We start from the raw sequence: 122,975 nt of genomic DNA, 5'->3' as shown, positions 1-122,975 counted from the left end.
TCCTCTTAGGGTCAAGTGAGCTCGGTAATGTCAGGACGGGAGTGGTGTAAATGTGAACGCATGAACGTCAGTTCAGGAGGATACATCACCTTGAAATGGGTTTTGAGATATGTGGCTATATCCCCATTATGAATGTGTAAATTAGACGAAAGATATAAACGGTTTTAATTGAGGTGTGGTTCTTGGGAGTGTTTCCCAAGATACCTCCAACATCTGTGAGTCACCTCGCTTTGTCAAGAAAGAGCGCTGTCAGCATGAAGAAAGCAGCAAATTGCTAGCAAGGTTTGGCTCCAGATGGGTTATAAAATTCTCTTGGAAAATGGTTATTAGTTTTGCCTTGGTATTGGCTGGAATAAAGCTGCATCTTTCTGCAACAACGTCAGTGTAGCTGCCTAAAGACAAACCTCGCAAAAGGAAAGGGTGCTTTGAAGCCCCTTCTGATCTCACCGCAACGTGTCGAGACAGAAGACCATCGAGGAGAGGGTTCAGTCCTTTCCTAGAGTACAAGCCAACGCTCAGGACACATCTGAAGAACGCTCCTCATGTTATCATTGTCTGGGCGAGGAGCGAGGAACAGTAACCTCGTTCATAGACTGTGGTGAAACTCCGAGAGCTGGTACAGCCGTCGTACCACCACGTCCCAAGAAAGGGTGGAGCCAGGAGGGTTTTGCATCGCGCGAGTGCAACACCTTTTAGGAACACCACCTTCAAAGTGCGGTGATGTCCTGGTGACCTGGTACAGGTATCAGCGTGGGACAAGGCTGCCGGGACTCTGAACAGAAGTCTGTATTAAGGGAGCAGTTCCGCAGGACAATCCTGATGCTACTTGGAGAAGATAAGGACCGTATCGAAGTATCACAGGCCGTACTGCCAGGAGGAGGCCTTTGAAAAAGCTAAATGCCTGGCTAGTTTATTTAGGGGTAGCATACAGCCAAGCCCTGCCGTGCTGTCCGGATTCAGGTCCCCGCTGTCCTGAGGTACCCTGGGCACGAGCCATCTGCCAGGCCCCGGTGGCACCGGGGCCTCCCCCCGCGGGCAGCGCCGGCAGATTGGTCCCCCGCGTCCTGAGAAGTCTGTGGGGACGCGGCTCCGGAAGCCTCGGCCTCAGCCGGTGGCAGGCCGCCCGAGGAAAGGAAGTTCGGAAAGACCGGCCCGGCTCGCCTCCGCGGCGCCCGTTCCCGCCAGCGGCCCGGCCCCGCCCCGGCGCCGCCGCGCGCCGCTAGGTGGCGCTCCAAGCCAGGTGACGGCGGCGCTGCCCGGCGGGGCGGGGCTGAGCCTGGCGGGGCCGAGCGGCGGGCGGGGCGGGGCCGAGCGGCGGGCGGGGCGGGAGGGGCGTGTCTCCGAGGGGCTGGCGAGCGCGGCGGGCGGGAGCCCCTGGCCCTGCCCACGCTGCCGCGCTTCGCGGCAGCCCCGCCCGGGCGAGCGGCCCCCGCCGCAGCCAGCCCGGCGGCGGGGCACGGGGCGCTCTGCCCCCGAGGCACCCGCGGGAAAACCTTCCTCGCTTCCAGGTGCAGAGCCCGTTTGCTAGCGAGTTGTTACAGGCGTCACCCGAACAGCGAGGTTTTGCACGTTCCTCGTAGCAGTCGCCGTCCGATCCTTCACCGGCCTCCTGCCACCAGCGGCTGCAGCCTCAGCAGCGCGGTCGAGAGCAGCGGGGCCAGAGGCAGCCGGCCCTCCCTCCCCAGGTTACACGAGCGCCATGGTTTCCATCGGCACAGCCCTGGCTACTGCTTCCCCCTGTGAATTCGCACCCATCGGATCACCTCTAGTTTCCTATATACTTCTATACCTCTGTGTTTCTATACACTTCCGCCCTCACGCCGCTGCACCTGAGAGCTGCCCACCAAGACTGGCTCAGCAGCGCAGACCCACTGCTCTGGCCTGTTCCCCTCACGTAGGCAATTCTGGTCCCTTCCTGAGCCACAAAGCACGAAGGGAGCAGAAACTGGCTGCAGCTCCCTTGCCGGACTCTCTCAGGCATGGGAAAGTGTCAGTGGGTGGGAGAGCTGGAATAGCCACTCCTGCAGCTCCCGTCCAAAGCCATAAATGCAAAGACAGGGAGATGACGGGGACCGAGAAGCGAGGTATGCGGAGGACGGTAGGTACACTGTGGCTGTCCCCACCTGGTACCCAGTCCACCAAGGCCAGCTGCCAGATGACACAGGCCAGCCCAGGGGCTGTTCTCAGATGCCGGTACTCACAACCAACAAGTCCTAACGGATTCCCTGGCAGCCCCACTTTCGCCGTGGTGCTCGACACAAGAGGAGGGCAGATGAAAAAGAAGTAATTGTACAGTCTAGGGCACAGACCTTTAATGCTTTTAATGAAGAAAAACCTTTTATTTCTTCACTTAAGCCCACTCTCCTGTCACTCTAAGGCTTCCCTTGGTTTATGTTGCCCCTGGCAATACAACCCCTGGAGTTCCAGCTACCTGGCCTGCAGCCTCAGGACCACTGAATAGTTCTCCCTCTTTTAGAAATTTCCTAAATGAATTACCAACTCCTTTTACTGGGAACTTTTGACACTTGGCAGGGTTTCCTAGAAGGACAGGGTTCCTAGTCCCTTGATGGATCTTTTGAAAGCTTGGATACCCTAGAAAAAAGCATTAACGTGTGATCTGTAACAAATTCATCAAAGTAGGAGGCTACGATTACCTAGGAAATGTCAGACAACTATGGAGAACTTCTGGAAAATTAGTGGACAGCAGCTTCTCTGCCATTTTGTTTTGCATACAAGGAACCAGGCTACTCATAAAATACAAAGTCACTTCTTTATCAGAAGTGATATCGCTTTGTATTTATCAGAAAGAAAGCCCACGTCTTGCCAGCCAAATGGCTTCAACACGGACTTTCTCTGCAACACAGGCCTGGAGACCGTAGCTTCTGCTTTGTCACTTCCAGGGGCATTTGTGCACACTCTGGCTCTCCCTCCTTTTCTTTCTTTTGCTGAGCCACAGAGTGGGTGCTCTGACCTCCAATTTGCTCTGGAAAATTTTCAGTCTGGTAGGGGAAGGTATTTCACTCATGTTGTCCCACCGGCTGGAGGCAGCGGTGCCAATCTCCAGGTGTCGTCTCTGCAGCACTCGGTAGGGCAAAGAGCAGCCCGTAGATAAAGTGGGGATTGAGCAACCCAGCACTGCAAAGGCCAAGCATGCTAGGTCAGAGGTGAGCAGAAAAATCAGCAGAAGACCAACAAATACCCGAGCATCACCATGTCACATGGGAACAAGGGGTGAGGGAGCACTTAGGGAGGGGGAGGACTCTGGGCTGTAACAAAAGAACCGAAGGAAGCCAGGAGACATGGCCTGCAGCCGCCTGGGGAGCTCCCTGGCACTGGGGACTGCAAGGCAGAGTATCGCAGCTGCGGTTTCAGAAGAGAGGGAAGCATGTGGCAATCGGTTTTTATGTTAAAATGAGGCAAAGTCTCGAGCCTGGTCTAAGAGCTGGGAGGAGACGGAAGGAGAGCCAACCTCTCTCTGAGTTGAGACATTGTCCCTGTCTGACATTTCTTAAGTGCTGTTTTTTACAGCGGAGAAGGGCAAATGGAAAGCAATAGATTGGAATCTGGCCTCTGCCAGGTACAACTTACGAGCTGTTGTTGGCGTAAGGTGTGCGGCTGTATAAAGAGGGATCTGGGGCTAGGAAGAATTAAAAACAGAGCGCACAACATGCTCAGAAATAAATTTCAATTTTACTTCTCTATTTTGCAGCCTTTATTGCAACATTGCTCCACTTAGGTCAGTCTTTCAGGCAAGGTCCCCTCCTACCCCCCAGAGACCTTCCCACACCACCTCTGTGCTCTCTCCCAGCCTGCCCACATGCATGGATACTACTCTGCTCTGGAACCCCTCACATCCTCCTCTTTAGCTCACCTCCAACATACGACCTACAGCATCTTGTTCGTTGATGCAACTGTCAACTTCTGGCACTCACTTCTTTCCTCTTTGTCCCTCTTCTGCCCCTCTATGTTGTTGTAGACTGCAGGTCTATTGGTGAGCAGTTGTGTTCACACTGGGTTTAGCGTGTTGCAGCTCTGATCTTACTGATCTGCTAAGAGCTACTGCAAGGCAAATAACACGAGAAAAGTCTGCAGCAAGAAGAATCAGAAATTACAGCCAGCCTTTTTCTAGAGCATGATCGTCAGTCCACAGACCTTCTTATAAACACTTTAGTGTTTGAGCTGTCACCATTAAACTAACAGCATCTCCCCAAAGCTGGTGTCCTTCCAGGGACAGCTGCTGTAGACCTGGAGCGCATGAACTGGAGAGCTTGCAAGAAATCCTGGAAAAGAAGACAATTTCCAGGAAGAAAATGCTTCTGCAATGCTTTATTGTAGGTCTGAGCCTGGAGCTGGAAAGTTGTGGCTTCTACAATACAAAAGGGAAACTGGAGAGTAGAATTTAGTTCATGACAGAAAGGAGCAGTGAGGATGAGATTCTTCCCTCCACCTTTTCACCGTTCTGGTATCCTTCTGTTACCCTCCCAGTATCTATATTGTTTCACACATGAACGTAGAGGAATCTGGATTCTATTGCATCAGATTTTTTTTTTCTGCTCAAAAATCTTGATGTTCTTACTAATTAATTTGTGAGTTATGCTGTCTCCTTCCTCAGCTGACTAGTTCTGAAAAAAAGAAATCATGAAATCACTAGAAAGAAGGTGCTTTTCACAGAAGTGCTGCCTTTCTGCTGAAAATTGCTCTGCTGAAATTGCTCTGCTGAAAATTTTTCAGAGTGAGACCAGTGCCCGGGTCCCTTCACCAGGAATGTCTGCATCTCTTCTCCTGTCTAAAGCATCTCTCTGAGGAGGTTTTCCAGGACGATTATTAGCAGCCTCTGCACATCTGTCCAGGCCAAGCCATGGCACTCGCAGGGACAGAGCTCGGTGTGTTCAGACCTCCACCCAATCCTCTGTGGTGCAAGCCTCGCTCTGCACCTGTTCCCATTTCAAAAACCCCATTTCTGGCCATGCATTTGTCATGACAAGTGCAGAAAAAAATTAAAAGAGACCAGAGTTAGCTCAAAACCTGCTTGCCAAACGCTAGGGTTTTGGATAAGTGGTTAGTCCCGCCAACAAGGTTCCCATGAGAAGCTGAGAGCGGACGTCGCCTCCATGAGAGTGGATGTTGGGATTTGAGGTGAGCTGGAGGAAGTTTAAAGAGATCCAGGTACAGCAGGGAGGTGAGGGGGAGAGGGGAAGGAGGGGACAAGCTGGGCATCCAACCTCAATTACCACCCTGGCTGACGTGTGATCTCGGTGACTATGGGATTACTCAGCACTGGCCTGGAAAGGAGGTGTGGGCCACACCATCCCTGATATAATCTGTTTCACATGACAGTTGCACAGACGTTTTATTTTGTTAGGGAAGACTGGCCCGGGCAGAGAACAACTTTCAGCTGCAGAGCAGCAGAGAATAGGGCAGAAATTTGAAAAGGGCAAATTTAGATCTCCAAAAATATATTGAAAAATTGGCCAGGAAATTTACCAACCAGTTTTAGCGTTCAGTTGTAGCCAATGGCTGTAGCAAGCTGGAGACCTGTCGGGGTAATGCCAAGAAAGACCAACCATGCATTTCAGCAGGCCACCACAGCAGGAGACCTTCTGCTTGTGGATCCCTGAGATGTTTTGGAGGTAGGAAGCACATGAGACTGATTTTCAAGAGTTCAGTTGGAAGGGCCAGTTAGGGCAGCCACTGGATGTAACTGCCAGATCAGAATGCGGGATAAAGATGCAGAATGAGGGAGTAAACAGCCAGAAGAACAAGCCCTGGCTCACTGCAACTTGCCAGTATTTGCACCCAATATAGATGTTTGTATTTATAAAGGTATGGGCTCCAACTACTACCTCCAGCCCCAGCTCTCTGGCCAGGCCCAGCTCCAATTTAATCTCTGGTGCATTCACCAAAGATTAACTTGGTAGATAAAGATGGAACTAGAAATATTTGAAGCCTGAAAACCTGTTAGGGTACTTTTGTTACGGAAAGAAAAAATCCTTTTAAAACGTGAAGAGAAAAAGCAAACGAAAAAAATAAAAGAAAGAAAAAGTGCGATGATCCACTGACGGATTCTTGAATTCTTCCTCTTTTCGAAGTTCTGAGGTTTGAACATTATGAACAGTTGACTGTTTGAATCGTATAATGCAATACCTGTTCCTCTGGCTTAACGTTACAATATTTCCCACACCGCAGGATTGCTTCACATTATTCTAAGAGGCAGTGTCATTTTCCCTGCAGTGCTAGGTCTTCTTTACTGAGGTGAAGGACACTCCTACTTCCTTTAATTATATGTTTTGTTTTAAATTAATGTCCTTTATTCTGGGGATGAATCACCAGCTTGTAGACAGGTAAATGTGGGAGTAAGAGAGTGAAAATATAAGTTTGATTCCCAAGGTGGGTGTCTTTAATTAAAACGGACATCAAGATTCAGTCTTCCTTCCCCAACTCGGCCCGCGATTCTAAACACATTTGGATTCCATGTTTCTGTGCACGTATCTCACTCTCCTTCTGAACCGCGGCACACACGGCCCCCTTTGGTCTCAGCGCACAGGTGCCCTGTCGCTTGTGTACCCTGACAGTTGCACCACATCGGTAAAGCAAATACGCCAGGGCAAACTTTGAGGCCGTCATCCGTGCACGAAGAGATGGGGAGGGGAGCTCCGCGTTTGCCCGGCTCCGGCTGCTCGCAGCCGCCGGGAGGGAGCCGGGCCCGCGCCCTGCCCCGCGCCCGCGCCGCCCGCCTCGCCCCGCGCCGCCCCACGGCCCGCGCGGCCTGCCCGCGGCGTTCGCTCGGCCGGGCGCCGCACGGAGCATAACGGGACCTGCCTGCCAGTGGCAGCTGGCAAAAGGACTCGGAAAACCCCCTCCTGCCTTCCTTTCCCCAGGGGTGAGCCGGCACCCAGGCGGGACTCGCGTCCCCCGGCACCGTCAGCCCCGAGCCCCGCTCTCAGGCGCGGGAGCCGGGGCCCAGGCCGGCGGGAGGCAGCGGCAGCGTCCCGGCACACGCGTGTCCCCGCGGCCGCCCCCGGGGCCGCGCGGTGCCCGCTGCCATCCCGCGGCCCTCGCCACGGCGGGCCCCGATCCGCCCCGAGCTCACCTGCGGGGCCCGGCAGCCCGCTCCCCTCCCTCCCCAGCAAAGCCCCGGTTTTATTGCGGCCGGCTCGGCGGGGCACCGCACCGGCACACCCGCCCCGGGTGCCTCCTCCGGGGCCGGGGCCAGCAGTTACCGAGCGTGCAGCGTGGCAGGCGGCCAGGCGGTGACGCGCCTGTTGCTATGGGATCCACCGCCCCTATAAATAACTGAGGAAAGGAACTTTCCTAAGTCAGAGACTTTAGGACGCGGGCCCCAGAACCAGATGGTCCGGAGGAGACGCGCCAGCTCCCGCCGCAGCACCCGGAGCGGTGAAGCCCCGCCGCGCCGCAGGACCTGACCCAGCCCGGTGGGCAGCGCAGCCGGGGGCCGTGCCCGGCGCCAGGGACTGAGGCAGGGTCTGGAGCCCCCCCATCCCACGGCGGCAGCTTGACCCTCTGCCGGGGGGGCCCCCCTGCGTCGTCTTCTCCTCCCCGCATCCCCCTTTGCGTTCATGCAACGCCTGGTGGCCTGGGACGCAGCATGCCTCCCCATCCAGCCGCCCGCCTTTAAATCCATGGAAGTGGCCAATTTCTATTACGAGGCGGACTGTCTGGCTGCTCTCAACAAGCTGCACCCGCGGGCGGCCGGGGGCCGCTCCATGACCGAGCTCACCGTAGGGGACCACGAGAGAGCCATCGACTTCAGCCCCTACCTGGACCCCTTAGCATCCCAGCAGCCGGCGCAGCCGCCGCCTCCCGCAGCAGCAGCAGGGGGCAACTTTGAGCCTCCCTGCAGCAGCGGCGGCGGCCAAGATTTCCTTTCCGATCTCTTCGCCGAGGACTATAAAGGCAGCGGCGGGAGCAAGAAGCCCGACTACACCTACATCAGCCTCGCCCGGCACAGCCACCCCTGCGCCAGCCAGAGCCACAAGCCGGGGGGGCTGCCGGGCTGCTTCCCGCCCCAGATCGTGGAAACCAAAGTGGAGCCGGTCTTCGAGACCCTGGACTCTTGCAAAGGGCCCCGTAAGGAAGAAGGGGGAGCCGGGCCGGGACCGGGGGGCATGTCCTCACCCTACGGCAGCACCGTGCGCTCCTACCTGGGTTACCAGTCGGTGCCGAGCGGCAGCAGCGGGAACCTGTCCACCTCCTCCTCCTCCAGCCCCCCCGGCACCCCCAACCCCTCCGAGCCCTCCAAGTCCGCCGCCGCCGGCGGGGGCTACTCCGCCCCCGCGGCGGGCAAGAACAAGCCCAAGAAGTGCGTGGACAAGCACAGCGACGAGTACAAGCTCCGCCGGGAGAGGAACAACATCGCGGTGCGCAAGAGCCGCGACAAAGCGAAAATGCGCAACCTGGAGACGCAGCACAAAGTCTTGGAACTGACGGCCGAGAACGAGCGGCTGCAGAAGAAGGTGGAGCAGCTCTCCCGGGAGCTGAGCACCCTCAGGAACTTGTTCAAACAGCTGCCCGAGCCCCTGCTCGCCTCCTCGCCTCGCTGCTGACCCCCGGCCGGGCCGCGGGGCGAGCGGAGCCGCCGGCTCCCTGCCCTGCTCTGCGCTCCCCTCGGGCCGGGGCGAGGGGAGAGCCCGGGGGGCGGGTGGCTGGGCTGGGCTGGTTTGGTTTTTAATTTTTTTTTGTTGGTTTTCTTTTTTTTTTTTGGTCTTTATTTACATGTTGGCGGAAGGTCCCGCCGCGGCGCGGGGACCTCGCCGGGGGCCGGGGGCTGTCAGCGGGGCGGCGCGGTGGGGCCCCGGCCCCGGGCGGGCTCTGCAGGCTGCTGGGCGCTGGGGGTATTTAAAGGAGCGAGAGGAGAGCGAGGGCAAAGTGATGCAATCCTTTAAGCATGGCTGGGAATGCTGTGTACATGATGCAATCTCGTGTAACTGTCAGTCATGAATTGAGTAATCTGTTAAAGATGTTCCTACAGTTTTTTTATTATAAAGAATAATCTATTTCTATAAGAAAATACATATGTATATTTTGGGATCTATGCATTCTTGCTACATTTGAAGCATTAATGAACAATTTTAATAAACGTTATGACTAGGTTAAAAAAAGTAGCTTGTTTTATTTTGAAGGCACGTTTAAAGGTAGATGAAACGCAGGGTTGAAATCCTAGCTGAATCTGGCTCAGTGCTGTGATCAGGGATCAGGATTTTTGTTGGTCTTTCGACCTTCTCTGTGACTCAGAGAATGGAAAAAAAAACCCGCCAAAAACAAAACCAAAAACCCCAAGAGAAACCGAGCAAAGAGCAGAGCTGGGAGCTTTAGCCAGTTCTTGTTGCCTCATATTATTTCCTCTAATCACTTGCTTTAGCTGCCGCTTGGGTGTTGTTTGGGGAGGAGGTGTTTGTGTTGGGGTTTTTTTGCACTTCTTGCTGTTCGGAACGTGTAGAGCGAGATGTGCTATCCAAGCCATGACCAATCTTTGGCAAAGTAACACCAAGTCTGCAGTGGGAGGGAGGAAGAAAAAGTAGGGGAGGAAGCTTGAAAGTTTTTTTTTCCCTCTTTACAGAGTTTCTATTCTCTAAGTTATGATTCAGCATTTCTTATGTTTGTAGTTTACAGGAATAAACATGAGAAAGTAGCATTTCTGTTGGATGTCGGTAATTTCGGTCATTGCTCAGGAAGCGCTCGTGAAACCCGGCCAGGTGAGAGGCATATGAACAACTCCCTTACCTTCTTTCTTGAGTCATTTTTCTAAAAACTGTAGATAGAGTTTCTCTGTGGAGAGGTGTTTATTTCTGTGTGCATGTGTGTTCGTTGGGGGCAAGCGACAGATAAGTGGGGGGGGTGGCAGAGGAGGAGGAAGTTTGTAGCAGGCCTAACTTTGTTTTAGCCTAACTAAGGCTCTGCCTGCCGATGGAAGAAGCCAGCCTTGCCAGGGCTCCCAGGCTCTGTTACTTCCCCCATGGTATGCTGCTGTGTCGAGGTCTGTAAGAAGTTAACAGTCTCAAGCTGGTTACGTGGAGGGAGTTGGGCAAATGATCGGGTCTTACTCAGCATTTTCCGTTTTCCTGTTAGGCCAAATTTAAGCGTTAAGTTTTTAGATCCAGATTCCCAGTGCCCCAGAAAAGAAACTCCGTAATCGTCTATGCTCTGTTTGACAGCTGAACACAGAAGGATTTTTCAGTATAAAGATAGTGGGCTTGAATTTGCTGTTATACATTCCAATACAAACAGCAGTGGATTGCAGAAGGACAGATCTTGACTTTGTGGCTTATTTCTAGTGTTTCTTTAAGCAAAGCATGTTTTCTCCTGAAAGAACTGTTCTGCTTTTTTTGACACTTAAGATCATAGCCTCCTGCGGGTCAGTCTCCCACAGCTCTTACTGCAATGTGTTACACATTCCCTGCTCCCACAGTGCCTCCATAGCTCCTGCTAGGAGCTGTGCAGTAGTAAGCAGTGGAGTGTTAGTCCTGATACAGATTTCTCCCGTTTGCTTTTTAATTTGTACAGTGCAGTTAAGTTGTTTTCATGAGACCCTAAGAATAGACTTTCTTGGGTGAGCTAGCTCCTGCACCAGCATGACTCAAGTTCTTGCAGGCAAGATAGACGTTAGATCTTGTCTTGACTGTCCCTCGTGATGATGATTACTCCAGCCTCCTGTGGCTGTTTATTCTACTATTCTTCTAGTTACGAAACTTACCCACATCGTTATATCCTATTTTCTTGTTGTGCTGTAGGCCATGTAATGTTACCCAAACTTTCAAGCAGTGTTCCCAGTCAGAGCCCAGTGCTGCTGAGGGTGGAATCGCTGGAGGACTGAAGATGTCCTCAGATACATTCCTTTCTTTCTTTCTTTCTTTCTTTCTTTCTTTCTTTCTTTCTTTCTTTCTTTCTAAATAACAAAGCTTCCAACAAAAGCTCAGTTTGTGGGGGCTGGAAGGCAGGGTAGATTGAAAGATAAGATGTACTAAAGGTATTTATATTTGTTTAAATAATAGTCCAGTTTTGGAGATAGAGCTCTATCAGGCATGAATGAGCTAATCCCCGTCCTTAAACTTTGCCTGCCATAGTTCAGGAGAGCCAGGGCGGTGTTGCTGCAATCTAAAGAATGATGTTTAAATTACTGCTGTATTCCAATGTATCTCTTAATTAGGGTTACAGATTTCTCGTTCAGGAGGAAACATGCAGCAGTGCGTTTTTGTCAGAAAGATGCAATTACAGACAGAAAAATTGAGGACATGAATGCACCAATTTTACGCTAGTCTCAGAAGGAATCCGTGAAAGAGTCAGAAAAAGAATTCCCGAATCCTTAATTCTTAATCTTGTATTACCCACATAACTTACATTTTAGGAGCTTTGCAGCGCTATTAAATGCATGGAGGTCATGAAATACCCTGCTTTATAAACAAGCATATGAAAAAGCCCCTGTAATTAAAACATTTCCTAGAAAAAAATAGTCTGGAAAAAAATAGTTTGGAAATGAATCTGAGAAAACTCCGAGCACTAAAGTAGACAAAGGATTCCAAATACCTTTTCTAATCGCAGTGGGGGAATTGGAAAATCCCTGTCCAAACAGTGGCTCTGCTCCAAATATTGATATAGTTTCCCATTACAAATAAGATTCAGTTGACTGAAAGCAGTACTTGGTCTGTCTCGGTCGTCTTCTGACAGGGTCTGTTGAACTTCTTATGCTAAAGCGACTCAGTACAGCTTGAGGTAAGACTTTGCAGTCTATATGCAGGCAAACCATGCAGAAAAGTTAAGGTGCTTACCCCAGTAGTCTGTTTTGAATTTTATGGAAGTTTATAAACAGCATTTCCTATGGGCTTTTTTTCTTTTCCCCTTTCAAATTATTTATTACATTGACTGATTCATACAGGTCTTTCTCGTTAGTACTAAAATAACAGAGTTTCTTCCTATGTAGAAATAAGTCTGTAAGATCAAATCCCTAGCACTGACTTCCCCTTTCCAAAGCATCTATAGCACTGTTTTATAATTTGCTAGCTGTTTGAATTCAGTTGTGCTTAGTTCTGCAAAAGGAATCATATGTATCATTTTAAAACAAAATATTTAAAAATACAATTATAATTTTGTTAGCAGTTCTTCTATCTATTAATAGAAATTATTACTCTCTGCTTATCTGCCCAAAGCATGTACAGTCCCATGCAGCTCTGACCCTGTGGTGTTGCTTTCACACTTTTCCCACTGCCATCCATTAGTGACTCTTGGAAGGTGCAGGAAAATTTACGCTTGTTTCTATACTAATTGTTTCTCCTCTATCAAATAAAATCACCCAAATTGCACACATGCACCAAAGGGTTCTTGGGCAGGAGACTTGATCACATTTGATAACAGTATGGTTTTTTCCTCATTGAAATTCTGCAATAGCCTTCAGATATTGAAATGACAACCTGAAAAAAGCTTTGTGCACAATGTTTGCCTTTACAGTTTCATTGCTAGAACAACTGTCATTGATGTGGATGTGTGTAAAAATACGAAGTTACTCTCATACTACCTAGTTTCCAAGCAATGTTTCATTAGCTGTGACCAGAATAAAAGTCAATGCAACTCAGTATCTGCTTTAATAAAGAGAAAACATGTATATGAGGCCAAATTACACATCTTCTTTTGTTATTTATAGTGATATCGCTTAAGATACAAAAATATTGTCTTGCATTTTTCTGTCATTCATACCGACACAAAGGGAGTCTAAAACACCACCAAACTGGAATGGCAGGGTTCTCCATTCAGTTTGTACTGGGTATAGATGATTGTATGGTGGACGGGGAGTAATGATGAATTTGGTTCTAACTCCTTTTGCTACCGATTGCTAATGCAAAAAAATTTTTATTACTGCTCTCCTGAGCGTTAGTCTTTTTTTATGTTTAAGTCTACACAAATGCTTAACAGACAGAATTTTAGGGCAAACCTCATATACTAATGTGAAGTGTGAAGAAAAATTTAAACCTATGCATGCATGTTGAAAGAGTCCTAATACATTAATCAGGAAATCCAGACAAAACTAGCAATATAGTTAACTACTCCCAAGGAAACAATTCCATTCAAATTCTGAACACTTTTTAAAATCGATCAATAAAGTAAAAATAAAACCATGTGGCCAAAACAGTACGTTAGATATGTGAGGGAATTAGTTCTCTTTTGAGAGATACTTGCTGAACAGACAAGTGAAATCATTAAAAGAATGAAGAAAAGAATTTAACTCTTTGCTGGGACCCAAAACAGTCTGAGAGTTTAATCGTTGCAACATAAAGCTAAACTTTGGTAGAAACTCTACACTTGGATAATATCCTGAGGTTTTCTGAGGTTCCTGATTCTTTCATGTCAGCTGAGGCTGTTTTGCCCCAACCTGGGCAGATGAGCAGCACAACCTACGGTGAGTATGTAAACACTTGAAAAGATTAGATACAGCCTTGGATTGACATCAGGATCACGTGAAATTTATGGTGCAGTGTTAGCCTGATGCAAAACTACATGAAACTCCAAGAGAGTTTCTCTTTGAGATGATCCTGGAAGCGGCAACGTGGCTGCCAGGACCACCACCCCTGGGGTTTGATGCCAGCACACCCGTCCTCCGGAGCCACAGTGAAGCGGAGCTCTCAATTTCAGCATAGCTGTAATTCTGATTTAGTCAGTCTGATCTGTTGGAAACTCTATTGGAAACCAAAATGCCTTTTGTGATCATTTCCCCACCTGCTAAATTGTTCAAATGTTTTGTTTTGAATAAAAGCCTTTCCTCCCCTCCTAGAAATGTTGGTGGTTAGATCTGCCTGGATGTGAAAAACAATAGGGCTGGAATTCAAAACGAGGATAAATGGGTTAATAGTTGCTGAAGCTAATTGATTCGCATTTGCAATAGGGACACACTTAGTTCCAAACCTTCCAATTGGTTGCCACAATTTCAAAGAGCAGCACCAAATTCAACCCTCATTTGTTTTAAAATTTTAACAAATTTATATATTTACTATTCAAATTATTCATACAATAAATGATAAATTCCAGTAATATTTTCTGGCTAATTAAAAGAAAGGAGGACTGTGATCTACATCCAGTTTTCACCTTGCCCTGTCCTATCTGCTCTTGCCTCTGGGATTCCTGTATCACATGTTATGTAGCTATCAAAGTACTTTCTCAGAGTTCAGGGTATTTAAATCAGAGGTTTTCATTAGGTCTCATAATTTCATACAATTTGCAGAATAAATCCTCTAAGAACTTACACTGTAGAAGTGCTGGCTCAGTCAGCAGACCTGGTTTTGATCGGCTCAGACGCCAACACCTCTGTACATCATGCCAGTCAGAGTAAAGAACTGAATTTTTGATAGATGCTACAAGACGCTATGGTCCCTATCCTCATACAAACCAAGCGCAACGGCTTGTTTGTTTTCTATAAATACCTTGGGTTTGCTAGTATATTGCAACAGCAGTTCATTAAGCCTGTGGTAAGTAGCTCATTGATGTTGTCTAGAAATTACAAATAGGTATCACGGTCTCCTTCAAACAATGCAAAAATCCCTCTAATGCCTCATCTGCTGTATTGCCCTCCTCCGTTAGCTCACCTGGGATCTGGGTCCACAAAAGTTTTGCGATATATTTTCTATAAGCGAGCAGAGGAGCTTTGGTTTTAGAAATGAATGTCATGGTGACAGGATGGGAAAATATTTCTGTGCAACATGATGAAACAATTACTTGGCTGAAGTAATTCAGGAAGGGAATCACAAGAACAAGAGAAAGTGCCTGGAGCCGGTTTGAGAAGCAGGAGAGCAGTGGTGGCTTGCTAGCAGAAACATTGTTTTGCTAATTTCCCCAGCCTCTGCCATCTAGACCATAACTCGGGGGTAGATGTTTCTGACAGTGATTTGCCACACTTCTCTGAGCCTAGGTGTCTTATTTGAAACAGTAAAATACAGATTCTGTCTCTATTGTTTTTTTGAAATACAAAAGGTCAGAAAATGAACCTAGAATGTAATTTATTAAGATACTTAAGCGTGTCTAACATTTAAATGTACAAGGAGCAGAATAAAAATCTGTGGGACAACTTGGCTCAATGAGATGAGTAGAATTACAGAAAAAGGAGTAATTATCAAGGAGTTTGGTTGCTTAAAGGAATGCAAGCTGGACCATAGCCACTTACGCTTAACTTCAGCACACCAGCCAGCTTTTGTGCCAGCTCTGTGAAGAAAGATAACTTCCGAGCAGGACTGTTTTCTTGCTGTTGAGTTACTGATGACCACTCATGGTGGCAGAAAATACTTTTGTGCTTAAAGTTAACAATAGTGCTGATTGCCAGGATGGGTCCCCAAATCTGAAGGAGCAGAAGAGAAGGCAGAAGGCCTTTATGTATGACTTTAGCTATTGGGTGCACAGTATCCTTAACCACCTTCAAAGCAAATTACATAGCTGCAGAGATAATGAGTGCAGAATGCTGACAGAAATTAAGATGCAAGGGATAAATACTGAGCTTTGAAACAAAAGAGACAGTTTCTGGTCCTGGCTCTTTCACCAGTTTATCATATATCTTTAGATTATCAGTTAGCCCCCAAATGTAATAGAAGCTGTATGCACGTATGTGCATCTCCAGTTACAAGTGCAGTTGCCATAGCTGCAGGTATATTTGCCTATTATATATTTAGATCCTGATCTTACATGTATGCTTCATTTTATACATGTAGCTGTAGTGATTTCAGTGGAACTATTATTACTTGCATGAGTAATGATAAGTGCATAGATCTGTATTTACATGGATCTGTATATACATGGATCTGAGATCACAGTGTCTCTGGGAAAATTTTTGTGCCTTGCTCAGTTTTACAGCACATGCCCTAGCAAATTTTGAGCACTTTCATTTCATGTGTTTTAAAATTCAAGAGCTACCCATGCACGTGGGCTGATTTGGCTGTCTCTTCCTGTACAAAAGGACATGACAGTGGTGTCAATTTTTGTATTTCCCAGGAAAAAAACAAACAACAAAACATCTGACAAGTGGGATACAGCTTATGCTCTAACAGCTATCGTTGGGTCCCAGTTCAACGAAGTACTTGAGTGTATGTTATACCCGAGCAGACCAAAACAATGCCGAACACAAGCTTTAAAGTTTTGGATGTGCCAAGTGTTCTGCAGACACACATCCTTCCAGAGCCTCAGCCGCAGCTGCCTGGCCTCTGGATTATACTGCTGTGATGCAGCTGTGGCACAGGCATAAGTCCTGGGAAAGAAAATGTGATAGAAAATCTGGATGTCCAGAAAGATGGTGAATGAGATGCACTCAAACAGGCCAAAAGGGATCCTGATTTCCTCCTACTGTACTGAAGGAGCCCATCCAGTTTGTAATGCTGGCCAGCTCTGGCAAGCCACTGTTTCAGAGCATGGTGTTAGTACCTGGCTGCTGATGAAAGGATTCTTAAGCAATAACCCACTCCACATCAGCAAGAGCTGCTGCCAAGAACCGTGGACTTCTATGGGCTGGGAGACAACTGATAAAGCAGATGCTGAGAAAAGCAATGATGCCTGCATTGGGCAATCCGAGTGCTACTAATGGCTACTGGAAAAATGTTATTTTTATTTTAGTTCTGCAATTGCATAAGCCTGATTTGCTAAAGGCTCACAGTGACATGGCGTTTGCACAGGGCTTGCCTTTTTTTTTTCCCCCAAAGCATTTTGCTTAGATGAACAGATTCTCCCACTTTACAGGGGAAAATCACTACTCCTTGGTAGTTCTTCCTCTGTCAATAACAAATATGGGTCGATTGTGCTTTTCTCCAGAATTAGGCCCTGTGGATTTTGGCTTGTGAAGGATGGGGCACTCAGAATAGGTGGGAATGATGCAATCAAACCTCTTGTAATACCGTCCTGTGCCTGGTTGTAGGGAATACAGTTCACGAGCGAGGTTGACAGGTTGGAAAGGGTTTGGCAAAAGGGACAAGAAGGCAGATCTCCATGTGGTGAAGAGGCCTTGAAAGAAGGAAGTGATACCAAACAGTACATGGTTCTGGGAAGGCTATTGCAAGCTGTGGCAGTGATGGGAACTGTTGCCAACAGACAGGCTAGGGGCAATGAACTGTTTTCCCACTGACCTCATGGTAACATGAAGTGAAAATTCCACTCTAGTGTTTTCTGCCAAGTCCTTAAAGGCAAAACCTTAGCAAATGGCTCCTGCTTTGGCATTAATTCACTAGCAGGTGCTCTTCTGCACGAGCTCTGCAAGAGCTTTATTACCAGAGGTACACTAACTATTAAACAGCCATAAGCTTAACCTGGTATTTACTGTAGGACTGTGCCTTTTTATTGCGCGGAGGGAGGGAACTCCCTTCTCAGCCCTCCAGGTGGTCCCTTCAGGGCAGGGTTGAGGCACATTGGCGAGAAGGGGTGGGGCTGGGTGGGAGAGGCTTTCATTGCTGCCCTACCTGTTCTGGGCATAAATTGAAATGATCAGTCTCTAAATCCTGCCAATTAGGCATGCTTTACTGGCATTAGAGTCAGTTTACTACGATAGGTAAAACTAAAATGTTTCTCTTCCTTTAGAAAAAAAAAGAGGCAAAATCCTGCTTTAACAAATTTAACTCCCAGAGCAGGGGGAGCAGGGGGCAGCAGTGCACTCTGTAGGGTACCTGACCTAACCCAGGCATGCAGGAGCAGGGCAGCATTCTGCAACACAGCACGGCTCGGGGACAAACCCCTTAGCACGTTTGTGTACCCTCCCAGCAGTGGCTGTCTATTAGGGAGCCCATGGAGCAGGGCTGGAGGACGCAGTCTGCAGTCCCCCGCAGCATCCTCTCCTCTGCAGTAACTCCACTTTAACAGTCTCAACATTAGATGTGGAGAAAAAAACAGTGGTAATCCTTTCCTAGGCTCCACCTGCCAGCAAAGCTCCACCTACTTGGGAGAGCAAAATGAGACGCATTTTACAAGACTATGAAACTGCTAATCAAGGTAGTACCTGTGCTCTCAAGTTAGTACCTTCCTAATCTTCTGATCAACAGATTCCTATAATGAAGAGGGCAATATGGACTTCTCGGGTCTATTACTTCTTGGTTTCTGCAGACTGAGGCAGACATTGTTCTATTTTTTGCACACTGCTCCCACTCTGAGGGTTATCTTGGTTACTATAAAAGCCAGAAATGATAGGGTTGGTTTTCTTCCTTAGAGAAAAGTTATCTTTGCAGCATGTGCTTCTGCCTGTGAAAATATGGGTATGCTGTGCTGCCATGAAGCATGAGGCTTCATCCTCATCTGCATTCAAAGAAGAGGGTGAGGACCATCTCCTTTCTTATGAACCATTCTCACCACTTAAACATTTAGTCTCTGGTGGTCCAAAATAAGCATTTCTGGTATCAACATTTCAGACCTTTGTGACCCTCACTTGCTTCAAAACAGGCTTTATTACAAACTCTGAGAAAAGTTTGTCACTGGCACTTGGGTATGTGGAAGGTTTTTTAGGAAGTGAAGAGGACAAATGGGAAAACTAATTATCCATGTCAAAAACATTTCATACTGCATAAAGCTCGCCTGTGAGGAATGCTGCTTTTTACTCTTATGTCCTGGGAACTCTGACCAGCTCAGCCTCCTGCATCCACAGCTTGTCAAGATCCACGGTTATTTATAATCAAATCACTCTTCTGTACAGATCTAGGGCAGAAAAGCCCATTTATTATAAGCTGCTTTGTAAATACAGTACTAGGTTCTTCCCCCCACTACCTACCACCTTGTCTTGAGGGGAAAGGGAGGTGAATGTGAGCTCCAAATAAACACCTCTCTCAGCTAATTTGTGCTCTCTCCCAGCCTCCCCCCAAGGATTAAACATTAGCTAGGGATCTCATGAGGGCCTTGGCCACACTACACAGCCGAGTAAGCCGGTGGGACCTGGCACAGTGCAGGAGGGCGCTGCACTGGTCCTGTGCTAAATGTTAAGCCCCGATGGTCGCTTTGCAGCCTCTGCTGCAGAGACTCTGCCCTGCATTAATTAGGTAGGAGTGATGATCTAGTGACTCTGGAGTAAGAAAAGCAAAGTCCTGTAGCTGGCATTGCTGCAAACTTGTTTCAGGATCTCGGGCAAGTTACTTCACCTTTCTTTCTTTGCCTTAGTTCTTTTATCTGCAGAAAGATACTTCCTGGATTTGGGAGAATAGAGGAGGGTGTCTCAGGTATTATTTGTTTAAAGAACTGTGAAATATGAGATAAGAGACCTTGACAATACCATATACTATTTCATTAAAAGCTAAAAATATGAATGAATTCAGCAGGGAAAGTTTTCTGGTGAAAATGACTGGAAGCACAATTGTCCCTCACTCCAAACACTTCCCGGGCAGTAACATTACCACATAGAGTTTGGCTCATTATATATGTAAAATAGGCAGATGCTATTAGAAAGTAATTTTTTTCACCCAGTGAGTAGAGAAGCCTATCCCTCATGATGAAATCCTCTGCAGGGGCCATATTTTTATCATGCCTCATACTTCTCAAGGTATTTGAAATCACCCTCGAAGTTGGATACTATCTTTTCTTTTCTCCTCTGGAATCTGAGCTCTGTGTTCACAGAATTTCACTGAGTCCTCAGCATTTTCCTTTCAAATTTCCTTTCCTTTGACAGTATGTAATTCCTGATGTTGGTGGGTATCATAGCAGTTTTATTAAGTACGTAATGACACACTGTTCAGGGACAACATGTCATGATAATAAACCATCCACGTAATTAGGGCCGACTCATCAATCAACATGGAAAAGGACTGAATGGAGTTCATAAAAGCACTTTTAAGAGGCTGAGGGAAATGGTTAAAGAAAAAATAAATTAGCAGTGTTTTGTATTGTTAAGTATTTTGCAGAGCAGAAAATTAATTACCACTGGAGAGAACACACTCTTCTGGAATGCCCATGTGTGGCCCATTATATCCCATTTTGCCCTCTGAGTCATCCCTTTGCAGCCACTGATTCCGTGCGAACAGGAGCAGTCACAGTCGGATCAAGTTTAGTGACTTACTCGTGTCAGTAAGCAGCCATAGCAGGACATTCCCCCTTGAGCAGTGGCCAGCATACCATTGGCAAAAGCTGGTGAAATAACTTTTCTATGCAAAAAAAATCAAATTTTTGCATATTATTATTATTATTATTATTATTATTACTTCTTTACTTTTCACTTTAGGGATTTTATTATTTTAGATGAAATGCTAAAAACGTGTCTGCAGTAAGCTATACAAATCAGAAGTCTGTATGTATCCCGACTGATGATCTGAGACATCTGGCACTTACACTTGCGGCTTTCCTGCACGGGAGAAATTGTCCGCATGAAGAGAATGCACATTTCCAAGATCTAAGAGAAACAGAAATAACAAAATAGTTCCTGGTGTGCTTAAGCCCTGAAACTGCACAAGCAAGTTACCAAGGCCAAATCCAGCTCTCTCCAAGTGTAGGTGAAAGGTCATCCACGAATTAGGAAGCAGACTATAGAGTTACCAGCATTGCAGCAACAGAATAAACTCTCACCAGCTGATTGACTAAGACAGTGGGATATCACCCCTAGCTATTGGCAACCGTCCTCTCATCATTAACCTTCATTAAGGTGGTCATCTCCAAACCAAACAAATGTACAGTTCAGTTACTAACATAAAAGACATAAATTAGATTTATATAAGAGTATTGCAAAATATTACATAATAAAAGCTGCTACCAAACAGCAGCAGGAAGATTCATCGCCCTACAACTTTTCCTCCTCAAACAGACAAAGCCTGGCTATTTTCGGGAAATTACACCTTGATTGGTGACAACACTTGCTCTGTGCATTTGATGTGGGGGAGAGGGGGTACTGCTGGCATGCTCTGTCTGTCTAAATCTGACAGCAAGGCTAAGGTTGGCACTTAACCGCATGAATCACCAACTACTGAAATTTAAAAGCTTGCATATGCAAATCACTAATTAAACATATTAGCATAGTCAGTTACCCAAACTGTAATCTTAATCGTATCTCCAAGTTAGGCATGCAATTACACACCCATTTTGCAGATTTGCATTTGTGAGCATGGTTTCCCGAGAGCTAGGTCCAGAAACTCATCTAATAACCAATTTTTCCTCATGTAGTTCCAGGAAGGAAAAAGAGTGAAAGTATGCTGAGTGGCTTCCTCTCCTGAAAAGTAATGGGGAATTCTACAAAATCAGGAACTGATGGGGACAGCTGAATGACAACTGAGAGGGTTAGATGGTGAGTTATGCACGCTCTCATTTAATCTAATGCCCATCTTTGTGACTCCTTCGACCCGAACAACGTGGATTTCCCTCTATTAGCAAATATTCAGACACAGGAAAAGACTATGTGCCAGATTTTTACTTTATTTACATTGAATTACGTGAGATTAGAATCTGAAACTAGAAACTTTCTTTATACAGTTACAAATAGCTATATTATGCAGTTTTAAGGGGTTAAGAAAAGGAGGAAATCATAACCACAGAAGTCATAAAGGCAACTTATCCCAAGCCAAATAGTTTTGTTTCTAATGCAGGGCTTTAATTATAACATGTCATATAATGATGACATAGTGCTATAATAGGCAAATATAATGCATTAATCTGATATTATATTTTGGCTTTAACAATAGGTGCAGTGAACCAGCCTTAGTGGATAACTCATTCAGAACCTATCTGCACACTCCACCTAGATACTTATCTGCCTCTTTAATTAAGTGGAGGGAAACTTCTTGAGGCCATACCCATAAAGCTAGTCTCTGATGATAGCAGAGTTACTGGAAGCCTTTGGTAATCGCTTACACCCACGTATTGTGGTTAGCTTCCAACTTTGGCTCTTTCCTTCTCACTTTGGAACCACCTATTTATCCCCTAGTGTAAATCTCCTAGTGTTTTTGTACCAAAAGGGGTACAAAAGACCTCCGGGGTTTGTTTGAGCAACATGTCAGCATGCGGTCATTGGCCTCCTCAGGACTGAACCAGGCTTCCTAATTGCAGCGGTGAAAAAAAGAGCTTTGGCAAATTTTTCACTTACCAGAATACTTCTTGAAACAGTAGGAACAGACTGCATCCGTGAACACAGTATGGCCAGTGCCAGCTTTCCATAATGCAAGTTCCCCAGCTTGTCCTCAGCATGCACTCACGGCAGAGACACTACAGCAACCAACTTCAGTGGAAGCAGGATTGGGCCTCGTGGGATAAAATCATCTTTCCTGATTCTGTGGGTCCTATGTAACTTTGTGTACATTGAAAAGCACCCTTTTTTGCTTCTTCAAACACAGAGTTTGTAGGATTTGCATGCTAAGCTAAAAATAAAATTTTAACTAATATATTAGATCGGAGAAGGTGGTTCCCTGAGTTGCAGTGCTTGCTTTCTACTAGGAATTTTTGAGAGAAATGTCATGCTCTGAGGCAGTAATATACAGAAATCATAAAGACCAAGCACATAAACAGCATCTGAAGAAAGCACAAGGACAGCAGTCTCGAGGCCATGTGAGATGATAACTCTGAGGTGACAATAGCGTACAATAAGTACTATAGTCCCTGTAGCAGAATAAAGGCAGCTGACATGAGTTTCCTGTACTTCAGTACTAGCTAAGCAAGCCACACAGGATGAGCGCAACCAAAATGGCTCCAACAGCTTACCGCCTCCTTTTCCTTTTTCTCTCCTTCTGCAGCTCACTTCCATACTCTCCTTCGATCTTTTCCAGTATGAGAGGCTCTGCTAATGACCTTTGAACAGATCATGTTGAGAATGTCACTGCAGAACTTCTTAATCTTATGGTGGCGCCTAGATAATATGGTGATGGGTACTGAAATGCTGAAAAACAGACAGACAGATAGCTAGATAAGATTAGATATATAAGTAATTTAGTCAGTCATCATACAGAGCAGCTGACATAGGTTCATTTGTAAAGCCAACTGCTAAAATTGCTTTAGAAGTCCTTACATTTTAATTCTGTTGGAAGACAGACCTTTGATCTGAATTGTTTTGGTGGCATGTACATTATTTGAATGGAACCTCACCTGACCAGGTAATACCAGACCGGTCATTCCTGGCATACTATTGTCATAGGAGAACAGTGTACATGCAAATCCATACCTACCGGTAGCTCAAGGGCAGACAGATAACTGAGCATCATGGAACAGATACAGACTGAAAGCATGAGCACCACTTTATGCTGATATGCAGAATGAATCATGGCTAATAAAAGGCCCAAACAACCATATATATATGACTAAATGTAACACCAAAACACTTTTAAATTAAGCATGATCAGAAAATAAAACGAGAAAAATTAATAGATAAGTGTTATTGCTTCTCTTTTTCATTAATATTTATTAATTTACACTGGGGGAGATGGAGGAGGAAGAGAAATAGAACAGACCTGTCAGATTCGCTATTGTTTATAGACAGGTTTATATTCCAGCTCTCAGGTACTAGCAAAACACTGGGATGTTTGTACTGCATTCATTGCAGGGAGAATTATTTACATTCACATGTTATGTTTTTTTAATTCGTCATTAAAAAAAATTTCAAAGACACTTCCTAGGGCAGTTTATTTTTGAAGTGGGTTATTTGTTTTCACTCTAAATCTGAGGCCACAGTAGTATTCCCAAGGATGGAAAGGGTAAGAGAGTTAATATAAAAGTGTAGAGTTCGTTAGTCCATGTGTTTCTCTCAGTGGCATTCCCCTCAGCACAGACACTTTGCACCACTACGTCCCACTAAAGCAAAAACTGCTAAGCGCATGGATGAACCACAGATAAATGGTTGCATGTCTTAATTAGTGATGGCTGAAGCTCTCAGAAGATCCTGTGGTTGAATTAGAATAAGCATTCAAAAAATTCAAATGTTAATCCAAGCCTCTTTAGTTTATAATGATGGAAGTCACTCTCTAGAGTCGGCTTACTCATTCCTTTTTTAATATATCCTGACTGAAGTTGGGTTTGAACTGCTGCACAAACAGCAGCTGTCACAAAAAGTAGCTCTCTCCTTCATATCCACTCAAAATCAGTAATTGCAGGTGTGCAGAAAAATCAACCAACTGAACAGCAGTCTCCAGACAGCGCTTGCCACAGTCGTGTCCTTCTGTGACACTTTACTTTTGCATATACTCGGTCCTAAGGCCTGAAGGCTTGGATTAATCTTACTGAACTGTTAGAATCCCTGGTTCCTTAATGTTTGGGAAGCTCAAACTCTTTTTGAAGGTACCTGCCTCTTGCCAGTGACTACAGTGAAGGAGCTAGACTCCTAATATGAGCATCTCATTTATTTGCCTGTACTTTGGAAGGACCAAGGTCCAGCTGTCTTGTGAAATGCCTGATGTAACTGGTATCTCCCTGACTGGTAACCTGTCCCCCATAGCTAGTCTGTTACGGAACACTTCAAGTCAGCTTTCCTGCACATTGGTGTATTATAATGGCCTGTAACACAGGAGACTTGATTCTCTAAACAGAAGTGTTCATATACAATATACCTAGAGCCTGATTGAGCCCGCTGTCTTATGCCTGTGCCATCAAACCACGGACTCATAGAAAGTCCACAGGGTGTGTAAAATGCTGTCTAGCACATCTGTAAGTGCCAGGCTCTCAGTCTGCATAACTTAAAAGTAATGGAGGATGAGGACAGTAGTTACAACAATTGTGCTTACATGCCTAATGTCTGCATGAGCAAATATCAGGCTTGTTATACGTGTATTTGACATCTGCAAAGAGTTGTCCAGCTTGTGCGTAAATGGAGTAGGTGCATATTTTCCTCATGCACCGCATGCCAAATATGCGCAAATCAAGCACAAAAGTATGCCATCAGCTGAGACAACCATTTAAAAATAGGTATCTAAAAGTATTATGTAGTAAAGTGCTAAAGAACATAGTTTTAATTTTCAAAATTGCCAAGCAGCAAGCAGCTTTTTTTTTTTTTAGAATCAGACCACTCACACATTTCCGTTTAGGTTTTGGAACATGATTTTATATACCTATTTTTTGAGGAACATTGGCCAAATTGCTAGCTGTCAGCTGGAGTCTTTATCAGGAAATCTGTAATTGAACATTCCAGGCCAAGATGCATAGAAAACAAAACTGGGCAGAAACTTGTATAGTATGGTGGAAGTTACACTGGGAGCAGTAAAAAGGATTAAAAAACCTAGTTCCGTTAAAAAGCCAGTTCAGGAAAAGGGACAGAAATGTACTTTTGTGAACTTGAAATGTGTTTGCAGTGATAACAGCAGTCCTTCTTACAGCATTGTGCACTTTCAAAGCTTTGAATGAATAACTGTAGCTAATGAATAATAGTACCTTTAAATAAAATCTTAATTGCAAAACAAAGCAATAATAAAGAAAAGTTAATACTTTTCTTTTTTATTCAAAGCTTAGAAAACTCTAGGTTGGAGTTTTGGGTGAAGGTTTGGTTGCTGCTTTTTCCCCTTTTATCTGAACCAGCTCACTCAGACCTAATCTTCATCATCTAAACCACATGATTAACACACAAAATAACTTTGGAGCAAGCCAGGTCCAAGCAGGAAGCTGCAAGTACTATCATGTCTTCACGATATTAGCCAGCAAAATAACTGTGGTTTCTTCATTTTTCTTGGTTTTTTTTTTAAATTCTCTACGTTTATGTTTTCCTTGAAAGGGGCTTGTGTTTTTGTTTCTTCTTTGTGTTGGAAACTTTCAGATTTACAATCTCACTCCCGGAGGGAATGCTTATTCTCCTAGACAATCCCCACAAGACTGGGGCAGGCCTGGACCCTTATGCAAAATGGGTAAGGACGACTCTCACTCTGCTCAGGTTTGTCAGTCAAAACCAAACCGTCCGGCCAGATAGCACCTCTCCCACCTGGTCAAGTTTAAAAGAAAGTAGCTATGACTGTGTCATGTGAGGGGACTGGTCCTGCTGGTGTGTATTAGGCTTGTTCAGAATATTCCATCTGAATTGGCTGTCCTGAGAAAAGAGATGCTCCTTTACTTCCTTCAGAATCCCAATGGGTTTTAGGTGGGAACTCTGTACTAAGCTGCTCAGATCACAGCAGTTCTGGGCATGTCTAGACATAAAGTTGCTGGTACTGGAAGAAATGTTATCCTGAGCAGGGAGGAACCTACTGAGTTTTAGGTGCTTAAGTCCTCTTTTGCATCTGGCCCTAACTTGCAAGAGAGGAAGAGCCAAATGCTCAAAGGCAGCTTCCATTTTATGGCTCTAAATTATGCAAAAAAATTATGGACTCGATAATTTTGCACCTGCATTTGTATTGGAGGTGATGGAGAGCCTCAACCAAGCAGGGAGAGGCTCTGATTCTCTGCCCTTTCTCTGCTCTGTGAATTCAGAAGGGAAGAGAGGCCTCATGCCAGCAGAAATCATAGTCCCCATGTCTGTCATATACTCCTATGCAAAGCTCCGTGGTTGGTACACTGGGTGCTTGTTGGGCAATGGCATGGAGAAGGCTGGTTTCTTTGGAACATTTTCTGTTCATTGTACCGTTCCTTCCCAGCATTTCACAAACCACCACAAATACGATGACAAAAAGGGGGAAAAAACCTTCTTAAAATGCATTCTGTGTCACTTCCCTCGCTATCCCAACAGCCTTGCCAAGCTCATAGGACCCAGGCAGAGCTGGTCTCTGCTGGATGTTACTCTTCAGACAATTTTATGATAATTTTGGGGAGTTTACATGATTGAATGGTGAAAGCACAAGGACGGAAGTCAGGACTCTTAGCCTTCATTCCTGGTTCTGCCACCAAGATCCTGTTTGTATTGGGATGACATGTATAAACTCTTCTGGTTGTCCCATTAGCATGAACCTTGTTTTATGTATTTGCTACTTCTGTTATTTCTAGGGCTATCTGAGGCTCAAATCAAAACAATAGCAAAATGGCTCAATTTATCTGCAAAACAAATTATAAACCTAAGAACTATGATCTCTCTGCTCTGATTTAAAGCCTATGAAAGACAATGCAAAGACATCTATTGACTCCAGTATACTTTAGATTACAGTGGAGGCTCTTGATCAGATGGAAAAGAGAAGGAAGGCCACTAGAACTCAAGAAAGCGGTGGGAGAGCTAGAATATATATTAATGGGAAATAAAAACACCCTCAGGGGATGCTGGAAGCAAGAATTCTGCCAAGGCTTGGCTAGAATTCACAAGTTTAGGGGCCCAGCTTTTGCAGCTTCTTGGCTCATCCTAGGAAGAACACAGCTTCCTGTCTTAACCTCTTAATGTGAGTTCTATATTTATAATTTGCAGTACTTTTCATACCTGAAAGAACAACTCAGTTCTGCTTTCATGGCAAAATTCCCAATGATTTCATTGTGAGCATAGCACAGCTCCCATCCTCTTATTCTCTGCTGTTGGGTCTTCTTCACGTCTTTCCATGCTGTGAGGCTTGACTGGTCCTCTCCCCACTCATGCTCATTCTTGGTCTCTGTTTCTTTGATACAAGTAACAGTTGTTAACTCCATCTAAAGATCATATTTGTTTCTGTAGCAACCAAAACAGAAAAAGAGGAAATTGATTCAAAGACTGTCTTCTGCACCCATTCAAGATATCTCCTGCTTATAGTGACAGCGTGTTTTCTCCTTGCTTTGCATCATAAGCCTTACAGTCAAGTTCAGCTGTTTGCAGATGGGGCTTATGGAGGAGAATAGGGCAGCTGGACAGTCCTAGCTGTCATATGTGCTGAAGTAGTCTGTAAATGTAGCATGTGATCATCCCAAAGCACAAATAAAAAAGGGAAGAAAAGAATGAACCAAAAATATATTACTGTTTTTGAAAATGAAATCTCATGATTTCACTACGTAGCACTGCTACTTCAGTACTGTGGTTTTCAAAACAGTCCTAATTTTGTGGTCCTTCTTCAAGTACCTACTTCCCTGGGGTTGGTACCTACAACTGCCTCTCTGTTTAAATTAACAAAGTAGTTCCAAACAAGTGGTGGGCTACACATAAAACCTGGAAACTTTATCTAAGAACAGATTTTTCCCAAGTCACTTCAAAGTCTTTATCAAAATAAAAACTGCAAAGATGCATAACCATGATCCACTAACAACCATGTCATCTCTAGTCCATCTACTATCATGGTGCAAAATGAGGGAGTTTGAAGAATACGAACACTGATTATATCAGGAGATGCTTTGGATTGTGATCAGAGATGGATCTTTCTTCTAAAAATATACTAAATTTGATTCACTAGCAGCAGTGACAAAAAAAGATGTTTTGGTTTATAACAAAATGCTTTGCTTCAAATATTTAATTTTGCTTTAAGGGTTTCTAAACATATAATTAAGCACTAAGCTAAAATGGAAACTCTGAATCCCAAAGCTAAAATGTTTCACTTAGAAAATGCTAAAATTGTATAATTTGATTTGTTTGGAATTTCAGGGTGATATAACTAAAACAGTCAGTTGAAACTCGTTCTATTTCACAAACCATTTCAATTTTCCTAGATTTGAAGATTTTGGCTAAGATTATCTGACGATAAATGTTTACTGTGAAGAAATAACGTGCTGTCAGAATCAGGATTTCAGTATTACTGAATACAGGTCTATAATGGCAGTTTATTGCACTATTTTATCAACGATATTTACAGACCTCTCAGCTGAAAGGTGGAGTGGGTACAGTAAGGAGTAAGTCATGGTTCTCTTTTAGTATATTATTAGCTATGGCAAAGTAACCTCTCAACGAATCTGTAAACTGCATTTGAGAGGAAGGAAAATACCATGCACATTTGTGATGCCACAGAAATAAAGTATCATAATTAAAACAATGTTCTTTTCCCTCAAGATTTTCTTTAGGGCTGTCCTCAAAATGGATCCTAGGCAGGTAATTTATTGTTTATCCACATGACATTTAAGCAGCATATTTAATACAGTTGCAGTTCATACTTTAAATTCAAACATAACATCAATCCAACAATTTTTGGCAAATAAAAGGCAGCAACAGAGTGTCAAGGATTCAAGGAGACTCCAATCTAATTTAAATGGTGTTGCTCTCGAAAGCTGGCAGCAAGGAGTGCATCTTTTAAAAATGTTTCTATTAGAAGCTGATGTTTATGATCGCTCTCAGCTTGGCAAGAAAAACACTCTTCTAAACATTTACATTTCACATTCTTTAGGACAGTTGAAAAATGTTGGCTTGCAGTTCTCCACACTGCAGAGAGGTTGTGAGGAATGTTATAGTAGAACGTTAATAGCCATGTACTTTTCTTGTTCTTTGATTTACTGTGTGGTAGTTTTTATACTAGTCGTGTTCTTAATGTTGTCTGTCCTGATTTAAGCCTCACTCAAACAACATGAGCCTAGGTTTATTTTTCTAGCTAATAAAAACAAAGTCAATTCATTTATTAATAATACTTGTACTAATGTTATAGTCACCATTTGGAGACTTTCCCATTTGAATATATTCACTATATACTCTTGCAAAACTCCCCAGCAGAGTCAGAAAATGAGCATTTTTCAAGAGATGCAGTCTGTGAAGGAGGCGCTGTCGCTGTTCTGTTTGTCCAAACAATGCAGCCGTGTTCTGGTTTGCCTACGACTCTGATCACAATGTACAGACATCAGCAACAAAAATAATAATATAATGTAGAACCCCTGGTCAGTCCCTCTGGCTCCAAGGTAACTACTTCCATGAGTAACTGCCACGTCTAAGACATCTGTGTTCTGGCTGCTGTGTGTCACACATCACGGGCCCCAGTGCACAGCTCTGGTGAGCTCTCACAAATAGTGCCATTAAAGCCAGCTGGACTGACTACTTCTACCTGCCTACTCACTCCCTTGCACACAGATTTCCCAATCTGATCCAACCTAATAGCATCAGGAAAAAAAAAAGTGGCATTGGCTTTATTCTTCACCGAGAGCACTGTTTTCAAAGCAATGTTTTGAAAGTACAATTAAATTGTAGATTAGAGGTGCATAAATGTATTCAATGTGTTCCCCATTCCACAAATCAATTAAGGATATGTATGAATCTTACTGACATATTTAAATGAATCGCTGAATTAGGACTGATGCATGGGATACGATGAAGTCCTAAACATTGCCAGCTCCAAGGAAGGTCACTGGAAGTTGATGGTGCTTAGGAACTACAGGACTGAATAAGTACAAGAATGTATCCACCTAAATAATTTTCTGTATGCAAATCGCCTCACTGCAGTGTTGCAATCAGTGGGAGTCCCCAGGCTGGACTGCTCCTGTGGGCAAGCTCACTCATGGTCTGAGGATCTGCAGAATCAGGCTTGGTGGTATGTGCTGGATGCCTGTGCACTATCATTTTAATTCAGTTTGCTAAGGTGTGTACAATCTCTGTTAAGGTACATGTAAGCCACAATCACAGTGGCATCGAGTCAGCTGCTTCAGGTCTGGGCCATTTTGCTGTCAGTTGAAGACGTGAGACTGATGCAAGCGGCTTGTTCGATGGCACTTAGATAAAGAATAAAATCTGCTGTATGCCTTGCTGGTAGTAGTAGCAGAAAACTCAAGGCAAGGGAATTTTACAAATTGTGAATACAAATTGTAGGTGTGAAGTCTTAATTGCTGTTCATAATGAGGCAAAAATACAAAAAAACTGTACACATATAATACCCTTCATCAGAGGAATTCAGGTAACTTCCTTTACCTGACAGAATGTTTTCTTTCAGAAAACACTAGATAAAGCAGATCGCAAAGGATAAAGCTTTTGCCATGTTTATAATATAGCTGATAATCAGAACTTTATAAATAAAGTAGATCCAGACCTCTGGGTTGTAGAGACCAGAAGAGATCAACTTCCAGCTACTAACAGTAAACAAGAAGATTCTTTTTCATATCCCAGGATTTGAAAGTGCCAGACATCTCCCTTCTTTGTTTCAAGTCTGCTATTTGATAATTTCATTACTTGTCACCTAACTTGTAATTTCTTACCTTTAGAAAGTTTAATAAACTTTCTAAAGGAACTACCTTCCTTTAGAAAGTTTATTAAAGTCTCATCAAAACATGCTGTTGTGAGAGTATTATATGGAGACCACTCAAAGCAGCCATAAACTACCGTGTCTAGGCCATGGCAAAAAGCCTGGACCTCATGGCTACTGGCACCGTGAGGCCAGGAGTGCACTCCCTGTGCTCTGAGTTAGCCAAGGGTTTATGTTGTTCAGGGAGATGCTTTTATTCAGTAGGGTAAAAGCTGGGTCTTGCTGGCTTACATCAAAATTGTTTGGGAATATTTGCAAACTCATGGAAACAAAAGACAATGTCTCTTGACAAAACATTTTAGTGTAATTCTGTGCAAGAACACTCTCATTCCAGAATAAAAATGACCACACAAAGACTGACTCGAAACTAACTTCCTGCCAGCCTTTAGAAACTGAAAGTCCCATTTTAAAGTTGAAGGCACTTACAAAACCCCCCTGTTTTTATTTAGCTTGCTGTTTCCAGTGTGTACATCCCCCAGAGCAAGCACCCAAAATCCAAATAAAGTCAGGGGAATCTCGAGGTACCTGGTGACAGTTGCACCACTTCAAGACAAGCACCCAAAATGAAATAAGGTCAATTGAACCTCAAGGTGCTCAATGACTCATTTCAAGGCAGACATTAAAAATGAAGTCTCTTTGAAGGGTTTTGAAAATTTTAGCCTAAGTGACTGGGACAGAGGATGAAGCTGAGGAATTCCTGTTCTCATAGACAAGTCCTCTCAGAGCAACTTGTTATTAATCAATAATCTATATTCATATAGATTAGCATATACAGGTCTCTATGGGAAACCGCAACACATCACAAATCATAACTTAATAGACTCTGTGTATAACCAGTGTCTTGAATAACACTAATAACTCTGTATAAAGGAATAAAGGGAGCAGCTCAGAGTGGGTGGGAAGCAGTAGCCAGCAGGCTGGCTAGGAGGAAGGGAGAAATAATAAGGCATCTATTTCCCAGGAAGGGCCAGCAGGTGTATTTATAAAGGTCACACACCTTCTGGTCAATTAGGTCTAAACCCAGAGGAACCACTGGTAAAATATCCATTGCTGCTGGCTTTGGTAAAAGCCAATTAGAGATGCATTTATATTATAAAACATAATTTCTAGGGAATAAAAGTGTGGAGAACTTCAAAGAGTTGCCCAAAGAAGGATGGATGATGGTGTATGTTCAGGACTGGGACTAATGGATCCCAGTGCCTGAGCATGTGGACATTCTTTGAGATTCAAGGGTGGATAGCTTAAAACACTGGCCTCTGGTTGCAAAATTTAAGCCAGAATTGAAATAATTTTTACTTGTTTACTTTACATTTTACTTGTTTGCTTCCTCCCCGTCTAGTATCTAGAAGTTAATTTTAATTGTTTCTAAATAAGCACTTGCTTTACTACAAGGCTTGTCTGATGTTGGGGGTAAGGTAATGAAAACAAAGCTATGGTGTTACAATTCCATGGAGATCATAGACTGAGTCAAAGAAGCACGTGTAGGTAACCCTGAGAACCTGTACCTCAACACAGCTGCATGGCATTCCGCAGGTGGGAGTATTTTTTGCCAGGCTGCAAAGAACCAGCGCAGGAGCTGGGAATGCCAAGTGCCAAGTTTGCAAAGGCGGTCCCTTTAGTAGGCACAAACAGAACCCTTTCTGAGGCACAGAGACTCCCCGTAGCTTCTCTAAGCCACGGTGCTGTACAATGAGTAGACCAAAGTCATACCACGGGTTAGTGACAAAGCTGAAAAGAATCCAGATTGCCAGCTCCCTGTCCTAAATACTAAATGTAGTCCTGCCTTCTCCTCTAGCATAAAAGCATAAGGAAAAATGTTCTAAAAGCTTTCAAGAAGCAGTGTGGATTTTGCTGTTAAAAAAGAGGAAACATTATCAAAGGATCAGAAAATTCCACAAAGTAACACAACAGTTACTATTGCAAAACCCTGGGGGATCTCTTCTGTGGTATAGAGTTATTCAGCAGCTCAGATTCATAGCAGTATTTCTTCGTCCTCCACAGTCATAAATTCTTTTTCCTGTTTTGGATAAGTTCAGTAAGCTCAACTCTTTTGGCTTCAGTTGAGAGCCAGACCTTGCCCAAAATGTAATATTTTTATTGTCCTTTCCATAGAACATTTATGCTGTGTTTATCAGGTTCATTTCTTTTTTCATTAGAAGTTAATCGCAATGCCATTAGCACTGCTTTAATGTCATGAGAATCACACTCTGTAGGGTGCATCCTATGAGTGCCTCAAAAATCTCTCCCTGTGGATATTTTGTCTCTGTGAAATAGTCTGGTTCCAACTATTCATCTTTGCCAAGAAGAACAATGTTACCAATTATTCCTACAGTGGAAAATAAATCAGAACAATCATTTGTTTTCTTGCAGTTGGTTGTACATATCCTTCATCATAAGAAATTTAGCTATGAATTAGAAAAATTTCCTTTTACCTTCCCAGCCTCTTCAGTTTGTGCAGGATTCATGGTATGCCTATGCATCAGATTAGTTATTTTACCTGGGAGGTAGGAATTGTTCCAAGTTCATACCTGCTCAAGATGTAATTCAGTTTTATGAAGGAGACTGGCATAATGCCTATCTACAAAAAATCTCCAGCATTATTACGTAGAGCATAGAAGAGTTAACAGTGACCCAGTAAAAGAAATCAAGAATTTGAAGGTGGTTTTGCAGAGAGAAAAGATCTGTCATTTGTGAAAAGAAATGAGGTGAAATTACTGAAAGAGCATTTCTGATCATGCAGTCAAGGAAACATAGAACAAAACTCCAGGGCACAGAGGGATCTGTCAGTACTACCTTGGGGAGAAGGTACTACAGATACTTCTTCAGATAAGGGCATATCAAAATTCAGTGCCTAAGCTCAGAAACCCAAACATTCATATTAAAAATACAATCAGTTCATGTTCATGGATTGGAACATGAGTAGCTTTAGGACTTGGCTCTCATATTCTGCTTAAACATGCAATTCATAAGAATAATTCAGATGTGCCATTACCTCGAAGGTATCAGAAATCAGAGCGGATGCATGCTCAGGTTATACAAACAGTTACCGTTCTGTGCATGCAGTTGCCAAAAACTGGTCCTAAAGATTTTTTGCATTTATTTTCGCTTTGCACACGAATTGCAGAGGTGTTGTCCGAGGTGCTGAGTCCTCCTCAGGTCATTGTGAAGCTGAAGGAAGCTGCAGGTGCTCCATGCCACTGAAAATCACGTCATTGGCTTAATCATCAACAGAGTCTTATTACCAGGATTTGTAGCTGGGATCCAATGAAATCTGAGATAGCAGTTAGAGACCTAAGCAACTAGTAATACCAGTTTTTCTAGAAAATTAATAAATGCAAATGTTAACTGTTCTAAATTCACTTCATAAACAAGTCACCTGGAAAGATTTGTGGTTTTCATTAAAACAGAGAATATAAATAGAAAAGGAAATGGAAGGCCTGATGCTTAGTGTCCAATAAACCCCACAATGTGGCCAAGCTTTTGCAGGGCTCTCTGGGTATGCAATGAGATAATTAGCAAACTATTATTGTAGTCTTTCAATCACTATAAAATACATTTACATGCTTTCTAAGTGTGCAGCCCATTAGTGACTAATGAGGCAACTGCAGCTGATAGGCTGGATCCTGCACTAAACAAGGCAGAGCAAAGAAGATAAACAGTGCTAAACTGCATGGCGGGCATAAGAGGCTGAGAAGCTCCAAGGAACTGATTCTGTTCTCAGCTAGTGAAAGAGACTGGCAAAGCATGACCATTGCCAAGTGTCTCATTAACACAGAGGCAGTGAGTCTCGATACATGTCCAGTGTCCATTCACACCCAGTGACTCTGAGGCTAAGAGAGCAGAGGAACTTGAGATTCATCCCCATTCAGTGTAAGAAACTGTGTGTTGCACTGAGTCTTGGTATTGTTTCCATCCTTGCCTTATCCTCAGTACAACATCTTGCTCTCCCGTAATAGGCAGACCAAACGCCAAGCAAAAGTTTTGTGTGACTGCTCAGTGCTGAAAAAACTATGCTTCTCCTGAAGTCCTGGCGCTAGGAGACTGTTGGGGTTTAACTCCAGCCGGCAACTCACCCAGCCGCTCACTCACACTCCCCCTGCAGTGGGATGGGGGAGAGAATCGGAAAAAAAAAGTAAAACCCATGGGTTGAGATAAAGACAGTTTAATAGGACAGCAGAGGAAGAGAAAATAATAATAATGATGATAAAAGAATGCACGAAACAAGTGATGCACAATGCAATTGCTCACTACCTGCTGACCAACACCCAGCCCGTCCCCGAGCAGTGGTCGCTGCCCCCCAGCCAACTCCCCCCAGTTTCTATACTGAGCGTGACGCCCTATGGTATGGAATAGCCCTTTGGCCAGTCTGGCTGTGCCCCCTCCCAGCTTCTTGTGCGCCTGGCAGAGCATGGGAAGCTGAAAAGTTCTTTACTTAGTATAAGCACTACCTAGCAACAACTAAAACATCAGTGTGTTACCAACATTATTCTCATCCTAAATCCAAAACACAGCACTATACCAGCGACTAGGAAGAAAATTAACTCTATCCCAGCCAAATCCAGGACAGAAACAAATGCGGATTCCCCTGGAAATCTGCCCAGATCTAAATGTGAGTATGGAAACGGGTGTTACTGCCTGCACTCTGAGTTTGTGTTCAAACTCTCCCTTGCCTGCAGTTTCCAGATTTTTCCTACTGAAACTACAGTGAGATTATAAATATAAAGGATCTATCAAATAATTAGGTATCATCTTGATAATGAATTATGGATTGAAAACAAGTCTCATATGCTGAGAAAGTTTGAAAAATTATGCACTTGCCTCCAAAGGAAAAGGAAGAAGGACATATAAGGAGAATAAAACTACTGTACCACAGGTATAATGTCTTAGCAGAACTAACTCAAAAGGTAGATTGCATTCTGAATCTGGACCATGGATAAGATCTTCCCAGCTTCTGCAGTGGCCTAGACATGTGTCACTTTCTACATTCCTCACCAGTCTCTCAGGAAGCCACTGTAATGTGCAACCACAGTTCCCAGCTGTGAAGCCATCATGTGCTACCTGCCGAGCCCGGCAGAGCCCGAGCGATGACGCTGCTTCGCGCTACTGTGTGGACTGCAGTAAAAATCACCCAGCTGACCTCTGTAAAAATTAATGGAGTGGCCCTGCTCGAAGCATCCTGCGTCTTCCTGGAGTTATGCATTGGAAAGGGCTCTCTGAGTCATCCTCCTAATTTGCATATCCCTTTGCATCTTGGCATTAACAGTCAAGAGCCATTGGAGCCAGCTAGAAAAGCCTCATGTTTGTGCTCTCCCATGCAAATACCTCTTCTCCCTATATATTAGTTACTGTGTGTGGGTTTTCTCTCTCACTCTCTCTTGCCATATGTGTGGGAGTTGATGGCATCAACTTTATGAAATCTCAACACATGCCAAGAACAGCTGGAGAAGTTGAAACAAGTTCTGGGTGAGGTGAGTTTCATGGGCAGGGACTGAAATTAGCAAAGGTACCATGGCTGCTTGCCATCCTGGGAGTCTCACATGGAGCATGTGGGCTTTGCTTGCTCCAAGAGCAGATTCCCCATGGAAAAAAGAATTTGATTTGATTTAGATAATGATGATAGCAGAGATTGAATTAGAAGAATCTGTTCACCAGGAGAGACCATCTCTGCACCTCTTCCGTGACTGGTTCATTATGTAAATATAAAAATTTCATCATGAGTCTGAGGTAATTAATATCTTTAGCCAGCATGTAGCACTCTTCATCTTCAAAATGCTTTACTAACATTAATAATTAATCACCACAACACTCTGGGAAGGTTATCATCTTAATCAATGGGTAAAGTGAGGCACAAAGATTTGAAGTATCACAACCTGCCAGTGGCAGTACTCTTGTGTCCCAGCCTGGTGCTCAGTGTGTTACAGTGCGTGGCCAAGCTACCTGATATGCTTTATGATAAGAAGGAACAAACCAAGAGGGCATTCCAGGATGAATGAAATAAAACTCCCTCCAGACTGCACACAGAGGAGAACCTGTTAATCACTGGCTGCTCCCTACAGGTCTCTCTGTGTTCTCAAATCCAGGACACCTGTCCTCCCCTTGTAACATCTACAAGACATTTCTGTTGATCTTTCTGCATGTTCCCTTCAGCAGCCCAACAGTATTCCTGACGTGATAGATAGATACACTGTGGCCTCAGCCTTAGCTATGACTCGGGTATTTACATATTTTCTGGGTAATTTTAGGATATAAAGAACCAATGATACGGCTGATGAATTTTAGTGTTATAGATTGTTTAATAACTAGCATTTGCTTTTGAAGCACTTTACACACCTACCTCAGAAGAATTTCCACCTTTTGCCTCAATCTCTTACACAGGAATATTTGAGTCTGGTTCCAAGTTTGGTCTTAAGTTGTTAATTTTCTATAATCAGTTCTTGTTTAGGCTAGTAAACGCAGCTTTTAACTTATCAGTTTTTGCCATTAGTTGCACCTGGACATCTCCACTGGGTCATACATTACTACTTACGTATGTCATTCCCAGGCAAACCTGGGGAGAATTGTGAAAGAAGTGACCTCCCTGCCCAATTCAGAAAATGAAACTTCAGCGCAGCCTACTAAATACAGAAATATGCAAAGTACATCTGAAAGAAAAGGTTGCTTTTCTCGAGGCTTCACAAGAGGGATCTGTCAAATGTGGCAGGCTGTCATTAAAAACAATTAACCTAATCAAAAATCCCTTTTCCCTTATTTCTGCCCCGTCAGGTGAATATTAAATACTAGATTTTCCAGGGAGGGGGAAAAAGAGGAAATCAGCATCTATGTTTTCATTCAAACTTGTGTATGAAGGAGCAAGTACAGATTTGCCTTCGTATACCTAAAGTATGCATGTAATTAGTATGACTGTACAGGGAGTCATGAGACTTGTATACATGACTGGCCACCTGCATGTCATTTGGGTGGTTGTCTTAATAGTGACAACGCTCGTGCATGCAACTGTAGCATTTAAGCGCATGGAAACACACATTTTTCTGGCAAAGTGGACTTGTGAGAGCTGCTCTTCTCCTAACCTCACACTCCCCAAGAGTTCTGGTACCTGTTAGGACAATACTTCTCATTGAACATGTAGATTTTTGTACCTGTTTGGTTTAGACTAAACTGGTTGCTTGTGATGTCTTAACTCCTAGCATCACCACCACGAGTACAAGCACAATTCTCTCCTCTTCACTCCCAAACCTCTTTTGTGTTTTCCAGAAGTGGAGGAGGCAAAGAAAAACCCTAGTTCCTTTGAGGTGGGAGCTCACCCCAAGGGGGAGGAGAGAGAAGCTGACCTCCAGTGCATTTACTGATCATATTTATTTTTAAAGGCACTTAGCCATAAGTCTCAGCCTATGGCTCTGCTTCCTGCAGGCACACCCTGCTTGTGGCTGTGAAGGTACTCACTAAGCGCTAGTAACACCCAGCATTTATATAGGGCTTTTCATCTTCAAAGCACTTCCCGAACATCGTTTAATTAATGAATCCTCACAGCCCTCTGTGAGGTATGCACAGTTATTACCCCTACATTTTACAAGTGAGGAAAACTGAGGCAGCGATTAGCTGAGGCAACACTGTGGGAATTGGGATTAGAGCTCAGGAGAACTCAGGAGTGCCTGGACCCCCGTCCCACGCAGTGATTGCCAGGCTGCCTCATTGGGAAATGCACGCGGTGCCTCGGTTCAGCACAGTATCTTGAACACGACCAGTGCTGACCCTCTGGTGCATCAGCGACATCTCTTCCTTCCAGGTCCACATAGGTTTTCTGTGTGGAGATCTGGAAAAATTTTCTTTTTCGTCTTTCAGTATCAGTTCCAGATCCTGCTGCCACCCAGACAAGAGATCCAAAGAAAGACACTGGGACCGAGGTTCCAGAAGGGGACGGCTGCTATTACCTATAGCACTACATAATACATTCAGCTTTAGTGCCTTCACAGTGTTTTTAAAATGACATAGAAAGGGACTTTCACCCAGAGATCTCAGAGTGCTCTATGGACAAAGGATAGTGTTGCAATCCCAAATCGCAGTATGGCTCTGTGCAGACTGTCAGACCCACTCAGGCTTGGCCTCAGCTGAAGATCCGATGATTCACGACCCTCAGCCCACATTCATGAAAGTTCAGTGAGTTTCACTCACATCCTCCTCAGTAACTGCGGGTTCCTCCCTCAAGAAGCCCCAGGGTATCGCAGTTCCCAGCTGACATGTGGAGGACAGGAGCAGACTTCCCAGTCGTAATGGTAGCCAGTAGGGTGAGAGAGGGCACCAATGATGGGGGTTAAACCTGGATGGTTCAACCTCGTCAAACTTGAATAGCCGAGAGAACCTGCAGGGCTTGGTTCCTTTCCAGCCCTCCAGGGCTCTCACAGCCCTAATTATTATTGTTGTTGTTGTTATTATAACAAAACATTCATATACTGCCATAAAATACAAACTAGATAATACATGTTCCTTGCCTGAAGAGCTCAGGCTTTGAACAGGCTGGACATTCTGAACTGGATCCCTCAGGAGAGACAGGGAAGGCGCAGCCCTTTTACAGCAATTTCCCCTCTCAATTCCTTTCAAGTGCGGCTGGAGACTGTGAAGGGATATGGGACGTGGCAATAAGCAGCTGACCAGGCAGCATCAGAGATAGAGCATGCTCCTCCAGCTGTGCCTCAGCTCATGTTCTGCTATGCACAGCAGCTGTGGGAGAAAGACTTGGGGCTGGCAGTCACACTCACAAAGCAGGGGACGGGGGGAATGGGATTTCATTGAGGGTGTGCTTCTCCAATCAGCTGCAGCTCAAAGCTGGTACCTACCACTTGGAAAGCAACGTCCAACCCGCTGTTCCTGGTGGGGTAGCAGCTCCCAGCTGCTGCGAGTTCTCACAGGCACTACCAGGGAATTGCAGTCAATCAGCTGATCAGCAATGCTGCCTCTGTCTGAGCCAGACGGTGCGGTACCACCTGCAGAAATGCAGCAGGAGCGGCTCCATCCTGCTCCTGTACAAGACAACCATCCCACAGGCGTAGTTTCAAATGCACCGTTCTACTAAACCAAGGTGGTGGAATTGTAATGCTCAAAAGAAAACAGAAGCATGGTAGTGCATAGTGCGCTGACACCTTTGCACAACTGACTGCTGGGAAGCACTGGGGAATCTGTGGTTCGTAAATGCTCTTGTGACTGAGACTGATGCCTTCTCTCACCTGTGAGGTCCCTTCTGTTCCCTCCTGACAGTGTTTCCCAGTCTAATCTGAAATGCCATGAGATACCGAGCCAAGGGAGAAGTGGAAAATGTTGCAATTCCTAAGCTGCGCTTTGAGAAATCATAATACTTGTAATTAATAATAATCTCTAATGAAAAAAAAAATCCCTGCTTATTCCAATATAGACACTTCAGGTAGTACTAGGGCGTCAGGCAGGCTTATTCAGCCTCTGGACAGACTCACCCACAAGGCCTAGCATCAACACGCCCTGCGTACACCTAGCATCATTTTGAACAACTGCATCAAAACAAAACAAAGACAAGGAGCACTTTAGGTCCTTTGTGTGTCTAAGCACAAGAGAGGGATCCCTGGCCAGTTTTTACCAGCTCTGAGCCAGAAACTGTCTCTGCATCTATATTCATAACTCACAAAACAAACAAAAAAAACCCCAAACCAACAAAATACATTTACAATGAAGGAAACATTTCTCAGAAGTGCTGCTGTTTTCATTCCCTCCAGTGCTCTATGTTCCAATGTTCTAATGTTCTCTGACCATTCGGTCACAAAGACATTGAGCAGACACTGTTGAAGTTTTTGAATGCTTAATCTGACCTATCTTAGGCCTGGCATAAACCCAAGAAAATACTAAGAATAGGGCCACACCTAATATATTATTAAGGGATATAATATTAATGTTCTGATTATTATTGAAGTCCATAGCAATTTTCATCGCAGAACTTAAGAGGCAATGGGGAAACCTCACTGGACACCCAGCGTAAAGGTTCACATCACCCGCTGCCTACCCCTAAACCACAACGCTGATGCTACTTCTTCCCATTCCTTCTCTCCAGGCTGCTAGTCTAGCCCCCAGCCAGGCTCTACACTATCCCTAGGGGAATTTGTTCATACACACAGATATGTTGATGACTCAAGTCTTAATTTTTTCCCCAATTGATCTGCCTCTTTATGGCTAGTCCCTCCCAGACTGCTATATTCTCCCAGATGGCTCACGGGCTACACCAGGTGAGCTCCCTGCCTTTTTTCCCATGCCCTCCTTTCTCTACTCCTGCCACCACGCTCTGCCCATTTCTTGGCTGTCGCCGAAGGAGCCCTTTTTCTTAACTGCCTCTTTGTAGCACAGCCCCAACAGCTACTTAGTGCTAATCATGACAACACTTTCTGTGCAGTGGACATCTGTTTACAGCCCTGACACACAGTGTTGCACTTTAACAGAACAGTGAAGCATTTCTTTTTTTCCCACCTGCAGAAGATGATCCAGACAAAATGGCTAATTTCTAAGTTAGCTCCTCTTAGTTTATGCTTCCTGCCCTAGCAATAGTTGTCAATCAAGCAGAGCTTAATCTTAACTCAAGCATTAACTTGAACACAATTAATTCTTGGCAGCAGACATAAAATGCCATGAGCCCCATCTCTCCTGATGGTGATAAGGCTGACTGTCAGGACAGGCTCTGCATTCACTCCTTGACTTTAGCAAGAGTTAGATCAAGCCCATACAGACTAATAAAACAAATGACACTGTTGGCATTAGCAAGTGCAACTCTTTTAGAGTCAATTGATTTCTGTCTCACTATGCCAACAAGGACTTGCCTTGATTTACAGAGGTGCCTGGGATTTTCCTATTAGTTTTCAGGATATCAATTCAAATTACAACTGGGAGAGAATAAAAAGCACAAATTTGAGGCATATGGCCCAACCCTAAGGGAAGGTGTTTGACAGGCTGCAGTGTTGACAACACCCCCGTGGCCAGACACATGCCAAACGGTCACAGATGTGACCTGCTGCCATCTGGGTCAGCATAATCTCGCCCTGCCTTCCTCTGCCTTGTTTCTGTTGCCTCATTGCACTTTCCACATGGCATTTTCAGTCTAGTTTTATCTCATTCCACTTATGGACCTGACTTGTGTGGCTTAGATGAAACCTTGTTAACTCTGCTGGGGATCATAGTGATTCAAGTTATGAGATGAAATGGCCCAGGACAGACTGTCACCAGTTCAAGTCTGATCCAGGTGATCTTCATCTTGAGGTTGAGGAGCCAGCTGGGCCATCTGTCTTGCACCATTTGCAAGCCTGACACTCACTGTCCCACTCCCCTTCCCTCATTTTTCTGGCCATCTATTTTTCTCGTTACCCTTACCAACAGAAGAATTTAACCAACTTGGCATACCACCTTGATGTACTTCGCAGATTGTGGTGTGACTCAGTACAGAACTCTTCCTATGTTTTCACATATAAACACAGTCAGTGGACAAGAAGATAGTGAAAAGAGTACGCGATGCATCATGGAGATTACAAAACCCTGAGGAGTCAACAGATCAGAAGGTCCCTCACAGAACAGGTCCCCATTCCCCACCGAAATGCCCTATTCCTTTTTTGATTCGAACGGTCTTAAGTTTGCAAAACATCTGAGATTCATTAGGTTATGCACAGGAATATCCATATGATTAAAACTCCTGCAAAGGCATATTCTATTAGCAATATTTTGGCAACCATCCTGAAGGCTGCCATGTATTTGATGAGCAGTGTAAATTACACCACTAATTAAGCTGGGGCAAATATTTTGAAAGGCAGAAACATATTCATATTAACCATCCAATCAAGAGTATTATACACAGATATATCTGACCCAGGGGATGAAATGGCAAAACCTACCCAGGTACTAAAACTATGATATTTAAGATTTATTGTCTTATTTCACCAAAATTATAGCTTTTGGTAGAATGCTTGGTCAAAAGGCCATCTCTTCCCATGGAAAACCAGGAATAATTTTGTTCTGCCCTACGCTGAACAGAATCTTTACCTAAAATTTCATTTGATTTGTCCTGCAAACATGCCTCAAGTTTGCACTGTTTTATAGTGCCTTTCTGGATACCCTGGGAGCTAAGGTGGTTGGTGCATTGTATACTGCATTGTGTAAGGTGTTGCCTACTTATAGTTTGCATATTATTACAAATATGTTTTTCAACTGACTGAAAAAAACATTGATAGAGTCTTCCTGATAAAAAAGCTTTAGAATGTACATGGAGAAAAATGTCATTATGATTTTACTGCAAATAATCTTGATGACATTTATTCTAAAAAGCTCTGTCTTGCTAAGATTCATATGGATAAAAACCTCACATTCAGTTTCTGAATTAATTTTGACAAGGTCCAAATGCAGTATGCGCTTGCAATGAAACTGTCAAGTGCTTGGCTTACAGTAAGTAAAATTCTGCAAGTAGCAGTATGGCTATTTCAGACAGTTACTTCTCTTCTGCTGGTACAATTGAAGTAAAAACTAACTTATGAAAAAGCTGTTAGGATTAGTCAGTTTTTTCTTTGGCAAAGCTATGCAGGATTGGCCTCAAAAATTAACTTGCTTGTAAAATTCCAAATATATGCAAATAAGCAATTTATCTTATTCAAGAAAATAATTCAGTTATGAACACTTACATGATCATAAAGATGTTTAGGAGAAAGTTAATCCTCAAAAATAGTCTTTATATCTAACACACCGTATATTATTTGAATGTATGAGCTAGATGTATGCAATACATCATATTAAATATCTCCTCTGAATAAAGAAACATCAAAGGAAATCCTATACTCATTTCATTAAAAAATATCCTCCATGTCTCTCATAAAAATCAGTCTCTAAGAGTTACTTCCATAGTTCCTCCATGCTGAAGTAGTATCACAAAAAAACTTTCTGTACTCAAACATGGATTAACGCTTGATTGAACACGTTGAACCTGTCCTTCTTTGTCTGCAATGCTTCTCAAGGGAATCCTAGCTCTGTTCCCTCTTCTGTGTGAGCCCCCGACCCGAGGTCAGGCATGCAAAGGACTGCCCAGAGTTTAAAGATGAAGAATTTAGTTAGGGGTGGTTGCATCCCAGGTCTCAGTGGAATGGGTTGAGTCCTATCCCATACCACAAGATGTTGGGGGCATGCTCCACATTGTGCTGTGTGACAGGCACAGGCCTCAGGCACAGGACTGCAGACAGGGAGAATCACATGCTTCTTGCCCTGCACAGTGCCACAGGCTTTCTCCAGCTCCCTGTATCTGGTATGTGGGACCACGGAACTGGAGAGACCCTGAAGTGCTGGGTTTTGTGGTCCAGTCCAAGAGTGTGGAAAAAACTCCCCGGGAACTAAGAATCCTCACAATTCTCACTATGTTCCATTCTCTTCTACTTTGATGTTGCTGCCTCTTACATGAATGTTGTTATGTATTGCATGTATATTAAAAACAAATAAACATGAAACAGGACACTCTGCTGCACAGTTTCCCCTGTTACAAGGGAATGAGAACAAAAACCCTACAACACATACTAGCCACATTGCTTATGCAATTAACTCTCCAAAAGCTAGGGTACATCCATTAGTTCAACTAGGAACTAGGAGAGATAAGCATGTTATATTTTCTGTTTTGCAAGCATTATCTCCAGCAAAACAACCACCAGGAACACAAACACAGTCTAACAGACTAAAGTCTTCATAGGTCTACGACCCTTCCGCAGACAGAATAATGTTTAAATGCAGTCTTCCAATATTATAGGATATATGCCCAAGAATGTATTCTAAACTAGCATCTTTATAGATGCTATAGGGACAGTGGTAACTATCCCCCTGAACTGAACTCAAGGTGAAAGTGCTGGGACAACTGTACTTGAACTTCCATCTGTTGAGGAACAAGCCCCACTGTATTAAGTATCACAGATCTTTTACTGCCTCCTGAAGAAGTGAATTGTGGAGTAGCACAAGGAGCTAGAGTCTTGAGATCTCATGTACTGTATTTGCACCTGGGAATCACTAGATGTATGTTCACAGATAACTAATGCGGCAGAGCAGCCCAGTGTGGTCTTACTTTTACTACTGAATTGCTCTGAGATCTTGTTCATCTTTCAGTATCTCATTTGGTCCTTCTGTAGCTTGGGGAATAACACTTATCCGCTCCACTGAGGCACTGAGGTCTGTAACAGTAACTACGAACTGTTTGATAAGAGATGTTACTGAAAGACAAAGGTGTATTATTGCAAAATTTTGCGGGATGGCAACTTAGCTAGTGGCACTGTATTGCATCCAGAGCCCATTTGGCTCCTCACAAAGAAATGAGAGTGGGGGGAGAGGAAATCAGGTCAGAGTTTTTGGCAGACCTATTCAAGGTAAGCATAATCCAGCTGATTCATTATGTGCTGCAATCATTGCTGGCAGAGACTCTGAAGTAAAGTAGCCTCCAGCCCTATTGCAACTCAACCTCTGTGTGTGGGTGTTGATGCTGCACATTAGGGAAGGGTGTCACTGGTGGATAAACTTCAGGGGGTGAGGGCTGGATAAAGGATGCAAAGAACTTCACACAAGTGTGCAATGTCAGCCTACTGTTCCCTGCTGAGCAGTCCACTCTAAAAATGTTGTTCCTACCTCCTACAAGAGAAGGAGGAAACCTTTTGAGAAGACCCTTCTGATGACTAACGCAATCTCTGTTTCATGAATCATTGGCATTGGGATGTCCTTGTGGCATAATCAGAGCTCTGGTTATTATACTCATTGATGATAAAACAAGTAAATCTTAATGAGTTGTGGGAAAGGAGACAATAGGGCCCTCTGCCAGGTCTCATTTACCTTGACAACACGCCTACAACCCAAGTACAAAGATCGCTATTGTTTATCCTTGGTATTTGTGAAGGGGCCAGACAGTTCTTCTCATTTCACTCCATCTGATGGTACTCTCTTTATCTCTGCCTTAGCATTTCTAAGGTACCTATCACTGTGGTATCTAAGCACCTCAGCTTTAGTCCAAGGTTAAATTTATGGTAAATAAACCACTTGGACAGCCTTTGAAGGTGAGAAACTGATATATAGTTAAATAGTGGTAAATCGTTCCATTTACATAGTGCCTCTTCTTTGACTAAAAGGACAAGCAAAGACTTTGTTGTTCATATTGTAAACAAATCCTCTGTGTATGATTCAGACACTAAGTAACTGGGTCTGTTACCTCACTAATACAGCTAAGCCAATCTACCATGCCAGTAACACACGTCCAGGATGAACTCAGCTTCTGTCCCAGCTGGACTGTATTTACACTAGGGACTCTTGTCAGCCTAGCTGTCTTGATCAGGGTTACAACTCATCACACTCCTGACCAGAAGAGCTACAGCAGCAGGATTATATAGAAAAGAAAACAGATATGAGAAAAATGGACCTATTCCACCCAGCAATCTGTCCCCTGTGGGTACTCACAATCACAGCTGCTGACCTCATTGCAGCTCCTGCCCTCTGCTGCTGACTATTCTTGCAAAGCCGAAAACCAGTTGTGAATGGGCCAGGAAAGCTTTCACCTGGTGCATGCTTTATCTACAGCTTTGTCATCTACAGCTGCTTGGGAATTTTCAATGAAAAGGATTTTTGAACAGAAGAAAGAGATCTCTATCAAGCTACGTTTTTGTACATATTTTTTAGGGAAGTGTTTGTTAAGAAAGGCTTCCCAGATCCCAGCTGGATTAGGAAGAGCAGCCCCTGAATATTCAGCATTCCAGCAGCCAGGCACTCGTTAGGGGTAGGGGAGAACGGAGATCGGCCCCTAGCACTTCCTCATCCCAAATGGCTGCCAGAATCACCAGGCTGCTACTTATACTGGCACGGGTGTCTTCTACGGGTTTGGTGTAGAAAGCAAGAAATGATGTGAGTTTCCACTCAGTGTGAACACAGGAACATTCTCGAATTTCTGAGAAGTTTGTCAGGATGGCAAAACACTTCCCATTCAGATCTGGAGATAAGTGCAGATTTCAAGCAAGAAACAAAAGACAGACCCTGACATTTAGATCTCGGAGTGAGTTCCCTGGGACAGCAACAAGAGAAAAACATCTTTCTACTTGTGCTATAACTAAATCAGATCAGTTGCTGATTTGTAATGCTGAGCTGAGAGAGCATTAAAAATAGTGTCTTTTTTTCCCCTCCATATTGCCAGCCACAGGGAATTGCGGCTAAGTTAGGGATTGTCTACTGTTTGCCTCTTTTAAACAACTTTTTCTGTTCTCACATGTTCTCGCCCTGTTGGCTTCTTTTGCTACTGTCAGCTGGAGTGCTGCTCCATGACTCACCGTGCACAAAGACAAACGACAAACCTTTCCCTTAGGACAGAGACAGTGTCACCTCCACAGCACACTTGTGTCTGCTGGATTCACACCCTGAGTCTCCAGTTCACCCTGCCCCCCTACAGTGACTTGATGCAAGTTTTTAACATGATGTTTCTGATGTATAGAGGCAAGTGACAAGCAGGGAAGACTGACAAAGTACGGCATATACAGTAAGACTGCGGCAATAATCACACAGCAAACGTCTCAGTGGGGCATATAGAACTGTGCTTTGGTAGGGAAGGTTGCATAATCCAGCAGCTGCTCTTCCATCACATGGGAACTGAACAGTCTAACATGGGAGGGGGGCTATAGCCCTGCAATTTCCTTCCTCTTTCCCTTAAGAAGTCCATCACTAGGCCAGACTGCTTAAGGTCATTTCACAAATGGAGGACTTTCTTCCCACCATATCCTTGTGCAAAAAATAATCTCAATCCCGTTCTTTTCACATATTGAAAACAATTACTTACTGATAGAAGACGCTCAAGAAGTAAGAGCTTAACAAAAGGTCTGAGTAAAAGGAACAAGGCTAACATGGAGACAAATACATATTGCCCCTGCTTGCTCACTTCTCATAGAAGCAATACCCTGAATTCTCTTTTCACTTGCATTGAAGCAAATTAAGCAGCTCAGATAAGATTACATAGCTACAAAGCTTTCGTAAGTGACAGGAGAATCAGATCCATTGTGTAAGCCAGAAAAATAATTTTAGTGCTCTCCCATGGAGCAAAATGACTTTCTGGCTCCTGTCTAGCTCCTTTCAGCCACAGGCAGCAAATGAACACACACAGTTTAACCCATAGCAAGCTTTCAACTCTCTAAGAGCTTCCTTACTCACTTGTTACTTACACAGGATTCCCTTTGAAATCAGTCACCAAAAGTCAGTGAGTTCTACCTTAGCAACAGATGAGTAATTAATAATATTGATGCTTCCCCACCTCATCTCCTTCAATACGCTGAAGAGATAGAAGCAATTTCTACAGGAATTCCGCCCCAGGTTACTGATTTGCTACAGATCTTCAGTTTGCCCTGCAGGGTGAAGAAAAGCTGCAGCTTCATCCATAACCCAGTCTGCTTCCTGCCAATTTGTACCAGATAGACTTAATCAATAGTTTTGTGGACATTCATGCTGTCATAGTATTTTTTACCTTCTTGAAGAAAAGTGGCATGAATTCAAGTATTTTGAGGACGTCATTCAGCTTTCCAAGAAGCTGCCGAGCCCTTGGAAAAATCCAGCCATTAGCATCCCAGAAAGAGCTGCAAGGCACCAGCCATTTTGACACTCAATTACAATTACAAAAGTCTCAGCATGAGATGGGGGCTACTTTGAAAATGTGGCCTCTAATTGCAAGTGTTGAACACTGGAAATCTGGATCTGGCCTATTTTGAAATTTGGACTATCAGTATGTAACTACACCTGTCAGCCGGGCAAGAGCCACAGAGCATTAGCAACAACGAGGCTTTTCTGGTCAAAGTAAAAAAATGTCCTGACTAAGCCAGAGTAAAAGACCAACAAAGAACATGAGGACCCTGAAAAACACCATGAGCTAGTGAAACCATGCAAACAGCTTAAGTAACACTCCCAGAGCATATAGCAAAGATCAGAACAGATCTAGGTAATTTCTGCTAATGAAGACACAGTCTTCAGCAGGGAACTCAAATCATATCAGAGGTATTTAGAGTCATTAGAGTCATTTAGAGTGCAATGCTGTTTGCTCCATAGGGACAGATGAGCATATCGTGAAGTTCAAAACTCATCACTGCTTTCCAGGGAAAAGGTCAATGCCTGAACAGGCAATGGGGATGGCATTCAATTCTCACTTCTGAGGGAAGCTAGGATCAAGGCATATCCTACAGAAAGGCTACCTTGTTGTGTCCACAGATCGAGACTTCATTCCTGAAGTCTTCTCATGCCAAATAAATTCACCAGACTACGTAAAAATCCTGAGTTGAGCACTTGCCAATTTGTGCATGCACCTGTAGATACATAGTGTGTAATTGCATTTGCCATCAGGGTAATTGTGCATGCAAAATTGTGCAATAAGTGTTTTGTATACATGGTCATGGTTTTAACTTGCTTTTTTTTCAAGAATCAGGCACTGTTTGAACAAATACTCAGGTAAAATAGTTAAAATTATTAAACATTATTTTGACTTGCTTATAATTATAAAGTCACAAGTGAACCACAATACTGTGTACTTAAATGACACAAAAGAGAGTCACACCACATCACTGCTATGTCATTAGGATCGTTTGTGCAGTTTCTTAATTTGCCTGCAGAAAGATGGATTCCTTAGAGTGAAGCTAATTTGTTACACATTGTCTGGAATCTAAAGCCAATTAAACACTGATCATAATTACTATGCAGTCCTTGGCCATTGACTTGCTATTTTTGAGGATTCATTTAATTTTATAGTTGGGGAAACCAAGGAAGAAACCCTTCTGACAGAGAAATCACAGCTATTTCACAAAAAGTCCAAAATCATACAGAGGTATGCTCAGATACAAAGTGGCACTGTATACTTAAAGAAAATACAGCACAATGCAGACAGATTCAGCAGATCAAATGAAGTTCAGTGATTAATTTCTCAAATAGAAGAATTCCCAGCTCCAATAAGAAACTGCAAGCCTGGACAGGGATATCATTACATGGCAAACCTGGACTCTCAACATACGTTCCATAATCCGATGCTACGAGCATAACTACAAAGCAGGCCAGGCTAGACAGTAAAACTGTGTAAACTCTGTTACCTGCACTGGCCCGAGATGATACCACTGCTAAAAGCAAACATCATCAGGAAACAATATACCATGGCACTGCATCTGTGAACAGAAGATACCACAACAAGGCAGTGTCATCATACAAGAGCAACCAACGCCATGAAATGCAGCACTGCTGAGCACAGCACCTATTAGATGTGGCCAGGACATAATAACTGGATACTGCAGTACACAGCATAGTGCAGATAATAATCAGAGTTTTATTTCATAAATACACATACATCTATATACACATACATCTATTTACACACACTGAGTATTGTCTGAAGGGAAGAACAGTTTTGCTAGGCACAGAGAAGTGTTTTTCTTTGAAAATTAAATGTTGTAATATAAGATTCTTAGAGATGCTAAAACAACCAGATACCTAAAAGGGGAAATGTCAACAACAACAAGAAGAGGAAATAAATTTAAGCATCCCAGTTAGGCAATCAGTTCTATCACTAAGATGGGCTAGGTGAATTACAGGCCTGTTTAAAATCATAACTTCAAATATCCCTATCAATGCCCTTCAGAGCTCAATCACTGTAACTGCTATGCCCAAGGAGTCTGAGATCTTTCCACATACACATCCCATTTGTCACAGACAAGATTAAGAGGCACTCTGGCCAAATGTCTGCTTGGCCAATGCTAGGGAGCTCCCAGTTGCTTTCAGCTCTTGGGCTGCTACTGGACCTCTATGTTTAAGCCAATATAATTTAATAAACTGATCATAAGTGATGCAGAAAAGATACAGCCTTATCTTAACATCTGAGGTACAACTGTATCCAAAGGACATGTTGCATTTAGAGCAGATTAAGGAATCCCAGTGTGGAATCAAAACTGACACCTTCCATTTTTGCAAAGAGTTCGATGTAAATGCAGGTAAGGTTTCAATAAAGCAAGTGAGCCAAAAAGTCTCTGTTGCATTAGAGAACTGTAGTTATCCTGCTCCAATCAGTAGCTCAGATTTGCATAAGCTTTTCAGTCAGCATTATTATTTTGCCACTGTTCTGTAGAAAATGAAACAGCATTCCCTGTTATGGAAAAGCCCCATCCACAGATGGGCAAGCACCTATATACATGCAGGAAGCACATATACACAAAACCAGCTTCCTGCATACTCACATGCATAACACACAACTTCCACCAAACACTTACTTACAAAGTCACACATAAATGTACAGAAACACCCATATTTATTCAGAGTGTATGCACACAAACATATGCATCACACATGTTTATGCACGCACCTGTATAAACACACTTGCATGCAAGCTTAGACATGCAGCGTTCTCAGAAATGCACATGGGTACTCACACATATGTGCTTACACGGATACAAGTACACACCCATGACTTGCTCAAGGCACCACTATCAGCCTATGGCAGAGCCAAAAAAAAAAAAGATTACAAGGCCAGAAGTTGTCCCCGCAGCTGAAATGACAAGGCCTGTCCTGCGGTCCTTCCCTTCAGAGAGGGTGGATATCTGTGTGTAGGCAGTCACGCTCAGCTAGACACATATATGAGCACAGGCTTGAGCCCAGACAAACACACAGTCTCACTTATCCTATTATGCACTTTTCAGTGGTAACATGTACGTGCCCTGCCGCCACTCCTCCCTTCTCCTAATCCTTTATTTGCACACAGCTCTTCGTATCAATCTGTTTCATTTTCCAAATAATGCATATTCACTTTTGTTTACAGCCGGGACACTGGGCTTCTTTGAGTCAGTCTCTATAACCATTTTGGCAAAGCCAGTCCTGTCTTGTTTGTTTGTTTTTGCAGTGACTGAGTGTGTAAGGAATATGGAGGGTGTAGGCGGCTCTACATGTCCCTTCACCTCTTGTGGGTTTTGGTGCATTCCTTTCATAAATACTCCCTTTCAAATGCAGGGGACAGGATGCTTTGTTTATATAACCACTGCTTTTTGCTGAGGCTCAAACCATCCCAACACATCTCTCTCCAGGAGGCTCTTTTGAGGAGGTCTGTGTTTCTAAGTTACCTATGACATGGGCTCTGGGTAACAGCACAGCTTGGAGAGTTTCTGGAAAAGGACCTGACCTCAGTCAGAGCTTCAGAAAGAACTTCAGAAAGACCTACTTTAAGCTGGAATGTGACAGTTTAGTACCTAATTTTCTCCAACTTTCTCTTCACCTCAGCTGGCCCTGAGTGTTGGTGGACGGTTTAGGAAATGGAAGTTTCCCAGGACCAGCTCTGACTCTGCTGATTCTCATGACCAGCAGACAGTTCCTGTGAAACCGTGCTGCTCTGACTGGTGGGAGTCTATCCAAGGTGTAAGGAGCAGTAAGTAAGAATAAGGAAGGATGTGTTACACACAGAATACTGCATTAGTTAAAAAGGCTTTATCTACACAAAGAAGTTGAAATGCTTCAGCTAACCCCTGCAATGATAGCTGTTTTCCTCTTCTCTTCTTTTCCTCCTCCAAGACATGGATATAATCCTACCCCTGACTCTGAAAGAGCTGTTTCCGATGCCATTAGCTGTATGAGTTATTTTAGTATAACCATTTCACTTTGCATTTTCACACCCATACAACTATCTCTACATAAAGACTCATAGCCAAACCCATAATCATCGCTGAATTAGAGCAGCTGCTCTGCAAAGACCAGGCCTAAATTAACTTGCGGTGGTAAGTTACACAGATAAAGACACCTTTGCAAGAGTGTAATGAGAGTTATCCTTGCTTCAGCTGTATACCTTTTAAGTTAAAGTGATACAATCCATCCCTTTTTTAATTCCTTTCCTCCCTCTTCAAGTCTTCTAGGTGTTCCTTTAGCTAAAGTAGTGGGCTGAACAAGCAGAAACAACAGTAGTAAATGGGAAGAGCATGGTGCCAGAGCAAGGTGCCACCCCGCTGTGTCACTCACAGCAGATGGTTCTCTTACATGTTCATGTTATAGACCTATATGCTATAAAAAGCATATATTGGTATTGCTGTGCACACATGATCATAACACAACATTTGCTAGCATTCAGTAATTTATCATGAATGTTTCATAATACTGAGTGGGAAGAAAAAACATGAAATAGTTCTAGGGATTTTTCTAGTACCACATTGCTAGGAAGATTTGTTTCCCATAGCTGAATTATAGACACAAAACAACCACTAACTTAACCACTTGAAGGGAAGTGAGTACACAGCTAGCCAGGCCGAGGAGATGACACCAGTAACACAGGTTGAACGTTGCCTGTCAAACACAGCAACAGACAAGACAATTTTCATAGGTTTCAGTGATTGCAAAACCTAAGTCTACCCAGCATAGAGTCCGGGCATTTCTGCAAACAGTCTGTGGAGTTTTTGATGATTAAAAAAAAAAAGAGAGAGAAATGGGAAAACAATTCTGCAACTAAAGAAAACAAAAGGTCAAAATTCTAGAAAGACAACATATATTTAAAGCTAAAAGTTAGCCTTTTTAGTCAATAAACATGGCTCTAACCTCTGTTCTGGGATTATGTACATCACACACCCCTAGAATGCCTACACTCTTGCTTCTGCAGAGTTTATAGAACTTCTCAAAGGTGCATCATTTGCATTTGCAGTCAGAAACAAGGAGTCCAAAAAAAGTCAGCATGATTTGTTCAAGTTCATGCAGACACCAGTGATCAAGGAGGCAGGAATACCTAAATCCCCTGTGTCAGCTCTATTCACTACGTATGGAGCAGCAGTGCATTTGCAGGCTAAATGATCTTTATTTATTTGCTGCATCTTCTAAGATACACACATTTCATTTTTATTCCCCAACTCAGCAACAAGTTGGAATTCCATTCATGATCTAATACAGCCAAGTTTTCAATACCTTGTCTTGTAACTGCTATACCCAAGATTCCCAGATGGTCTGCTATCCAAATATGAGGACCACCTAAAGTCCATCATCAGATGAGTTCAGCTCATAGACTTCACCTAAAAATAAAAAGCACCAATTCTCTGTGTACACAATTCTTCACTGAGGAACAGCAGACAAACTCTAGAAGTGATTTCCACTCTAATCATACTGTGACTGTGATACTGGCAGAACTGAAAGCAGCAGCACCACAATGATGTGGAGTGCAGCATCTTCTACTCATCTTTAACGTTTAAGACCTCTCCTTCTAAAACAGATGTCAGTGGCATATTTTACTGAACTACTTGCTTACCAACAGCGTACTAAGAAGTGCCTTAGCCAGAAAAAAAAAAATCAGTCTTTCCAGGTAGAGGAGAGACGGGTGGGTTAAAGTCCTTCAGAGTGTGTGACTGCTGCTTTTGCAATAACAGATTTTCCTAGTGAAGTCTGCTAAACTCCTAGACCAGTTAAGGAAATTTTTCCAATTATTATTTTTTCTGAATAAAAACCTCCCAGGTCTTTATACACGTGAGACCTATTCCCACTTCCTTTATTCACACCTTAAATGCTGCAGGATTATGTACATGACCTAGCTGAGTCACATTTGGCCTTAGCCTCTTTTGTTATCAGGATGTCCCCTAGCAGTTCCAAGAAAAGGGTCCCAGAACCAGGAATTAGTTAATTCCATAATCTATGAAAGAAAGTGCTAAGAAACTGTTTGACTCTGAATTCTCATTCTCAATCTTCCCACTTCGATTGCTCCTCACTCTCCTCATAAATGGTTCTTGTCATGCACCCATGTCCACTTTCATTAATGCATTTAATTTGCAAGCCTCACACATATTCCAGCTAACCATACCTGTATAGTCTTTAAATAATATGCTTAGTGCAATAACACAATCAGATTAAAACAATAATTGGATTGCAGAGGTTTTAGGCAACCCTGGGGTCAGTGGGAAGGGATGACAAGATAGTTGTGCCATCTGTTTCAGCTGGTCAGAGTTGCCTTGGCATGTATTCTTGTTATTGCACCTCTTTCTGGAGGGCAGGAGAGAGAGATGATCTGCTGCTTGAGTTTTCCTTTTTGCCAGGGCTGCATCTGACACAAGGGCCTTGTTTCAACTATTGTAGCTGGCATTCAGCCTCTGGTGAGCACAACCTCAGCTGAAAAGAAGCACCAGAGGTAGTCTGAATCTTTTCTAATCACAGTAGTTCTATAGCATCTTCCAGGTGCCGAGCTTACTGCAATTACAAACATTAACAGTTACCGATTTGTAGCAACTGTAAACCTATATATCATTTTATCTGTTTGTTGTTTTTTTTTTCATAAGAGCTTTTAGCTAAGTCTTATATCCCCACACAACTGTAATAGCTGAACACTTCAGGAACTGACTTTTGCACTCCAAAAAAAGACTCTTTTACAATAAGTGAAACCACTTTCTTCCCTATCTGTGAAGTACAGGTACATGGTTTAAGACAAAACTCTATTTCTATCTTTCTTTCTGTGCTCATAATACTCTTGTCACATCTCTGATACAGTGACAAACATTCCAATGAGTACAAAACAGAGGAGCTATGACCACATGAAAAAGGCTGGTTTGCACAGTGAGATATTTTGATTACTAAGCAGCTTTAAAAATCTGCTTCAACTTTGGATCCTTTGAGTCCCAACTGGTTATTTGTACTGTTGTCCCCTGCCTGTATTCTTTGACCTTCTGACATACAGTTACTGCAGTCTGTTGCATGTGTCCCCAAGCAGAAAGCAGATTGGATAGAGATTAGATAACATCGTGGTGTATGGGTTGGGTACTTCTTTTTTTCTTACCAGTTTCCTGTTGATAGAATCACACTGATAAGGAGTTTAGTTGGTAGTTGAAGTATGAAACTGCAAAAGGCTGCCTTTTAAAAGACGTGTTCCAACTGGGATGTAGATGTGGCCAAAAGATAGTTTGGTATGTAGCTGTGCGCTGGTGCTTAGACCCATCAATCTGAATATTACACAGGAGCAATGAGGAGTTAAGGGGGATCAGTAAGGGTGCACAGCACAAGGTTAAGCGTTTTCAAACCTGTTTACGAACATGGTTAGAGAAACACCGCAGAAACAGAGGAAGCTGTTTGAGATATTACTTCACTCTGGCTACATCTGACCACCTTGTTTCTGAAAGTTATTGCTCCACAGTGCTTTAAGGGAAGATGAGTTAGCAGAACAGTGTGCATTTGTCTCATCTGCTTCAGTACAAAGTCATCCAGGTTGCCTCCAACTGTCACAAACAGCTTAAGGTAAGGCAGCTGACTTTGCCCAAACTGATGTGCAGCAATGCCACAATCAGTCCTGCCAGCTAAGTTCCAGACACATGAGCTCTGGCAGCGATGCGGGAACAAACAGCTTGTGGGCAGTGATGTTTTACATTTCCACAGTTCTATCTGCTATGATCATGCACAGATCCAAGGCCTCCAAGGCCCATAATGCTAACATGAGGCCCTAGTGAGAGCTGGGTTGGAATAAACCTTGGAACAAACCAGCTGATCACCTACACTTCAGTTTGGAGGCTTTTTATTTTAAATATCTGGACCTACTTGGTTGAAGAGCTACTGGTTCTATAGGATCTGAAGGCCCATCTTTATCTTCCACTACCTGCAAGTAAAATGAAGAACTAGCCAATGCCTTTGCCGTTAGTGGTTTGTTGGCATCACAGCGTTTTTCAGTTGTAACGATGGAGGCTGTGGTTTCACATTCAGTGGCACAGGCAACCCCTGCCCTCCACACTCACCACGCTGCTGGCACAGCTGTTTGTGCAGCTGCGCAGTCGACCAGAACAGCTGAAAAATTCCTTTCAGCTGACAGTTCAGTTTACCCCATAACCATGGAAAAAGGTGTGCTGATTCAAAACAGTGCAAGAACTGGGGCAACTAGCTGCGGGGAGAGAAGTGGTCACTGAAAACACTGACATGAACTCACAGCCTGAGAAAGAGAGGTTGTCCTGGAAGATCTTGACAGGAAAGCTCAGCAAAGAAAGGTTAGTCTACACATGCAGCTCCCTCTAAGGCAGAAGGGAGTCGCAGATATGAATTGGGGGCTGTGCAAGCAGCAGCACAACACGAAGCAGATTTTCTTTGATTAGCCATGGCCTCTAATCTCTCCTGTGCCCCCCTGCAGCGAATTCCAGAGTTCAACAGCCCCCACTGGACTTTCCTGTTAAGGCTCAAATCATTAAAAGTATTTGTTTAGTAAAGGCTAAAGCACTCAGGTCCCAGTGCCTGAGAGCTCTGTGAGGTTAAATGTTGTCGACCTTTTGAATGCAAGCCATATTCCACAGGGTCTCGGTGATTCACCGGTAGAGCTATACGGAAATTTTATCTCTAGGCTTCACCCTTCACCCCAGCTCATTTCAGTAGCTAATGAAACTGCTTGGACAAAATAAGCTAGCGTGGTCCCAAACACAATTCTGAGCATGTGGCAAAACCTCTGCCAGAGCTTGCATGCTCAGCGGAATGTCACAAGCTGGCCTTCTCTGACACTCAAAAAGGGATCTTCAGCTGGCTGAAAGCTGATGAGCTTCATGGCTATGTAGTGTGCAGTTCTGTTGACCAAAACAGGTGTAACAAAGACAGAAAAAACCCCTGACCTACCATGCTCTCCATGAGATAACTTTCTCAAATTTAAAATTTCACATGTCTGAAATCAAGGATTTACACTGCCCTAGGACCAGGTTTCTTTATCCTAACATTTTTTACTGATGATGATGTATTCCACATGAACCAGCAAACATGGTTTGAATATTGCGAGTCTGACCGACATCAGCTTTGACTCAACACTGTTGCTTAGGGCAGAAGGTGTTCAAAGATGGGAAGGATCAGTTCCCAGACTGATCCAGGATTCAATTAGTCTGTAACTTCCAAAAGGATGATTATTTCTCACAGAACAATCGTAGTTACACCCTAAAGAATATTCCTCAACTGGCCTCATTTCAATTTCAAAAGTTACTTCAGTGAAATTGCCATGAATTAGTGGACAAATTCATATTTCTGAAAAAAACTGACACTTTGAATTGAAGCTGACCATAATATGGGGCAGCTGGAGAGTCTGCATACCTGCCCTCCATACCTGCCCTCCATGACCCTTGGAGAGGACAACAGGTGGGAACCAGCAACCAAGCCTCCAGAGCTCAGAGCCCTTGGGGAGTGCTGGTCCCATGCAGCCTGCCTGGAGAGCTGCGGAGGGGTCAGTGTTAAAGGCTGCTAAAGGGCCCAAGCCTGGCAGGCTGCCCAGGAGCCAGAGATCCTGAAGATCCCAGCAGGTTATGGGAGATCCATTAGTCTGGAAGACCTAGCTTGAAATAGTCCAGTGATGGGCTGCATAGAGCTATAGCAGTCACCCCTATTAGACCTCCAGAAAAGGACAGGTGACAGCCCAGAGATTTGAAGAGTTACAGAGATGGGTTTCTGGCTTTCAGCTCTCCGTCCGTCTGTCAGCAGGCTCCCTAGGAGCTGGGCGGGTGAGCTGGAAGGAAATCAAGCAGGTTTTCAAACCTGCCTGGCAGGCAGTGAAAATCCTACCTGGTCTGTGTCAATTTTGCAGAAAATGTCATACTCCCCCAAGCATCCAAGCTGAGATTAGCAGGAAATGCTTTTCCTTGCCTGTGAATATTTTTGAGATTTCAAAAATTTTCCTGGTATCTACTTGGAAAAAATGTTGATGATTTTCACAAACTGAAAATTAAGGGGAAAAAAAAGGGATGGGTCAATTAAAAATTTTGTTTCAAAAACATTTTCTTAATTAATTTTTTCCAAGACTAAACATTCACTGAAACCAATTCTGCACCTCTGAATACTTCCATTTTAAAAATCTGACATATCCAGATGAATAAGATGTCCTGTTCAATAACAATTGTACTCTTATTTTTAATGTCTGTCTGCGTCATTTAGCTATTACTGAGCATACAGAAAGCTGTGAAAACTGGGGGTTTAGTTCTTAAGCCTATTTGTACCAGTGTTTATGTACAATGTCTATGAAATTTCCAAGTAAACAACCTCGAAAGCCTAGACCTCATGGAAGTATCAGACCCTGCAGAACATTTCACTGGCACTTAGACTTACTTGCCTATAACAAGCAATCCCTTACTAAGAATTTCACACTGGCTATTACCTTGAAAAACAGCTAAGAATAATCCACTGAAGGTCTCTTTCACCCCAGCGAAGCAGGAAGGATTTTTTAGTCACGACCGGTTTCTTCCTTCTGTCACTTTGCCAGTTACCTAAAGAGAGGCTGCTCAATTCAAAATCCACACTGCATCGCAGATTAACCTTCCAGTCTCCAGCACGCCAAATCCTCCTGCCTGGCTCACTTATACCCCAGGTAAGGCAGGGGTCTAGTATTGGAAAGTGCATACTGTGAAACGTGCCTCACTGAAGTTTACAGCAATTTGGCAGTCCTGAAAAATCAGGTCAGAAACAGAAATTTTTATTAGATTTAAACCCAAATCCAGGTGGTTACATTTAGACAGGCAGACTGTGGTATTAAAGGAAGGTAATGTGGCCTCACAGGGAGACATGATCAACTTCCACTTCGAGCATGTATTTGATGAGAGAAGTTACCAAAGAAATATCATGCTTTTGACCAAGCCCTATTTTTTCACTCCCTCTCCAGCTCAGCCCTGAGAAAGACCCAAGTATAAGTTAACTTTTACCTCCAAAAAATATCATTATGTCTTGGACCTTTACAAACAAAACATGAAAACAAACCACAGAGTCACAGGCCACTCTTAAACAATGCTTGGGTTTGATCCAGTCGTTGCTTTCGGTTTGAAAAGGGAGAGTAATCTCTGCAAATGCACAAACTAGTCATGTGTGTAAATACAGAGGAGCAGGCAGAGCACTGCCATCAAAACCACCGCTAGCCCAGGTATCAAAGAGCAGCTTGTGTCTATTGCTTGTGATGGTCACCTGCACAAAACAATTAAGCAGTTAATTGTTTTTCTAAAGGACAAAAAGGAGGGTGATGATGTGGTACCCAAAGAGGTGTTATTTGTTCTTCCTTGTTTCTTCTGGTTTCTATCTGATAACAATTTGGTATGAGAACCATCTGAGAAAGACAGCACCACAGAGCTGGTTGCTTCATTTGGCAGCTGAAAAAGAATGCCTTTGCTGATGTGTGGACAGAACTGGACTCTTCTATTGTATACTTTAGGGTGGGTTTTTTTGCTTTAAGCACTTAGAGAAAGAGAGGAGGAATTATCTTCCAGAGGGCAATTCAAAATAAATCTATTTCTCTCCGTATGGGGAACCTAACCTTTAGTTCCCAAACTGGGCACATAAATCTGGGCAGTCTCACATGACTGCCTCTCCTCTAGTCATCCTCTGCTGATTTTTGTACAGTTTCTATTTATAGTTTCCTGGATGTGATGGACATCTTGTTTGACCTTCTGCATAACACAAGGCCATGGAATTTCACCCAGTTTTCACTATAATAAGCTCATCTTGACAACTACATGGTGCCTGCTGCATAACATTAAACAGAAACATGTTTAGAAATGCACAGCTAAGGTCCCACATGCCTGAGAAAAAATGGGCTGTATTGAAGCAAGAAATGCCCACCGGTAGTATTTAAGATGATCAAGGCAGACACAGCTTAAACAGCCATTACGCAGCCCTGTCCAACACCCACTGCAGTCCTTGGAAGTGGACGCTGAAATGCGGTCATAGTAATTCTAACATGGGTTGTCATGGGGAAGCATGAAAAGATTATCTCAATCAAGAGGAATATGCATATAGCATTGGGAGAGGCACACTGAACCCACTATCCAGACCAGGATAACTGTCTGTACAAACAAAAACCAAGGAAGCCTTCCAGAACAAGTGGGGCCCCAGGCATACATAACACCTGGTGGTTTGGCATACCATTAGAGAGCTTAGATAAACAGTTCTAAAAGTATTCTGGGACCAGGGAGAGGATTCTCAGAATCTCATGTAGCATTTAGAATGGATCCTGTGCCATACCTTTGTGTCTAGTCCCACTTTCAGAGGGGAAGATGGGCACACTCTTCATAGCGAGTACAGCAGGCTGTCAACCCAACTGGGTCTGTTTTATCTACAGTGGAAAGACATCTTGGCTGGAAGCCAGCTAAATAGAAGAGATGTTAAATATTGAAAGATAACCATTTTAAGTCAAAAACCCCAAAACATCCAAAGCCCAAAATTAATCTGACCAAGCCAAAGTAATTTGTAGCCTATTTTATGGTGCCTTTATGATTGCCATTACTGTTTAACATTTATAGTGTGGTAGTGGTGACAAACAGATCTGAAAACCCACTGTGCAAACTAGCTACTGTGCAAATATGGGTACAGTGGGGATGTCTCTAGAGTCATATTCACTGGTACATACACAAATTGCAGCAGATGGTTAAAAAAACAAAAACAAAAACCCAGCTCAAAATTACCTCCTGAAACTTTCTTTCAAGATGCCTACTAATGTCAGTGGACTTTCCAGGACTTGTGGTCAATCAGGTATTGGTGAGTGGTCAGATTTTGAAGTGGTCAGCTTTTCAAAGAGGACAAAGTGCTCATCCATCAGCAAACAAAATAAATAAGGCAAAAGCTAAGTCCAGCCTTCGACCATCCATGCCATCTGCCAGCTCACGGGGCTGAGCTGATTTCACCGCAGTGGAACATTGCCAGGCTAAAACAAAGAAACCACAGAACTTATGGGCAGCCGCTGCAAGGAGGCGGGGGCTGTTCCAAGAGGTGTTGAGTATATACCCCCCTCCCTGGATTGCAGGCTACGTGCTCCCAGAATGCCCGGGTGTTTGAACTGCATAGTGCAAATGAAAGTGCAGGGAAATGAGTTACAAGAAATCAGCATGCTGTGCATAAAACTAACAAGAAACAAAAAGGCTAGAGCACCTGATAAATGCCTCAAGTGCAGGGAGTTGATTCATACAAACAAGACCAAATCTGAGGACTTTGAAGAAGGAAAAAGGAGGAAAAGGAAGACAGAGTTAAGTTCCAATTAATATTCTTGCTATATTTAAACTAGACATTACATACTGGAGAGGGCTGAAGAAAGAGCCTGCCCAACTTAAAAAACTTTTACCTCTTCCTAAGATCTCAAAATTCAGTAATATTCCAGACAGGAATATATTTCCTTTAGAATAAGTATTATGTAATGATTCTCACGTGAGACTGAACTCTGGTTTCTATTCCCAACAGCAAGTGATACTGGACAAATATCTGAGCTGAACTGTGCCTCAGTTTCTCCTTCCACAAAATGGGGAAAAATCACCTTACAGCTGTTTGGATGAAGTATAAGTTAAGTGTGTAAGTTTAAAACACAGTTACTTATATTAAATCATTCATTAAGTCTAACTGTATGTTGCTATCTTCTCCCCACCCTGAGCTCATAGAGGAACATTCTGAAAAACCGTCACCTTGAACAATCAATAACCAAGTTACCCATAATGTCTCTATTTCATAAAAGATCATTCAGCTTACTGTTAGTGGGGGATGGAAAGCAGAGTTTGTTGGGGAAGAACATGTTGGGGGATAAATCTTCCCTCCCCCGTACAAAGTTCAGGTTTCCCTGAATTTTGTAGCTGAGAAAGAGGCCTGTCATGAACCGTGTCCCTTTGGGGCTGCACAGAAGAACCCATCCAAACCTAAATGGTGAGCACAGACAAATAAAACCTCTTTATACATGTTTTACTAACAGAGGGACCTGTCCACTGTCTTAGCATGTGGAAGGAATTTAGAAACCACAGAACATACTCATCAAAAAGAAAGTGAGCAGCAAAGCTGCTGGTTTTTGCATTGTCCCTTCTCCTCCCAGCAGGTACGTGGACAAATGCATGTTTTATACAGTTGGCCTGCACTGGTGAAACTCTGGGGAAAATATAGACCATACCCTGGGTTCTGAAGGTCAAGGTATTGGGATCACAATGTAGCCAAGAAGAAAGAATAGGTAGGGCTTTCTTACGCTAGTTGGTATCCGCCCTCTTCTTTTTACATGAGGGAAAAATCTAGACTCAAAGGGAAAGCACAGTCATTTACTCACAATGCCTCACAAATACGGATCCTCACAGCAATAACAAAAGTGAAATACCCTCCTCTCCTCAGGAGCTGGCTTCACATCTCTGAGCAGAGCTGAGAAATTCTCTTTACTGAACATAAATCTTGTGCTAAGGTGACCATGTCACACTTCAATGGGACATAGTCACACTTCAATGTCATGACAATAGGGGGATACATCACCTTCACACCCCCTATTTTGCCGGATGTAGTTAGCAAGGCTGCTGCCCTTCTCTACGTGCAGATCTGATTTGGAATGGGATGCAACTGATGCTGTTGCCTTCTCATTCTGATCCTGTGCACTTGTAATAGCCAGCCCTGAACACTGGGATAGAGACCTAACCTTCACCAATCCTGTTCAGAATATATCAAAATGCTCTTCTCTGAGCAGTATTCATTTCTTCACCAAGACTCCTGACTTCTTTACATGCTAAAAAAATTATACCAAAACAGTGGGTTGGGAATTCTGTTCCCCCTGTGTTGTAGGTTAACCAGCAGCACGCACAACTATGTGCCCAAGGTAGATTGTCATCAATGACATGCCCTTGTGATAAGGCTTTGGTGGCCTACTTTACTAAGGAGAACTGAACTCTAATTCCGCTATTGTAGTCTGCCTCCCCTGGTCTACAGGATCTGAACCAGAAAACACTTTCACCAAAAATGACCTTGGAAAAAGCATTCTTCCTTTATCCGGTCAAGAGAAAAGCTAGCAAACCAATAAAATTTTTGGAATGAACCATCACTAGGACACTTTCCAGAGGCCAAATGTGCACAGATGTTACACATCTGCACAACCCAGTCAGCCAGCCCTTCCAGCAATATCTATTTGTTGATAAAGTACTACAATTACAAACCCAGCTTAAATGATGGAGTTTGTTCTCTTTGATCAGGTTTCACTGCTTTGTTCTAGCTGGTTGTTCAGAAGTCTTCACATATATGGACATTTCTGTGGGATTATTTTCTACTGCACTGAAAGACTCCATTTTCTAACTGATGGGACACCTTCTTTTCTTTCTACTGTGCATTATTCCCAAAGCAAGCAGTGATCTGAGTGAACAAACAAGCAATACCATTTTTTCTGGGAGGAGACCAAACAACTAGTGGCTAGACACTTAAAGGTTTCTACAAGCAGAACTGAAACTAGCATTATCACTGGACATCAGATCAGAATGGCAGTGATTCATGCCTCCATGCTCTAATGTAGGCTTCCGTGTCTCAGATGAACAGAGTAATTGCCATTCTGCGACAGAATCTCATGAAAGGATCCACTCCACCACCTATGCATCTAGCAAGAATTCAGACAGTGCCACAGAACTGCGGCCTGCGGGACATGAGGCTTGAGATGGAGGATGGCAAGGACAAGCCTGGCAATTTGCTAGCACAGGGCTTCATTTCATTCTTTGTAGAAAGGCACATGCTAATCACAGAGCGTAGTACTGTACTCTAAAGGTTGACATGATTCTTATCATAGGCAGATAGGATCTTCCACATGAAAGACTTTCCCAGCTTCCTACAGATTGATTTCTAATTGGAAAATGTAAGATTTTATATCCTTTGCAAAACCCGTCTGCTAGCATTAACTCTGATAACCCTGGCCCACCTTAGGACATGCAGCCATGCCAGCCTGCTTTTGGAACTCAGAGTGCTTATCACAGTGAGATCCAAGCTTAACTACTCATGGAGGAAGTATAACATTTTTGTGCCCAAACTTTGGAAGCGATGTTTTGTACATGTGTAGGAGTTCCTAGAGAAATTCACTGGGATATAATACCTTAGGCACTTTGGAAAGTTCTGTTTTGTTTTACTCTAGTCCACACAAATTAGACACATAAATTTGTTAAGTTCAGAGGCTGGGGTTGAGACCGATGAACTGTTTGAATGACAATCTGAAAAATGTCAGTGTTCAAAGGGTAGGAACTACCTGAAAAACAAGTTGAAAAAGGCAGTATCAAGAGTTTCATCCCATGTTAGAGCAGAGTTATGTGTTGGCAAGTGGCCCATATGGGTCTTAGGCTGGGTTTCCGATAAGGCAGCAGGGAGGAGAATGGGGGAGACTTGTACTGGTGTTCCAGAAGTAGAACAACTGGCTGGAAAGAAGAAGCTGCATAGATAAAGTGGACCAACAACCCCTCACTCTGCTAAGATGCCTGAAGCCAAGGCTGCCTGAAAGGGGGAAACTATGGCTCCACTTCAGAACAAAGAAGTGAAAAGGCCTCAGGCTGGGTCATGCCTCGTGAAAATGACAACAACATATTTTTAAGCTAAACAACATAAAAAAAAGGAAAGAAAAAGGAACACAGAAAAATCAGTCCACCCACTCAGCCATTCCTTCACACAAAATACTAACAGCATGAAGATGGGGGCAAAACATTTATTTTTAGTGCTGCTGTTTGCGTACAAACTGCAGCTCCCCCAAATACGGGGTCACTGAGGTAAGAGACAGGTTACATTATTTCAGTAAAGTCCCCATCCATGTGAAACTTGCTTCCCTTCTGGGTCCTGACATGAGCACAAATTTCAGAGATTTGGTAAGACTGACTGAAATTCTCTCCTTTCTCCAAAGGACCTAACCTCAGAGTCCAGAGGATGGGACAGAAATTCCCATCTATCAGAATTGAGCAGAACTGCAGTTCTGGATTTACCGGGGCCTTCAACACAAAATGGATGGTGGAGAGCTAAGGGAAGAATGGAGGGATTAAATCCAGATGGACAATGAAACCCTACTGACACTTAGGGATGCCGAATGAAAAATCTCCCCTCAAGTTCTTTTAGTGTTCAGGTTAGACAGTCTGGAGAGGCACTCACTGCAGAACTGAGATGAGATGGTCTTCAGTTCCAAGAACATCTGGCATCCTTGGAGGGACGAGGAGGTTCCTCGGATAGGTGTCACAGAGAAGGCTTTGCTTGAATTCCAGAATGATAATAATGCCATGGTGGATGCTGAAGGAAACAAGCTGAACTGTAACAGGTCCTAGACCTGCATATTAGGAGCAATTACAGTCAAACCAGTGTTGGCACATCTCTTTGCTCTTAGATGCATGAATGAATGGGAAAGACATAAAAGGAGGGAGGCCATAGCTTTCCTAACAATTAGTACTGTGCCCAAAGGAGTGGATGTGAGCATGAGGAAAAGGTTACTCGACAGACCCGTACCAACACTAGAGTGTGAACAAACAGGGTGCCCTCCTCACTCTGAACTTTCCCTACCCACTGTAACGCACAGTTTCAGCCAAGAAACTCAGATGCATGTGTGGCAGCATCCACCAAGTCACAGGCTACGTACAGTTGCTCTTCCTTCTCCTTTTAATTTGCTGGAGGCCCCTGCCTTCGCTGAGAAGCCTTTTCCTTCCCTGATTTTTTGAGTTCCTGATCTAACCGTTTCCTTTTTTGTTTTTTTTTTTTTCCCCAGTGAAAATATAGCAAAGAGGAGTAGCCCAAGCCTGACCACAGGGAAGAGGGGTGGATACATTACCAGAACCTCCTGTGAGACTCAGACAGTCCCCCCATGACCATGATTGTCCCATGTGATGGTTTCCAAGGGAATACGGAGAAGGCGGCCAGGCAATGAGGAGGGGGGATTAATGATGAAAATTGGGTTATTGGGGTCTGTGTGACTTCAGTGTCTGGTTTTATTTGAATCTTAAACCAAAGGGAAGGGATAGGAAAGGACAGGGAAGATATACTGCCGCCTGCTACCATCTGCCAAGGAAAAGGGTTCTGGCTGGAGCAGGAGCAGGAAGAATTCCCCTAAGGATGAAGAAAACAGCTCACCTGCAGGAGATCCTAAACCCAATTAATGTGTGCTCACTTCAGTGCTACTGCCTCTCAATGCTTCAGGTACGTAAAAGGGAGGGAGGAAAAGGCAAGGTGTGTCTGTCAAAACTGCTAGTGCTATGCCCAGCAGAATGGAATTGAGCACAAAGAACACAGGACTAGAAAGTATTCCCACGTCACTGAGTCAAGCACCTGCTATTACCGGCAGTCACAACACAAGCTAGCTAGCTGAAGACTAGTCCTGTATGTTCAAGCACACTTTAGTCCTATATATATGTTCCTCCTATATACTCACAGGAAGTCAATTAGAGGTCAGATACCACTGCCTTTCCTTTGAGCCCCCCAACATGAGTGAGACGTAGCTAACTTGCAGGGCAAGGAGGAAGGATAAGGGGGAAATGCCAGCCAGGACAGTTGGTCCAAAAAAGTTGGAAATCATATCCAGCTCAATTTCTAATGTTAGTCGCTTTCTGAGGCCAACAAACACAACATATTATTCTGCTCACCAAACCACAAATTTAGGAAGTGGCTAAATCCTGAGGAGAGTATGATACCGCTCTCGTCTGTGCATATAGCACTCACATGTGCACTAGGGACATCAGCTGGGTGGTGGCTTCTGTGAAGGAACAGCACTAGCGTATATTACTTACCATGGTCTCATCCCTTCTCCTCCCTACTGCTGAAGCTTCAGAGTAGGCCATGAGTAGCAGATAACTCCCTTATTTGTTTACCTTCCCTTTTGTCATCCTTCAAAACAGTGGGGAGGAGGCCGCAAACTCTGTCACCCTTGCCAATAAATGGCTCTAGAGTGGTAATGACCTTGGGGCCCAGCTGATCTAGACCAGACTGGAATGAGCCAACTGGAGCAACTGGGAAAGCTTATGTGGCACCATCTGTCATCTTTGGCTTGGGTTTGTCCTGAGCCAAAGTTATGCAAACAGCTCATGATCTGAGGCCAGTGACAGACCATTACTCACAGGCTGGCCTCTCTCAGCACTGAAGTCTGAACTCTTCATTCATCTCTGGCTTTGACAGCTCTTTTTGGTCAAATGGAGGAACACTTTGCCATAGGATACTACCGTAGTTAGAATTTGACAGCACTCGTGCATTAGGTGTATGTGTGAGCATTGGAAACAGCCTCAAGTCATTAAGTTGAAATAAAAATATTACTGTTCTGCTACAGTGTCTCAAGTTAGAGAGACACTTCCTCTTTCATACTGGGGTAGCTTCACGTTTACCACAGGGTCAAAGTAAGCACACAAGGCAAACCACAGCATAGATGATACGCAGCAAGTTCACACCTTACCTTACCCCACAGTAACATATTCACATCTCCATACCTTTAGAAATAATTATTTTTAATACCCCTTTAGGAATTTTTAATAATACATTATGCTGTCTAGAAGAAGTTTAAAATAGGGTGATCTATTTCTCTGGTTTAATATGAAGAAAGCCTTTACGCTCAGTGTGTTCTGACTATTTGAAAGCAATGACTACGAGGTAAGTGGTACATTTCAAATATCTTAGTCCCATCTTGCAGCAGTATTCTGTGACCCCTGAAGAGCTGTGGGATTCAAGACTTTTTTTTGTAGAGGCAAAAGCTAGTCCTAATTAATTCCCTGTGTGGATGCTAATTTGGAATCCACTTTGGAAATGAGTAAAATTAATTTGCATTACAAGAATTATATCCTGGAACAGTATCCATGCCACTGAGGAATAGGGATCCATTTAAAATTAATACATAGACTTAATCCAAATTAATGGCTCTATATAAACAAATCATTTTTACTCAGCCACAGGGAGAAAAAAAAACATAACTTGTTTCCCAAACCATTTTCATAGGTAACTTTAAACCTCTGGAACCAGCCAGGCCTGCCACGTCTGCGTGGGGCAAGGAAGCGCAGTGTGGTCAGTACAGACTTGTTGACAACTGTTCATGCAATTCAATCGTGCCCTGGAGCAGCTTCTGCTATTCCGGTCCCGGGCTTCTCCTGCCCAGCCCGACTGGGCTCAGCACGACGCCCCACGCCCTTTCGCGACTCCAGCCATTCCCACCACCCGCTCGCCTTGTCAGTGTCTGGACACCGCAGCCCCGGACCCCTCCATCTCGGTTTCGACCCGCAGCCGTCGTTCCCCCGCGGAGCCCGCCAGGCCGGCGCGGCAGCACCCCCTCCTGTCCCCGCGCGGCCGCCGCAGCCCGGGGGTGCCGGGACCCGGGGCCCCGGCAGCCCCCTCGCCCGCGACCGCCTCCCCGCCGCTGCCGGCAGCCGAGGCCTTCGCGGCCCCGCGCTGGGCGCGCTGGCGGCGCTGCCGAGCCGCCCTGCCCGGCTCCGCCCGCAGCGGCCGGCCCTGCCTGCGCCTCTGCGGGCGGCGGGGCGCGGGGCCCCGCGCTGGCCTGTTTGGGGGATTTCCCTCGGCCCAGCTCCGCTCAGCTTCTTGTAACCAGAAACACATGACTGTGAGTGGCGAGGCTGCTTACTGTTACTGCAATTAAGTCTGTTGGTAACTGAAACTGCATCACCTAATTAGAGCAGCACGGAAAGCAACTCCCTGCAACGCGACGCCTAGGGCTCGGCCGCTCGGGCAGCCGGAGACAGCCGCGCTTGGCTTCCAGAACACAGGGCCTCTGCACCGCGGCTGGCGAGCCGCAGCCAGCGCCGAGCCCTCCCCTCCTCCCCGCCAGACGGCCAGGCCGGGGGCAGCGGCGGGGAACGGAGAGCGGGGCGGGCTTCCCTCTGCCCGCTGCTGGGACAGGGGCTGCGGCCCGGCTCGGCCGGGCTGAGCCGAGCCCGTGCGCCTTGGCCGGCCGCGGCGACAGCAGAGCGGCTCCCGCCGAGGGCCGGCGCTCCCGGAGGGAGCTGCTGCTGCTGCTGCTGCTGCTGCTGCGGCTGCTGCTGCGGGGGGCTCTTGCTCCGCTGCTCCTCTGGTAGGCACCTCACAGCCGGTGGGCTTCACCGGCGATCCCAGCCTTGCGGGTGCAGGCATTCACTGTGCTGGTGCTACACCCAAATCTCAACAGGACACAATCTGTGGAATTCAAGAGTATGTGTGTGCACACACACATGCAGTTAATCTCTCCCTGACGTGCATCCAGCCCCTCCGCTTGCACACTCACGCTCACACCGGCACTTGCATTCTGCCGCTTCCCATCCACCCAGGACGGCAGCGTTTGTGCTCACCGGAAAACACGAGTCACACATGGGTTCTGGGGCTTTTTGCACTTGTAGGCTGACATCCCCTCCCCCTCCAGACGTGGGAATCTGATGGTACATGTCCTTTCACTTTTGCATTCAACTGACCTACATTGTAAGCAGTCATTTGGAATCACATTGCTTTCCCAGCTGATTTTGAGTCCAGACTTTCAAAAACAAAACAGTGTCTTAATACTTGTAATGTCCCTGCTGGTGCTGCGTACATGCCACGGTTCAGGCAATTCCTTTTACAGAAACCTGCTGTTCTTGTTACGCTGATCCTTGACATCAGTTCTGGCTTGGAGCCTGATCATGATGAAAAAAAATATTGTGAGTGTGCTTGCAAGCATTCACATTATCACAAGGAAAGTAGGATGAGGAACAGTTAGATCCAAAACATGCTCAAACACAAAATGAATGGGTTAAGGCACCTTCCCATACTGCACACTCTGCTTCTACTGGATCACCAATCTCCATGTTCACAGGAGTATGTAGAATGAACTGTTCATAGAATCAGTTCACCTTGAGTCTGCACAATAGTTAAGTTATAATGAATAGTAAGGAAGTTAGTAATAAACTGAACAAGTAGCTCGTTTGGTGACAGTCTGTAACTGCCATAGCTTGGAGCGCTGCGGCATTCCAGAGAAACTCCAGCACAATCTGGGAAGAAGAAAAAGGAAACACATCTATTCAGCTGTGTATTGTGTATTGCTCAGATCTGGCAATGCTTAACAGGAAATGCGAAGAAGAGCCTTAATTTTGAGTAGTGTTTCCCAAACCATTTGAAAATCTACTGAGTCTTGGAGTGCAGGCAAATTTACATAGCAATTCTGCAGTGGTAGAGCTTCAAAGGCAGCCTCTCTATGTGAGTAAGCCTCACATTAGCATGTGCAAACAGCACTAACACATACAAAACACAGGCCCAAGTTTTCAGAACTGCATGCATGCTTTTATGCAGCCAGTATGCACATAAAATTACTGTAATTGTACTTCCATATTAAAGGTATGTACCAAGCCTTTTAATTTGTGTAGAGATCACTGTTTAATTACCTGCACTATGCTATAATCCAACTTGAATAAAAATTGTGCTATAACAGTATATACAGGCGTTTAAATTCATATGTATACACTGCTTGTAAATATGAGTATTAGCTGATGTATTCAGTGTGTCCAAAGAAAGTAAAGAACTCTAGGGTCTGCATAGTACTGCATACAAAGATTAAAATGAATTAGTACCAAATGGAGCCTGCTTTTACAAAATATTGTAGGGAGAGTATGTGCATTGTGCCACTCAACATCTCTACCTTTTTTTTTTTTTAATGGTGAAATTAGAGCTGAAGTAGAGGCCACCATTTTTCTTGGCTGGGAAAACATCTCCAGAGTTCTGCATGATAATTCTTACCTGCAATCATAACCACACATATTAAGAAGAGAATTACTGAGGCTTGTACAGAAAACAAAAGACATTTCTGTACTTTTCTGTGGGTCCATAACAGCTCCACAATCATACAAAAACCCAGTGACTGTTGATGTTGTGCTTGGTAAGGCTGAACTCAGAAGATCACTTATTTCAAGAGATGACACCAATCCCCCTAAACCACACTGTGGAAACAATCCCTTATTTTAAGCTCTGCACTTGATACTTGTGCATCCAAATATTAAACAATCACTTTATAATCTTTTATCCTTCCCATCTGAAGTGCTCACAAACATTAAAGGTGTTTCATACCACCTCGGCAAAGTCATCGTGGACAATATTCTTAGCCCATTCCCAGCACAGAGAGAGGAATAGACTCCTGCTCTTGCAATACAGTTCCCAGGCTGCAGCTTGTCTCTTAATGCTCTTTGTTGGCTATCCAGGAATTGAAGGGCAAGGCTGCCCTTCCACAACTAGTTATACAGTTCCCACTTCTGAAACATAAGAAAAAATGTACTTTCCATACTGGTCGGCAGTAAACCACAGCATGGCCAATATCCTGCCTCCTGCTGTAACCCCACACCGAACAGTTCAGACATCCCCTCACTCAAGCACCTCTACTATTGTGCAATGGCATAGACAGGGGAAATAATTCTTTCTTAACTCTAGCAGCTGAACTCTTTGCACTCTGCAGCATGAGACTGGATGATACAGTTCATTATCTTATCTTCCTCAACTGCACGTTACTAATGGTCTAAAAATTAGCCAGGCCTTCTGTAAAAATCCACCCACTCAGCTGGTACCTTTGACTCAGTTGAATGGCAGTGTTGGGGTTGACACATTCAAAAACCCCCATATACCTCCCTAGTGCAAAAACAAAGCACACACTTACAGAACCAGTTGGTCAGGGACCAACCTTCTCACTCTGTGTTTGTACTGCACCCTGCACAACCGAGCTCTGTTGAACATCTGGGACTCTTAAACACCATTATAATACATACAAATAATTTAAATGCATGCTTAGGTGTATTGGAGGGTATTCTCCAGTCTCAGCATACAATCGTATATGACAATTTAACTTGGCAAGATGCTGACAGCTCCCAATATGAATCTCAGCCCTATAGACTTTACTGGGAGATAAAGATGGCTTGTGTTCTAGCAGCATGTGCAATTAATCTCTTTTTTTCAAAACTCTAAGCTGCAAATGAGCTCATTTCAAACCACAGCCCTTCAACTTCAGCAGATTCCCTCACACTGAGCAGGGAGCTCAAACATAACATAACACTTCATACTCTGTAAAAAGCAGGTTGTTCTTCAGGCCCAGAAACTAAAACATCAGCTCTGTCACTGGCAATTAAATACAGCAAGAATTTAAAAGAATTACTCTATTCAGCACAATTAAATAAAGAAAACATCTAAGAAGCCAATGAGAATACAAGAAGGTTTGACATTGTTTGTCCTGACAGTGGTTCTCCAGGTCTGTTCCCAGGTCCATTTTAAAATTCATGGTGACATACACAACAGAAAAAAAAAGATTGTTTACTTTGGACCTGATATTAATGGCACTTGGAAAGCTCAGACACTTGGGGAAAAATACAACAGTGCATTAAAATAATGTAATTTCAAGCAAAAAATGCAACATCTGATTAGCCAGTCAAAAGTATGGTTGCACCAGTTACCACAAATCAACTATATGCAGTTTGAACCTCTAGAGGAGGAAAGGTTTTTTGTCTCACTCAGAGGTACACATGAAGAGGTGATTAATATGCTAGAAAATCCTTGGGGTCCAGTGGCAATGTGCAAAGAAATCAGCCGAAGGGTTTTCTCATATGTAGGAGAAATTCCTCCTGATCAGGGAGAAAGGGCTCACTGACAGCGGGCAGCTGGACATCGGACTTGCTCTGTAGCCTTCAGCCTCCCTGGCTAAGCAGTACATTTTTCTTTTACTAAACTTGGCTAATGTCTATGTGTAGAAGGGAGTCTGCCCCTTTCTATCTTTTTGTTTGAAGTGAAGTTACTACCTTATTAGTCTCTCATTTAGCAAAAATAACAGTCTGAATAGGCTGAAAAACTGGTCTCTGGAATTGCCCCTAGGCCTCTGGGTAAATCACACAAAAGGAATGGGTCTTCAGATTGCTTCACTTGGGACAAAGATACCCGTAATTAGCTGATGCTGAACAACACCCAAAACTGCTCTATGACTGATAAAGACGTACAATATGGTAGGTGAGGGGAAAGGGCAGGGCCTGTACTGTCTGGACAGGGCGTTGGTTGGTCCATACTGATTTCCTGTAACCCAAAGGGCTCCACTTCTCCTTTCCTTCTCATGGCTTTTGTCTAACAGGAAAGCTGCTTCTGTGCCTTGTTTGGACACTGTGATTGCTGAGCACAGGCCAGTTGCATAAGCTTTAAGGGTACCTCTAGTACCTTAATCTGCCCCCTTCCTCATTAGATGTGTGCTCATTGCCTCTTTTCCTTCCTCTTCTTCATTTCCTTGCTGTTGCAGAAGAACAAACACTAAGCGAGTGGGGAAAGCATCCAGAAAGGAACTTCAGACAGGGGAGCATCCAGTGGTCCCTCTGCTATGGGTAACATTTACGGAACCTGCTGTTAATCAGAGATGAATTTTCTCAGTGCAGCGTCATACATCCCCTGTTGCTGCCTATTACTTAATCTTTGCTTCCTCAAATGGCACCCAGAATTGGGCAACAGCTTTCCTAAAGGTGACAGAAACAAGGAAAAGATAGCACTTCAATAATAAAAATTAAGTTTATCAACAGGGACTTTGACCTACGTCCACAAACGAAAGAAGAAAGAAGTGGTCGAGTAGGTTCTAGTGAATGTGAACTGGATTCAGCGGAACTAGCTTGAATTTTGTATAGACTCAACCTTTTCACAGGGCTGATCCTCTTATCTGTTTGCCTTCCTCAGCTCACTAGACATAAACAAGCAAACTTCATAATTAAATTATGCCTTTTTTTTCCATAAGTGACTAGCCATTCACAAGTCTAGACATTCACAAGTCTATGGGGCCTGATGAGATCCACCCAAGAGTACTGAAGGAACTGGCAGAAGTGCTCACCAAGCCCCTTTCCATCATTTACCAGCAATCCTGGCTAACCAGGGAGGTTCCAGTTGACTGGAGATTAGCAAATGTGACACCCATCTACAAGGAGGGCCGGAAGGAGGATCCGGGGAACTACAGGCCTGTCAGCCTGACCTCACTACCGGGGAAGGTGATGGAGCAGATCATCTCGAGTGCCATCACACAGCATATAGAGGATAACCAAGGGATCAAGCCCAGCCAGCATGGGTTTAGGAAAGGCAGGTCCTGCTTGATCAGCCTGATCTCCTTCTACGACAAGGTGATCTGCCTAATGGATGAGGGGAAGGCTGTGGATGTTGTCTATCTAGACTTCAGTAAATCCTTCGACACGGTTTCCCACAGCATTCTCCTGGAGAAACTGGCTGCTCATGGCTTGGACAGGTGTACTCTTCACAGGGTAAACAACTGGCTGGATGGCCGGGCCCAAAGAGTGGTGGTGAATGGAGTTTACTCCAGTTGGCGGCCGGTCACAAGTGGTGTTCCCCAGGGCTCAGTGATGGGGCCAGTTCTGTTTAATATCTTTATCAAGGATCTGGACGAAGGGATCGAGTGCACCCTCAGTAAGTTTGCAGATGACACCAAGCTGGGTGGGAGTGTTGATCTGCTTGAGGGTAGGAAGGCTCTACAGAGGGACCTGGACAGGCTGGATCGATGGGCCAAGGTCAGTTGTATGGGGTTCAACAAGGCTAAGTGCAAGGTTGTGCACTTAGGCCACAACAACCCCATGCAACGCTACAGGCTTGGGGAAGAATGGCTGGAAAGCTGCCCAGCAGAGAAGGACCTGGGGGTGTTGGTCGACAGCTGTCTGAATACGAGCCAGCAGTGTGCCCAGGTGGCCAAGAAGGCCAATGGCATCCTGGCTTGTATCAAAAACACTGTGGCCAGCAGGACTAGGGAAGTGATCGTCCCCCTGTACTCGGCCCTGGTGAGGCCGCACCTCGAATACTGTGTTCAGTTTTGGGCCCCTCACTACAAGAGAGACATTGAGGTGCTGGAGCGTGTCCAGAGAAGGGCAAGGAAGCTGGTGAAGGGTCTGGAGCACAAGGCTGATGAGGAGCGGCTGAGGGATCTGGGGTTGTTTAGCCTGGAGAAAAGGAGGCTGAGGGGAGACCTTATTGCTCTCTACAGCTACCTGAAAGGAGGTTGTAGAGAGGTGGGGGTCGGTCTCTTCTCCCAGGTAACAAGTGATAGGACGAGAGGAAATGGCCTCAAGTTGTGCCAGGGGAGGTTTAGACTGGATATTAGGAAATTTTACTTCACTGAAAGGGTTATCAAGCATTGGAACAGGCTGCCCAGGGAAGTGGTTGAGTCGCCATCCCTGGAGGTATTTAAAATACGTTTGGATGAGGTGCTTAGGGACAGGGTGTAGTGGTGGTCTTGGTAGTGTTAGGTTTACAGTTGGACTTGATGATCTTAAAGGTCTTTTCCAACCTATACGATTCTGTGATTCTGTGATTTTTGGTCAGTTCCATTTTGGGACAGTTAGCTCAAGAGTGTTAGAGAGAGTATCAGACAACCATGAGATAGGTAATTTTATCCTGAAAATCTCCGCTGAGAACAAGCTCAGTAGCCTGTTTCTTATCACTGATGATAGCATTATGTTATTAAGGACCAGTGAACAGCTGACGTTCTTTGTGCTCCTGAATGTAGATTAAAACTTTCCAAAAGTGCTTTGACTTGCAGTACATTACTGATCCATAAAAGTGCTATGCGTAGGTACAAATCTTCCTGATCCAGTGGTTGTAGAGTAGGAAGATTCAGGACTTTCCTAGGTGACAAGGACATTCAAGGCAGAAGTGGATTTTGCCCTTGGTCTATTTGACATTCAAAATGCCCAACTTATTTTCCAGATGAAGCATTAATTTGTGGACCTATATTCCAAATCCCAATCTTAATTCCACCAAAGTCATACTTCTGATTTCTCAATGAATTTCATCAATAGAGTGGGGAAGTATGAAGACAAACATTTAAACATCTAGAAAGCAGTAACATGCACTTTCCTCTGTAGGTTTGGAAGAACAAAAAAAATCACTGAAATCCTAACTGGAATCTCTTGGGAATCTCTGCTGCTGCCTGCTCTTTTTAGATTTTCTGTTTACCATCTGACCCTTTTTTTTTACTTCCTTAGCTTTTTTAATATCAAGAAACTGAGCCCTCAGAAATAGTTAGCATCGAGAAGCTAGAGAGTAGTATGTTAGAGAAAAGGATGGAAGGAGATACACTCCATGCAGTTTTACTGTGGCTTTGTGTGCCATTTACTGCACTGCTCCAGCTTTAATGGCTCAGCTGTCCCCACATAAGGAATGCCATGTTTTGATTAGCATAACTGACTCCCACAGAGAAGGTGCATAGTATGCTCTCTCGTGGTGACTTTACTGTTAATTTTGTGTCCTTTGGTAAAAGAAGAAAAGCCTATTCTGACAATATGAGTTTCCACTTTACATTTAGAAGAAAACTGTTTTTCACAAGGTTTTCCAGTGCAACACTTTACAGAAGGGCACTGAAATGCTGCGGAAGACTAAGTGCATGAGGTGCACACCCACTAAGAACACAAGCAAAATTTAATTCTTGATCTGGAAACACATGAAGAAAGTGCCACACTAACTAGTGTAATGGTTTGAAGGACAAGTTAGCTCCTCTGTGACAGCAACAGTAAATGAGAAATTGAATGGCACATTTCCATATGTACACACACAAAGGAAAATGACTGCCATCAGGTCCAGCATCAAATGGCTAATCCTCTCCTGCAAAGCCCTCAACAACAGATAATCTGTGCCAATATATGTGCACCCCATACATGAACTCTTCTCCATTTTAAATTCTTTTTTCTACAGCAGCTAGGTCTGGCAAGAAAACAGCATATTTAAAATAAAAAAGAAGAGGTGAATTTTGAACAGATGTGACAGAAAACATTGGAACAGGGTTCATTCTTCAGGCCAACATTCTCAGTGGGCTTTGAGGAAATGGGGAAAGTCCATCTTTACTCTCAGGAGGACTATGGAAAGGAAAACATTGAAGGCATGTCTTCTCAAGACTAAGAGTAGTAAACTCTGCTATACATAATGGCCCCTTGGTTGCCAGCAGCTCTAGGCAGAAGAGGGAAGCCTCTCACACATCTAAGATATGGCTTCCCTTAGATTTCCCTATGCTTCACAAAATAACACAGGTCTAAACAGAAAGAGTTTACAGTCTACAAGGAGGCAGGATCAGTTGCTAATGAGGATACCACACAAGTGCCTGTGGGTTTTTAAATTAATTTTTAGATTTGGGACAGATTTTCCCAATATTTGAGATTCTGGGGAGACAGCAGTTGGCAATATAACTTGGAATCCAATAAAACTAATCCTTCAAGTATGTATGCCTCACTGGCAGATTCAGTTTGAATCAGTATTGCCTTTACTTTACAATAAGAGAACAGCAAAATAAGAGACCATAATGTATAAACGCATTATTTCCTATATAAACAGGTAGCTATTTTACCTCAACTTCAGTATAAAGACTTCCTAGATTTAAAGATACAGTGCACAGATATATTTGTTAAGTTCCTGTTGGCCAAAGAGGAAGCTGTAAGATTATTTGCATTTTTATTATTGCTTTTGAAAACACTGAGATCTTGCTTAAACAGAAATCAGGTCTCACTTTCAGCTACTGAGACTCATGCTGCCAAGAATATGAAAAGAAAGATCTATATTTGAGGACAGATACAAGATCTAACATCTTTTGGCCTAGAAAACAGACTGGAAGAGGCCATCTTGCTCATCCCAACAGCCCTGGTTGCTTATGTGAATGTCTGTTCAGGAGTTGAACTAGGTCTGTTGGTGTGCTGCAATCATTCTGGCTGGATCTTGGTAGCATTTCCAAAGCTATTAATTAGCAGATTACTCATCAGTCGAGCTAGGGCATCCTGTAAACTGATGCCCCATTGACCCTGCTGAATTAGTTTTCCATAAATAAAATGCAAACCTCACAGATTTTATTGGTCTCCACAGGACAGATTTTTTCCCTTCATTTTCACAGCTAAAGCAACCATTAAAAATGGTATAAAAACACCTTAGTAAGCAAAATAGACTGAAAGCGAGTCTTATGTAGAGTCTTCCGTACCACATGTGTGTCTGAAACAAAGTATATTAAATACTCAGGTAAACATGTCGATGCATTTGCAGGCTTCTGTAGTTTGCTTGCAGCTTTGAACATTAGAATCTAGTTTGTTTAGAGAGAAAATGTTGACAAGGACACTGGGATTTACTCCCTGTTAAAAAGTAAAAGAGGACTTTTAACTTCTACCTGATGGGCAGATGGACTGATCTTGCATTAGCAGAGCATCTGCTGAATAGCACACACAGCTGGGCAGCATATTCTTTTTACCATATTGTGAATGCAGCACAGGATACAAAGCTGAGCAAAATTTCACTTATACAACTGGTGGTTAATTCTGTGCCAACAGTAATTAGCTTCTGTAAAGAGTTTATAACAAGAAACCACAAAACAGTTTTATTCTGATGAAACTGATGGGAAAAACCCATTTGCGTCTGTCCATGGGGCGTGAGCTCCAAGGCTTGGCAGCAGAATTGAGACGCGGGCTTTCAGGCCAAAGGAAAAAGTCTGAGCTACAGAGCAGCTTCCTTTTTAATACTTACTTGTATTACAGCAGCATCTCTAGTCCTAGGCAAGGATCTGGGCTGCTGGTATTATGAATGAAATGGCTAAATAGAGGCAGGACCTTGCTCCCAAGCATGCATAGTCTGGGGCCCTAATTTGGCGAACACTGACACTTAAGCTAAAACTTTTGTATATTTATGCCAAGCAGATTGCTGTCAAAATTAGGTGAAATTTTATAGGATCAGGGTCTTAGCCAATTATTAGTAAAAAAAAGGTACTAATTAATAGTATTGATCTTAAAAGAGCAGTGAGTGTATGCTTAACTCTGCAGGTGGGACTAGTTGTATTAATTTCAGTGGGATTACATCCATTTATAAAACTAAAGAAACTGTTCCTAGTTTGTAGAATAAAGGCTTGGATTAACATCTGCATTCATATCAAAAGTATGCTGAAATAGGGATTCTGTTCCATTCTCTTTCTGGTAGCATATAGAAGTCCCTGTCAAAGTGGCTCACTGCACTAACCACTGGGCAAATACTGAGCTCCTTATCTTACAGTGGAAACAGATAAAGGGAAAGAAGGGAAAGGAGTCATGAAGTTAACTCTAGCTAGCTACCTGTGGCCGCACACCAGATGGATGCTGGGAATAAAGACCAGGTCACCTGTATCATGGTTGTCATTAAAACACTTCAATAGCTGATTTTACAAAAAAAATGAGGACATAAAAATTCTTCATATAATCCAGGTTTCTTGGAGAAAGCCTACTGAAAAACAGGTTCTTGCCAGACGTAGAAAGGAGAGCTCAAAAGTACATTGGATAAGGGAGAGGCAACATTAACAAGGCTGGAAATTCCCAGCAGAAGAAGCCACTTCAGGAAGCGAATATGACTGAGCTGATCGGGGGAAGAAACTCACTACTCTTGAGGCTGCACCGTGGGGGGATTGCACAACTGTTGTGATTGTGCTAGAGGCAGTGCTTACACGCAGCCATGTCTGGCAGGGTGCTGCCTCAGTACTCTTTACAGGACCTAACAGTGGCGTTTTATTGCCACAGCCTTCAAGAAACCATGTTCGTAGAATTCGTTCCCTCTCAGCCTGACAGTTTGGCAATCTATGCTGTCTTTTGTATAAGATGCTATGTTAACCAATCTATTGCTTATTGGGTAAAACACCAGCCCTCCCTTCTGCTCCGTCAACTCTCCTCTCTTCAAGGTTATGAGACATGTATGAGCACTGCAAAGGCCAAAACCCAACTGCCAGGCTGGTCGGCAGCAAGGCACTGAATAACAAATGAATAACATCAAAGTTCATTATTTTCAGTTCTATCACATAGAGTAACAATCTGACATACCGAACAAAAGCATGCTGAGGTTGTCTGAATAGACCGTCCTGTAAAGACAGAAGTGCAGGAGTAGCTGGTTTCTTTAAAGTATTGTGCCTTTGAATGTATCTATGCACCAAAAATGGGGGAAGGAGTAATTGCAGCATGTGCTGATTTACCTGTGCTAGGCTAATACAGCTTGGTAACAACAGCAGCAAAAATGTGGCAATGTGGGTTTAACAGCCAGAGTATGTACTCAGAGTCTTTCAGAGTTTTTAATCTGGTTACTAGCATGTTAAAGACCTCTCAGCTTCATCTCTGTGGCTGTTATTATTCATGCTAATTAGATTAAGCTAGCAGAGATATTTTTGCACATGCTACAAGCACACCTTCATTTTCCTGGGTGGAGTATGTGTATGCAGGGGATGGTGTGAACAGATACCCTAAGTTTCTCCCAAAGTGCAGATGGGACAGGCTACTTCATCCCAGTAGTACAGAAGTAAGGAGTTTAGCAGTTCCATGATGGAGCAGCATACAGCAGCTCATCTTGTAATTTCATGGAGTAAGCCCTGGCATTGTACAAAAGAAAAATCTTAACTGAAATTTGTAATAACTTTGCCATAACTTCTGGATATATGCATCTTTCTTAATACAAAAAGGAAGTGGGATGTGTGGTAAAGTAAATGTATGATTTACCTCTCAGGTAAGCCCATTCAGGAGATGTGGGTTCAGTACTTGGTTCTTCCTGACCAAGCTCTATCACCAGCTCTGTCATCCTATTCAAATTATTTCCCCTCCTTCTACTTTTGTTTCTTTTCTCACTGTTTCGTTCATTCATGCTGTAGTTTCTCTTGACATGTTTTGAACAGGACATAGCAACAGGGTCCCAGACTCAGTCTGGGAATTTGGGCATGATTGTAGCAGAAATAAAGATTAATTCAAATTTGATACTGTTGTTCCTTGGAGTACATGCACTCCCTGTCAATTTAAAACAGCAAGAAAAAAGAGCTTTTGTTTTTCTACAGTCTTATGTGTCTCAGGAGAGGAGCAGGTGATTAGATCCTTGGGTTCTGTACCAGTGCTCAGAGCAGAAAGGTTGCAATTCAAGACTCCTACTGATAACTTGCACCGTTGTTCATGGGAAAGCCAGCTCATGCTTGTGCTTCTATATGCCGTCATAAGCAGCAGTGCACAATCATTCAAAATTTGTCAATGTTGCAAACATACTCCAGGTGTAAACATTTTCTGTCCAACATCCACAATGACCCTATAAGCTAAGTTTGGAAATTACTTTATGTGACAGCAGTGGAACAGGGAAAGGCTAGTCCTGGACTATTAGTCATTGGCTTGTTGCTATCAGATTTTACTAACAAGAGGTGGCACTGGTACCTTGTTGTTCTGAAACTACTGGGAAGTCATTAGCTGTGATTCCAAAGCCAAAACCTACTGCATTCCCTTTTAACATCAGCCAAGAGATCGCGATTAAAAAAGATGTATAATTAAAAAAGATTTAACAGGAAACTGAAGAGAACCTCTAATCAGTCTAACCCTGGGCTTTATTCCACAGAGAAAGTAAAACAGAAAAGCTTTATCCTTGGTATGTTCTAAACAGTGTGCCATTAAATCTGGTCCCGGTAAGTGTCACAAGTAAGCAGGTGAAGAAAAGAGGGTAAGAAGCAGCAAATGGCTGAGTCCCTGAAGGTATGGAACAGGCTTCTGGCATATCTTCAGCTTCCAGGAGAGAGGGAGGGCCCCGTGTCTTTATCCTGCTGGAGGCATTCTGCTTGTGGGGAGGGAGCATCTTCAGTTGCTATCCAATGAAAGGATCCCTCCTGGGAGGGATCATTTTTGCCTGGGTTAGCAGGGTTAGCGCTGGGGAACAAGATCATCCTGCGTCATTCAAGGGAGGCTCCTCATTTGGCCCTCAGAGAGAGGGAGGGATCAGCCTTCTGCCCTCCAGTAACCTCCTCCAGCCCAGTGCGGATGCTCTGTGTACAGCCATGTCCCAGTCCTCCAGATGGAAGAATGGGCCAGCCTTCAAGGAGAAAGGAGCAGACACAGGCAGAACGGACAAATCTAACAACAGATTTTCGTTACAAAATAATTAAATAGTCCACTGACTTAAAAGTTTGAAATAGACTATGTGGAGTTCTAGGTTCAGATCCTGCAAGATAAGGGACCGTGGACCGTGTATGGGCCTGTCTCATGACATTAGTCCAGCACTTAAGGTATATCCCTGTTTCTTGTTGCAGTTACTGGCTAAAAAAACCCAGCAACCAGCCCAGATTCCTCAAAATAATTTTGGAAGAAGCAAAGAAGAGACTGACGCTAAGCAGTCCAGCACCAGATCAACCCTTGCTGTGACTTCCCAAGTTCAGTAAGCTGCCCCATGAAAGGCAGCCATCGTCACTGTGGCTCAGAGCTGATATGGACAATCCATAGTGGTTCAAGCAGAGTGGGTTCCTCACTGGAGTAAACATTATATGGCAGGTTGCAGGGCATCTACGCTCTTCTGTGCTGCTTTGTCGTGTTGGTGGCATTCCAGACTGCTGACTGACAGAACTTCAGAAACTTGGTTAGGGTTGCCAGCTAGTCAGTCCTCTGTTAATTGTCATTGTGCAACATGGGTCCAGGACATTACTGCTGGATTTTCATTATCCTCTTGCTAAGATGTATCACTGCAGGAAGCAGCTTTGGGGATAGATGGGGAATGATGCTGGGAATAATTTGGAAGGAAAAGAGGGCTAAAATGTACCGTCATGATGTTTCTGAGTAAATAAAGATAAGAGCGATGGAAGCTCCTCTGGCAGGGACATTAGCAGATCTTCAGCAAATTAGTTTAGCACTAGAAAATTGACATGGAACAGAAACAAGGCATTCAAAGCAAGGATGTGCTTTAACTAGGCACAAAGCCGAAGTTATTTAAGAAAAAGAAGTGGAGCTGGTTCCAGAGTAGCTAATTCATTTCTCCTTATCTTCCCTTGGCAGGGGCTAGCTGCTTAAAGAGCACTTGATGTATGCCTGCTGCTTTCTCCCCTCTCCCCTCACTTTTTTGCCTTGCAGAAGACAAAAATTAGTTCTGTTGCAAATTACTCCAGTTCCCCATGGGCTGCAGGAACAAATCACAGCTTATTGGGCATCTGTGTGACATCCCAGCACTCTGAAGCGCATGGCAGTATTTGCACTTGCTCTAAGATCAGCTCTATGTTAAAACATTTGCTGGAACACAAATGCCAGTTATAAATATTTTTTTCACTACATTTGTGTGTTGATAAAAGGCCTAGTAAACACAGATACACTGTCATAAAAACACTTTTCAAGTATAACTTCATTTGCTTAGTGAAACTCAACTGACTACAAATTGTACTGCCTGAATAATTTTTTTGTCGTGTAAGCCTGTTACAAATTTCAGGGAGACAGTGAAAACAACAGGTTTGATATCTGCAAGGTATAACATATCTTCTTATTCTCTGGTAGTTAAACTAATTTTCTCAGCAGTTCATTTAGCAGAGCTAGTATTAGACAGAGATACTAGAACATCCTGGTGGACCATTTTGTCATAAAATTAGTCCTGGTCTATACTGATATTTAAAACAAAGTGGTTCCTGTTTATTATACCTTGTAGCCTGAGTTTCAAAACATGTCAGGGTTAAGGATAGGCTTAGGCCAAGCTGGGAATCAAGCTGGGTTAACCTTGCAACTAGAATCTCAGCAGCTATTCCAAGTCTGAGGTGTGCAGCCATCAAAAGCTGACCTGTGTAACACTGGTGACTAACAAATGTTCTGTGATAACTTTAAGCTCAGTCCTAATTATCAGTATAGACCAAAGCTGCTCCTGTTATCCTCTTCCTTTTGTTGATCTGTCTGAGGAGATCCTCTGTCAATTCACTAAGGCTACAGTCCTCTCCTGCCTTCCTAAATCTAAACATCGAAGCACTCCTTTATGCCTCTTTCTTCAGCCATTCTGTCACATCATGGTCAACCGTTGCTCATTTCTTGCTGCAGCTCTTGTCCAGGTGTGGGAGCATATACTTCTCGAAGTTCTATAGCTTGGTTTTCCCAGAGTCACAGAAAACAGAGGTGAGGATTCTTGCCAGAACACCTCCTCTTTGCTTCCTAGCTATTCTGCCTGGCAGTATGCCAATTCAGCATGATACTTTTCCTGGATGTTTTGCTAGGTTTTTGGAAGAGGTGGAAGAGAAGCTGACTCAGTCCATCCCTCCTAGTTTATGCTGAACAGACTACATGTCAGTGCAGATGATGTGAACTCAGTCTCTAGTTTTATAGTTTGGTGGTTTCCAGTGAATTTCCAATAACCTCTCAGAAGAGTCTTCTGCCTTATTCATAGCTCTAGGCTCCTCACTTTTTTTCTCTATCATCACCTTTTATTTTGTAATCTCTTCAAACAGGGGACTGATTCTGTTACATTTGTCTAGTAACAAACTGAGTACATTTCTGGGATTAAATAAAACTAAGTATTTATAATCACCTAGGACACAATCTTCAGCATTTTAAGAAAAGCAAAGTTGTGGTTACCTTTGAGCTATGAGTTAGAGAACTGATGGATTCTGCGACAAAAGCAGCACCCATGAATGACTCCTCAGTGGAAAATCTGTGTTGTCAGCTTATTTCTAGCATCTGTTACAACAATGGCAGTGACATTTTAAAATACTAAACCCAGTTGGTAAGTTACTATTTTAGAGCAGATGTATACATTCAGCACACTTTCATCAAAACTGGAGCATGCATCTAGCAAATTGGAACTTGATGTCAGCAGTAAACATTTGTACAATGAATACAAACACGCAACGAGAGAGTTCTGTGTCATTCTTTTGGTAACCCAGGGCTAGAGAGGCCAGGGGCAAGAAAATGTTTCATACTAGCTTTCTTGACTGAAGAGACAACTTCTTCCCTAGAAAAAGGCTCATGTGTGCAAACCAGAAACTGATAGTGACCTTGCCATATGTGGTCTCAGTTAGGTAGCGTATTTCATGGTGGTGAAAGAGCTGAACTGCTCATGAGGACTGTGTTTGTTCAGCCCGACAAACTTTGAAATGTATGGACTGGTAAATGTAAGTGAGCATGAAATCTGTTCAGCTCTACGTTAAACTCATGGCTGCAGCTTTTAGTACCAGGAACACTCAAGAAGAACATTTCTGCTCAGTTACATCACACTGAAGGACAGAAGCAACTCAAGCACAGAACAGCAACAAACAGTAGTCTTGGTGCGAAACAGTTAAAAATACTTGAGTCATGTCTTTTCAAGAATTGAAGGACTAGCTGTGAAAAGCTTTATTGACTTCCAGGGAACCAGGCTGTAAACAACACAGCACAACTGAAGATGAGGACAGTATAATATATCTGACGGGTACAAATCTTCCACATGGCCAGCATCAGGCGAGGTGCTTGTCAAAAAGGCATCTGCAGCTGTTCCCTTTTCAGGCTGTTTACTCTACAGGAGGATTTACCATCTGTGCAGAGAAACAATGCACACCCCAGAAATCAGCGTCTGTCAGATGAAGCCTAGTCTCGTGGCTGAAGCGCAGGACAAGCAGTCAGGAGATTTAGATTCTATTTATTGCTCTCCTAGTGGCTCCCAGAGCAAATAAGGGGAAATCACTTCACTGCTTTGTGTCTTGTTTTCCTCCAAGATACTACTTTACCTTATTAGTGGTATGAACACACATTTTTTGTGTTTATAAAGTGCTTTTTGTTCTTTGGATTGCAATGCTAAAGCAGAACTAAACAAGATGTATTTCTACAGAATTTCTAAAGCTTCAGGAGTAGCAGGTCAACCTCTCCACTGCAGAAAAGTTAAAGGTCCATAAACTATATCACAAACAACTCAAAACCAGTCCAAGAGTCACCGTGCTCATCAAGCTTATATGCTATCTCCATCAAGCTTATATGCTAAAGAAGTGATCTTTTAGGGATTGTGGCAATGAGAACACTAGAAATAAGTGACAAAAGAGACAGAAAGATCAAATTTGTTCAGAGGTGAGCCAATAAAAATGACTACAAACTTTGGGGATTTTGATATTCTACCCTGAATTTTTCAGCTTGTTATTGGCATTGGCAACTGAATGGCATTGAAAAGTCAAGGTATCCCTTTATATAATCCATTTTCTTCTTCAGAATAAATCTTTTAGAGTTTTTTCTTAATCAAAGCACTACAGCTGTGTAGGGTTCAGCATTTCATGTCAGATTTCCATGAAAAGCACTGAGTTCAGAATGTACAGTTCCTAGCACTACTGTGCTCTGAAGCACAACTTCACAAATTGTCCCAATAGAGACATATGAAATTGAGCTCTAGTTTGCTTAAATATTTCAAGAGTTTCCTGGATTGCCCTTACTCAGGGATTAGCCCTGAGTCTATACCAAAACTATGAAGGAGGTAATGGATGGGTCTTCACTGATAACACTTTTCTGAAGTCTAACAATATTGCTTAATAAAACACATTTATGGAGCAAGACTGAGTATGTAGGATAAATACTGTTGTCAGTTCCAGTAGTATACCTTGGTAGGATGCATGTTGAATTATGTTCCTCTATGACACTTAAGAAAAAAGCATTGTCCCACTAAAATTAATGTGGTTGCCAAAGTACTGTAGTATTATAATCAATATTTTCTAAATTTTCTGCCTTTCACTGAATAACTGTGTAATCAGTTCTACTCCTTTCCTATCTCAATGTGGTTGATTGTATATATAAGGAAAATGATCTAGCCATTTTTGTGTTTCCTTTTAATTCTTCTGTTGTTATTGAGTCCTAAATGATCTTGTTTTTGTTTTTACTACTCTGTAATGAGTCACTGGCTTATTTAATTTAATTTTATTGTAATTGTTATCTTTTCATTCTTGTTTTTTTCCAGTCAGTTACTCATAAGACCACAAGATATAAACAGGACACTGTTGCGTGGACAATTTCTGTGGGTAATTTTTTTCACTGTCACCCAAATCCAAAGCAAGTTACTGAATGGTCCTCACTTCCTAAGAACTTCCACCTCAGTGCATGTATATTTTCCCACGTCATGTTTCTGTTGATCCTTACATTTTCCAACTAAAAGAGATTTGCCTGTCTGGTTTGGTTGTTGTTTGGAAGCTTTCTTGGGCTTTCTAACCATGCCTGATCTAAAACTTTCTATGGAAATTTTAGTGATAGAAAATCAAGTTTAATTTTATATAATTTCTTTTGCAGCAAATAAATTTTGCTAAAAACTGGCTTTCAAATGAAAATTTGAGAGAAATAGTTATCCAGTAAAATGTTAAATTTTCCTTTGCCATCTCCCCCATTTTCATGCTAGCTTCATCTTTGGCGGAGTTTTCTGCAATGACTCTTGCTAGACTTCTTATCTTTAACCTGGTTTCCTAAGGAAATGGGATTTATGTGGTTGTGCTATGTTTGCATGTGTTACATACATGTGTCTCTTTATCCATCAATTCTTTATACTTTCGAAGCGACTGGCAGCTTTCCACTAAATATGATATAAAGACAGAGGTCTAAATTTGTTAAGATTTTATGTTTCATTGTAGTAGTCAGATAGAGAAAAGATTTTAGTAATGCATCTATGAAGGGAAGAGCTTCAGTAGAAGTGACTTTGTATTCAATACCAGAGAAAGCAGATGAGAAAGAACAGTAAATGCCCAGCTATGGGAAAATCTCGCAATGGAGGTCACACCCATCAGAGCACACACCACAGGACATAAAGGCACAGAAAACCAAGATTCATTAGTTCCGCTACTTTTTGTACTGTGTTTCCTATGAGGCTAGAAATCCTAGGAAACTATGAGACTGACTGTTTATAAATGTGTGCAACACGTTTGATTAGAATTGGTTCATATTTTGGGGCAAAGAAATTATTTAGTGCTTTTGTTTAAGGTGATCTGCAGCTCTTAAGCTGCACCGCCCTTATTGGTACCCAGAGAACTAGTAGACTTACAAAGACTTAGAAAGCTTAAATCTATGTCAGCATGCCTTCATTTCTCCTGTTACCTGTGCCACCTAAGATAAAAGAAGTTCAGAGATCCCTGTATATGCCACAATTACACCTTCCAGTCACAGCTTTAGACATACCCTAAGATGCAAATTCTCTGGCATGAAAAAATATCTTTTGCATATCTATTTGCAGCTTTTACATGAAGTAGAGTTTATGGAGTACTCTGTAGTACCACAGAACTTCAACAGCCTCTGCAAATAATCTGCATTAGACCAGAAATTATTGATATAAATGTCACAGAACTGCTACAGATATTAGCCATTGTCCTGCAGCATTCAACCGATTGGATATGCCATGCTTCAAAAAGCTTTTCTAATGAGGAACCTTGGAATAGCCATGCCAAGTGGTGGCAAATTTTAGGCAAAGGCTTTGATAAACTCCAAGTTGTGTGGAAGCGGCCTTAGAGATTAATAAATAATATAGTGATTTTATCTGAGTCAGCAATGAGCTAGCCCACCTCCTCACAGTAGGAGGCACCAGGATGTTTGGAATGCCACCCATAAGACAAGAGGTCAAACTGAACTTCTGACCAGTGTGATCACTGAAAAATTTGTGGCTGCTTTTGCAAGAGTTAACACCAGTTAACTGAAGTCAGATTCCAGCTTGGGTAATTCCATTCTGCCTCTCTAAAATTCCCCGTTTATTTCAAACAGATGCAATATTTTTTCACTTCCTCCATTAAAGGCTGCCGAGTAGTTCTGTATGTTTTGTTGAGTACTTGCTGTTTTTTACCCCAAAGGTAGCTACAACACCCAGTGAATGACCCAGTGCAGAGCTTTGGGGCATTCAACACTATTTGTGGGGAAAATTTTGTTCTGTGTATTCATATGCAGAACTGCTAAACATTGTCATACAGAGCTGTGGTTTGTAGCAAACAGCCAACAAAAGCTAGCACTAAGAGGATTTTGTCCCATGGACAGATCAGTAGAGTATGAGGCAGACCTGACCTCTAGTTTTAGCTCTTCTTTTTATCTCAAGTAGCAACTTGGTCATGTTCCTTCACTTCCTAGTAAGGCCAAAAAGCACCTTAATTTTACTTCAGAATACGGTCACTTGGACCCTTCATTTCTGTGCCTCAGTACTCATTAGTAACAGTGGAATAGCAATGCTCATTAATGTATCATTAATATTTACTATAATGGATGCTTTATGGTCACTTTCAAAGGGAGATGTATTCCTATTTCACATTTCTTCAGACAAATATAAATTGATGAATGAACAAATTGATCAATTTATACCATACACAGTGCTAGACAACTCATAGTGCTTGATGGCAGTAAAAGGAAACACAGAAGTAAAGCCAGAAACACTAATTAAAAGCATGTTCAGTGAGACAGAACTGTAGCTTGGTCTTAACGAGTGTGCGGTAGAGATAATGTAAAAGCAATTACTTTAGCAAAGGCAATTTACTGAAAAATTGTTTTTTACTGAGCACCAACTTACTCAGTTCACGGGCTTGCTGCCAGGAAGCAGAGCCAATTAGTGCCACTTACTATGGGGACACTGAGATGTGGCCATCTGCCTGCTGAGACTCACCCCATATCTTTTCACCATGCCACGCGATTCCTCTGTGTCAATATGAATACCCTTTCCAACCTATTCTCAGCAATATGCATTGATATGGTATCTGTCATCCTGAATGATAACCCTGCATGTTACTAATGTAATAAACTAATCCAGAATTTATGTCTCTTTTTTTAACCATGATGTGTGACATGCCTACACTAGGCTTTATGGTAGTGTGAGACATATTGGTGGAAATCTAGCATTGCTCCACTGATTTCTGAATTTCCACCAGTATAACTGAGGCAAGAATCTGACCCTTTGATCATGATGCACTTCTAGGACTGAAGTTCAGATAACCCTGCAGTATACCAACAAACTGGAAAGGTAACTGAAAAATGTAAATGAAGGGTATATTCAGGTTTTCTTATCAAGGAAAACTTTGAACCAGCAGTGACATAAAAATCAGCTGGAAGAAAAGATAACCCTCTGTGCTTTTTCTGCCACTCATAGGATTTCTAAATTCAAGTAACACTCACAAAGTTTTTATAAAAAAGTAAATGTGTAGCCTTTTGGTTGCAATTCAAATTCTAATAAAACTGTTTATTGAACTCCTTGACCCCTTCCTGGAATCTGCTTGAGCTTCCCAGAACTTTGTGTCATGTGGTTCTCGGTCATTAATAACTAAGTATGACACAGCAGTTTAGACGCACAGCAGCCTTTCCTCCGTTCAAGCAGGCGCCAGGACCGAGCACAGAGAACACAAACAGCTCAGCCCAGGCTTCAGGATCCAGTCCCAGAGCAGTGCTGCCGTGATGCAGCAGCAAGCAAAAAGGGCAAAGGCAGGAAGTGATTCATCTGAGTACAGTACAACGTGCGGGACATGATCAAAAAGATCCCAACCTTCAGTCAGGACAAGTACAGTACTGGGCAAATGGCTCTAGGCTCCATCCAGGATATTAGATCCATCTCCCACTCTGTTTACACTGAAAGACTCCTCCACCAGCCAGCTGTGCATTAAAAGCAGCGTCTGGTGCTAAAGAGGGTCAGTGAATCGAAAGACCTCTGAATACATGGCTGATCTATTCTGTCCACCCACTCATTTACGTTTATATAGCCCTTCTGGCTTTTGCCTGGAAATATTTGGCTTTCAAACTAGAGATCTCTCCAGCAGTTCTCCTCCAGCTTTTGGACTGCTTTACTGTTCCTTGAATCTACTTAGCCGTTTCCCTGCCAGTTCCCAACCCCTCAGCCCCTCTGTCCCGCCCCAGCCCCATGGCTAATTTATCATCTCTTCTTATGACAACTGGACTGTAGCTAAGAAATTTTGAGTATCAGTTTCCAAAGGGCAGAGCTGTTGTGTCTGCTGCAGCAAGATACATTCCAGGTACATTCTGCCTCACCAATTATATGCTTAAAAGAAAAAAAAGGGTAGGGATATTGCTGTATGGAGACGCTAATCACATTCTAGTGTGAGATGCTGCGCTTCAGCTACAGTGGGATGAATGAGACTCATTGTGAATTGATTCAAAAGTCATATCTTTGCCAAATTTGGACTTAGTTACACATATGCATCTCCTATAAACCAAAGAAAAAACCTGTATGGACCTATGGGGGAAATGAGTTTAATTTTGATCGAGTTCCTTGTGCTGTCAATCACTGCAATTTCACCGGAGTGGCTCCAAACTTGCTGTAGGAACTTGGGTGGTGAGGGAGAGGGAGGAGAGAAAATTGAAATCTCAAGTTAGGTGGGAAGTAATACATTACATCAAATTATGATGGTTTTTTTCTTCATATTTGTGTCCTAAGCTGCTTCTGCTTACTTCTCCCTGTCTCTCTCCATTGTATTTACAATGCATATTTGCAAACACCATTGCTCTGCATGCTCAGTTCAGTTAAAATTCATTTGTTAAGGAAACAGAGATGTCCCTGAATCCCTGGAATAAACACTGCAGCACCTGAAGTCCATTATTACCTTCTACTCCAAGCATCAGGCATGCTTTGACCCACCTTCTCAAACACAAACATGAACACAGCACAGGTATGTCATTTTCAACAAAAACGAGTCTACAGAAAGAAAAACACTTGCCTGCAAACCCAGTTCTCCATCTGGGGAGAGAACGAGAGAATGAACTGCCTATGGCAGGTCTGATTTGTGTTGCTTTATGCAAGGCTGGAAGGTGTTCAGAAAGTATGGTGATGGGACTGGTATTGACACTACTCTAGAAAGGACCCAGCATTCATTTCAGAGAAATAAAGGGCTCATCTAGACAATGAGATATTTAATATTTTAGTATATCTAACTAAGTTAATTTAAAACATGTCAAAGGCTCACTGTCTTATCTGTTCTACTGTTAACTGGTGCTAGCTAACACATTCCACATCCCGGTCTAGACAAAGCCTAGAAGCAAGGAAAGCAAACAAATGACACATGGAGTAAGGACTGTACCAGAGAGAAAAAACGAAGGGAGACGCTGTGAGAAAAGAAGCACAGACAAAGAGGAAGACAATGAAATGGAAAAAAATTAACACTATCTTTATAATGAACAGGACCAGCTGAGCTTTCGAGGGGTGCTCTTTTTCCTAATCCATAACACATGCTTCTTCTTAACTCCAGTTATGTGTTTGTTTATTTGTTGTGTGTTTTTGTAAAATGAATCAGCCTTAGAAAAAACCCATGGATTTAAATTACAGAGGGCAAAAATCTCATTGTACGTCAACTACTTTGGCAAACCCGATAGGTAGTTAAAGAGGAAAAGCTACTTGGGAATTTTCCGATGAAGAGTTTCTCTGTTTTGTTTTTTTTTTTTTAAAGGAAAATTACACTATGTTGAACCTGAAACTTTTCATGGCAACATGGCATTAGAACTGTCCTATTTTGTATAAATATTAAATATGCATTGAACTTGGTCTCCCACATCCCACAGAAGTACTCCAACCATTGTAGCTCAAAATTATCTCTTTAGTTCCACTGATCTGCTGAATTTTTAATCAAAATAGAATAGCACAACAGGAGAGCCCTAAAGCAACCACTGGTCTGGTGATTAATACCCTCACGTTAGACTTGGGGCATGAGTTCTACTTCTGGGTTTGACTTATGAAATCTCTCACATTCCAGCTAATTGTCCTAGCTACTGGGCTATTAATTATTTTGGGCTAATGCTTGCATGTTCTTCAAGGACAATTTGGGAAGGTGAACATAGTGATGGTGGCTCCTACTGGAAGCTCTTGAGGACAGTAAGCTTTGGTCCTTCATGACCAGGTGGCCAGACATGTTTTCGAGTGACTGAAATGGAACAACTTCCTTGTTACATTAGTGCATGGATGTTCTGTCACAATATGGGACATATTCTGGTCACATGACCTAACCAGAGCATTACTGTTACATTATCAGATACGAGGGACATCTGCATTTTGGTCATATGACACAGACATTTCCCATGATTTGACAGAGAAAAGGTAGCAGAGAACAGGATGAAGACCACTCGAGTTAGGCACCAGGCTCATGGTCTTCTCCCTGACCATTTGTGTCCTCGGGAGAAGAGGCAGCAGGAAGTAGACGGCAGGGCACAGGAAGTGTTCAGGAAATTTCACTTAACAGTTAAAACCTCTATGTGAATGAAGCCTTGAGCCTGTTTTGCTTCAAACAATGTTCCATTCAAAGTATGACTCAACTTTTGGGGCCTGATCCAAAGCCCACTGAAGACAATGAGAGTTTTTCCATTGACTTGAGAAGCCTTTGGATGAGGGCCTTGATCCTGATCCTGAAAGCCTGATTCACATGAGAAAGGCTACACAAAAAAAGATCAAATCCAGAAATCCTTGTTGAGATTGTACCCAATCCTTTCCTAGGGAAGTATACCAAATTAAACCAATGAAGCCAATTTAGTCTGAGTGTCTGCTCACTATCCTGAACTTCACATAACATTTGATGATCACAGGGATTTATAAGGACAAATCCTTGGTCCTACACTTTTGCAGAAGTGTTCATGTTTGCAGAGCTGATAAACTGTTTTTCTTCTGTCTTGACTTTATTTTGTTTGGGAGTGTCATCAGAATGTAATTCATGAACCATTCAGTATAGACTTCAGTATATGTTACACAGTTCATGTTAAAGCCCAAGGTCCAGTTATACTTAAAAGTGTTGTCTTCTTTACAGAAAGCTAAGGTGTTCAAGCTGTAATGTAGATAAAATAAGTAGGACTTACTTTTAGTAGCTAATGCTTTCACATGCTGTTTTTTTGTGGGCAGGGGTTTTTTTTAGTAGAAAAGGTATAACCTTTTTCAGCTACTTTTGAAGATATACCTTATTATGTTTGAATAAGATGTCTTTAAACCCCAGTATTCAACCATAAAAGAAGAGAAAGACCAAACAATGCAACATTTGGGCTTTGCAACTTCCTCCACATAGGCTGTATTTTCAAAGCAAATACCATCTGAAATGATTTTCTAAATTCCTATACATTAGTCTGTATACAAACATACTGTCCAACTGTAACTCTTTGACTGGGCAGTTATCTGTTGTGACGCCTTGCTTACAAACGTACAGCTGGAGAGCACAGCGTGTATTAAAATCTCTTGGATGCTACTAATCATCGACTCAACTCAGCATGTTTATTTTGTGCCTTAGGAAGCTTTTCATACAAATACTGTTAGCCCTTTTCTTCAGTGCACACTATATGGTATATAAATAATATTTGATTGTCCTGGTGGAGTTACAACACAAAAAATGCTTTTACTCATATGGTTTGTATTAACTTTACAAGGGAAATACAGTATATGGGGAAAATATTTTTTTTCTTGTATAACCATGTCTACACCCTGGCTGCTGCCACAGGACTGTTTTGGTTAACACAGTGAATGATATGGCCTTGATACGAATGGGGTCCAATGTGACAAAGAGCACAAGCAATACAGTAAGGAGTGCTAATGTGGGGAATGGAGATACAGCAGCTCCTTCACCTCCACATTCAACCTTGCAGAAGATTTACTTTGGTGATTTCTGTCAAAGCTTTACCTTGTAAAGCTATGCTGCCTCATTTTCAAGCACGGCCAAAACCTCAGATTGCCTCACAGAACTGAGTGCTCCAGGATCCATAAACGTCATTTCCCAAGATAATCCTTGACTTTTGTTTGAGTCTGTTATTTCCCACTTAATACCCACAGCTTTTTAATTGGTTATTATTATTTCTTATTATATTTGAAAATTTTAAGAGTCTCTTAAGAAGCAAAAAAGGGGACGTAATTAAAGAAAAATGTAGAGAATAATCCAAAGCCAGTGTGACTTTACAGATGTGACAGACATTGATTTTTGCCCCTGGGGAAGGAGACAGGAAGCTGTGGTGGGCCAGAGCTCTCAGCCATCATTTGACTGCAAAATATTCCCTTAGGACTAACTTTGTAAAATACAGTCACACAATAACTGTTCAGTAGCTCCTGCATGCAAACTCTGTGACGTAGACTGTACCGTTGCTGTGTTTAAGTTAGGATGATCTTTTATATTATTTTGATGCCAGTGTAATACAATGGACATTTATTTACTTGATTTAAAAACAACCATTGACCTGCCACATGACTTTAGGCAAGTTACTTCTGTGTGCTGTTTTTTATCTTCTGCTAGCCTTTCAGACCTTTAGTTCCTCTTCTAATAATAAATAAAAGTATAAACAGTGATCACAAGAAAGGGGAAAGATGTTATATGAGTACTGTACATGGAGACTGAAGAAGGTAATACAACACAATCAATTTTCAAACAGCATCTGCACCCAGACTTGATAGAAAATCAGACTAATTTTATATGTATGGTTTCTTTTGCACCCCATTTTGAATGTTAGGTCTTTTGACTGGTTTGCTAGGTCAGTTCATACACTGTCATTCCAAGTAGTAAGTACAAGACCAAACTCAGCTTTAAGTTAGATTATCATTAAAAATAAACTGAGATTAACACAACACTCCTACCATTGACTTTGGTGGGTATTGAGTTCATATGAAGATGGCATTACTACATGCTAATTGGTACAAAATTTAATATGCTGTACTAAAGACTTAACAATAGCTTATCATCATTAGACTTAAGGACATGCACAGACAGTTCCTTGAATGCCAAATCTCCTACTCAGTGGGCTATGCACAACGACAGCCAGACACGCTGTATAGTATCTGTAAGAGATCCTGATCATACTGTTGATTAAAATTCAAGCTAGCTTTCAAAACACAGCTTTGAGACTGAAATGTCACTTATCATGAAGAGAGGATCTGTAAAAACAGAAATGGGAAGATAAGGAGGACGAGACTGGAAAGCACAGAGGGTCTCCCAGTGCCTCCCAGTGCTGGAATGACCCTAGCCTGAAGAAGCCAAGATGGGTGACTTGATTATAAAAAAGGTGGTAAACAGGAAAAGATCATGGAGGGAAAAAATAAACATATAGGGCTCAAATAAGACTGATACAGAAATCCCATGCACTAGTTGCTGTTAATAGTTAGTGTCTGTGTGACACATTCACACCATAGCAGGGTGGGTGGGGCTGTTTTTTGATCATTGCCTGATTGACGTTAATGACATTCTTCCAATGGCTGTGGCTTTCCTCATACCACACCCAGGAGGGGTCAGAGGCACATTCCTCCTGAGTATTAATGTGAAAAAACATATTTTTAGTCAAGTTGTTAAATGATGCCAGGTGTTCGCTCTGGTTGCCTTAAGTAGTCTAGCATTGTCAAAGCTCAGCCTGAACTTCCCAGCAATGTGTAACTCAGCTCTTGAGATTGCACCAGCTATCTGTTTTTAATCCAAGTCCAGGTACTAAACTGATTATACTCATCCCTATTATAATGCCTCCTATGCAGTGGAAGACAGCAACATCTGTGAGTGTGGATACAAGCCCAGCATAGCATTGTGAATTGCCGTGTTTATTTGTGTTGCCTAGAAGCCCCATTTACAGATCAGGAGCATGTGTGACGGACATAAAACAAAAGCATTGCACTTTCCGTGGAAGGGTTATTTACCTCTGTTGCTTTTGTTCTGTCTGCCATGAAAAGCCTTACTTCTGCCAGTGAAAAAAAGCACCAAAAATGGAAATGGGCATAGGTCCACTACCTTAAATACAGCAGTGTAAGATGTGAAGCAGTCATCCAGTCCAGATTATCAAAGCATTCTGCAAAGCTGAAACCTTGTAACAAGCTAAACTCCGAGCTTCTGAGCCCAATTCCCAAGGCCACTGAGAACCTCCAAGTAATATCAAGAAAAGAACAGTAGCCTCTTAAGAAAGAAGTCCATACAAATGCATTCCTTGCTTTGAAAATGAAAGTCGACGTTTTCAGATGCTGTGTACCTAAATAAGAGGTCACGCTGCCATGCTGAACACTCAGCAGATCCCAGGAAAGCTAATGGCAACTGTTAAAGCTCAGAATTCTGGAAAATCAGAATCTTTCTATGTTAGGCCCCTAATTTTAGGAATTTCAGTTTATAAATAAGTGATTCATGCCACACCTAAATTCAATAATGACAATGAATCTAGCAAAATCAATGTACTGAAGACTTCCAGAGACAGTTTCGTAACAGCTTTGTAGGATGTCTGTGAAACCTGTATGCTGTGGTATTCACACTAGCTGTGCTACTATAACCGTGGCAAGGCTGGGGTTTGCATGTTCCGTCCTGTTCTCTCTTCCACCCTTACAATCTCTTATAAGGATCAGTAACAACCCTATGGAAGCAAAACGCAGACTAGCCTGGATTGTTCCAATGTCTCCAAACGTGTGGCGCAGCAGAAGGCTGCACGCATGGAGGAGAGGGAGGGATGCCTTTCTCTTTTCTCTCTTGTGCACACAGAGGTGATGGCTTAGCTCACACCTGATCATGACAAGACAGGCTGTCAGTTGATCAGGCACTGCACGATGCCTGAACTAATGGTCCTCACCCCCAGCAAAGAAAATGTATGGGCACTTTTAATCAGAGACAGTAAGTACCACGTTCCATCCGTACAGACCCCTGCACAGACCACAGACCACTGTCATGTAGACCTCAAGTCTGAACTCATTTCACACTGACAGGTACATCATTACCTATATACACAACTAGGAATCTTTCAGGTATTGAAATTCCTTCACGGTCTGAAAACCTGGCTAGGAGTGTGAGTGCAGATCTATTTATAGCAAGATAAATATTTGTGTAAACATAGAGAGAAAAAGAAGGCAAATCTTTAAATTAATTAGAACATACTCTGAAAAAGTGAGATTAAATAGTGAAAAACTTTCATATAGATGTTCTGGATTCATTTCCTAGATAGTATTTTCTAGAACAGAGATCTAAATCAGTCTTTTAACAGTCTGTCTACTTCCAGATTTTGCAAGAGCAATTTTTTATTTTTTTCCAATTTCCCTGGTGACCCAGTCACACATATGCATTTTCTCAGGATTACAACAGTGATTCCTTCTCGATGATGGTTCTATTCTGCACTTTATATTAAGGCTGAACATTGAGGCTCAGAATGTTAATCATGAAAAGAATAACAGAATAATCAGTGGTTGCTTACAGAGCAGTGAAGTTGAAGATCAGCTGCTGAGGACAAATACCAGACACGAACAGGCTTCAGAAGAACAGAGTCCTGAAATACTTAAACACAATATAGTTCCCTTAACATAGCCCTTTGAGGTCACAATCTTTTCTAAAACAAAACATCTTCCATACAGAACACACTCGACATCTATGTCAGGCCTTTCCAGAGGAAAATGGGGATGGGACACACGCTTTCACTGGGCAGTGGGGTTCTCACTGTAACTAGCCAACTTCACCATGTGACTAAAAATGCAACTTCTGTGCAAATCATTCCAATAAGCAGCTGTATGCTTTTTCAGCTACATCCTATTAGTTGATCATGTTCAATCAGTTAAACTAAACTCAAAAAGTAACAGTGGAATTTTGTGTTCATGCATATATGAAAGAGGAAAAAACAGTTTTTATTATTATTTCTATGCTAGCAGGATCTGCAGACCAACCAAAGACTGGGGACCGTAAAATGACATTCTATGCACACAGGCAGTACTAAAGAATTTCAGGAAGCTTTGCTTAGGCTGTAAAGGAACATGCCATCAGAAGAGAAAAGTAAAGTAGAATAGCTGAGGGATTATTATCCACAGGTTATAGCTAGGCAAAATGAAGCACAAAAAGCTAATTATGTAGGAACAGGATACTCTTATCTTTAAATGGCCTATGAGTTTTTAGTTGTGTTTTTAGTTGAACTTCTTACAGAGCAGAACTAGAGCGTGGACGTGTTGTATCTTCAAATCATTTTTGTTGTATGGGAAGGAAGGACACAGCACACTGAGTAGGTAACTCAGGAAGCCTGTGACCAGAGTGGGTTTCCAGCTCTTCTGGCATACTCTAGAGTATCTGAACCATAAGAGTATTTTCTCTTTGGGATCCAGTCAGACAGGCCGCTCTCCATTACAGCAATGTGCTACATAAGACTGGGAACAGAAATAATTCACATCCAATCTATACTTCCCAAGCATGGCTCCTCCTGCACACCAAAAATCTTTCATCTAACATCTTTGGTGGAGTCACTTATAAGCTACATCAATGACAGGAGACTTGGGGGGTTTGTGAACTGCCTCTTCTCATTGCTTTGCAAATCTGAGTCAGTCTCAGAAATAAGAGAGAGACAGGAAAAAATAGAAAGGGAGAAGTGGTTAAGGCATTCCTCTGTGACGCAAAAGGCAGTGATGTCAGAATTCGAGACCACAGACACCTTTGCCAAAATGAATGGGATTCCAGCAGGCTCCAGCTGGTCTCATGGTTTGTGCATTCTGCGTTGTTTCCTGGATACCAGCAATTCCCAGCTGTAAACTGAACAACCATTAACCCCTTCCCTGTTGTGGGTTTCCAGGCAGTCACTCACGGGGGGAAGTTTTTCCCTTGCTGGTGAAAGATTCCAATATTTCATAATCAGGCATCTTGTATGAATCAATGGCTAGTTTAAAAATAACCCCTTGACCCTAACTGTCTGGGAGAGCCATCAGAACAATGAAAAAGAGACGCTTTTATACAAAGCAACATTTCTTATCTGATCCCTCAACTGCTTCCCTGCGCCCTTGAGTTTCATTCCCCATTTACCCATGTGACTTACTACCTTTTTCACTTTTCCAGGATCTCATTTTTCCTTTCCTACTTTTTTTCTTCTATTTTTTCTCCCCTCCTTCAAGCTCACTTTTTTTCCTTTCTATCTCTGGAATGAGAAGATGAGGCATGGCTTTAGCTCTGAACTTACACGGGGCATAGATCTGAAATCCTGGACCTGACATACAACTCCCAGAAATTTTTGTGAGGGAAAGCATCCAAATTCTTAATCTAGTGGCTGATTCCCTCCTGGCACAAACTGAAAACCTAATTTTGGATCTCAAACCCCTGCACTTCCCGAAAGTAAAAATCTAGGCATGGATTTTTTTGGCTGAACTAGCCCTCCCACTGCTGGGAGTGAACAAGAGTCTGAACTCAGGCCAGACCAAAATAATCAAATATCTGATTTATTAATCACTATTAATCAAATTGCATTTAAGCTGCACGGGCAGGTCTCACTGCTCTTCTCTCCTGGTACTGACTGGAAGAACACACGGCCAACGAAAAACATAACACAGACTGAGACATCAGAACAAATCTCATCAACTGAGTACTAATCTTCAGAGCAGAAAGTATGAGTTACTTTGAAAATTGCTATGCATTCCAGTAGTGAAAAGACAAATACGTACAACATCAGAGCAAGTTAAAATACAATTGTTACATTTTTCAACAGCGAGAGGATATACTTGTCCAAAACCTAAACATTTAAAGTAACTCCATTAAGAGCTAAATTCCATTTCTAGCCTGATCAGCACAAACTGCTGCTGCTGTCACACTAAGCCCATATACACTCTGATTACCTTATCTGACAAGAAATGTGTCTCAGTGATTCCCAATCAATAAGCACTACAGTCCTGCTTGAGACTCTTTGCGCTACACCTTGTGCTGATGCGCTGAAGGACAGGCTCTCCTGTCACCACTGCATGGAACTATCGGGGTAGCCAACCTCACCTGCATGTTTCAAACTGGCTTAACCAGCTGAGAGTTTAAACAGGGCAAAAGTTGGGTTCTTTTTATTTCCTTTCTAAGTTTTGAGCTTGTATGGTTCATGCATTCACATTTTTCTCTACTAACATGAAAATCGATAATTCTGATGTGGCCAGAAAGTTCTACTTTAAGAAAAATAATAAAATGTGAAATCTGGAAACTCTGATCCTGCAACCTCATCTTTCTTGGCATGTGGTTAGGCCACAGTACCAGTGGTTAGATCCCCATTCACAAAATGGGCCTCAGCCCCCAGCAGTGTATCACAGGACAACTTTTGTGGAAGCTGAGCACAAAGACAACCATTCTGGCAATGCTGGAGAGAGTGGTTCTGCCACCCCTCCCCATCTTTCATAAGCCTACCACAGTCCAGCTCACAGTAAGGCTGCAATATAATTAGACAAACTCATTTTTTTCTCTTTCAACTTGTAAAACACTATGCACTAGCCTATTTGATAAGACAAGAGTCAGTAGGCCTTATTCTGTAGAACATTTTGTTTCTTCCTGCACTACTACATAGATGTATTATTTACCACAAGCTCAAGCAGTGGGGAAGTGTAATTCCAGACCCTCGAGTCTTTAGAAATTATAAAGGTGAATTTTCCTTGAGCAAGAGAGAGATACAAGAAAGAAGGTTGGTAAACTAAGCAAAATGAAGAGTGAAAAAGAATATGATTTCTGGCTATAAATACATCAAGAAGAAAATAGGAAAGGAAGGAAAAGAACAGTTTAAGCTAAATATTATTGCTGCTGTAAGAGCAAATAGGCATGAACTGACTACTAATAAACTACGGCTGAAAATTAGAAGGCTCCCAACCAATTCAACAATCTGATTCTAGGGCTGTTAAACATGGGAGCAGCAGAGACCAAAACCCTAGCTTAAGAATAAAACTGTTAAGGCAATGAAAACAATTGTATAACATGATACTTCTGAAAAGGCACTTGAGTCAGCATCCCAAGCAGTCCTTTGTAGGCCTATATTTCTGAAAGTTTCCCTTTTCTTTTTAGCTGCTTTAGCATAGCAGACAAGCATTTCACTTTCACCTCACTTGCAGCAATGTTTTCATTTCTGAGACCAAAGAGGAAGAGGAGAGGTTGTGTTGCAGTCCAGGGGCTAAGACATGAAACGCTCGGCCAGTTGGGCTTCTATTCCCACCCCCTCATTCTCTCAGTCACTAACTTCTTGCATGATCCTTGATCATTCTGTTTCCATCCATTTTGACTCAGTTTATACCAGGTCAGAGCTAAAAATAGATACATATCTTTATTATTTCTACTGTAGTAGTGCTGTAGAGCCGAACACTACATTTCATGTGGAATACAATGCCCATCCTCCAAAGTATTTATTACTAGGTATATATAATAAGCAAATATTGGGAGTAAGCATTAAGTCAAAAGGAGCTGATCCTGATCAATGTGATGAAGCTCCCTTATTAGCTTTGAAAAGATCTTTGGGATCTTTGAGTCCCAGAAAAGTGACACCATTGATACAGGTTAAATTATCTCTACAGGGCCTAAAGATGCACACATATGGCACTAATAGTAAACAACTAATATTAAATAGGAAAGTATGATAATGCAAACAGTATAAAAATCTGAATTGTAGAATTATAGAATAATTTCGGTTAGAAGAGACCTCAGGAGGTCATCTAGTTGTGCTGGTTTTGCCTGGGATAAAGTTAATTTTCTTCATAGTAGCTAGCATGGGGCTATGTTTTGGATTTGCACTGGGAACAGTGTTGATAACACAGGGATGTTTTCGTCACTGCTGAGCAGTGCTTACGCAGTCAAGGCCTTTTCTGCTTCTCACCCCACCCCACCAGCAAGCAGGCTGGGGGGGGCACAAGGAGCTGGGAGGGGACACAGCCGGGACAGCTGACCCCAACTGACCAAAGGGCTATTCCATACCATATGATGACATGCTCAGCATATAAAGCTGGGGGAAGAAGAAGGAAGAGGGGGATGTTTGGAGTGATGGCGTTTGTCTTCCCAAGTCACTGTTACACGTGAAAGCCCTGCTTTCCTGGAGATGGCTGAACAACTGCCTGCTGATGGGAAGCAGTGAATGAATTCCTTGTTTTGCTTTTTTTGCGTGTGCGGCTTTTGCTTTACCTATTAAGCAGTCTTTATCTCAGCCCATGAGTTTTCTCACTTTTAGTCTTCCAATTCTCTCCCCTATCCCACCAGGGGGGAGTGAGCAAGCGGCTGTGTGGGGCTTAGTTGCCAGCTGGGGTTAAACCACAACACTAGTCCAACTCCCTCACTCGCAGCAGGCCAGCTCGAATCAAACTGAATAGAAAAGATGTCTGACAAGGTAGTCATGCCAGAACAGGCCTTTTCAATTCTACAATTGCCAAAGAAAGTACAGTCCTGCATGGCCTCAGCAACTCCTGAGCCAAAGTTTCTGTGATATTCACTGTGATATTCACACAGACCTCTGGGTTTCCCAGCTTGGTAGAAATTAATTTCATTTGAGTCTTGCTCTTAAAATCATTGGTTGTCCTATGATAATTATCAACATGGAACCCCATAGGAAGATGCTGTAAAAGGCCAGTCAGGTTACTAGTATCAAGCTGCGTTAAAGAGCAGCCAGCCCAGCACTCGATTATTAGTCACAACAGAGATTAAACAAACCTGCTTGGCCTCTTTCCCCTTTGCTTTGTACTGATGTTCACAGATAAACCTATGCGAGAGAAGCTGGAAAGAACTGAATGTCCTGTGGGAGCTCTTATCAAGACGAGGGAGGGAACAGCGAATAACCACTCAGCAAGTCACCTTCTAAGTTTAAAAAGCAGCCTGTTGTTTTAAAGTGTGTTAGTCATCAACAAGTTGGCTGGAATGTTCTTAATTTCCTCAGTTCCCCCTCTCCAGTCTTCCTCTGCTGGGATTAGCTAGCTGTTTTTCCTTATACTTTTTTTATAGACAAGACCAAAAAATCTTTTGCCTGTTTTTAGAATCTAACTTGTGTCATCTTGTTTGGAAGGCTAACATATGTTTGTTCTAACATATGTTTGTTCTTCCTCCTTTGAACTGTAAGCTCTTGGGACAGGGACTTTTTCTCATCCAGTATTTGTCCAGCACCAGCACAACCATCTTCATCAGAGCCTTTCTCTGTTCCTGGCATACAAACAGTAACTCCAGGCTACACAGTATTTGCTTCTGCGATTCTTCACCACTGGAAATAGACTCAACTCCTGGCAGCTAGAACCTGATCAGAAAAGGCCACCATCAAGGTCAACCCAGGGTGTCCCAGGAGATGTCTGGCTGAGATGTGGGATGGAGTTCTGCTCTGCCTTTCTCTCTAGATTCTCACTTGTGCACAAAGATGCAAAGATACATTTCCCAATATGACACTCAGTCACATTTTTCATGTTTCTGTTATTTAAAAACAATAGTGCACACGATCTACACAGGATTGACTGATTGAGGCCTCTCTTAAAATGTAGATTCAAAAATATAAACATCAATTTCTGGCATATAGCCAAGCTGACCACAAACAGCAGAACAGACCCTACCCCACTGCACTGCCACAACTCCAATAACAGTGATTCCAGTATCAGCTTTGCTATTCCCAATTCATTCTGGCTTCAACTCCACGGCAGTAACACTTTCTAGCCCTCCTTTTTCTGTACAGTTCCCTTCCCTTCTGACCTTCCAGTTCAAGGAAGAAGAAACTAAAGATTCATTTTTTCTGTATTCTATCAGGATGCCAGGATATCCTATATTGTTAGTAATTACAATTATTAATCATCTGTAATTTCAGAAGTACAGATGGTTTGCTTAGCAAGTACAAAACACGGAATAGGGTGGGCCAGTAGGAGGTAGATACTTAGCAAACATCTCTACTCATAGTTCTTATCATGGTTAATTCCTCAGAGTAGCTTCTCATCAATACTGCAATCACTGATTTTTTTTTTTAGTTTGCCAATTTGGTTATAGCATTTGACTCCAACTTGATCTCAGGATCAACTCCTCTTAGGGAAAATGCCACCACTGCCCTCTCCTGTCCTTTGCTTGTCTTCTGTTTTCATTCCTCCTTTTCCCAATTTTTCATTAACTCTGAACCTACAATCTTCTTATGGATGTGACACAGAAGAATGCCTAGGAAATTTTTTGTGCCCTCTTCTTTGTCATATTTAGAAGTCCTCAAGACACAAATCATCCATTTTCTGCATTTGTTTGTATGGCACCCAGCACAAGAGGTTTTGCCAGGGGCACTGACTACCAGCATAATGTAATATCCACTCCTGTGGCTATACCACAATCTGCATAGCTTTCCAGCTCTCACTTCTCACTACTGTTAAAATAAGTTCAATGATATAAAATTGGCAGCATTAGGTTCTTGTTTTTTTGGCATTTCATACCAATATCTACTTCTGAAAACCTCTTTACTAGATCGTGGAAGAACTTTGGGCAAGCCTGTGTACTTTATGGAGCAAGAAGAGCATTCTAAGGGTGAAGACAAATTTTGGGTAGCATCCCCTCTCCCACTGATTCTTGAAGATTTGGGTCTGTGCTGAATACTGATTAGTTTTGCTGAGAAATTTAACAAGGTATGAAATCTGCAATAGATACTGATAGCACAAAAATCTGAAAAATCATAGGCTAAATATGCTATGAAATCAGAGGTCAATGAGCATGCAAGAATATAGGCAGTGATTTCAAACACAACTAAGCACACAAACAGCTAATTGTGATTCCTTGCATGCACAAAGTGCCTTAGATATACAACATCTGGGAATCACATATAAAACTAGGCACAGAGCTGTACACATGTACCACAGAGCATGTGCTGTGCCTGCCCAATGGCTGCTCTGGTGAAGGATAACCCTAAAAGTATAGAAGTCTCAAACTCAAAACTTCATTGAAGAGAAAAGTTGTTACACAGAGGCAGACTATTAGGAATAATTAGGAAAATATTAATCAGACATAATATGACCAGAGTCTCATTTTGTTCTGCATAAAAAGGAGAGACTTAGTATTTTAGTCTAGCCTTCTCCAACATAGTTGAGAAATAGCAGATTCCACATTCCACTACTATGACATTGACTGATAAAACAAAAGATATGGATGTGAAGAATGTATGTAAAGATATGTTCCTTCTGCCTATGAAAGGCTGGACAAAATAATGTAAATGTTACTTCATGCTAGGACCAACTGCAGGTCAAGACATACTCTAAACATCACACACTTTAAGAAGTCATTTCACCTGAAATGTACAAATGTAATTAAACAATAAGCTATTTATGTTTATTCCCAATTTCATAAGCAGCAGTTACTAAAGAGGAAAAAATGTCGAAATACCATTTTTGACCACATTAACACCAAAGCTCAATATACAGGCAGATAGAAGAGCGTGGCTAAATTCCTATCCATGTTTCTGGGAATGGGAAGGATTCAGAGCAATACAGGCGACATCTGGACATGTGGGCACAGTATTTGTCACTACCATACTGGTTCAGTTCCTGTCAGTGTTACTGTTGGCTAGAAATAACTGGGAGTAGCAGAGAAAAGGTCAGGCCAGGGCACTTGAAGGATACTACCTCTGCTTTGTCAGGTACCTGGATCCCAAGTCTTCCTTCATTTGGAGTAGCAGGCACTGGTAATATCACGTATCCAATTCCAGGTACGAGGGGGCCATGCATCACTTAGTAGTTAATAGTGACTCCAGGGGTAGCAGCAGTGAGGACAAGGACAAAAGCACAGGGGAATTAGAGATCTAAGTCCCTGAGGCTACAAAATATGTGAAAATACTTTCACATATAACAATAATACGATGATACTACATGATGCAGCTGGACACCAACCTATCCTCTCTTTTATGGACTCACAATAGGATTTTAAGTCAGAGAGCAAGGAATGAAAATTTTTCCTTTTTCCTTAGGGAAACCTTGTCATCCAGGTTTGGTCATATCATGACAACATGAAAGTCCATGTCAAAGGCAATGTAATTTTTTGTGACATTTTAAAGAAAAAACATAATTTGAAACGGGGCCACTGTGTGAATAGGCTCAGACGAAGACAGAGCCATATGATACAATCCTAAAAAGTCGCCTGCTCTTAGTGCATTGTTTCTACATCACTAAGTGATACATGCAAAGTGAAGGGAACAGACCAGTGATTTTATATATGACTTGGTGACTTGTCTCCCTCTTATCTGACATTTGTATCTCATAATATCTCTGCCACATCTCAGATTTTGTCCTCTGTGTATGGCAATTTAGCTGTTTGCATAATGAGGTAAAAACCTATAGTTTAGGGAAAAAAATAACATCTTAAATCAGCCAAGCTGATTCTCCCCCTGCTTAATTCTTGTAGTGAGACAGGCAATGAAGTCACTAGTTTGCCATAAACACCACTAAGATGTCAGAAGGTACACAAACTCCTGTCCCATCAAGAGTCCATGTAACAAAATCAAATTCTCCTTTAGCTACAGAAGGTGATCAGCTTCACAGGATATCCTGAAAATCCCAGCCATCCCAGCACATCAGCTTCCAGCCCAACAGAAGTTTCTCTGAGGTAGATTTATAGGTCCAAAGCCAGAAGGGAATATTATGGTCCTCTAATTTGACCTGAATACAGAGGCTGTAATTCTTATTAAGCCTAAACTAACACATGCATTCTTGAAAGATGTCTAATCTCCTTGCAAATGTTGAAAACCTGGTGAAGCCACTGCTGTCCCTGATAAACAACAACAATGTTTAATTACCTTCACTGCTAGCAAGTTGTGTATTATTTATTTTAAAGATACTTTTTTTTTTACTTTTGCTGCTAGCATGAAATCTTGTCATGTCTTTGTCTGCACAACTGAAATGCCCTAACTATTGCATGTCTTCCATTGCAAATATCTACACAGGGTGGTCAAGTAATTTCTAAAATCCTTCCTTGGAGATGAATTTAGCTTCCAAAATTTGTTTACCAGCTACTGTATTGTTTTTGTCTTTTCAGTCCCCCTTCGGGATTTTTACATCCTGCTTTGAGTAAGCAGACATCAGAACAAGACATCGTGTTTAAATAACAGCATTATTAACAAGGAATCATTTCAATGTTTCTGGAGGTCCAATGGCTTTGTAAGCCATGAACAATTGTGTAACTTAAGGTGACAGCCTGGCTCTTCAGCCACTCCTGTTTCCTGATCCTGTGTGTTTAAATTATGTTGTTTTGAGGACCTTCTTTTTTTTTTTCTTTTTTTCTTCTCAGACTTTTTTGTGCGTGCTATGAAAAGAAGCTCTTCATGAAAAGTTAGAGGAGAACAATCTCCCTTGGCTTCTCGCCAGTTTCTGGAGGTAAAAGCATGACAAGCAGCGTTATTCCATAAAACTGACAAATAATCTTTGCCAGATTTTTCCCAATTAGAGGCTATAAATCCTTACAATGAAGCCCTTTATTTGTCCATAAACAAAGTCCAATTATACCTCACTAGGAAAAAGGAGGGGCAGGTACTTCTACATTCATAATATGAGCACTAGTAAGATGGAAAGGCTTTGTTTTTAACTGTCTTAACTCTTTGTGTGCTGCAGCTGTGTTGCAATAATGATAACTTAACTCTGGATGACTGACCAGAGAGTTGTTGATGAACTTTGATGATACCCATCACCCAGAAGCACAGTATATCCAATCATTTCTAGTGCGGTATTTTCCACAAGAGTTTCTGGCACCATATACAGTCAATATCCATGCAAAGGACAACTGAGAACATAAATGGGGCAGTTAGTTAGAAAGTTCTGTTGCTACAGTCACCACCAAGCTCTTCATCACAAAATTGACTCATCACTGCCTTCAGGGTAGGTGTACTCTCAGAAAGGTACTCTCTACCCTCTGTAATAGAACAATTCTGGATGTTTTTCCCATGGGAAAATCAAGGAAATGGACTTCAGAAAGTGGCCAGGCTCATGGCTTCCCCTAAAAAGCATCTCCTTTTTCTATTACCAAAGATAGACCATTGGACTGGCCCAGGAGGGTACTTCCTATGCTCGAACGTTATTATTCTGAGGTTATTTATTAAACACAATGTATCCAGAGAGCTTTGTATCATAGTTGTCATATTTTATGTGTAATATTTATTTCAGTGAAGATAGTTCCACTTTGAAATTATTTTTCATTAAGATACATAGTTACAAAACTTTTTGTGACTATCTTCTTTCCTGTCATTGAACGTGATTCACTACTCTACTAGTACAGGCCATGATTCATTTGGTCTATGTTTTTTATTACGAGTCTTATTTTAGCAACTTGTTGTCCTTAATCCATTGGGATTAGATTTGATTACAGAACTAATACACTGGATAACCATAACCTGTCACATAAAACAACCATTAACCCTCATATTGGTAGTGTTTTATTTTATTTCAGCTTATTGAAAAATTACAGTGCATTTTTCTTCACTTTGTGTTTTCTGTGTAAAAGGAAACATTACATTGCATGTGCTATTAAAATAAAATTCTTATTTTTCTCCTTTATATTCAGAAAGAAAGTTGCTTCACTGCAAGTGGAAAGTGTTCAGTATTTCTAAGGTGCAAGGCCACAGGTTGGTATTACATACATCAAAATCAAAATTTCCTGAGTTACTATGGGACTACAGCAGATTTGCGTGCTAGCCCTCTACATCTGGAACCACACATCTGGGAGACAAAATTAAAGCCAGAAGTTAAGCAAGTTGTAGCTTCCCAACTATGTAGCTAGAATTTCCAAAGTGACAGGATGTTGTGGTATCTCCCTGAAAGCTGTCCTCACCTTGCTGATGAATTACAGTTCCTGTAATTTTTGGCCACATGGCATCATGTGATCCCCATGATGTCCAATAGTTTCACCAAGAGAATCACAGTAGGATAACACAACTTGGCTTCTGGTGACTACAAAAAAGCTTGCTAATCACTGGTTTAGAATGTGCATGTCAAAACATCTACTACATATGGCATTTGTGTGACTAGGTTTCTCCTTTTTAAGAAACTAAATATACATTTAAATGCACTGGGTACTCTACTGAGGCAAAGTAAAAGTGTCCTGAATCAAAAATGGCAATGGAATTGCAAACATATAGCTGTTCCCACTGATATGGTTGGATTTCTGTTCCTACTGGGCTAGTAAAAGAAACAGTAAAAATGAAGTGGTGAGATGCAGACAGCTCACATGTTGCTCATAGCCTCATGGCAAGAGTTTACCCACATTATCAGAGACTACAGGACCCAGCATTCTTTTTCTTCTTTTTTTTAAATGATAAAAACTGGAAGAGGAAAGGAAAGTGATAAATTGTGTATTTAATTATTTACTTACCTTAGCAAGGGTCTAATAGCCTGGCTTACCTAGTACAGAATCTGACTGCTCAAGACAGTTTGTTATAAAAAATGGAGTTACATAAGAACTGCTACTCTAAGCAACACACTGCTATAACTAACTAAGAAAGGTGTTACAGTTCATTACACCTCATCAGAGCTCTGGGGTCTGTAAAAGAATTGGAGCAGCCTAGATTGCCTTTGTCGAGGAAGTCGCGGGAAGGGATGTCTGTACTGAAACGGGAATGGGACATCTCAATAGTTTCATAATTTTTACAGTCTACTTAGGAGCTTGAGCACTTCTGTGAAAGGACTTTGAAATCTGGGTCACAGAGAGAGATATCAGGTTAGAGTTAACTACAGTATCCTAGCTCTTAAAATTTCAAGTTTCTTAGATTTCATATTTTTTCTGTAAACAATACTGGATTAGGAAGAAGCGATGTAATCTAGCAGATTGCATACCAGTGTGGAAGTTGGGAGAGATGTAGGGTTATGCCTGCTTCTACCACTGAGCACAACTGAACATGTCTCTTGCCCCTCTAGCCCTGCTTCCTCTCCTAGTATTTTGGTAATAAAGCAGATGATTGTCTCTTACTCAGTTTTGAACAATGATGAACCTCCTGAGGACAGGTCTTCCCTGAATCAGCTGGGGACTCACTGGCATCAGAGGACAAATTAGTAAGTTTAATACTATAGAGGTTTTGCTTTTCTTTATCGCTGGTAGCTCAGCAGAAGCAGCTGCTCTCCCCACAGCAATAGGCAGTGTACAAGTCAAGTGAGTTTATCCAAAACAAACAACATTTTGTAACACAACATGCATAAGCTTCCCTTTCTCTTGCCTAATAAAGCAAGCTCAGACTTCATGAGGTTTCCCACTCTCACCAGAGCAAGGTGTTTATACTATGAATGTTTTAATTTTGTACAGAATGATGGAAAGATGGTTAGGAAAGTATCGGACTGAAGTGTTGTATTCCCTTTCATGACGAGGTGTACACTGTAGAGTGTCACAGAAGAGCCTGTGAATAATTCCTACAGACTTCCATATGAGAACAGAATTTATAAGGAATCTTCTCATCCTCCCAGCACTCCAGGAAAGAGTAAGGCATTATTTAGAGAGGAAGCATACTCATAAAACAGTCAAAGGATATTGGGTTTAATCCTGCTTATGCCATAAACACTCAGTGTGACTTCAGAGAAATAATTTAAATCTGATTTTTATTCAGTTTGTTATGGACTTCTGTGACAGCCAGTATCTGTTTGATTTGTCCTTAGTTTGTGTGTTATTTTCCTTCAAAAAATAAGTGACTGGGTCTGAAGAAATCCTGTGGAGGGAGTGAGAAATTGCTTCTTCCCTTGAGGAGAAATTGAGACTGGTCTGGGACAGAAGATTCCAGACCAGAAGAAAGAACATGACAGACAAATGGGAGCGAGACAGTCACAGCAAGGAGCTGCGAGCCTGCGGCTCAAATAGTGAGACTACTGAGAGAGACGATTGAGCAAGCACCCAGGGCACAGAGGTGATGGGAAGGGACCAGAGGAGCCACTGCCCAGGCAGGGGGCCGGGGCACTTGTTTATAAATTCTTTTTGTTTCTATTCTGTCTTAGCTAATTATTTGGAGTTTTCTTCATTTAAAAGGTTAAGTATTTTAATTTATATGCCAACACAACTTGGCTTTTTTTGATTTCTTTTGTTCTAGCTAGCCTGGGTCACTTGGTAACAAGTTCCAAAAAGTTGCCACAATTTACAGAGTAACTCTAAGGATTTGTTAGTGTTTTAGCGATGATTGAGATCTGCAGATGGAAGAGCCTGACTTCTCTGGCCTCTGCCTCTTTCTGCAGGAGTACAAGCTCTGAATACTGTTCATTATAAGAAATATTAGTTTGTATCATGATCAGAATCTTCAGTTTTGATTTCTTTTCTCTGTAACTGTTGATTATTGGTGCTGGTTTCAATTACTAAGATGACAAGAAAAAGTTGCAACAAATTTCTGACAGAACTGAGTTGAAGCTAGGATGAGGGTCTGTGCAGGCTTTTTAAAGCCTTCTGCCATTGCTTTTTTTTTCCTTGCTCTTGAAGCTGACTGATAGACTTCCACTAAAATGGCCTGGAGCATCCAAGTATGGCTGTCTTTTTTTCCCCAGTGATAGAAGGCACTGTGTTGAAAGACCTACCATAATTTTACACTGTAGCCACAAAAAAAAAATAAAGCATTTGAAGACCAGTTCTCCAGCTGATGTTAACAAGTATTTCTCCATGAATTTCAAGTAAATATGTATATTTAAGCTAGCTTTGATTCTACAAGTGGAATTCCAATTTAAGTGCCCATAGAAAGTAAAGTCTAAATTTAGTCATTTTAGGTGAAAGAATATAGGCTAGAAGGAAAACTTTCCCAAATGCATACAATCAGACATGCTCACTGAAGTAATTTGCAGCATATAATGGTGAACTGCAAAACAGTCACACCAGTTTACATATGAAGATGTAACCTGAAGCATAAGATAGTCTGCAATAACAAAGAGAGTTGATATCATGCCTATGTCAATATTCCTAGAGGTGTTGGTCCAGCAAAGAAGAAAAACAATTTGAAAGGAGATGCTGACAGCAGAAAGCGTCAAAGTAGAGTTATTCAGAGGAAAAAGAAAATTTGACAAGTTTTCATCACTGATGCCAATGCCAAAAGAGTCATCACATATGAAATACTCAAAACAAAGAAAGGCCGTATCTTGGCTATCCAAGGATAGTACATTATATGGAAAGAGCTCTGTTAGGACTAATGGTCAATCTCTATTATTAGATACTTAATTTCACTGAATTGCTTCTTTTTCTTTCCCCAGCTAGAATATCACTCTAGCTACTAAAAACTTTCTTATCCCAAAACTCAAACACGAAACAAACATGATTTTACTAAAAAATAAAAATCACATTGTGATCACCATGTGATAACCAATTGTGATTACCAACCTGATCTTCTACGACAAGGTGACCCACCTAGTGGATGAGGGGAAGGCTGTGGATGTTGTCTACCTGGACTTTAGTAAAGCCTTTGACACCGTTCCCCACAGCATTCTCCTGGAGAAACTGGCTGCTCATGGCTTGGACAGGTGTACTCTTCACAGGGTAAACAACTGGCTGGATGGCCAGGCCCAAAGAGTGGTGGTGAATGGAGTTTACTCCAGTTGGTGGCCGGTCACAAGCGGTGTTCCCCAGGGCTCTGTGTTGGGGCCAGTTCTGTTTAATATCTTTATCAAGGATCTGGATGAGGGGATCGAGTGCACCCTCAGTAAGTTTGCAGATGACACCAAGCTGGGTGGGAGTGTTGATCTGCTTGAGGGTAGGAAGGCTCTACAGAGGGACCTGGACAGGCTGGATCAATGGGCCAGGGTCAATTGTATGAGGTTCAAAGAGGCTAAGTGCAAGGTCCTGCACTTGGGCCACAGCAACCCCATGCAATGCTGCAGGCCTGGGGAAGAGTGGCTCGAAAGCTGCCTGGCAGAGAAGGACCTGGGGATGTTGGTCGACAGCTGTCTGAATGTGAGCCAGCAGTGTGCCCAGGTGGCCAAGAAAGCCAATGGCATCCTGGCTTGTATCAAAAATAGTGTGGCCAGCAGGACTAGGGAAGCGATCGTGCCCCTGTACTCGGCCCTGGTGAGGCCGCACCTCGAATACTGTGTTCGGTTTTGGGCCCCCCACTACAAGAGAGACATTGAGGGGCTGGAGCGTGTCCAGAGAAGGGCAACGAAGCTGGTGAAGGGTCTGGAGCACAAGGCTGATGAGGAGCGGCTGAGGGACCTGGGGTTGTTTAGCCTGGAGAAAAGGAGGCTGAGGGGAGACCTTATTGCTCTCTACAACTACCTGAAAGGAGGTTGTAGCCAGGTGGGGGTCGGTCTCTTCTCCCAGGTAACAAGTGATAGGACGAGAGGAAATGGCCTCAAGTTGTGCCAGGGGAGGTTTAGACTGGATATTAGGAAATTTTACTTCACTGAAAGGGTTGTCAAGCATTGGAACAGGCTGCCCAGGGAAGTGGTTGAGTCACCATCCCTGGAAATATTTAAAAGACGTTTGGACGAAGTGCTTAGGGACGTGGTATAGTGGTGGTCTTGGTAGTGTTAGGTTTACGGTTGGACTCGATGATCTTAAAGGTCTTTTCCAACCTATACGATTCTGTGATTCTGATTCTGCGATAAAAGAAATTTTTTACATTCACTTGCTCTAAATATTCAAAGAAATACATTTTGTTTTCCTAAGAGCTCATGAAAAGAAAATCCAAATGGATTTCAACATTGACAAAGATAATTTCTAATTAGAAGTAACTCAAAGGTTTAGGATAGCATGTAAGTGTTTACCATGTGCTTAATTCTCACTGAAGTGAATTATATATAACTGCATTCTTAAAATTAAGCACATGATGCCACAGTCTGTGGCCACAGTCTGTGGGATTTTCTCTTTCATTAACTGATTCATAAAAAGGCATGTACACATAACTGAACCTTCCCCATTGACATATCTGTCAGCAGTTACGAAAACCAGTGTGTAACACTTTAGAACACCTGGACAAATAATCTTTCATAGTAAAACCCTTCAACTGTTTTCACTTTATACACCACATACGATTGTTTATTTTCTTTGGCACTGCCCTGATTAAGGTGGAATCTTGCTATAAACTAGGAGAATCACACTTTACTAGGTTAATTTTTTACCGAGAACTTTTGTTGGTCCAGAACTGAACTAGCTTCATTGTTAAGTTGTTCTGGAACACAGAATGTTGTGGTTTGTGTCCTTTTAAATCACCATGGGAAGCTATATGCCATGGGTACTATATGATGCCAGGAATTAGCAAGACCTAAAGTTAAGGTACAAATCTGGACACATACAACTCTACTGTCACTATTAGTCACTGCAGCATTATTGCTTTGTCAAGATCCTGGTATAAATCAAGTGACAGATAGACTTAAAGAATGAATTTGGCTCCCTAATATCATCTAATAAAAGACAGAAGTAGGAGTGAAGGTAGAAGCACAATGTGTCTCAGAAATGTTATTAATTACAGAAGGATAGGAAGAAGCTTTGTAGAAGGTAAGTAGACTGCAAACTTCCTAGGCTGCATCTCTCTTTCACCACTTCTGTAATAGCTTAGCTCCAGTCATCTACAAGTGTGTGTGTGTGTTGTGCGAGAGAGTGTGTTTGTGTGTATCGGGCATGGAGAACAAGGCTAACTTGAGTGCCCAGGGCCAGTGCCTAGCCAAACCCACCAGAAGGGGACCTTACCAGCAAGAGGCAAACAGGTGAGGTGGAGAATATGACAGGAGTGGCCTAACACTGTCTGACCTGAAAATTATGTGGAGTGAAAACAGGGAGAAGGAAGGATGAGAGTAGCAGCCTATCTCCGACTGCACTGAAGGGGACAGGATGAAAAAGTAACCACTCTTACACAAAGAACTGTCCTGTAAGAAAGACACCTGGGGTCTTTGGAACTGGTAAAGAGACAGACACTTTTCCTGTTGGGTAGGCAGGGGAGAAGTTGTGCTGTGCTTCTATCATCTCTTTTTCCCACTTTCTTTCCCACTTCCCCAACTATGGCCCAAGAATGCCGGACACAAGCACATATACACAGCAGGGCGGGCTGCAGACAGACTCCAGGCACTGAGGAGAGCAGCACCTGTGCAGGGGGATGGGACAAAATACTATGAGATGATTCAGCTCTGATTTGGCAGCTGCTGTGTTAGATCACATGTTTAAGCTCCCTGATGTCTCTATGGGTTATTCCTTATATCATTTCTGGAACACTTTTCATAACTGGTTCTACATTATTGTATATAGAGCTCTACCACAACTTTCTTTCAGTAGTTAATCCTTAGTTTCCAGTCTGTCCTCATTAAGACCCTTATCTTTGTTCATACTCATCTGATAGTAATTCCATGGTTAAGATACTTAACCTTATGTTAAGCATCATACAAAATTAAATTAGTGTTTTCTCTCTGCTCCTTTAACTGGTTTTGCTTTAATTCTACTTAATTCAATTTAAGAGAACTTACTGTTATATTACTTGGATTGTAAGTACCTGAATAGTTTACTTGCACACTCTTCATCTGGAACTATCAAACTCTTAACTATTTCCACTTCCTCTTTCATGTTTAATCTATTCACATGTGACTGCCTCCCACTTCTTCTGAAGTTACTAGCCCAATTTTAATGAGAACAGGATCTGTATTTTAACTAACACAGAAGTCATCCTTTATGTAGTGCTACAGACATCCTACAGATCACATTGGGACTGTAATTTTTACTGCCATATTTTCCTTTAATATAGAAACATCTATATCTATTTCCTTTTCCATTTTAAATTCCACTGTACCTTGTTCTGTCCTCAGTGACTGAGGCTAATTGAGCTGTGTATCTTAATAATCGGTATTATTAAGGAGTGATCTTGAATCACTCCTTATTCAGTGCAGATTCTAAAGTTACCAGTTCCTACATGCTTAAAATAAGACCAGACCATCTTTGCTTCAGTAATGGTATAGATTTTGTACTGTTGTATATATGTTGTGTATATATATATAGCCTTTTTCCTGCTTGCCTGAGCAAGTACGTGAGCTATCTGAAGAGCTGAATGGAAATAACTACTACACCAGCTGTTATGTATCCCTCAGAGAATGTTAGCCAAAAAATCACGGTAGCTGAATAGACACTGGACATCTCCCAGTCTGGGCCATGTGCCATGTCAGTTATTAAATCATGTGTGTTGAACCATCATTCAGTTGTTTTCAGGAAAAATGATGTAAGGGACAAAAATGCCACATGGCAATAACGATTACGTTAATCCCTTAGTGTTTGGTGGGGGTGAGAGCTGCAAGTGACGTATTAATATACTATGTTGGAAAATCCTGGTTTTCAGAAGAAAAAATTGCAAAATCCTAAATTTGGTACTGGCTCAGATTCTGAGCCAACTATAGCAGGGAAGTCAGCATCCTTTAACAGATTAATGGATGCTGTGCTTTGTGGCAGACTGGATTGCTGCATTTTCTGTTGGTGCTTAAACAGTAATTTAGGCTATCTTCTTCACACAGGGCTCAGTTGTACCCTGAGTATGAACTGTTTACGACTGTCATTCTGTGTGCACAATACAAGCCCTAGACAATGTGGTCTAAGTTAAAACCTAAATTTCTTCACTTTTACAAGGGAATTTTCTCACAAAGAGCTTGAATGCTTGTCTATCTAACTCTTTCTATGTGTGATAATGATACACTGAACTAACAGTGGAAGAAATTCTTAACTGAGGCAGATGGACAGTTAAGCTACTTAATATTTCTAAATAAATAAACACATAGAAATTGCAAAGGACCTCTGGAGGTTATGTCGTCCAATCTCCTGCTCAAAGCAGGACTATCATCAATGCTAGATCAGGTTGGCTGTGGTTTTGTTTAATTGAGTCCTGAAAACCTCCAAGGATGGCGATTTCACAACCTGTCTAGGTAATCTGTTCCTGAGTACCCTCTTGGTGAAAAAGTTTTTCCCATGTCCACTTTGAACCTCTCCAGCTATAACTTGTGATCATTTCCCCTTGCTATATTTTCTGCCACTAGAGAAGAGTTTGCCTCTGTCATCTTCACAATTCACTTTCAAATATTTTTAAGCTGCTGCGAGATCCCCCTCCCTATCCTCCTCGTTGTGAGGTTCAGGTTTATATATAGTGAATAGCTTTGCAGGAAAGCACAGGGATACCATCTTAGTGTCTTTTCTGTCCTTTGTACAAACAATCGGTATAATTAAAAATCTGAACACAATGATTAAATAAAACATGTGTTTTGTGGGATTAACATGTGAGCAGCATGACATATTGCCCCTGGGTACACATGTGGTCTGCGTTATACAGCATGATCAGCAGTTATAATCTAATCAGGTCTAACTCAGGCTTAGAGTAACAGGACACTTTCATTTGTTAAAATTATCTGTGGGAAATTTCAACTTTGATAACACAGCATTTTCCAGTCATATCTAGCCTCTGACCTAGGGACACAGTGTACCCTTTTCACATTATACATTCGGCCCACGGTCTTGCAGTCAGACACAGCCAAAAATGGTAGGTTGAGTCTGAGGTTGTCAGTGGCTTGTGTGATAGAGGCATCTCAATTTCAACACATTCTACCTCTAAGAGCTTGAAATACAATGTCCTGAGCAAGCTAGGAAATGCTGAGCAGAAGCTAGACCCACTATGATTTCAAAGTCTAGCAAAGTACTCCCCACCACACACAGAAGACCCCCAGTCAGATATAATAATCCTGTAAAAGTGGTATGAATAAGGACCAGCTCTTATTGTGCGAATTAAAGTTAGAGAATGAAACCACACTAGGGGCTGTTATTTCCTTCTGTCTGTCAATCTGAAGTAATTGGTGAACTGGACAGAGCCTGACAGATTAGGAAGGCCATGAAAGTATTTCCTTTTTGCAGCTAAACTTACTGAAAAGCATTTCTGCATTCTTCATAAAAGGCATGTGCGCAGTTCTTATAGGCAGGTTACTAAAAATCCCCGAACACCACACTTGCTTGATTTCCTACTCACTCCTTTTATTCACCAAAGATTCACAGTGAATGCTGACAAAGAACCATCAAAGACCACAGAAAAGGAAACGATAAATCTTAACATCTGTAGCCCATTCACACAGTATAGAAAGAACATCCCTTTTAACTGCACAAGAGGGACATATTAGATGGTATCAGACACAGTCATTCTATTTTATGCACAGAGTTTAATAACGAAACTAACTCTAAGCTTACATTATGCTTACAAGAAAAGGCTATTGTGTTATTAGCTCATCTGATGTACTAAGTCCTGTTATAATTTTTTTCAGGTGCTTTTTTAAAGATTGAACACTGTGAATACACTATGTAATCAGGCACTATAAAACACCAGCAGGTTAAAAATTGCATAGAGTACTTCTTCACCAGCTGCCACAGTTGCTTGAATATTGTTCAGTTTTCCAAAAAAAAGTATCATTTTTCCTGCAGAACATAGTGCAGTAATCTCCTCCTCTAGCTTTCTATGCAACCCATATACACCTCTTAGCTTATAAAGTTCTTTTTTCATTATACCAAGCATTAGAGTTGGATTGCTAGAACAGCCAGGGCTGGGTTCTGGCCATAGATCCTACCTTTGTCTTGCACATCGGTATGAAGATAGCATTAAAAATTCTAGCTCCTCAAATCTGCAAATAATTTTATAACATGAGAAGCAAAATCAGAGTGGAACTTCCAAAGAAATGACCTCAGGAGAATTAGCTGCATCCTTCCATGTCTTCACAAGCATCTTATCATGGAATGCATCACATTCCAGGTTTTTACACCACAAGTGACCTGAGCTGATATTTAGAATATTTGAATGTTTATTCAGCAGCAGCACTATTAAATGTAGCAGCAACAAAAAAATATGGCAGTCTCTGCATACAAATAAGAAGTTTACTGTAATTTGAAATGCACAAAGTGGCTGTTGATGGTAGATATCAATTTCTTCACAGAAATATACTTCATGGCTTGCTTTCTGATTAGAGACTTCTTGGATCCCTTATTCTTTTATTCAAGATGGAAGCAAAAATCAAAACCTTCTTGATTAACTGCAAAATAAGCATTGGATAAAATTAAAACAACTACTGTTTATGCTTTTCTCTTTTCTCAAACACCTTTAAATGTGGGCTTGATCCCCTTCCACAAAAAGGAATGTTGAGACTGTCTGACAGGTGCTTTAACCTGGTATTCCTTATTGCCTGTCTACTTTGCCTGAGAGAGCCACCTACACACATCCTCCCTGCCAGCAGGTGCATTAAAAAGGTGTGTCTCTGAGTCCCAGCCATTGCTGTAATTCAGTACAAGCTTTTTAGATGAAAATACCATCAGAGCGATGAAACAGCCAGTGCTGTCAGCACACCAATTAAGCTGTCAGGATTCTGATGTCTACTGCTTTCTACATAATCATTAACTGTTTAGTTCCTTCCTTCCATAAAATCTAAATTTTACTGTGAACTGTAAAAACACTATAGGAAGCTTTACTAGCCCAGATAAAATGATTTTAATTTCAAGTGCCATTGCTTTCCCCTGACTACAGTTTAGTGTTACCTGGTTCACATTTCACTTCTAATATGGTATTCCATTTCCACTACAGTTTAACAGACAAGGATTCTTTAGGCTCTTCCATACCAAACTGTTCAGTCAAACTGCTTTCTGGTTTAGATTAGGGGAATAACAAAATAGGAGAAAACAGACCTATATAAGGGGACAGCATAAATTTAATATACATTTAACATGCTACCATCATACATGAAGGTTATAGGCCAGTTTTGGATCATGATCCATTTTATTAGGTCCTCTACAAACAGAAAAAAAAAAGCTTTCTGTCTCAAAAGAGTTTATGACATAAAACAGAGCATCCAGCATGTGGTCCCTGTATGGCCCACATGGATAATTCATCTTTGGGAGAAGCTGTGGGTGGGAATATCTCTGGCAGTGGCAGCCTCTTCTGAGCCACATAATTTTCCAGGTGCTTTCAGTCCTCATCTGGAGATAGGTGCACTCACTAAAAGCACATGTGTAGTGCAGTTGCTCCGTAAACACATGCACAGTAAATTTGGCACTTCAGACATACCACCTACTTAGTAAGTCTCCTGACCACAGGGAATGTCATATGATAGAAAAGCCATGGGACAGAGCCTGGCTCTGCCACCAGATTAAGTACACAGATCCTTAACCAGAAATCCCTGACCTTTAGCTCCCCAGTGAGCTAAAGTAAGAGCTATGGCTAGAAGTATAGTGGCATATAAGTGAACACTGTGATCATAGTGAGGACATTGAAAGCAAAGGTGCAACCATCTGTTCTACAGTTGCTAAGAAGTCTGAAAAAGAAACATTCATTTTTGCTTTACATAAGAAAACCCCTAAATCTCAGAGTTTTTTTTTTCTAAATATTGTGACCAAAATGTCCATTTAGAGATGAAATCTCAGTTCTGCAATTTTAAGTAAGTGATGCATACACAGCCAAAATGTGGGAGAAGGAGGCTGTGTAAGGGGAATGAAAGAACAGGAAGAGTGAACAAGCGCATCCTATGCAACTGCATAATTATCATGACATCCAGAAATGGAAAGGGCTAGCAGTTCAGTCTTCTTGGAGAAGAGAAATGGTGCAAGTTCCATTCAAAGTAAAGTCTGGTAAAACACTCTGCTTGGTATCAAGTAAAGTAGTAGGTACTTGCACTTGTATTTTATACATCCCAGCTGAGAAGTGGAATGAACGGATTGTACAGTACAGGGGAAGATAAACACACAAAAGCAAACACTCCCTTCTTAACTCTCTCACTCTCTGTCAACTAAACGATTCCATGAAAAAGTCAGCATGTCTTAAAGATAAATACACATTTTAAGCTAGAGTCTGATCCAACAAGTTTTATACTAGTAAGTATTCATTATTACACTTCTGTAACAGACAGGAGAATGCCTTTCATTCTGGAAATATTTTACATCAAAATGTGAAAGCACCAAAGTAGATCCTCAGCTAGAGTACAAAAACATTGCTTCAGTAAAGTTAATAGAGCTATACCACTTGACTGGTGAAAAATCTGGCCACAGCAAAGCTACAACTAAATAAGAAGAAGATTATTTTTCTATACAAGCTATGAGAGGACTGAGATAATTCTCTTTTTCTAATAGATATAAACAATATTTAAGGATCCATTTGCAAAATGAAACACACAAGCTGATGAGCTATTCCGTGGAGATGGAACAGACTTTATGTCTATGATCTCTGACCTTCACTTTCACTGCCTTCACTTCATGAAGTGCTGCTGCTACCTTAAAATATACATATATATATATAACATTTTATATGTGTAAGTCAGTCAAATGCTAAGGAAAACCAAAGGTTTAGCTTCAGTGCATGAAAGCAATATACTGTCAAAAGAACTAGATGAAGAATACTGACTTCCCTGTTATTGTAATTCTGTACTGTAAATTTTGCTGAAATATTTCAAGAACAAACTTTTTTGCTTCTATATTGCTGGAAACTAAAGATGTGAAAGATAATTGTGCATTTTGTGCATATTCATTTGAAGTGGTCTATGCAGAAAAGGGAACTCTGATAATCCTGGGGTTCTAGCTGGACTCATCAATCCTGGAAAGTGACCTTTCTCTAATTGTTTCTCAGGAAAATTGCTGCAAAATATTTTCAAGACAAAAGGCTCTATTTTTGTCTTTATCCAGGTCCAAATAGTATGTTACACCAGTGTAGGCTTTTAGCTTTTGGTGGGAAATATTCCACATATTTCATAAATTTAAGTGACAAAGCACTGTACCTATTACAGGATCAGGTTCTAAGTGCTAGGGAAATTATGCTGCTACTGTCCAGCCTTGCCCTTTGTGCAATTCGTTTAAGGATTGTTTTCCAAGTACTTTTTGGGCCATTACTATAATGGGTGAGAAATTAATTAGAGAGTAAATTCTTTTATGCAGTTGCTGAATTTGGGGCTTAGCTGTAACTAATTGTAATCAGCTGAACAAGACAAAACCAGTATATAATGCAAAACAGAGCCTGGCAATGAGGTAACAGGCAACAGGGTCAAGCAAGTATAAAAATAGTGTGAAACTGAAAACCTCCTGCCAGACAAAATGAGTTAAAAAAGGGTTAAACAGCAAAGGAAATGTTCATAAGACTCACACCAAACCTGGGGGTGGGAAAAAACTGCTCAGATTTTTGCTGCAGATTTTACTTCAAAGTGTTACTACAAATCTCCTGTCAA

The 122,975-nt window shown here is 42.4% G+C and overlaps 1 protein-coding gene and 2 long non-coding RNA genes across 4 annotated transcripts; 2 read left to right on the top strand and 1 right to left on the bottom strand.

Moving 5' to 3' along the window:
• Positions 1-7,307: 7,307 nt before the first annotated feature.
• Positions 7,308-10,897, top strand: CEBPB (CCAAT enhancer binding protein beta). Its single transcript, XM_072878977.1, has one exon. The coding sequence runs from the start codon at positions 7,578-7,580 to the stop codon at positions 8,562-8,564; it is 987 nt and encodes a 328-aa protein (XP_072735078.1). The 5' UTR covers positions 7,308-7,577; the 3' UTR covers positions 8,565-10,897.
• Positions 10,898-21,097: 10,200 nt separating this feature from the next.
• LOC140659457 (uncharacterized) lies at positions 21,098-66,448 on the top strand. The gene is made up of 3 exons (XR_012045138.1): positions 21,098-21,214; positions 62,073-62,180; positions 66,337-66,448. It is a non-coding gene; the product is annotated as an uncharacterized lncRNA (long non-coding RNA).
• On the bottom strand, positions 21,372-98,405 carry LOC140659455 (uncharacterized). Of its 2 annotated transcripts, none has more exons than XR_012045136.1 (3): positions 98,363-98,405; positions 27,230-27,451; positions 21,372-22,795 (listed from the first exon to the last, which is right to left on the bottom strand). It is a non-coding gene; the product is annotated as an uncharacterized lncRNA (long non-coding RNA). The 2 variants fall into 2 exon arrangements; XR_012045135.1 differs by having other exon boundaries at positions 27,230-27,401; positions 98,363-98,401.
• Between the last annotated feature and the right edge of the window lie 24,570 nt (positions 98,406-122,975).

This window comes from Ciconia boyciana, chromosome 14 (genome assembly GCF_034638445.1).
Source record: "Ciconia boyciana chromosome 14, ASM3463844v1, whole genome shotgun sequence".
NCBI classification, from domain to species: Eukaryota; Metazoa; Chordata; class Aves; order Ciconiiformes; family Ciconiidae; genus Ciconia; species Ciconia boyciana.
The sequence above is the reverse complement of the archived record's forward strand: the minus strand, read 5'-3'. Positions and strand labels throughout refer to the sequence as shown.

Excerpts from the sequence above, each read along its gene's own strand:
- CEBPB (XM_072878977.1), top strand. The coding sequence starts at position 7,578 with ATGCAACGCCTGGTGGCCTGGGACGCAGCATGCCTCCCCATCCAGCCG.